The 143,011-nt window shown below is 37.8% G+C and overlaps 6 protein-coding genes, 2 long non-coding RNA genes and 1 pseudogene across 12 annotated transcripts; 6 read left to right on the plus strand and 3 right to left on the minus strand.

Moving 5' to 3' along the window:
• The first annotated feature begins 20,873 nt into the window (after nt 1-20,873).
• LOC148879581 (protein BASIC PENTACYSTEINE7-like) lies at nt 20,874-23,259 on the plus strand. 2 transcript variants are annotated; one of them, XM_088961145.1, is made up of 2 exons: nt 20,874-21,203; nt 22,101-23,259. In XM_088961145.1, exon 2 carries the CDS (start codon nt 22,177-22,179, stop codon nt 23,026-23,028), a length of 852 nt encoding a protein of 283 aa, XP_088817271.1. In that variant the 5' UTR covers nt 20,874-21,203; nt 22,101-22,176; the 3' UTR covers nt 23,029-23,259. The 2 variants fall into 2 exon arrangements, with proteins under 2 accessions (XP_088817271.1, XP_088817270.1); XM_088961144.1 differs by having other exon boundaries at nt 20,978-21,350.
• Nucleotides 23,260-28,490: 5,231 nt separating this feature from the next.
• On the minus strand, nt 28,491-29,450 carry LOC148879582 (uncharacterized). The gene is made up of 2 exons (XR_016104280.1): nt 29,034-29,450; nt 28,491-28,826 (listed from the first exon to the last, which is right to left on the minus strand). It is a non-coding gene; the product is annotated as an uncharacterized LOC148879582 (long non-coding RNA).
• Nucleotides 29,451-32,267: 2,817 nt separating this feature from the next.
• On the minus strand, nt 32,268-38,201 carry LOC148879583 (phosphoribulokinase, chloroplastic-like). Its single transcript, XM_088961146.1, has 5 exons — nt 37,145-38,201; nt 33,514-33,598; nt 33,337-33,421; nt 32,995-33,239; nt 32,268-32,785 (listed from the first exon to the last, which is right to left on the minus strand). Exons 1-5 carry the CDS (start codon nt 37,699-37,701, stop codon nt 32,534-32,536), a joined length of 1,224 nt encoding a protein of 407 aa, XP_088817272.1. The 5' UTR covers nt 37,702-38,201; the 3' UTR covers nt 32,268-32,533.
• Nucleotides 38,202-40,302: 2,101 nt separating this feature from the next.
• On the minus strand, nt 40,303-72,085 carry LOC148879584 (secretory carrier-associated membrane protein 4-like). The gene is made up of 12 exons (XM_088961148.1): nt 71,848-72,085; nt 61,057-61,167; nt 60,907-60,969; nt 60,730-60,763; nt 60,507-60,629; nt 59,361-59,423; nt 59,161-59,254; nt 58,529-58,574; nt 58,334-58,401; nt 47,588-47,636; nt 44,972-45,037; nt 40,303-40,597 (listed from the first exon to the last, which is right to left on the minus strand). Exons 1-12 carry the CDS (start codon nt 71,902-71,904, stop codon nt 40,565-40,567), a joined length of 807 nt encoding a protein of 268 aa, XP_088817274.1. The 5' UTR covers nt 71,905-72,085; the 3' UTR covers nt 40,303-40,564.
• Nucleotides 72,086-78,773: 6,688 nt separating this feature from the next.
• STRS1 (DEA(D/H)-box RNA helicase family protein) lies at nt 78,774-109,071 on the plus strand. Of its 3 annotated transcripts, none has more exons than XM_088961149.1 (14): nt 78,774-78,950; nt 81,412-82,153; nt 82,298-82,422; nt 83,494-83,601; nt 84,546-84,626; nt 88,437-88,515; nt 92,993-93,078; nt 93,160-93,216; nt 93,323-93,390; nt 95,730-95,798; nt 95,907-96,000; nt 106,274-106,438; nt 106,553-106,645; nt 108,450-109,071. In XM_088961149.1, exons 2-14 carry the CDS (start codon nt 81,472-81,474, stop codon nt 108,543-108,545), a joined length of 1,803 nt encoding a protein of 600 aa, XP_088817275.1. In that variant the 5' UTR covers nt 78,774-78,950; nt 81,412-81,471; the 3' UTR covers nt 108,546-109,071. The 3 variants fall into 3 exon arrangements, with proteins under 3 accessions (XP_088817275.1, XP_088817276.1, XP_088817277.1); XM_088961150.1 differs by having other exon boundaries at nt 81,470-82,153; XM_088961151.1 differs by having other exon boundaries at nt 78,777-78,950; nt 81,465-82,153.
• A 1,531-nt stretch (nt 109,072-110,602) lies between these two features.
• On the plus strand, nt 110,603-111,867 carry LOC148879586 (uncharacterized). The gene has a single exon (XM_088973420.1). The coding sequence runs from the start codon at nt 110,671-110,673 to the stop codon at nt 111,793-111,795; it is 1,125 nt and encodes a 374-aa protein (XP_088829546.1). The 5' UTR covers nt 110,603-110,670; the 3' UTR covers nt 111,796-111,867.
• A 5,579-nt stretch (nt 111,868-117,446) lies between these two features.
• Nucleotides 117,447-118,100, plus strand: LOC148879587 (uncharacterized). The gene is made up of 2 exons (XR_016104282.1): nt 117,447-117,535; nt 117,645-118,100. It is a non-coding gene; the product is annotated as an uncharacterized LOC148879587 (long non-coding RNA).
• A 4,664-nt stretch (nt 118,101-122,764) lies between these two features.
• LOC148879588 (protein EXORDIUM-like 4) lies at nt 122,765-124,366 on the plus strand (annotated as a pseudogene). Its single transcript, XR_016104281.1, has one exon. The product of XR_016104281.1 is annotated as a protein EXORDIUM-like 4 (transcript).
• Nucleotides 124,367-126,686: 2,320 nt separating this feature from the next.
• Nucleotides 126,687-132,385, plus strand: LOC148879589 (Pentatricopeptide repeat (PPR-like) superfamily protein). Its single transcript, XM_088961155.1, has 3 exons — nt 126,687-129,246; nt 129,340-129,507; nt 131,855-132,385. The coding sequence occupies exons 1-2, from the start codon at nt 127,119-127,121 to the stop codon at nt 129,342-129,344; spliced, it is 2,133 nt and encodes a 710-aa protein (XP_088817281.1). The 5' UTR covers nt 126,687-127,118; the 3' UTR covers nt 129,345-129,507; nt 131,855-132,385.
• Nucleotides 132,386-143,011: the final 10,626 nt, after the last annotated feature.

Below are 143,011 nucleotides of genomic sequence, written 5' to 3' on the forward strand. Positions count from 1 at the left end.
CAAAAGGTTAGGTTTGTATCTAGTCTACCCCTCCCAAGACCCAGATGGCCGGACCAACAAATGAAAGCAAATGACAATGGTACGTTCAAAGGTGTGTGTTTGCTTCTCAATAGCCCTTTAGAAAAATATGGTACGTTCGTGTGATTTTCTCTTCTTTTTTTTTACCTTTTTTTGGTGAAACAACTTCTTGGGGAGGAGAAGGTGCCAACTGGCTCAGTTGGTAAGGTGCCAATGGGCTACCCTGTTGATCAGTAGCCCCAGAAGTCAAACTTTCTTGAGGGTCATTTTTGTCTCTGACAACCCCTCAACTTTGCGAAAAGGCCAATTTCAAATTTTTTACTCCCAGACCATGTTTGAAAACGGACAACACTACTAAAGTTTGAAAATGGGTCACCTTAATAAAGTTAATTAAGTAAATTACTTCAGGGTATAATTAAATGACCCTAAAGTATTTAATTTACTTAATTAAATTAACTAAATAAATTAATATAATTAAGTGAATTAAGCAACTAAATAAGTAAACTAAATTTATTAAGAAAACAAATTTAATTAATTAAATTTAATAACAAAAGTTAATTGATCTAAATAAGTAAATTAAGCCAATTAAGCAAGGTTCTAAAAACCAACCCAAAACGGAACCACTTTGGTCACTATTTTCTAGGTCAACAGTTCAATTGTTTGGTCCAAATGGATCATCAACCCATGACATTTTGAAAAACAAAAAATAAAATATAATTAAAAAAATATAACCCCAAAACAATTTACTAAATCGAACAATTTAGCAATTCAACCATTTTGGTCAACAATTTGTCAGCCAAGTTAAAAATCCCGAGCAATCAAAGTGTTCAACCGAGGAATTGGTCAATTGTCTAGTTCCATTTTATACCTAGGTGGTTGAACCATTCAACCCAAGAACCAATCAATTGCCCAATTACATTTTATAATTGGCTCAGAATTTTTCAAAAAAAAAAAAAACATTGACTTGGTTAACAAACCATTATTCTAGATGGTTGAACTGCTAAATTGTTCGAAGAATTAATGGTTTTTGAGTCATTTTTATTTTAATTATATTTTTTAAATGCCATGGGTTGATTCATTTAGACCGAACAACCCAACTATTGACCTAGAAACTTGTGACCAAAGTGGTTCCATTTTGGGTCATTTTTTTAAATTACCTTGCTTAATTGGCTTAATTTACTTATTTAGATTAACTAGTAATTAAGTACATGCATTGCACGTGAAATTTTTTCTTCATAATAATTAATTAAATTTTAGATATATCATAGTTAAAATAGAAATTGAAAATTAACAAAAGTAACAATATGATTAAAATAAACTTAAATGCTTATATTAAATTTTGTAATTTATTTCCATTGTTGATAAAATTATCTCTTATGTATAATACTTATTTTTGTTCAATATAATGAATGTATAATATTAGAGGTGTACCCAATATTTTACATTTTATAAATATATAACATTAGATAGGTATCCGAACTTTTCTCTATTTTTCTATTTTTTTGTGACTCTTTCTATTTTCTATTTAAAAAATTAGTATTTGACTATGACATCATTTCATTTTTAGGTTTATTTTAAATTTGGCATTTTTATTTTCATCCTTAATTAAAATACTTTTTACATTTCATACTTATTTTGTTTAGCATAATGCATATACAATATTAGAGATATGCCCAATTATTTTTTGTATTATATATTTTATTAACCCGTTTAACCCCAAATAGTTGAATTGCTTACCCACCACCTAGAGCTAAGAAAATGGTTTGTTTTCAAATTACTTTTCAAAATATTTATGTTTATATTATTATAATTAATGTTGTGGATATAATTAGTAGAATTTAATGAAGAGAAAAATGTATCTTAAATATAGGATTTATTGAGAGAATATCTTTTATATATGGATTTAATGAGAGAGAATAAGAAAATAGTTTTATTTCCAATTGGTTTTCAATTTTATATTCCATTTCCATCATTAATAAAAGCATTTCTTATTTATCATACTTTTTATTGTTTAATATGTCAAATATATGATGTTAAAAATGTTCTCAATTTTTTTAATTTCTATATTTTTTGCATTTTATCTATTTTTGAATTTTATTATTTAATTCTAGCAACATGGATTGGCCCATTTGACCCAAAATGGTTTAATTTCATACCACCACCTAGATGAAAACACTATTTTTTTCTAGACAGATTTTAAAAGTATAAGTTTTTATGTTATTAGAATTATTAATTTATTATGTATGGATTTAATTAATAGAATTTAATTGTGAGAAGAAACAAAAATGACTTAAATATATGATTCAATGAAGGTGAATGCGCAAGTTAATACCTTGAGTATTGGATTTAAGGAGATGGAATCGAATGCATTAAATATCTTAAAATTACCACTTTTCAACTTATTTAATATCAATAACCCATTACTCTATTTGCCCTCATTTTGTATCAACATTAAATATGGAGGAGTAATTTTTATCCTAAAAAAATCCATAAATATTCTTAAGGTTTTTGGTGCTTTTTAAAGTAGTATAGATTAGCATTGTTTATTTAATTTAATTAATTAACTTTATTTCTTTAATTAATTTAATTGCTTAATTTACTTATTAATTAATTAACTTAATTAAATAAATTATATACTCTAGGGCCATTTAATTAATTAAGTAAATTAAACTTAATTATACTTTAGGATCATTTAATTAGACCCTAAAATAATTTACTTACCTTTATTAAAGTTGCTCATTTTTTAACTTTAGGGTCGAAAGTAGCCTTTTTCAAACTTTAGTAGTGCCACATAATGTTGCCTAAATGGATCTGTTCGTGTTGTTTCCAAATGTGGTATGATTTTGCTTACAAATGGTCTTTCTATCAAAGTCTACGGTCAAAATTGGCCCTTTCTAATCGTTAGGATTGAAATTGGCCTATTTACAAAGTTGAGGGGTTCTTAGAGACAAAAATCCGTGAAAAAAAGTATTACCAACTCAATTCCATGCCCAAGAGATGGAGAGGTGAATATTCCTCACCATTAACTTGCAAAATGTAAGCAATTTAGGGGATTGAAAGGAAAATTAAATAAAAAAATTGAGCCCACAGACAACAAAGAGACTACTTCCATCAATTTTTTAGAGATATGTTATATTGATGCCTATCCTTTTTTTTTCCTCTCTTGTACTGCTCCAAACTGCATAATACACCACATGTCTAGAATATTGTCAATTCATGTCAATCCACCCCTCATTTGTAAAGGGTGTCCATGATTCGATTAACCAAACCATGGGCATATTTTGTAAATTGAACCGGTGGTACTAGTTTTTTCATTTCTCTAATCCGAAACCAAATCAGTACCACCGGTTAACTGGCCCTTCTATTTTTTATATTTATAATATATATTATATAAATATATGTATAATATTATATTATAAATAATAAATGATACATAATATATTATGAATATTTTAAAAATATATAATATATTTATAAATAGATTATTATAAATATAATATAGAAAATATGTGACATATATTAAATATATATATATACATATACTAGTCGGTTCAATTAACTGCCAGTCTTTTTGTAGGTTAACAAAAAATCGAACTAGTCCTTCAGTTTTTCAAAAATTCTAACCAAAACTGAACTGATCGGTTCGGTTAACTGCATTTTGAGATTCAGTTTTTTTGGTTTGGTTCAGTTTTTTTTATTTTTCATGGACATCCCTACTCCGCTGAAATGGGTCTCAAACACAATGTTCTAGATATGTGGCTTAAGATTCACCTATAAAGAAATGTATCCATGGCATTTCTCAAAAGAAAAACACATTTAATGTTAGTGATTTAGTGTATGTATATATAAAAACAAAGCCCTTGGATGGGAAGGCTCCCCTTTTACATGCAGTCAAGCCAGGGCTAAATTAGCTTGCTTTTGGATATGCATTAGGATTTGTGTTTTTAAAGCCCTAATTTCAGGTTTTGTGTTTTGGGGCTTTAAGGCATTTTAATTATAAATGAACCAAATCATGATTTGATTCGAATTCAAATCCGATGCTATTTTGATGGAATTAGATAGCCTTCTTCCCTATTGGATTTTTGGACTGGATTAGATCAAATAATAAAATTCCCAAATTTCAATCCATTTTGTATAATTATATAAGAATATTTGTAATTTTTATAAAAAAAAATATGCATATATATGATAAAAATAATTGAAAAAAAAAATGATTGTTTTTTTTGTTTATTCTTTAAATCAGATCGGATTAAATTTGGATTATCCAACATCCTTAATGGATTAAAATTCAAATTGACCTTTGTGAAAGATTGGATCTTCGAATATGATCAGACATGAGATTTATATTTCCGATCGGATTTGAATATAATCCTAAGAACACTTATGAAAAGCTTAAAACACTTTTCGTCACAATTTTGTTTACCACCACGCAAGCTCAGAAGATGATGAAGAAACTTATCCAAGGGCTAAGTTTTGTCTTTTTGTGCTAGGGAAGGCAAGTAAGTAGGTTCTACTCTATCAAATTTGGTGAATTGGTGATTGTGATATGTGTTTCCATCAATCAAAGACTTTGCTAGATACTGTTTGGATAGTGCATTTGGAACAAAATGTATTGAATTATATTGATTTTTTATCGTTATAATATAGTTTATTTACCTATTAAAAAATAAATAAATAAATAATCCTTTGATGTAGCCATATTATTTATGTTATAGGTATGTGTACATACCAAGGCTGTCATCGGTCCAGGTCTTCGGGACAGGGTAAAACTGTTCCGAACCGACAACTAAAATCGATAGTACCAGAACCGACTGATACCCAATCGATTCTATTATTTCACAACCGGTACCGAACTGATGGATAAGCAGGACAATTGGGCCTAACTCGATTAGACCCGATTAAATAAAAAACGATAAGAGACGTCCAGACATAAGAGGAGCAATCAGCAACTCAACATTCCTTGGGGTTTCACGTCTCTGTGGTTTTGGCAGAGACATCCAGAAAATCCTAATTTTTCATCAAGTGGGGGAAGCATTTGTATATTACTTTTGAAGAATAACAAATTATTGCTAATTTTGAAAGTGCACAGAATCAACTAAAAAAATGCAAAAATTAATCTAGATATGGATGAACTATCAAGTTTCAAATATTGAAATACACCCCATCTAATTCTTTACCAAAAAAGAAAAAAAAGAATGGGAGAACATGCAACAAAAACCAAAAGCCAAAGTACAAAAGTTCACCTTTTTCTAACAGAGAAAGTGGCGAGGTGAGATTATAAACTAAGTCTTGGGCTGAGATAGAAAACCAAGTCGCTGCAATGCTGCTTTCTCCTCTCGTTTTCATTCAGTTTTCAAACGATTTGAAGAATAGCCAAAGGCCCGAAGTGAAGCTCAAGTGTGGTCCAAAGTGCCGAAATCTGAATAGAGGAAGTTGAACTGAATAGTGAGGTCTGAGAGTCGGTGATTCTATGATTTGGTGGTTCCTGAGAAAGTGACAACTGACGAGCAGAAGAGCCAAAAGGTTTGAGGGTTTTAGCCTCTTAGGTTTTACATGTATCTCTATACAAAATTATAAAACATATAGTATATATATATATATTCAGTTCGGGACAGCCAAAACCGGTCCCATAATAGTCATGACACAAAAATTAAAACCACAGAACCAGAACTGTTATAAATGATTCAGACAGTTCAGGTCTGTCGGGTAGACCCAACGAATTGACAGCCCTAGTACATACACTGATGCACATAATGGATATCCATGCATGACCGATAACCTAATAGTTGAGATGGTCACTTGACGTTCATAAAAAAAAAGAACGTACGGGATCAAACTTGTAGAACTGCAAGCTCTCTGGTATGGGCCGCTTGGTTTGGTTGCAAGCTGTTTGACTAACCAAACTGACTTAGTGAGGATTAAAATCTGTCAACTGGAATTGTATTGGTTTGATTGATCGATTCAAAAGGCAGTTCAAAATTAATTTGTTAAACTATGTGATGGAGCACGATCCGGCTGGTCTTAGCTGTCCGCTGCCTTGCTTTCGAACGGGGTAGCAGGGATCTTGAAACGGGAGAGATGGGAAAGCTCCGGGGGGAACCCGGTGTAGAGGCTCTGAAGCTCAAGTTAGAATCTTTCAAAAGCAAGGTAATACCAGATAGCGCAAAGTTTGCATACCTCCATTGTCGGGGGGCAGGGGGCTCTTATAGTCGCTTCGCGTACTCGTCCCGAGGCCCTTGTCAGATCGGGTATGATTACCCTTGCGCTTGTCAACTCGGCCGTCGTCCCTTCTGCTGAGACAGAACCGTCACTGCCTAACTGTCTAGCTGGAGATGGCGGCGTCAGTGGCGGTGGCAGGTGGCCGTTTAGATGCTGCTGCCAAAACGTCAGATCCCAAGTCAATCAGGCGTGGCGCCCTCGGGCACGGACTTCCCTGGTGCCAGGCATGGTACGACTTGTTTGGCTTTGGTGCCTAGAAGATGATGCGAAGTGCTGAGCGAGGCGGTCTTGAGCTCGGAGGTATCCCGAACTGTAACAAGGTGGGTCAATTTGGCGAAGTCTATCCCGAGCTGTTACAAGGCGGCAGTTCGGCGAAGTCTATCCTGAGCTGTTACAAGGTGGTCAGTTCGGCGAAGTCTATCCCGAGCTGTTACAAGGTGGTCAGTTCGGCGAAGTGTGCCCTTGTTCCCGCCTAGGCTTGACCCCTTTTGCCGAGCTGTCATTTTTGCCACGTGTCTCATAATAAAGAGGTTGGGCCAAATCTTCCTTCATCAATTGCCCCCCACTCCTTGCGCCGAGGGCCTTGCCATGGTGCGGGGAGTTTTCACGAGGTGGTTGTAGATTTGTCCCGTCTTTCAAACCTTCACTGTATGAGACGCTTTTGCTAGGGTTTTTTCGGTTTTCAAGAAGACTGGAAACGTGACTTACTCAAGAACGCTGGTGGTTGTGACTGTGCGTTTTAAATTTCAGACCAACTCGCGCTGCTGGGACGTGACAGCGGGTCATTTCAAAAAGGCACGCCACTGCTGTACGTACGCCGTCGACTGTCAGGGAGACGTACGGTGCGTCAGATTCGAAAAGATGCGTGTCGAAGCGACGTCGGTTTCAAAAAGACGTGCTGACATTTCGCTTTTTTTGGAAAGACGTGCGCCAATCACGTCTCGACTTTAAGGGTTGCGCGGTTGGTAAGAACGTGGGCCGTCGGATCGTCTTCAGTCTGCACGGTCAATTCTTGGTTACTGTAGCTATAAATAGTGGGGGACCCCGGTTGGTTTGTCACTTTTGCGGTTGTCTATCAAGTTCGCGTCCAACCTTCCAACTCGCGTCTGAGTCTCTTCCAGCTCGCGTCAAGGCTGGTTATACAGTCTTCACGGTTCTTTAGCTTGTTCTTCAAACTTTCCGGTGAGTACTTTCTTGAATCTATCTTTTCCCCAATGTCTAGCTTTGATAGCTCAGACGATTCTTCGAGTAGGGCCGACGTAGGTTCCACCAACCGAGCCGTGTCCCCAGACTGCCTCAGTGATCCCGAGGTGGAGCTTGAAGACTATGAACTAGTGGGCCGAGTTGCTTCGGGCAGTTTGGCGTCTACCTCCCGCCGAGGTCGGATGCTAGACAGGTTTGGTCCTTCGACCATGACGCCTGAGGGGCTTCAATCCATACTTCTGTCCTACAATCTTCCTGGGGGGTACACATATTTCATTCCTTCGGGTAGCTTTCCTTGGGAACACGGTCCTGACGAGATCGTGATTTTTTGAGAGCAGCTCGCCGCAGGGTTGCGACTTCCTTTCCATCCCCTCCTCGTCGAAGTCATAAACCACTTCGGTGTCACCATTGGCCAGCTTCATCCGAACTCTATTCGGAACCTGGTGGGGACGATATCCCTTTTTTGCGAGCAGAACTTTCCCTTGGACTTAGAGATATTCTCCTCTATCTTGATGCTCAAGAGACAGGCGGGTCCTCTTCCTGGGGGGAGACGGGCGTATTACCTTACTCCTCGCCAGGGTTTTAAGCTTCTGCACGATCTCCCTAACAAGGTCCCGTCGTGGAAGCGGGACTACTTCGGCGTGCGAAGTGCACAAGGATGGCCCTTTCAGACCGGGTGGGGTGAGGCCGCTCCCGACTCGGGCGTAACTCTTGATAAAGAGACGGTGAAGGGTCTCCGGCAGTGGGCACGGCAAGGCTTAAAGTGCCACCACTACTTAACGGAGGCTAAGCTTTTTGCAGTCGGCCTGAGTTCGGGTAGGTTTCTAGCTATGCGGTTTCTTGTTTGCTTTGTTCCTTCATTTTCTGATGTCGAATTCGTTCTGCAGGTGTGATGGATGCGGAGAGAACTCGCGGCGGGCGTTTGTTCCAAGGTATGAAGAGGAGGAAGCGGGTCGCCAAGCGAACTCGTAACGAGCTGTCCCTGGATGAGGAGCCCCAAGCCCCAGACCATACGACAGAGGATCTGCCCAGGGAGCCCAAAGTGACTCCACCGTTGCACGAGACTGCAGGGGCGCCTTTCGCTGAAACCACTCCTACGGGCGCTCCTGCGTACTCAAGTGCTCCTCACTCTGGGTCTGCTCATACGCGGGCTGGGCCCTCAGGCTCGGGAGCTCAAGGGGAGTTTAGGAGCGTGTTGATGCCGAACTACGCTCTTAAAAAGAGTAAGGATGCTACTTTCCCCGAGGAGGTCGCGGTGTGGACCAATCTTCCCTTGAATCAGGTCGCTTGCCGCGCCGTAACACATGCCATGGTGGTGAGATTTTTTTTTTTCGTTGCTTCTGTTGTCTTTTTGCTCACTTGTTTCTATCGGTAGGTGAATTCTTCGATTCATGCCTTGGTGGCCCAAGTGGAGAGGAGCTCGCGACAGGCGCGAGCTGCTGCGGCTGCTGCTCATGCTGCTGAAGAAGCCTTCCGTGCTGCAGAGGCAAATACCCGGGCTGCTGAGGCGGCTGCTTACGCTGCTGAAAAGGCTGCTCGCGTCGCGATGGCCTGACAGGCGAGGTCTCAGCGTGACACCGAGGCAATAGGGGTAGTTGTCAAGCACATGGCGGACTTGAAGTTGGATTTGCAGCATCAAGTCGAGTATCTTCAGGAGGACATTAGGGAGAGACACAGATTTTCTCCCAAGGCATTGAAGACGCCAAAAAGAAGGCAGTTGAAGACTACATTGCCTCCCCGCATTTTGACGATCTGATGGTGGACTCTTACAGGAGGGGGTTCAAGTTGAGCCGGTGGATGATCCGGAATACATACCCCGACCTCGATGTAAGTGCCATAACCACTTCGCGCATAACTCAGGAGATGGCCAATGCTGTCGATGGCGAGCCGGACTCTGAAGGAGAGGCAGGGCCTTCGGGTGTTGTTGAAGTGCCTTCCGATGGCGAAGAAGTGGCTCCGGGCATGTAATTTTTTTTTTTTTGCCAGTGTACTTTTTCTTGCAATGGAGTGTCTTTTTTCCCCTTGCTCATCTTCCCCGAGCTGTTTCTTTGCCGGGTTTTTAGATTTCCGTGGTCTTTTATGCCGCGAACTAATTTTTTGCCGAGTTGATAATGTGTTGAAGTTCCTCGGCTTGCCTTGTGGCACATGGCCTGATTTCGTCCACTTCGCTAGGTGGTTTATAGGTAGTATCGCCTCAAGTTCACGATGTTCCACGTTCGGGGTACTCGTTTGCCTTCCAAGGTTTCGAGTTCATATGCGCTCCCGAGCGCTGTTCTTACTTTATAGGGCCCTTCCCAATTAGGTCCAAGCTTGCCGACACCGGGATCGGGCACCATAAGTTTCCGAAGGACCAGGTCGCCGACTCGGAAGCTTCGTCGCTTTACTCTGCTATTGTAGTAGCGAGCTACCTGCTGCTGGTATGCCGCTGTTCGGATGTGCGCGAGGTCCCTTACCTCGTCTAGTAGGTCGAGGTTGGTCCGTAACTCGTCTCCGTTCGTCCGATCGTCGTATGTTTCTAATCGCAACGTTGGTATTTCGATTTCCGCCGGGATCACCGCTTCAGTGCCGTAGGTGAGGTTGAAGGGGGTTTCTCCCGTGGCTGCTTTTTCGGTCGTTCGGTGAACCCATAAGACACTTGGTAGCTCTTCGGCCCACAATCCCTTAGCTCGATCCAGACGTGCTTTCAGTCCGCGCAGGATGGCTCTGTTCATTACTTCCGTCTGACCGTTTGCCTGTGGGTGCGCGACTGACGTGAAATTTTGCCGGATCCCCATGCCCTGGCACCACTCTTGGAACTTGATATCCTCGAACTGTTTGCCATTGTCAGAAATTAGAACCCGAGGTAATCCGAACCGACATACTATGTTCTTCCAAAAGAAGTTCTGTATGTTTTGGGCCGTAACAGTTGCCAGAGGTTCGGCTTCTATCCACTTCGTAAAATAATCTACCGCAACAACTAAGAATTTTCTCCCGCCTGTTGCTGGTGGGAATGGCCCAAGGAGGTCGATGCCCCATTGTGCAAAGGGCCACGGGCTGGCGAGGTATTTGAGGTCGGAGGCAGGTTGATGGTGGATGTTAGCGTGCTTCTGACACTTGTCGCATTTTCTGACGAGCTCGACAGCTTCTGCCTTCATCGTTGGCCAGTAGTATCCTTGTCGAAGTGCCTTTTGGGCGAGTGCTCTGCCCGCCAATTGTCCGCCACATAGGCCTTCATGAGTGTCACGGAGTACAAACTCGGCTTCGGTAGGTCGCAGGCACCGCAAATAGGGGAGCATGTACGACCGTCGGTATAACCGTTCGTCTATTATGACATATTTGGCCGCTTGGCGCTGCACCCTTTTGGCGGCATTGCGTTCTACAGGGAGGGTTCCGTCGATCAGGAAGCTCGCGAGTGGATCGATCCAACTCGACTCTGCTTCTAAGATGGGAGCGACCTCCTCTGTCCCCCCGAGAATACTAGGCTGAGGTAAGTCCTCTATGTACACAGTTCTCATATTGTTGTGACTCGTGCTGGCTAACCGGGACAGGGCGTCGGCCTCGGTGTTTTCGGACCTCGGGATTTGCCTGATGATGTGTGACCGGAAGTTGAGCAGGGCTTCTTTTACTTTGGCCAAATATGCGATCATGGAGAGATCGCGTGCTTCGTACTCGCCAATAACTTGGTTTACCACGAGCTGAGAATCGCTGCAGATGACCAAGTGTTTTGCCTTAAACTTTCGCGCTAGGTCCAGCCCGGCGATTAGCGCTTCGTACTCTGCCTCGTTGTTGGATGCCGCGAACTCAAAGCGTAGCGCGTACTCTACTTTTGTGCCGCTCGGGCCGCACAAGACTATTCCAGCTCCGCTGCCCTGCCGGTTCGAGGAACCATCCACGTGAAGGATCCAGGGCTCCTCATCCCAATTCGCTCTTCGCCTGATTAGGAGAGATGCCACACTGGATGCTACTTCACGGGGTTCGAACTCTATGGGCTTAGGAGCTCCGGGTTCGCCGTAAATGGGGACATCGGGCTCGACCTATGGGGCTTCGTGGCTGAAAGTGCACTCGGCGGTAAAATCTGCCAAAGCTTGGGCCTTGATAGCGGTTCTCGGTTTGTACTGGAGATCGTACTCGCTGAGTTCGATGGCCCATTTCGTCAGTCGACCGGAGACTTCGGGTTTGAGTAAAACTTGTCTGAGAGATTTGTCAGTTAGGACGATGACTGTATGAGCCTGGAAGTACGGGCGGAGTTTCCGAGCTGCTATTACTAGGGCGTATGCTAGTTTTTCTATCTCCGGGTACCTTGCCTCTGCTCCCTGCAAAATTTTACTAACATAATATATGGGTCGTTGGACCCGGTCTGTTTCCTTTATTAGTACCGAACTGACCGCCTCGTCGCTCGCCGAGAGGTACAGTTGTAAGACCTCGCCCACCTCGGGCCGAGCTAAGGATGGTATACTAGCGAGGTAACCTTTTAGGTCGTCGAACGCGAACTGGCAATCCTGGGTCCATTCGAACCCTTTGCCTTTGACTGCCTTGAAGAAGGGTAGGCAGCGGTCTGCTGACTTAGATAAGAAGCGGCTTAGAGCGGCTATGCGGCCGTTTTGCCTCTAGACCTCTTTTACTTTCCGATGTGGTTTCATATCTAGAATGGCTTTTATTTTGTCCGGGTTGGCCTCAATACCGTGCCGATTGACAATGTAGCCTAGGAACTTGCCCGAGGTGACGCCGAAGACACACTTGTTGGGATTCAACTTCATGCTAAAGTGTCACAGGATTCGGAAGACATAATCTAAGTCTTGTATTAACTCTTGTGAAAACTGAGTTTTGACGACCATGTCGTCTACATAGCACTCTATCTTCGTACCAATCAGGGGCCGAAATAGCTTATTTACAAGTCTTTGGAAAGTTGCCCCGGCATTTTTTAGTCCGAAGGGCATGACTTTGTAGCAATACAGGCCGAACTCGGTAATGAAGCTGGTTTTTTCCTCATCGGATGGGTCCATCCTAAGTTGGTTGTAGCCCGAGTAGGCGTCCAGGAAGCTTAGCAACTCGTTTCCCGAGGTCGCGTCCACTAGGCGGTCAATTCTGGGGAGGGGGAAGCAATCTTTCGGGCAAGCTCAGTTCAGGTCGGTATAGTCGACGCACATGCGCCACTTGCCGCTTGCCTTTTTTACCAACACTGGGTTGGCCACCCAGCTCGGGTAGTGGACTTCCCTTATGAAGTTTGCTGCGAGGAGCTTCTCAACCTCCTCGTCGACCGCTCTCCAGCGTTCTGGGGCTAAGTTGCGTTTCTTCTGTCTAACGGGTCTAACTACAGGGTCAGTATTAAGTTTGTGAGTTATCAGTCTGGGGCTAATGCCGGGCATGTCGGCCGCGAACCAGGCAAAAATATCTAAATTTTGGAGTAAAAAACTTACTAGTTCGGTTCGTAGGGGATCTTCGATGGAAGCTCCGATGCTTAGTGTGCGAGCTGGGTCCGTAGCTGAAGCCTGGATTGCGACTGTTTCCTCCGTGGGCGAAGCTCGCTCCTCACCTTGCTCCGCCGGCCGCTCCAGCTTGAGGTCGTCGGCCGCCTTGGTTTTTCCCTTTAGGGCGGCAACGTAGCACTTGCGGGACTCGAGCTGGTCGCCCCGTGCTACCCCTATACCGAAGTCCGTAGGGAACTTCATGGCCAAATAGTAGGTGGAGACCGCCGCCCGTAGGACATGCGTGATCGGCCGCCCTATTATGGCATTGTATGGGGAGGGGGTCGCGACTACCAGGAAATCATGGTTGAATCTGACCGCACAAGGCCATGTGCCGACTTCCACAGGGACAATTATTTTCCCGAGGGGCCTAACTTCCTCTCCGCTAAAACCTACCAGGGGAGTGTTCGCGGGCTTCAGCTCGCTCCTCTATAACTGCAACTGGTCAAATGCTGATTTGAAGAGGATGTTCGCTAAGCTGCCCGAATCTACGAGTACGCGCCTGACCTCAAAGTCGTTGATCCTTAGTTTAATGACAAGCGCGTCATCATGGGGGTAGTGGACTCCTCGCGCGTCGTCCTCTGTGAAAAAGATTGGTTCTTCGGTCTTTGGTCTCTTTGGGGGGTTCCATTCTTCGAGGGCCGCTTCGCGAATTGAAGTCCGGGCTGCTGTCGAGGTATACCCCGCTACCACCGAACCTCCCACTATTACATGGATGGTTCCCCGAACTGGCCTCTCTTCCGGAGGCTGCTTCTGCAACGGTTCGGCAGGTCTGTTGCTAGACTCGGGGGCATCCTTTTTGTGCTCCCCTTGCCGATCTGCTTTATTGTTATTGTTGTGCTGTACAAAGTTTCTCAAGTATCCGCGACCGATGAGCCCCTCTGTTGCATTTGGGCTTGCATTGCCCGCATGCATTGCACCAGGTCCTCCAACCGGTCTTGGCTAGCTGCCAGGGGGACGGCAGTTGGTTCAGTGAAAGTTGTCTCAATGGGGAGAGGAAAGGGGACGTTTGTGGTAGGAGGGTTTACGGGTGCCACTGCTTGTGGCGTGTTCAAGATGGGGATCCCATCCGCCGAAAGGGGGATGGTGAACTGTCCGACGCACACTACGGGGACCTGAATTTGCTCCCCGGTGGCGTTTGTCTCCGTGCCGCGTCCGGTGTTGCTGGAGGAGGCCATGAGTGTTGGGATTTTTGAAGAAGAAAGGGGGGTATCGAAGTTTGGAGGGAGGCTTTTTGAAGCGTTTTCCCACAGACGGCGCCAATTGATGGAGCGCGATCCGGCTGGTCTTAGCTGTCTGCTGCCTTGCTTTCGAACGGGGTAGCAGGGATCCTGAAATGGGAGAGATGGGAAAGCTCCGGGGGGAACCCGGTGTAGAGGCTCCGAAGCTCAAGTTAGAATCTTTCAAAAGCAAGGTAATACCAGATAGCGCAAAGTTTGCATACCTCCGTTGTCGGGGGGGCAGGGGGCTCTTATAGTCGCTTCACGTACTCGTCCCGAGGCCCTTGTCAGATCGGGTATGATTACCCTTGCGCTTGTCAACTCGGCCGTCGTCCCTTCTGCTGAGACAGAACCGTCACTGCCTAACCGTCTAGCTGGAGATGGCGGCGTTAGTGGCGGTGGCAGGTGGCCGTTTAGAGTGCTGCTGCCAAAATGTCAGATCCCAAGTCAGTCAGGCGTGACACCCTCGGGCACGGACTTCCCTGGTGCCAGGCATGGTACGACTTGTTTGGCTTTGGTGCCTAAAGATGATGCGAAGTGTTGAGCGAGGCGGTCTTGAGCTCGGAGGTATCCCGAACTGTAACAAGGTGGGTCAGTTCGGCGAAGTCTATCCCGAGCTGTTACAAGGCGGCAGTTCGGCGAAGTCTATCCCGAGCTGTTACAAGGTGGTCAGTTTGGCGAAGTCTATCCCGAGCTGTTACAAGGTCGTCAGTTCGGCGAAGTGTGCCCTTGTTCCCGCCTAAGCTTGACCCCTTTTGCCGAGCTGTCGTTTCTGCCACGTGTCTCATAATAAAGAGGTCGGGCCAAATCTTCCTTCATCACTATGAAACATGTTTCACTAGATAAAAATTTTAAAACAACAAAGTTAATTAATAATTGCATAGTTATTATTGAAATTTAAATTGAAAATCTAAAGTATTTTAAATTAGGAAATATAAGAATTTTCCACTTTCTCATATTGAAAAAAAAATTGAATTTAAAATATTAATATATATCTATAGTTAGGTTGGGTCAATTTTGATTGATTTATACACAACCAAACTGAAACTGACCCAACCTCTCGGATTAACATAATGCATGAACTGAAACTGATCGAAAATAGCTGAAAACCAACCAACTTATATCAAGTTGGATTGGGTTGGTCAATTTGATCAGTCTTACGAACAGTTCTACAAGGGAGTAGTACCCTCTAATGTGAGTTCAGTTGGCGCCTCACATGCACATTTCAGTGTGCATTGGGAACATCTCCCATACTTTTCATGGGGAAATGTAATCAATGAAAATTCCTATATAAGTATGTTGTGTATACCAAAAAGAGAAAAAAATGGGTATCCATTTATGCATACATAAGGACTTTAATAGATATACAACAATAGCAATAAGCTGGATCAAAATTTTCCTTGAACAATGATCGTTAGCTCTTAAGAATCCATTCTGTTCTAGAGTCCAAACAAGTACATCAACTAACGCATTGGGTCTAATTCAAATTTTAAAAAACTAGGGGTGCAACTAGATCTGGCAATCGGGTTGTGTGGGTTGGGTTATGATATTTCGGGTTGGGTTGGGTTTTGGGTTGAGTTGTCAAATGCTACACCCAAAACCTAAATGTTTGTGTTAGGGTTGACCCATGGGTCAATTTGGGTCATCCCAAAAAATAATTGGAATTTAAAAAAGTAAAGAAAAATTACATGAAAAATGTCAAAATTAAAAGAATTAACCTTAAAATTTCAAATATAAAATAAAGACTTGAACATTTAACAATTTAAAGAGTAAATAATAAAAAGTAAAGACCAAGTAGAAAAAATTAAAGAGTGAAAACTTTTAACAATGCATAAATTATCCCAATTAAACTTGAAAATCGAGTCAGTGGGTTGACCCATGACCCAACCCAACCCAGTTTTTTTGGGTCAGGTGGGGTCGGGTCATTTTCACATTCGGGTTACTAAATATGAGACCCTAACCCTATTTTTCGGATTGGGTCGGATCAGGTTCATAGGTTGGGTCAACTTTTTGCTAGGTCTAGGTGCAACTTTTATGGATTAAAGTTAGAATTTTGTCAAAATTTCAATAATCCCAACTCAAAGCTCGAACCCAAAACAGTATAAACTGTTAGCTCGAACCAACCCAACTTACATCCCTACCAATTACTAAATTAAACCACCAAACTATTTTTACAGTATTACCCAACCGGGTAAGATTTCAGGTCCAACCATAACAGATTGGCCATATGACATAAGAAATGCATTTACATATCTTGCAGCTGCTGCCCGTACTTACTTCCATGTGAGATTTAGGAGTGTGTTCCCTCCCCTTTTATTATTATCCGTTTTACCTTCTCAAAAATTCTCTTCTGGTCTAACTTCTTGTTATCCATTAAACCTACTATTGTAAAGGCATGTGCAGATACATATTAATCATATATAATATATATTATTTGAATTTAATTTTTGTAAATTGCACAAAATATAGGATTCTATTAATATATGTTATTTGAATTTAATTTATATATTATTTGAATTTAATTTATATAGAATCCTATATAGGATTCTATGCACACATCTAAGATCATGTTGTTTCCCGATTCAAATTATCCACCTGTATTGGATTCTATTCAGAATTCTTCTGATTCAAATCAACCTTTAACCCATTGTGTTACAAATAATCTACAATCTCTTGATTCATGCAATTGAACCTTTGACCATTTAGCCCATTATATACTTTGTTTTTTTTTTCTTTTTTCTTTTGAATTTTTTGCATTGATGTCATCATAGGTTGACACTTGACTCCCATGGTTGAACCGCTAACCCATTGACCCAAAGGTAAAACCAATTTAGTATTCTAACCAGATTCAAATTACATAAAAAATAAAAACTTATATCATTTAATCACAACTTAAATATAATTTAGTTTCCTAAATCAAGTCGTCGCTTTAATAGGTGCTGAGCTGAGGAAGTGAGGCATATGACTCATGACAATTCTATGAATAAAAAAGACAATTATGATTCTTCTTTAAATCAAGAAAAAAATAAAATTATCAATGTAATAAAAACAAAATTTTATATATCGAAAACCATTCATTTGAAAACTTTATAATTTATTTTATATTGAAAACATAACTAATGTATATAAATTAACTAACAATTAAGTAGATAGTTATTTTATATCCTTGTAAAAAAAAACTAATCATAGTGCAAGGGTGTATATGCATAAACATTATATATTATAAAGTACAAAAATTAATTTAATATGCAGGTATGTATTTTGCTCAATTTATGTAAAGAAGGTTATAAACATATAAAATATATATACATACATACATACATACACACACACATATATATATATATATAAACAGAACTAATGTATATAAATTAACTAACAATTAAGTAGAAAGTCATTTTATATCCTTGTAAAAAAAACTAATCACAGTGCAAGGATGTATATGCATAAACATTATATATTATAAAGTACAAAAATTAATTTAATATGTAGGTATGTATTTTGCTCAATTTATGTAGAGAAGGTTATAAACATGTAAAACATACATACATACACACACACACAAATATATATATATATATATATATATATATTTCCTTTATAATTAATAATTAAAAAACTTACATATACTTTGAGGCTTACACCTTGCCTCCCGTCTCACTCGAGTCAGGATCTACTCCTTATAGAGCGCTCCTCACATTGATCTTACAACATGTATGCATCAGTCGCACATCAAAAAACATCTCCTACACTTTGTATGTTATTATTCATAAGAGATGTTCCCAATACACTATGGGATGTGACTGTAAGGTCCTTACAGAGCGCTCCTCACACCGACCTTACAACATGTATGCATCAGCCGCACATCGGAAAATATCTCATATACTTGTATGTTATTATTCATAGGAGATGTTCCCAATACACTATCGGATATGACTGTAAGATCCATGTGAGGAGTGCTCTATGAGGAGCAAATCCCAATTCCCTCACCCGACCTTTAGCTTTTTATAAGACCTATTATTTTATATTGAATATTTGTATGTTTTAATTTTTTTGGTATTTTTTTCTAGGAAAACCTATGATAGGGAGAGATATGATATCGGAAAGGCTTTGACAAATCACACCCCCCGTGAATTTGATGAAAATCCACCTAATTGGTTACTACTTTTATGATGTTGGTTGGTTGGTTGTAAGTTTTTTCCGATATCATGTCTTTCTGACATCATACTCAAACCCTTTTTTCTCTATTCTTTATAAAATTTTGGGTGTATGTTTTTTGGGGTCATTTACAGATTTTCTTGTACACCCCTATAGTTTTATGGATTTACTAAAACCTACCATATATTATGTGTTTTACTAAAATACCCTTATAATCAGCAATTGATTTACTTATTGGATCTTCCATTAGATTGAAGTGGAAATGACTTTTTTGACTTTAGGATCTGTTTGGACCAATATAATCTATAGATAATATAAATGGAAATGTCACTATTGACCCTAGTAAAACATGGGCAACAATTCTTTTGTTCAATTTTTTTCTCTATTTGAAGAAGGAAGACATGATGTTGCAAATTATCTAATAACTTGGTATGCATTGTTCTCTGTTCTTCATTCTATAGAAATCAAACATTGTGTGGTAGATCTAAAAATCCAAAAATCAAACAATGATTCATTTTAAGAGGTCAATATGATGTATTAGGGATAATTTTGAAATAAAATAATATAGGCCCATGCCCTTGAACATTTTTCACACTGGCCAAACTACCATTTTTCAAGCATCAATATAAAGCTAAACTATAAGATAGGTTTTAGTAAATATGTGAAACTATAGAAGTGTTTTAGTAAGTATGTGAAACTATAAGATAGGTTTTAGGCAATATGTGAAACTATAGAGGCGTTTTAGTAAATGACCCATTTTTTCCTCACATTTCCTACACGCAACTCTGCCCATTATCCACATCTACCCACATAACATCACAGCTACACATGGGGAACATCCCCTCATCTTACATATTATTGTGCATGGGGAGATGTTCCCAATGCAAAGGGATAGTATTTTGTAGGTAGGCGTGGATAGAATTGGCGAGCAATCCAGGAAAAATGTGAAGTAGAATGGGACTTGGTGCACCTCAGAGACCAACTTCTTAATATTGTGGTGGATTTTGATAATATATGTACTAATCATATTAGAAAAACAGCAAATACTGATGCTCGTGAACATGCGTACAATGCATGTAAACACAACCGATCTCTAGTAGACAGTAGTAGCAGAACCCATATATGTACTGCTTCCGCTATATCTTAATGAATTTTCAATTTCTTGAAAAAAAAAATGTGGGCAGGACATCCGGAGTCGCTTATATTCCCATGTAAATGCATGAACTCTCTAGGCACCCCACAATTAGGGATGCAAATAGATCAGATCGAATTTAAATTAGGGTATATTCGAATCCAATTTGACAATGTTCATGTCAGATCCAATCTAATCCGACTTATTTTCTTTAAAAATTAATAAATTATTAAAAGAAATTTAAAATATATTAATTTAAATAAAGTAAGAACAAAATTACAAGTATTTTTTAATTATTCTTATCATATATATATGTGTGTATATGTTTTAAATAAAAAATAAATAATATAACAAATTTATAAAAATATATTTATAAATAAATAAATAACATATATATGTTATATTTATATATATATAATATATCAGGTTGGATATTCTTGAATCAGATAGAGGTGATCCGAATCTGATCCAATTTTTGTTTGGATCATAGGACTCGATACATTTTGAAGATCCAAACATGATGATCCAAATCCGACCAAATAAGATCAGATCTCGGATCAGTCCATTTGCACCCTATAGTCCCACAGCATATTCTAATCATGTATTGAGAACATCTCTCAATGACATTTCATCACTTTTTCAATGCACATCCACCGTTCATTGAAAACACTCTCGTAAATAGTAACTAATAAGTACGGAAGATGTTCGTAATGAATGATTGGATATGCGTGTGAGGCGCCTGTGAGACGCCACAGATACGATCTCTGTGAATTCATAGCACGCTGTACCGAATTCGGTGCCACTCACCAGTTTGGCAGAACTCAGACTACGTACCCACTCTTTTTTTTTTTTTTTCGGCTCTTCCCCATAAATCGCACACTAGAATGCATATTTTCTATCATGCGCAGATACCACTCGATCTTTATCCTTCACCAACACTATTCAAAGGGCCCCACCTGAGGACTCTTTCCCCTCATGTCAGACACTCGACACCCTCCGTTCATTCATTTCCGTACGCAAGTCAATTTGGTATTTACTTCAAACCAACGACCCAGATCAATTAAATAATGAACACCAACGTCTGACATGTCTATATACATACAAGTCTTCATAGACGGTAATTTCCGTTTACAAACTAGGACAACAATAATCAGCCGTCCGATACAAGACATCATAAAACGCACGGCCTATGATTATCGTAGTACAAAGAAATTGAAGCCACTACCTTCGTTGACCACGATGAACAACAAGATCATCGTCGTTCGGTGTCGTTGCTACTCCATTGACTTTTGACCTTAAAAGATCTCTTAAGCTGGGCCCGAACGTGTTCCCAGGCTCTCCACAATTTGTTTTTAATTGTATCCCAACGATAGATTCTGGTTCAGTCATCTGAGGATTACTAAAAATATTCTTGGACGTAATACATTACCATAAATAGTTTTATACAATATAAACGTCCAATGCCAGCAGTTACTAGATGCGCACTATGGCGTAAGTTAGCTTGATGAACTTATTAGTAATTATATTATTTTTTAAATATATAAATGATAATATTTTATAGCTCTGTCTAACTTGAAGGGTCCAAGAAAATAGTACACAGAGGGAGTATTTCATGGCAGTAGAGACTACAGATATGAATATATCTCTGCTCGCAAAACCATAGGGCAAAAGTAGCTTTTTTTATCCATCTTCCTCCACGCCCAACAAGTTGGAAAAGGGGAAAGAGCTGAAAATTTTACTAGAAAAAGAGTTTCTTTCTTCAATTCCTTATAATTAAGAGGAACTTCTCTCGTAGAGATCTTTCATCCTGTAAGTCTCTCTCCTCATCCCTCTTTCTTCTATTTCTTGTTTTGCTTTTTTCTGTGGTTGGAGAGTCTTCACTGCATGTTTGTTCTGAAGTTTCTATTTGATGGCTGAGCTTGGGCTGTTTCATCATGTGGATATCCGTTTTCTCTGGTAAATTCTAAAGTTTTTGTTGGTTTGATTCATGAAACAGATGGCGTATTTTGTTTTTCCGCCCTGATTTTGAGGGTTTTTAGTTGTTACTCACATGGGTTTTGTTTTTCTTCTCAGTTTATGGGTTTACTTTATGAAAATTTTGGGTTTTTTTTTTTTTTAATCTGCTATATCACTAATGCACTGTGTAGGGTTTGCATTTTACTGTAGTTTCATGGGTTTGTAGATCAAGTTGTATTTTTGGCTTCTAGTTGAAGCTGTTTGAGGAGAAGGCTCGTTAGCTACTAGAAAATTTGCTAAACTGTTTTTTATAGGTGTTTTCCCATTTTATGGTTTTATGTTGGTATTGAAAAGTTAGGAGCACTTTCTTGCTAAGTCTATGGCCAAACTGTAAAATCTTCTGCCCTGAAACGGTTCTGGAGGAGGGGGGTTTCACCGTTTCAGTTTCAGGTTTCCACTTTTGGAATTTGGTTCACGTGTTTCTCATGGATCTTTCTTTGGACCTTTCTTTATAGTCCCTCTGAGTCTGAAGTGTTTTGACTAGTTACATTTTGCCTTCATGATTTACTTTAGGGGAAATTTTGAATAATTTTTTTTTTTCAGTTGCATTCGGTGACTTCTTTTTGATTATATCGTTTTCAGATTTAGGTGTCATAATGATTTATTTGCCACTAATTCGTAGTTGCTTTTTCCTTATATTTCTCTGTAATTTCTGATGTTTATTTGTCAATACATCAATGTCGCATACAGTTATTTTACAGTATGTGGGCATAATCTATTTCCCTGCACAAGAAGTACGTTGAGGGTTGTTTTATTGCCAGCCTACATGGATGAGAAAGGTGGACTGGGTATTAGGAATTGGGATTTCTCAGAACAGTCTGTAGGCGTAGATGCAGTACTGAAGCCTGTCTCAGGAGTCCCAGTCCCCAGTGGAACATCTGGACATCAAGCTGCCTTTTTGAAGATGGGGGCATATGCCAATAGAAACTCCATGGTTCCTCAAGCTGATGCAGGAGCATCTACCATGGAGTATGGAGGGCACTGTTGGGTTCATCCAAGAAACTTCCTGCCTCCAAACAAAGCCAATCCAAGTCTACAAGCAACTCCACTGAACACAGAAACGGGACTTCCTGTTGTTCCCACTGGTTTGGGCGTTTCAACTGATGGACACAATAATGAGTTTGGTAGTAAATCCACAAAGATAAGAAAACAGCAACCTTCTGCAAAGAAGGCCAATCGTGTTGCCTCTAAAGCCCTGAGACCAAAGCAACCCAAAAAGAAGCCTTCCGTCTCTACAACTACAAAGAAAAAGAATAATTCTATGTCAACAGCAAAACATGAGAAGAAAAATTTGGATATTGTTATAGGTGGAGCCACCCTAGATTTTTCACGGATACCTGCTCCTATCTGTTCCTGCACTGGTGTAGCTCGGCAGTGCTACAGATGGGGTGCTGGTGGATGGCAGTCCTCCTGTTGTACAACAAACATATCTGAGTATCCTCTCCCAATGAGTTCCAAAAGGCCTGGAGCACGCATGGCTGGGAGGAAAATGAGTAATGGTGCATATGCAAAGCTTCTTCAGAGACTCGCAGCAGAAGGTCATGACCTCTCTCATCCAGTTGACTTGAAGGACCACTGGGCTAGACATGGTACCAATAAGTTTGTTACAATTAAATAGAGACTAAAACTAGTTTGTTCTACATTTCTTTTCTCTACTTTCAGAATTCAAATGTTCTCTGTTTAGATATGGGCATATGGCTCTTGCTTATCCCCGAGACATCATGTAAGAGCAGTTTGTAAAGATGGTATTCTAGATCATATCACAAGGACCAGGACTAGGTTCTTCTGATCTGAAATTAGTCAGGCTTTTAATCTATCAAGAAGTGATACTACTTACATTGGTTGTAAATGATTTCTCCTCTATTCCATTTGAATTTCTTCATGCTATGCCTTACTCTTTTGTGGGCAAAATGGTTGCTTCTTTTCTTTTCTCCAGGCTTTTGTGTGTGTGTGTGTTTAGTGTGGTGTAGGGCCCTCAATTCACCTAGTATTGACAACGAGATGTTCTTTTCAAATGTCAACTGGGTGATATTTGTTACATTCTGTGTATAGTGGATGTTCCATTTCTCCTCTCTGAGTTACAGTGATCAGTTGATTGTAAAATACACAATCCTTGGCATTGATAATCTTCAACAAGTCTGTTACTGTATAACAAGATGTTCCCACTTCACCATCACTAAAAGTTGCTTATATGATCCCAGTTGCTACTTGAAACACTGGAACTTTTAGTATAATGTAGGGATCATGATCATCATTGGTTCTTATCTAGTCAAGAGGATGACTGTACTTCTCCATCTTCAGTGTTGTTGGGCAGCTAAATGCTGTTTACTTTCTTCACAACTTGAACCTTGCTCAGGTGCTTGGGTTCTCTTTTTTTTTTTCATTCTCCTTAATACACTTCTTTTTTATCACTGTTATTTATAGGAAAATATGGATAGTGATGCAGCCTAACCTCTAGGTTTGTGGATAAGTTGATGCAAAAGTGGTAAAGTAAATCCAAGCAGACTGAGGGAAAAGGGAAGGTTTTTGAGCTCTATTTTCTCTGTTGTTGAGGAAACAGGCTGGTTGTCTCCAGTCAAGGTATGCTCTAGAAATGTTGAAGGTCCTCACACAAGAATGGTTCTAGGGAAGGAAATATCTATATTAGTAGATTAGGGATTACATCATGAGGGTCATAGAGGTTCTTGTGGATAGTAAAGAATCATGCAGGAATGGCTGTTGAGTAATTATAATTAACAGGAATCAAATGATGCTAACAAAGCACATCCAATGTTTCATTGTTTTTGGGTATGAGAGAAAGCTGTGGGATGGAATATTTTTAATGCATCAGTCTTGTGACAGTGAGAAAAGAGTCTATAGAGGACGTTTGTGATATCCAAATACTGGATCAACTTTTATTGCAAAGTAGTTTCATTCCTTGAGTTTGTTAGTTATTCAGCTTTTACAGTAGAGACAACTATTGAAATTAAGTTCTTGGAAGTGTATCTCTGACTTTCAGTCATATCTTAGGGGTAATGTGAGTCATGGGACAGAATCCAACGTGGTCCTTTTAATGAATGATAGCAGCACATTTCATAACAGGTTGTATAGGGTTATCCATTGGATTTAATGGAAGGCCAAGTTTTAAGAAATTGGATCTTAGGTGTGGTGGTGTTGAAGTTCTGAAACTTGCAATTCCAAAACACGTTAATGTGCACAATCTTTTTTCTTTTTTTGAAAAAAAAAGTTAAAAAAGGGAAAGGATACATCAGAAAATTTACAAATAAATAGGTTAAAACAACCAAAAGCAGCCTATCAAGAAATAGTTAAGGCATTTCACTATACAAAATATCCCTTCCCAAGACAGATTCAGCTAAAGCATCTGCTGTTTCATTTAATTCCCTGGAGATCCATCTAAGGATGCAGTTTAAGGAAGCAGACAGTTCAAGATTTCATAGAGGAAGCGAGCAAGCCTCCACAGGCCAGTCCCTATATTATTGGACCAACCTATCTTATTCCTCAAATCACCCTCCACCAGAACAGAGGTAGCCTGTGTGGATTGAGCAATCCGTAGGTCAACATGAAGGAGATGGACCTTTCAGATGCATCAGAAGCTGAAATAGGACGAGACCCATTCCAAGTTCCCATCAGATTTTCAAAGTAACTCCCTTGATACCTTCTGTCCAAGGAGACTCAAGAGAACCTTTAAAGCTGCCATTAAACTGTAGAATAAAGTTACTTTCAGGTCTCAGAAAGAGAGGGGGTTTGAGCTGAGGAGCTGCCTAAGGATGGATGGGAGAAGAAGAATTTCCAATAGATTTCTGTCCATATCTCCATAACTGAAACCTGATAAAGCCTGATTTATCGGCGTCCAAGAAAAAATGTGAGCCACAGCATGCCTTTTCAGGCCCTTCAAGGAGGAAACCCTATTTTAAATATTCTTTTATTATGCTCTTCTCATATTCTCCCTGTAATGCCGCGAATTACAGCTCTCCAGAAAATGTTTCCTCACTTCCCCATCATACTCCTTCCATTGGAAGATAAAATTTCTTATGGAGTTGGGGGGACCTAATGGAAATTGCAAATCGCACATCAGGTCAGGAATTGCCACAATTACGAGCCACCTTGCAGTTTATGAGAAGGTGACGAATTGGTTCACCATCCTGTCGTCATATAATACAAGCATGTAGAGTGATGCAAAGCTACCCTTTCCTCTTCCTTTGTTATGTTGTCATAGGTTTTATTTAACCATGAGCTGCTCCCATATGTGAAAGGAGATTCTTGGAAGGAGAACTGAAGCAACCATATTCTTTTGTCTAGGAAGGAAGAGGAAGTGGAGCCAGCAACCAGCTGACAAAAGTAAGATTTAAAGGAGAAACTCCCATGTATAGTCCGGGACCAAATCAACTTATCCGGATTAAAGCTGTAAGAGGAGAGAAGAAATCCCTGACAATTCAGGTTTAGTTAGGGCTTTATGGAATTTGAAATTATGGGATTTCCTGACTAGGGTGATAGATGTACGGACCAGCCTGAAGATGTGCATAATCTACCCTCCCAACTGTGCAGGGATCATCTTGCAAGTTGCATGTGTGGCTCTTTACATAAGCACTATAAATTTGCTCCTAGTCCCGGCAAACCTGTTAGAGCAAGCAGTTCACAAGACTCTTTGAGTGTATTCCCTTGCTCTCACGTTTCCTTGTTGCACATGATAAAATTTGTCCTAGAACTCTTGTTCATGAATCTTAACAGAACAGAATGATGAAACAGCATTCATCCGGCTGACCCCATATAGTTGGGATGATGATGATGAACTCCTGTTCATGAATATATTTAATGAATATCTGATTTAATCATTTTTCATCTTTTTTATGGGTCTTATTTATTCATCATCTCCTTCCAGTTATCTATATTTGCTTATTCCATTCTTAATCATTTTTTTTCTTTTTTTATGGGTCTAGATTCTAGTATTCACCCACTGGTTCCGGATTTACTTTATCATCTCATGGGTCATTGCAGTGTCCTCCAGAGCTTAGGTTGTCCTGCGGCTAAAATTGTTGCCTGAAATTACCTATTTTAAAAATTGTTGGAACAGAAGCTTTCTCTTGTGACCACACGCTTGTAATCATGGACCTATGTAGTACTACACACCTCTATTGCAATCCTTTTATCTTGCTTTAGATGTCATGCTACTACAGTCCGACATTTGAGTCATAATTAAACTTTGGAAATTAAAGTTCCTAACCCAACATTTCCAGCCTGAGGACAGCTTGTTTTGTACTCCAGAGGACCAGTTACCTTGTAAATTTACATTGGAAAGGTTGTTGCCATGGTGAAAACACAGCTTTCTGCCATTGGTGCATATATGCGTTGATTTTCTATCTGAAACCTTCTACAGGATGCTATTGTCCAACTTTCCTGTCTATTCTGTCATGTCAGGATGACACATTATATTCTTGAGAAAAGTTTTTCTGTTATATTATCTCCTGCCACCAAGTGTGGGAACACATGGTTTCATTATTGTAATCCTGATTGCGTTGACCTTTGATGCTTCTCATCCATTCGTCTTTCATTTCTTAGGCTTCTACCTCACTTGTTCTTTATTCCATGATTCCATCCTCGAGTATTCATAGGATGTGAAGTTTTGTTTAAACTTTACATTCACCCATACGTTCCTTCCTGGTAGACCACTTATAGGTGCTTAGGCCCTGTTTCGCAATGTTCCCACCTGTACCTATTCTTTTAGAAATTCCTGTTCCAGAACAAGAATTTTATTTCTTTTTTTTTTTATCATCAAACAAGAATTTTATTTCTTGCTCTTCAGGAGTAATAGATATGTTTGGCAAATTGTTCTTCGAGAATGATTTTTTTTGTTCTACAGGAACAGAAATAGCATTTGGATAATGAAACTATTTCTTAACATCAATTTTGCAAATCTACCCATATTAAGTCTAAAATTAACCATAAAAAAACACGTGTCATTGGCATAGCGATGTCTTCATGTTGTCACCACCTAATCCTTGATCACTTGAGGATTAAAACAAAACATACAAGCAATAAAACAAAAACCCAACATGCCATGATGCAACAACACCTGCAAGCAGTAATGGCTAGAAATTGATCCCTATTTCGTGCATGTGTGCCACCATCACAGGGTATGAATTGGTTTATCCAAATGAAATCATTTTCGTGTGTTTACTTATAAAAAACTCCTATTTAATATCTAAAATATTTATAACAAAAAACATATAACCGATAAGGGATGTACCACTCCAGTGGGGCATCAATCGAACCACCATCCATGACAAAAAAAAAAAAAAGGTCATACTCACAAATTTATGGTAAGCAGAAATTTTCATTAAGATACAATAACAAGGTTGCATCCACATTAGAGTCTAAGAATTTCTGTTTTCCTTGTTTTTATAAATTTTGGTTCATAGGAGTAACTGAGTCATTTTTACATCCTTGATGTGGGGTTTTGTCATTGTTAAAGTTCATTCAAAATTTTAAAGTCAATGGTCAATAAATTAGAAGCTACAATTTATCAAAAATAAATAAGTTAGAAGATGCAGTGGTTTTGGTTTCTCTTAATATGGTATGCAGTAGCAATTTCATAATTACGGCAAACATTAACCCAAACCATCATAGTTAAGCCAGGCATATTTTTTACAATCTCTCCCTAGGGAAAAAAAATGAAAAATAGAATTTTCCGAAGAGCTTGTCTTGGTGTTCTCTTTGTAAATCCTAATTTTCTTCTATTTATCACTAATCTACCACTATCTTCTACTCTCTTCTCCTCCAACAATATCAAATCTAGTGATGTAGGATGAACCCCGTATATACTTATAACCTTTTATCCCACCAAATCTCATCTCATGATTTCATAATTTTTTATGTTACTTCACAACCTAGAATTTTCATCCTTATGCAAGACAGACTCGAAACTACACCAAACTTGGTCAAGCATTTACATCCATCTAGGGCAAATTACCTACAACGTTTCATTGAAAAATTCCAATCATAGATGGAATTTGATGCCCACATCACTACTATGGTCAAAAGCATTTACATCCATATGGAATTACTACTATATCCCATCAAATATGGAATCCAAGGCAACTCATTGTAAAAGATGTTGATCAATCAAACAGAGTATCAATGCTTCACTGAAAAAAAGGAACAGAATAACCAAGACAAGTCATCACTATCAAGCAATTCTGAACAGCCTAGGCATCAATCACCTCTTGGTAGCAAACCAAACGTAACTTGTAATGATTGGGTTTGCGGTAAGAACTCGGGTTTGCAGTGGGAGCAAAAACATATATAAGAAATTCCAGATTCCAGAAAACATACATAAAAGAAAAATTATCTTCTTCCGCCTCCTCTTCCAAAATTTGTTCCCCCTCCGATGCCCCCCGACGGTGTGCGAGCTTCATCAAACTGGACTCAGAGAGGAAACATTACATCAGCCAGGGATGAAGAGAATTTGAGCAAGAAAACCGGTCCAAATGGCAACATTAATAAGCTGAGTGATGAGATTTCAATTTCATACGGGGGAGATAACATTAACGGTTGTAATAGACTTTGTCAATGCGGTGGGAGCAAAAACGATTTCAGAGGTGAATCTGGCCATGCCAAAAACCATACCTGTTGACGCTCGTCGTTGTGTTTCGCTCGCCGTCCGGTTGGAGCCAAGCTGAGATCCTCCTTCCTTGGAGATTTGCAGCAACGAGTTTTGGAAGAGTTCACTGTTGAACGAAAGGTTAGTAGGGTTTTCTATTGTTTAGTGCAAAAAACACCCATTTTTCTCACATGGATGTCCATCACGCGTGTTCGTAAATATGGGTTAACATGGTGGGAATTCTTTGGGGGCATCGATTTTTCACTCTCAAAGAATGCGGAATTTGGGTGCTGTTCTCACGCAAGAACAACGTGTCTTTTTTTGTTTTTTATTTGTACCAAATACGTTTCTTCTCCATCAAAACACCGAGAATGCATGAATCATTCTCGGAGAACGTTACCAAACAGGGCCTTAGGTTGTGACTGTTTTGTGTACTCTAAATGAGTATCATACCACAATATCTATTTCACATTTATCAGTGTCTGTTAGGCTGTTATCTCAAGTCTTACAGAAGCCTATTTGAGTGAAGTGTAAACAATTCAACTTCAACTTCAGCTTCAGCCATTAATGACCTCACAATCTCCTAGATACCCTATTCACTAAAAAACAACACCACCTTAACCCTATCAGACGGACTTTTTAAGCTGCGTTTGGCATTTCTTATTTTAAGGATTTATCTCCAGTTTATAGTTAAAATGTTACAATAAACACTTTAACAGCAAAAAAGAGATAAATCTTTAAAATAAGGAATGCCAAATGCAGCCTTAGTCTAAAGCCAGAACATGATTAATATAGCTGGGGGCCTTGCATGTACAATTCTCAGTTTAGGACCCTTACCACATTCCCTTTTAAGCCTTTCCGTTGCCAATTAAAATAAAAAATATATATTATGTAAATATTATTTAATTGATGTACATATAATGCGCTGATGTATCACGGTTGAACTGCAAACTCCTTTTCACGTCCGAAACTTGATTCCAATCCACTGCTGTTGCTTGTTGTCTTTACGTATCTCCACTCCACAGTCTCCACCAGACCAGCCTCAACTGCTCAAGAAAACTCAAACTCAATACTCAATGCCTGTCAGCGTCAGGGGCCTTGATTTACTATATATAGTTTAATAAGTCTAAAGTATTCATGCTAAAACTACTCCCCACCTGATTCTCCGACCACAAATTCAACTTGCAAAAGCATTGCACAAATCGATCAGAGCACTGTTAGTTTCCATCTTACAACCAAGTGACCAACATCCTGCTACCCAATCAATCTAAATTCTAAAATATATGATGTTGTTTAGGGCTGCAAATGGATTATATCTAAATTTGATTGGTTCATATTTAGTCAAATCAGATCCAATCCATTGGATTTATATTGGGTTCGAATTGAATTAAATTGCAATTGGGTATTGTACAGTGTTAACAAATTAAACTAAAAGTGATCAAAAATATCATACATAATTAATAGGGAAATTATCTAAAACTCACCATGAGTTTTCAACATTTTTCTTAAACTCACCACAACTTTTTAAAATGTCTAAAACTCGCCATGTCGGTAAGTTCTTATTTTCCAAAACTCACCTTCCGTTAGTGCATCACTAATGTTTCTTAATAGAAATGTGTCCATGTCAGAATAAATAACAATTTTCATGACCAAATTACCCTTGAATGGTGAGTTAGAGGAAAATTAGTCTTTTTCAGTTTTCAATTTTTTGTTTTTTTTTTTACATTTTTAGTGTTTTTCTATAATTTCCAATGTTTTTTTTATAATTTCTGTATTTTACATTTTTCTATTTTCTACAATCTATAACTTTTCCTGTATTTTTGTTATTTATTTACAATTTTTGTGTTTTTCTATATTTTTTTATGTTTTTTCTACAATTTTGTTTTTCAATTTCTATTGTTTCTATAATTTGAAAATATTTTTTTATTTTGTTTGCAATTTCTATAATTTTTTATATTTTTTTGTGATTTCTATGTTTTTATGTATTTTATATTTGAAAATATTTTTTTGAACTTTTTCCTTTTTCATGTCTAAATATTAAAATGGTAATATATTAACACCTGTTAATTTATTTCATATATATTTTATATTTTTTATGAAGGTTAAAATGGTAATATATTAACAGCCGTTAATAAAATGACTTTGATTTGATAGTTCATGAACCAAAATGAATAAAAAATAGCATGTATGAAATTTGAACTTATGCCCGTAAAAACACAATATTTAAAGCAATAGATATAATATAAATTTGAAGTGTGGAATTTTATCGGGTCAGATAGGTGTGGATGGATCTAATTACAAACGGATCAAATTCAAATCATCGTTAATGGGATTGAATTCGAATTTCAATAATTGATACCATTTACAGCCCTGATGTTGCCCATTTTCTCATGCTGCTGGAGTCTGGGGTGAAGGTAGGTTTAAATTGAATGGCAGAGCGGATGCCTCAGCATAGGCTAAGTTGTGTTGAGGCACAGTCATGGCTAGGTATTACCATCAGGAACATCTGTCTTTTTCTGCTAATTCGCCATTGGCAAAGTAACACACAGCTCTGATTATCCAACTGGGAGTCATAGAGGCTATCAGCTTGGGGATTACAAAGCTTATCATTGAATTTGATGGTGCATATCCTAATGAAGGATTAAAATTTCGATATGATATACTCCGTATCGGTTGTATTATATTATATCTTTTGGGTCCTCGTTATTACAACTGAAATCGAAAGCAAAAAAATTAAAAAATAAAAAAAAAAAAAAAAAAGGAAGAGTATTGTGCTAGTGTTATAAGTACCAATACACAGATGTATCTATACTTTGAACCTTTGCCCTAACCAGTTCTCCCCTATTGCCAACAAAGCCTTGTCATTTGCCTTCCGAGCAACCCCTCCTGGGTTACTTCTCCCTTTCAAATTTCAATGGCTCAGAAGATTTTAGCTGGGGACCTTGCTGTACCTCCTTTTTCCTCTGATGATTAATGGAACTAAAACTCTCGGATTCTGGGTGCCAAATAATGGAATAGGGGAATGTTGAGGCTACAATTTGGTCAAAGCAATGGGCCTAGTGGTTTGAAATAGTTTTATATGTCAGACCCAGAAAGATGTTACTTGTATGATGTGTAATCCATGTAAAAGATTTACATTCAGAACTCCATTGGGAGTAATCCTTATTTTATAAAGAATTCTCATTGACAACCAGAAGAACAAGAGGAAATGTGTTTGACAGCAGAGTTGGTTGTCATCTTTGCACATCTGAGACAACGAATGATGATGAAGAGGGAAAAGAATTGAGTCATACAAGTAGACATTTGGCCCAAAGAGTCCAACAACACTTCCAAAAGAAATGTGTTTGATCTTTGAACAGCATTCCATATCTCCTATGCTGCTCTCTATATTACAAATCTCCACAGGGTTGCAACAAGAAAATACATATATTCTCAATGTAGGGAGAGCCCTAACTCAATGACAATGAAGATGAAGGAAAAAATAACTCTGAAGGATGATAGGAGATGAATCTGTCAAAGCCCATTATTAGGCTTTGGTTGCTTCTAATGAAACTGCTGCCTGGCTGGAGGTGATCTGCTCATAAAGGTCTCTTATCTTTAACCCAATTATGGTCTGGAAGAGACCCGTCCCATTGCTACTACCTGGGAAATCTGCGTGCTTTAACATTTGCTGTGTAACTTCACCATAGAATTTCGTAGAGAGGTTGCTCAGATGGCTCTCCACATAAACAAGCTCATCTAATCTGTCGAACTGCCCATCCATCTCCAACACAGACACCTAGAGAAACAAACAAAGCAAAACTGATCAGATTTCAATCTTCTCCATAGAATTTCTGTTCTGTTTGATGAAATTAAAGCAGACCCAGATCAGAATGTTCATGTACTGAAAACCTAGAATGGTAACCAATCTGATATTACAATGGGACCAAACTGAATGAAGAAAACAAGAAAAGAAAAGATTGAGTTTGAGAAGTTGGGGTAAGTTACCTCATTGTCAAAGTATGTGTCTGGGCCATAGATGAATTTGATGCCAGGATACGAGCAGGTCAGTTTCCTGCCACAGGGTATCCATGAAATAGTGGAACCCTCATCGAATAAGTAAACTGGGCTGAAAAACTTAACCCCTTCTTTCATTATTAACCGAACCTTCAGAACCTTCCCTTCGTTATCATCAGGGATAAGTTGGGTGGGCAGGACTTCAATCACAGCATCTGCATATTGCTTCTGTGGGTCTGCATTTGGAAACCATAAAATGGGAGATTGAGATCAGCAGAGATGAAAAGAGTTAAGAGGTATAGAAACCAGACTCAGAGTGGCCATGGAACTTACCAATGTAGGTATCAAAATCTGGTTTTCTGGTTTCAATACTGGCTTTAATACTTTCAAGACTGTGCCCACGTTCTGCCATGTCCCTCTGCAACTCGATATGATCAGAACCAAGAAAATGAACACCAAAAGATAAGCTCTAACACTCCATTACTGGATGCTACATGTTAGACTGCTTACCTGAATTTTCCATGCAAACTTGACCTCATTGCTGATGTCCAAGTAGATGCTGAAGTCGAGGAGTTCCCTTACACGAGGATCGTACCTAACAACCAGAAATACAACCAACAAGTTAACTCTGCAAATCGACTAAAACACAATGGACTAGTTAGTCTGGATTTTGAGTTTGCTAATTAGGTGGAAATAGAGCTGTCATTGGTCGGGACATGGTCGACCATGTCTATAATTACCTATGCTTAACATCTATAATTGCCTATAATATAACAATTTGAAATTTAATGTGCATTTTTTGCAAGGTGGGAACCGGCTGGTTGGTAAGGTCTCTTGTTGGTTGTAGCGGAGGCTTGGAATTGAATCCCGCCCTGGTTTGGGGGCAAGTGGGTTATGGGTTTGGGGGATGGGACACCATGTTTGCACCTGTTCATGGGCCGGATAACCTAACAAGCTGGCCCAACCCAGCCCGTTCTAAATCAGGCTTAGACAAAATTTTAAGCCTATAGACTCAGGCTAGGGCTCTAAATATCGGGGACTAACTATTTTTGGGCTGGGTTCAGGGCCTAGCCCGATAATATTATATTTAATAAAAATATATTATATATTAATAATAAACATATATATTATATAATAATAAAATTAATAGCAAAAAAAAAGATAAAGCCCAGCCCATGAACAAGTTTACCCCAGCTTTGTAGCCCCATAGAACAAAACCTTAAAAAAAAACAATTTGGAACTTCATTTTTCATAATATAACTTTAATAAAAATACGATAAATAGTAAACTTTTATATATTGATAAAATTAAGTGATTTAATTAAAATTATTTTATATTATTCATGAAATTTTCCCTTTTAAAAATATAAGAAAAGTTACAAGGAAACGATGAGACATTTATATATTACTAGTAAGTGTGCACATTCTTTGCACATAGCAATTCTAAATGATGACAATGATAATAATAATGTATCCAAATTTGTATATAAACTTTATGTATTTTTTATATTTTTTGGTTTTTATTATTACTCAGATGTATATTGCAAAATCAAAATCTTATTACATAAATATCTCATCCAAATATGTGAAAATTAATTAAATGGAGTTGTAAAGTTTCAAAGATCATTGCTTGGTAGACTCTTATTTTTGTAATGTTTTATCTCTTTGGTTTATCTTTTTTTGTTCATTTATCAAAAAAAAAGTAAGATTTAAATAGAGGGAATTAAATGAGGTGAAAAATAGTAGTTTAATTTGTAATTTAAACCTCACAATTAAATAGGAATTAAATTAAAAATGAGTACTTTAATCAAATGAAAGCTCTACAATCTTATTCATAATTTTAATAATAGCATAAATACAGAATTATGGATGTATTCAATTTTTCTTTTTCTTTTTTGTATTTCTTTGTAAAAAAAAATTCTAATATGTCACACTTACTTTTTGTCTAATATGATAAACATATGATATTATACATGTGTTTGAATGGTTTGTTTACAAAATTGTTTTTTTATTTTATTAAGTTTTATTATTTATCTATGACACTAAATGTTAACACATTTGCTCAAAAGTTGAACGACTGATCTTTGCCAAATAGTAAAATAATTTTATCTTTGGTCATTTCAAAATTATGTATTTCATTTTCATTATCAATAAAAATAGTTTATTTATTACACTTATTTTTTAGTTTGATTAATAAAAATATCATAAATGTATCTAGTTTTTCTATATTTTTTTAATTTTTATATTTATTTTTATTTTAAAAATTTTATTACCTAACTATGACTTCATCCGTTGATCAATTTGATTCAGATGGTTGAATTGCTTAGCCACCAATTGGATAAACAATAGTTTTGTTTTTTAGTCAATTTTAAAATATATAGGTTTCTATTGTTAAAAATGTTGAGATAGATCTAATTAATATCATTTATTAGTGAAAAATAACTTAAATATAAGATTTAATATGAGAAAATAGAAGTTAATACCTTAAGTATGAGACTTAATGAGAGATGATTAATTGAGGTGAAAATTAATAATTAAGTTACATTTTCAACCCTTACAATTAGAAATTGATTAAATACACAAATATGGACATTTTAGTAGTCATTAAAACTATAATTAAATGACTTTTATACCATTTCTCAAACAAAGAAATAGATGATAAATTTAATAAAAAAACTTCTACTCTACGTCCGCACTTTTATATAATATAGATATAGATTTAATTTATTACTTGATTGATTCAAGTCTTAGACGTCAGTTTGGAATGTACCCACCCAATTATAAATTTATAATTGATTATCAGGTGGACCCAACCCATTGACAACTTTGTTGAGAATTGAATGCTTCTTTAAATAATGAATGGAAGTAATTGAGAGAGAGATTATAAACTTGTAACAAATATGTGGTTGTCAAGGACAAGCTGACAGCTAATTTCTATGGCAAGTTGGTGTAAAAGAGAAATTTCCTTTTCTGCAAAAGCAGCAAAACTACAAATATATAATAGGATCTTTAATAAAATAATATTGGCAATAGAGAAAGTGATTTAGCATAGCATGACAATGTGTCACACTCAGAATCTCAGACCACCCCACTTGGGCTAGTTATGGTCCAAAAATAATGCCATTAGAAGAGTTATAACCATCTCAATAAAACCTCCTTTTTCCTTCCGGTATTAATAGATCAACCTCAAATCATTTTAAATGTCTAAATGGATGGCTGTGACTGACCGACCCAGGCACTCTTTGGGACCCACAAACCCCAATAGTTCCACATTTCTTGGTGAACCCAAATTCTAAAACTGCCAGCTTATCAATGCCTGATAGCCACTGGATTTGAGTTCTTTTTTCTGTCTTTTTTTCACCATAGGTCCATAAGTGAGTCTGGACCAAACGCTGCTTGTTCCAAAACCAGGTCTAACATGGACCGGTTCCAAAACTAGGTTCTGTCAGTCCAGGACATTGTTAAAAAGAGGCGGAAAGAGATAGTTGTCCAACAGCCAAGGATCATGAGTTCACCTGATTTTGTAGGGTGTGGGTTGACAAGAGAAGCAGAAAAGGGTATCTGGGTCCCGCTAGTTCAACTACATGGTCAAACCCAGATCAAATCCGAGGGCTAAGAATCAATATTTACATAACTTTGGTTTTGTAAGTTTAACAATGTGCTGGCGAAAAGTTCAGCCGTCAGCATGCGGCGTGGCACCAACCCAAGTGTTGAAGTACTCATCCTATCTACTTAGATGAAGGTCTTTCTTTGTGTGGTCGAGAGAAACCTGAGAGAGAGAGAGAGAGAGAGAGAAGGGGATCTCATAATTGAAGGCGACAGAAAACCCAAGATAGAGATAGAATTCCGTTGAATCTCTTCAACAAGATCTCCAAAAGAATAGTATCTAATGCTGCAAAGTGCAAAATGTAAGGTGCAAACTGATGAGATTCAAAGACACCCTTTCAAAATGAAGACAGAAAGAAGGAAAGTGCAATTGTCATCAACAAAGAACTGAATGCAAATCCTTACACAACATATGTAGGGAAGGATCAAAAGACAACATTTCTGATATGCCATGAAAAACAAAAAAAGAAGAGAGAGAAAAATAAATGTGGGATGTGAAGTAAAATAGAATTTGTGAAGGAATTTTAGAGACTCACATTGGGTGCAGTCCTTCAATGACCAGGATCTTGGGAGGTTTGATAAGCTCAGGAGGATCCAAGAGACCAGTAACATGATTGTAAATAGGCTTATCAACAGCAATTCCTTCCTTGAGAGCCTTGACCTGCTCATACATGAGATCGAAGTTGTTTGCTCTTGGGTCAAGTGCAGTAACTCCCTTCTCCTTCCTCCCTGTCCTATCAAGTGAGTGGTAATCATCCAAGCAAATTACAGTGGTCATGTCACTGATCAAGGTGTTTGAATCTGGGTTTCCACCCTTGGGTGGTTCTGCTGCACCACCAAACACACTTGTCAATCTCCTCATGAAAGTACTCTTCCCACATCCAGAATCTGCTGCCAACCCAATCACAACTGTCTTTGATTCTGCTGAGCACGTGATCTCTGACGAGTTGGCGCTGCCCCTCCTGCTGGTTTTCTTGCTTGTGCTGTAGAAGAATACTTGTCTCTGGTGAAAACCCAAGTTAGTCTTGGTTGGGGTGGAGATTGAACAGGTCGAATTCAGAGAATGGGTTGTGTAGATTGTACAAATTGCCATTGTTTCTGTACAGACCTCTTAGAATCTTCTGAGAGGAAAGGATCTGAAATCGGTGCTAAGCTATCAATTCTGCTGCTTTTGTGAAAATACAAGAAATGGGTTCTGATTCTTTTCCTTTGAAATCAAAGGAGAAGTGAGGAAAATAGAAAGAAAACAAGAATATGGAACTGGGGAGAGGTATACACAGAGAAGGAATAGAAACTAGTTGTGAAATGGGTTCTGCTTCTTTTCCTTTGAATCAAAGGAGAAGTGAAGAAAATAGAAAGAAAACAAGAATATGGAACTGGGGAGAGGTATACACAGAGAAGGAATAGAAACTAGTTGTGAAGGAGAAAAAATGGTTAGTTTTGATGGAGTGCTGAGTTGCCGAGGTTTGTTTTTATATGTGCTTGTGACTGCCCCTGGTTTTGGGCAAAATTGGAGATCTTAAAGTGGGAAGAGAAGACATGGTGAGTAAACAAAGGGCGCTGTGAGTAAAGTTGTCATTTTAATTATTTCTTTCTTTTACGCTCCCAACTCTATATCTTAATATTTTGTTTGCTCTGTGTTGTCTTTCTTTCGTCTGCAAGTAAAAATGTAAAACTATTGTTAGGTGACGTTTGTGATTACCAAAGAACGCGCATGGAGAAGAGTGGTCGTAAACTCCTCCACATAGGATTGTATGACACGTGGCAGAGGATGGTTGGTTGGAGATGAGATGGGGAGGGATGAGAAGTGAAAGAGATATGGGACCATAGATTTCAGTCCAATAACTTTTCTTGCTTGGGTTGGACCATGGAATTCTCCTCCTTATGTTGTGTGAGGTTTTGCTTCTGGAACCACCAAAGTCCACAGAGCCACAGAAAATATGGGAAAATAAAAGACCGTCAAAATTGACAAGAATGTTTTGTTTACTGGGTCTGAGTCCAAAGCTTGCTTCACTTGTACAAATCAATCTTAACAGTGGAAGTTAACTGAATTCGACATAAACTTCTACAGTCGGTCTCAAAGAATTAAGAATGTCTAGATGCAGTTGTTCTGCGCATCGTAAGCTTGAACTTAAAACCCTTCACAAGAAATGGATGTTTCCTTTATAGGAACACAACCATGAACGTTCGTCGCAACCCGCAACTCGCGCGTTTAATAGTCAAAAGTTTCAGGTGCCATCTACATTATTAATTACAATGACCGATCCAAGTGCGACTCTAACATCGTTACGTGCAGTTTCGGAAGCAGTTCGAAATGTTTATTTCTTTTCATTTCCGAATTGAGGCTTTCTGTAACACAGATTAATGTTTTTTCTTATGACATTTTTAAAACCAGGTTGACCAGGAACAATGTAGCTCCAACCTCCAAAATCCAACAACAGAAGCAAGTCAGGAACCCCAGAAAACAGGAAAAAGGAGATATATATCCAACTTGTAATAACGCAGAGTCGTAACAGGCTCGAGGGCCAAACATGAGGAGTCCATTCTCGTTAACCTAAACGAGACTAAAGCTGAACTTGTAACTTGGGTGTGCCAGGAATGCTCCACTTGAATAAGAACCCTTTTCCTTGATTCCATGTATTATGTGAATAGTAGTAATCAGTACAGTAGACGTAATATGTTAAACAGAAAAACGAAACAAGCCCAAGAAAAAGTAGACAGATGTGCATTTCCAGTTTCTCCTTCCACTCCCTCCGCAGACTAGGAAAAAAAAAACAAGATGAGAAAACAAACACTATGGGCTGCTACCAACATTCTCCGGTTTTGGATATAGGGTGGGAGTTGAGACGTCTACATTGCCCTGCTTTATTCATGTGACTGCATTTTGCATGCACATGCTATAAACATCAGATCCTAGACATGTATCTGGAGTTACGAAGTTGGAAATTAACGGGGGATAGGATACCTATGGCTATGAGACAAACTTCCTCACACTCAGTGCCCCGGAAGTCAAATCGGATCTATAGCGAACCAGACAATCCAGGCTGCACCTGCACTGCTCCACTTTTGAGGGGCCCTTTATGGTCTATGAATTGACAGGGGAAAGGAAGCATGAAACCTCAATTTTAAGATATTTTGCCTTCAAAGCTACCAACCCAGTTGCGACTTGCGAGGAAGCCCACCGATTGGGCAGCCCCAAACCACCTAGCTCTTATTAATCTAGGGGAACCCACGTAGATTCCATAAAGAAAATTTTCAAACTGACTGATTCCCGATGCAAAGACAAGAGGTCAAGTGATACCAGTGAAGGGATCATACATCATACCAGATGGACTGTGGACGCGTCGAAGTGGAACCACCCATGTTTAACGTGTCAATGGGCGCTTTAGCCTTGGACGCTTTAGTAGTTGGTACTTAGCGCGCATGCTTTACAGCTTTAGTGGCTTGTTTATCATTCTGTTTCAAATTTCAATCAAGTGGAGATGAAGTTAGAACCACCCAATTCCTCTGACCTTAAACCCAGTTCCATCCGGATGATGATCATTAAGCTCACTGTGAAACCATCGGCCAGCTCGAGATCATCCATCCAATCGCAATGTGTTTGGTCTTTGGGGTAGGGAGTATGGCAGTGGAAAGTGGAAACACATTTGAATTGCGGTATCCCTACAATGAGCTTACCCTGTGCGCTAAATGCTTAGTAAAATGAATTGTACAAGATAAACCCATAAGAGAAACAAGTTCTTATACATAGATGGATGCTTAAAAGAACAAATGACCTACAAAAAATATAGCCTACCCATTAAAACATGCCACTCGTGCATCATTTGCCAATATCCATGTTCATCAAAGACAACCAAGAAACAAACAAGGGGAAAAAACATGCCAGGAAACCACAAGCAGCAGCAGCAGCAGCAACACTGAAACTTTCATGTGTTCGTGGATCGCAGCATCAGGTTTCACTTGTGCCCTCTGAAGTACATGTAAACTTTCTGTACAAACCAGGGAAAAAATGTTCCTTAACAACTAAAAGCTAATGAGGAAAAGAGAAGGCATTGGCTGTCACACAGTTCATTAAAAGTACAAATATGCACTACATATCTGGCTTTCCATAACCTCGTGGAAATAATGTTTTAATATTGTTAGGTTTTGGCCCAACATAAAATAGACTTTCAGACATGATCTAAACTTTCTTTTTGTACGAGTATTCAAGCAAAACGGTGTGTGCATGTACTATTGATTTGTGCTCGAAGTGTGTTATTTTCAAAAGCATTCTGTAAAAGTGTAAAGTTGATTTGCAAAGCCTATGTAGACTACGACTCGTGCATCATCATCTGCTGTGTCATTGTGTGGTTCCAAAATTTAAATTTAACAAGCTCTCTAAAGGTGCCAGATGGATCATCTGGTCAAGTCAGTGGATGTAGTTCCCCCATCAAATAGAAAAAAAAAAAAAAAAAAGATATTATTCAAAGACAAGGAACAACAATCTGAAATTTTGATAGAGCTAATTCAGGTGAAAGCTGCTCATTGGGTGATGGTAACTAAGAATTTAAAGGGAGGGATCCCAGCATGCGACATATTGAGGGGGTGGAACTTATGGTGGTAGCTTCTAACAGTAAGAAAGAGGATGGTACAATGGAAGCCACCAAGAACAAGCTTGTGGATGGGTTCAGTGGAAATGGGAATCTCTAAGGGTTGAACTGCTAGCAGTGTTAAAAGACATTCATCTTGCAGCTGAGAGCAGGTTGGGTGATTTGGTGATTGAAGGGGATGTTTAGTTGCCATTTCTTGGATAAATACTGAAAATAAAGCTCCCTGGGCATTCAGATTCTTGATCTGTGAGGTCCTGTCCTTGGGAAGACAACTGGACTACTCATCCAATTAGGTCCCAAGTGCAAATGAAGTTGCAGATAGATTAGCCAATCAGGAGGCAGGAGCTTCAAGATCTGAATTCATTGAGGGTTGCTTATGTCAAGGGTCTTTGTTGTAATAAGGTCATAGAATTCATAATGTGTTTGCTGGTCAGCTAAGGCTGCTGTGTTCATAATTCTATTTTATTTTTTTGAATGAAATTCATCTCTTTAAACTATCATAAATAAATAAATTTCATCAAAATCAATTATCTGAAAGTATGCCAAACGATACATTAATCTCTATAAGAAATTTCATAGCACATCTAGTAAATTGTTTTTCTTGGTTTTAGTGGGAGCTAGAAGGTAAAGCCCTGATATTTCTGTCTATAACGTGCAATAGCATCCTCAGACTCATTTCCATTAACAATAAATTCCCAACCATCTCTTCCGTAACTAATAAGCTAATTCACAAGCAACAAGGAATTGCTTATCACAACCTGTCACATACTAAGCCTATCTCAACCTCCTTCTTGACCATCACTCATTTAGAAGAAAGGAAGAAAGAAAGAAAGAAAGAGAAAAGGATCATGATCTAAACAAAGGCCATTACCCAATGTTGGCCCTAGCTAGCTTGGGTCTTGTGAGGGGTGGACTGGACACGGATCTCACCTTTGGCTCTTTTTCTTTTCTTTTTTTTTCTGATGATAATAGGTATAACCTTTGCCATTTTGTGCAAAAGTTACCATTGGCAAATCAGTCATTTTTGCACAAAAAAGGTAAAAATCTATGCCTACAATGTTTCTCAGGCTCTTTCAAACAATGAAAATAAGGGTCTATTTTCATCATTCTCATTCAGCTGAATAATCTAACTTGTCCTGTGAGGACCTCTCTGAGTCCGACTCTTCCTGGGGAACTACTACAGTTGCACTTCTAAAGCTGTAAAAGGATCACACTCACCTAAATCCGCATCCAATCCAAATATAGAGCCATTGGATCTGAATCCAATTCGAAATCTGATATGTCAAACTCGGATCAGATTCTGATATAATCCACATTCGACTTATTGTGTTTAAAATAACAAAAAAATTAAAAAGTCTTCTTTTGAAGAAAAAAATAGAAATTTTATTAAAAGAAAAAGATCAGTTACATGTAGTAGGTGACAAGATGGCACCAAACTAACAAAACAGAACAAAACTGCACTAGGTACAGCCCAACACTACGACTGGTACAGATACATCATTGAATCTCAAGCAAACTCCAGAAATTTTCCCCCAAATCTGGTCTGTTTACTTGATCAAAGTCTGGTAACACCCAAACCCAATCTGCAATAACTTCCCAACCAAAGCCACCAGAACTTCTGTGTTCTTGAGTTTGTCTTCAAAGATGCTTCTGTTCCTTTTGTTCCATAGTGTCCAGCACACAGCAAATGGGATGCAACTCCAAACTATCCCTGCTTTCCTACCTCCCCCAATTCTTGGCCAGGTGGAGAAAATTTTCTGCTGCTGATCTTGGCTGAATCGCACTTTTCTCAAATAAAGAAGGGTAATAACTCCAAATTATTCATGCAGTCTTGCAGGTGGAAAATAAGTGCAGAACAGATTCTTCATCTGCACTACACATGACACAAAAGTTTTCCATATGAAACCCTCTGCTCTTCAGATGATCAGATGTTAAGATGTTGTCCATGGCAACCAGCCGAGCAAAAGCTTCCACTCTAGGTGGAATGGGGTTCCCCCAGATTCCACCCTTATAATCTGATCCCTGCCGGTCCTTTAACATAGCTAGATAGAAAGCTTTCACTGAGAAAACCCCATTCTTTCACTCCTTCCACCACAAACCATCCCTCAAGGAAGTGGATACCTCCACTTTCTGAAGCAAGTTCAACAACTGAGCACATTCTTCTATTTCCTGGTCTATCAAGGGTCTTCTGAATTTGGGACACCATACAATCTTTTCTCTGCACACTTCAAAGCATTGATCAATTCTAATCTAGTGTTCAGACAGCCTATAAAGTTCCAGGCACACTTCGCACAGCTTCCCTACTTCACACCACTCAACTTCCCAGAATCTAATTCTTGCCCCATCTCCCACCTTAAATCTGACTACATCTTTAAACTCTTGATTGAACAACATGATCCCCTTCCAAACACTCACTCCATAAGAGTTGGAAACCTCCCTTGACTCCCACCTAAACCTCACCAGCCCATATTTTCCTGCTACAACCCTTCTCCATAGGGACTCCCTCTCCTTTTCCAACCCAAACCTCCACAGCCACTTACTCAGCAAGGCCTTATTGAAAGTTTTAACTATTCTAGTACCCAAGCCACCATGCTTTTTTGGCCTACACACCTTATCCCATTTCACCAAATGAGACTTCCTTGCACCACCAACTCCTTCCCACATAAAGTCCCTCTGAATCATTTCAATTTTTTCCGCCACCTAGGCTGGAACCTTCAGAAGAGTTGGATAATAAGTCGGCAGACTTGAGAGAACACTTCTCACCAGTGTGATTCTGCCCCCTAGAGATAGGTATTTGGCTTTCATCTCTCTAGCCTTTTCTCTACTCGTTCAATCACTGGCCTCCAAATCCCTGCTTCATTAGTTCTGGATCCTACTGGAAGTCCTAAATATAGGAAAGGTAGATCACCTGTTTGGCATTCAAAAACTGCATCAAATATATAAAATTGTATATTAGATAAAAATTGGTTCTTAGAAACTAATTATTTTTAACTTATACATGTATAAAAATGTCTAAATATTAAATATTAAATTTATTAGTTGTAAACTCTATATAATTGTATATTGTATATATAGACATAATTATACTACAAATATATAAAATAATAAATTTTTTATCAGACCAGATTTTAATTGGATCGGATGGGGTTAAATCCACATCCAAACTGATTATTAACCAGATGCAACTTCTAACATCCAAATCTGGGATAATCAGATTCAGAATCAAATCAGGTACCGAACTTTCGGAGTCCATTGACAGCCCTACCCACTCGCACCCTTTTTGATCAATAATTCACTCCCACCCTCACCACAATAACCTTAAGTTCTAAGATCAAGAATATCCTCACAATATCCGGTAGCTACAGGTATCAGTTAAAAGTATACCCAATGCCATCAACTACCTCAAAACAAAACAACCAAGGCAAACTTTTCACAACTAAAAGAGGAAAGCTAATTTCCATGTGTATGAAATTAACAATAAATGCAGCATAGAGTGAAACCAGCATCACAAACATATGAACAAATACACCAGATCCTGCTCATTTCACACTGAAAACTTGACAACACAGTACTATAAAAGTAGCAAGAACCTCTAAAAACACGTGAAAAAACAAGATCAAGAAGTCAAAACAAAGTTATGCAATTAATGAGCATAACCCTCCAGAAAGACCATTTAGAAAATATATAATTTGACTGATTGAAAAGAAAAGACCAAAGGTGTTAGAGACTTAAAGAATATAAGTAACAAAAATAGCAATGCTTTATAGAACTGACCTGAAGTACCCACAAGCTTAGAAGAGACTCTAAACAGAAGAACCCAAAGCCAATCAAGTAGAATATCTGCAAGAAAGAAAAACATCAACTGTATGCTAATCTTCCATGTAACAACATCCATGATCAGAAAAAAGATATCACATTGTTCAGTGAACAAGCAGAAAGAGAACTTCAAAAGATGAGCAGACCACTAATAGATTATCAGGTTTGGTTTTGAAGATTTAATGGCGTTTCTTTTAAATGGGTAATTCAAGCTCCTTATTAATGATAAAGAGTATATAGACAATCATGAAGTTCAAGTAAAAGTATAGAATGACAAACAACTTAGGCCATCCCCCCAGTCTTTACATAAGAATACAAAACACAACCATTTGCATTTTCTTTTCACAATTCTCAATTGCAATGCCCAAGGAATGGATGCCCCCTCCCCCAACATAACACTTCTCTTTGAACACCCGACCTGGCTAAGCCAGCCAACATACTAGCAGATCTCTTTATCACAAATGAGATGTTAAACCTAGAAGAAAGGTTGTGTCTAAAAAAAGTGTGGCATCTACCACAATCCTTCTTTACTATTTCTTCAACTAATAGAAACTTGAGAACCCCCTTCCATTTTTCAATTTTTGAAATTCCTAAGAATACAATAACCTCAATCCTAGCAATAGCCAATCTAATGGCAGTCTCAAATCCAGTCATATCTGAATAGACATAACTCCATTTTAATTTCTAACACCAGCAGTATCTGAAATCCATGGGTTTCCAAAAGAGAAACCATCAAAGTTTAACTTAATTTCTCCCCGAGGAAACCATACTTCCACTTGAATGTGTATTTCAATAGAATATTTGGAGATTTGAATCCATGCTTCCATTGCATCATCCACTGAATATTTGGTGAACACTTCTCTATATAGGAGTATAGGACATGATATGAAACCCTCAGATGTAATCATCCTCATCATCATTATAAGCTCAGTTCCAACTATATAGAACTGGCTACACGATCCTGTTTCAACGTTCTATTCTGTCCAGTGCCATATCCATCATTTAACTATAGACTCTTAAATAATTTATTATTACTTCCACCCAAGTCCTTTTCAGTGGTATTATGTACAACAACATTTTAGCTAATTCTTCTTCGGTTGAAAAACTACGGCATCCAAACAGTATCTGCTCCAGTACACCTCCACATGATTTTCCCTCTTTTAGTTCAAGGAAAAAATATAACAAAATGGGTCAGGATATCAGCTGGAATACCACAAAGCATGTGAAATTATTAGCCCTCTTTTTTGTAAAGATATAGTTTGAAGGAATATTCTCTCAGAACACTTAATTTTGGAGTAGGGGCTAACAGCCCTAACCAAACAGTTTGTACAGGAAAATACGAATTTGATAGAAGCAAAGGATATACAACCATGGGAGTCAGCAGACCAACCCTATCCTCACCCATAGGAGAGAAAAACACCCAAACTCAATCCAATAATTCAGAAAGTTGTTGCATTTCATGATCCTTTAACCCACAAAACTAAAAATTGCAAAGGAAAACCATAAGTGGCCAAACATGTAAAAAGAAAGAGGAAACTTTAAACTGCAACAAAACCTATAAATCAGGGAAACAAGAGACCAAAGAAGCATCACCCTGCCACATGTCATCCCAAAAGTTGACTTTGGACAAACTCAAAGGATCACATTTGATGGATCACATTTGATGAACTCAGAAAAGATTGAGTAATAGAATTAATAGCTTTCCAAATAAAAACTAATGTAATTATTTCTCCTTTTGCTTATTGTTCATGTCTTTACTGGTTTCTCCTGGCTCACATTTCCATAAAGGTATAAATATGAAACAGAACATACTTCTCTCTCCAGGATTAAGCCCATATCTTCAGTATATAATGCTGATATTTTAATTGGCCTCACATCCAACCATCCTAAAATTTTAGTCAATTAGTAGTAAGACTCAACTAGTATAAAGATTATGAGAAGCACCAACTTAGTCTTTACTACAAATTCAACTATAGTTCAGAAACACACCAAACCATTTAGGTAATTTCTATGCTACAAAATCCATAGGTACATGATTCATCAAAATATATATATATATATATATATATATATATATATATATATATATATATATATATATATATCCATAGGTACATGGCTTCAAATGAATCAATTGTGCCGAACATGTTTTCCAGTGCTAGATAGTGAATAAAAAAGAAGCATACTTTTAGTACTGATATTTTCCTTCATAGTCTGTAATCTTAAAACATTTACTGAATGCTGATATCTCCAACAAAGTTTCCCATTTGAAGTTATCTCAGTATATACTTTTTATCAGTAACAAGATGAAATGAAATTCATCGAAGTGATATGAACAATGAAGTAACCCTCAATATCTATCAAAGGAATTTCAAGAATTACAAAATCCAATGAATATTAGCGATATTCCATTAGTCAATAGTTATCAAAAAAATCAGGAAATATAACAAAAAAGTTGAGAATTTGGATTGCAAAATTTTCAGTTGAAAGTTGAAACAAGATGCATTTTAACTGAAAATCATATATACATGTTGTTTGGAGGATGAAAAGATGTTTAAGCATTAAAGAACTCACCCCCACAAATACATGGTCTGAGAAGACATCAATTGCAGCAAGAATACCCCTAAGATAGAAAAGAAAATCTTACTTCAGTTTCACATGAATTAAATGTTCTGTTGTACAAAAGATAAACAGATAATATAGCATAAGAACAACCTACAACCTTAGCCACCTGCACAAGGACAGAAGGAATTTGCTTTTTTCTTTTTTTTTCTTTTTTTTTTTTTGAGGAGGGAGAGGAGGTTGTTCACAGAATCATCAATATGTTCATCTACAGCAAAATTATTATATAGAAGAATAGATGCCAGTAACAATACAATTAAAATCATCACAAAAGAAATGGCCTTCTTTTCTTTATCACAAAATACCATAATGAGCATACGATGGCTATTTCTTGGGAGAAGCAACACTCTCATCTCCAAAAATGTCATCATTTTCCTCCTAAATGCTCCAAGGACAAAGGTTTTGCATAGTTATTCAGAAAAAGGGGGAAAGGTTTTACATTATTGCACACGATACTTTTGTCGATGAGTTCAGGTACATCCTAACCCACCAAGCTTTGATGAGTTCATACACGATTATATAGAAATTAACAACAAATATGGCAGGTCAACTGGAAACAACATTTTGGTCACTTGTCATCAATTTCCCAAACTATGACATTAAAACCACGTGTTTTCTTGAATCTAGATTTATTTGATTAAATCTAATTTTAAGTACTTAAGAATGAAAAAAGAAAGGAGACAGAGAAGTAGAGATAGAAGAGGTGTGCACCCCCTCTCTTTTATTTATATTGATCACCAAATTGCACTTTTTTTTATAATTAATTGCACTAAAATTTTTTCATCAATCAAATTGCACGCAAAATGAAAATAAGACCCCCAGCCATCTAGCTCAAAGAAGCAGAAAAGGACAATGAGAAGAAAAATAAGAATAGAAAATAAACCAAGAAAAAAATACACCTCTCACTTCTCCCCCTTAAGATGAGTAAATCAATCACACCCACCTTTCATAAATCTGCCTCTAGGTTAGACTTTACTACTACTTCCATGAAAAAATCAGCTAGATTTATTTTAGAAGTGACAGAAAGCAAACAAATTTTATCAGAAAACACCCTTTCATGAATGGTGCCTATCCACCTCAACATGTTTAGTACTTTAGTTCTATCGTGTTGTATTGGATTGTGTGCAATACTGTTTTTCTTTTTTGATAATTGAAATAATTTTATTAATCAGCAATAGACAATAGTACAAAGTCCCCAAGGAAAGGCACGAGTTGCAACCTCTCCGGGCTAGTTAAGTACAGATTTCCAAATTAATAACAACTTACATAGAAGCACAAAAAAGATCTTCCCTAGAAACCCCCTGTTTGGCTAAAGCATCAGCCAAAGAATTAGCAGACCTACTAACCCATTTTACCTCAACCCTCATATTGTTGATTAACCACTTTACTTTTTTTATGAGATCTTTGTAGCCCCAAATGGTGGTATCCAAGTTTAGGAGCCACCTTGTTACCACCTGAGAGTCCCCTTCAACTAGGAGATGCTCCACCTCAAGCTGGTTGGCGATCTGAATTCCTTGTACTGCAGCAAGGATTTCTGCCCTTGTGGAATCCCCACTCCCACCGGTCCTAAGAATAGGGAAATTATGTTGCTGTCCTTATTTCTCAGGATACCCCCTATACCTGAAGGCACGGGGTTGCCTTGGCTGCTTCCATCAAAGTTCAGCTTGATGACACCTTCCAAAGGTGGAACCCATTCTGACAGAATTCTATCATTCTTTGTTGAAGTGTTAGCTATTACTAGCCAATTCCTCCACAAGTCATCAAAGGAGAAGCCATCAAAGATATCCACAGTTTTCAGCCAATGGATTGCTCTTGTTAGGATACAATCCTTCATTTCATCTAACCCTCTTTCCTTCTCTAAGAAAATTCTTGCATTTCTTTCCTCCCAAAGAGTCCACAGAGTGGATGCCGTGACACATTTCCACATGACCTTACCTCTTCTAGTGTGCCAAACAAAGACAGATGGGTTCAAAAACAAGCTTAAATCAGAAGGCATAGACCACCTACCTCCAAATAAACAAAGGCTCCACCTCCATATAGTTGTAGCTAAGGAACAGGAGATCAGCAAATGGAAACAGTCCTCATTCTCGGCCTTACACAAGAAACACCAATTTGGGGAAAGACAAAGCAAGGGTCTCTTTTTCTATAAGTTTTCCAAAGTATTGATTTTCCCATAAAAGACTTCTCGGCAGAATACAACAATTTTTGAGGGAATAGGTCGCGCCCAGACTTCTTTGACAGGGAATCCTTGGGAGATGGGGTTAGAACTGAGGGATTTTAGAAAAGAAGAGCAAGTAAAAGTACCTTTTGGAAGAGGAGTCCAAACCCTTTGATCAGAAGAAGTGGGGTCCAAGCAAACAGATTCTAGTAAATGAATTAGCTCAATAACACAACTCGACTCACCATCCCTTAACCCTCTACGAAACCCAAAGTCCCAATTTAATGATAAGGGGTTTAACGGGCTCGGGAGAAAAGTTGCAATTGGCTCATGTTTGTGAATGGAAAGGGAGAAGAGCGAGGGGAAACAATCTTTGAGGGGTTGAGTACCCACCCAAATATCCTCCCAGAACAGAATAGCATTACCAGAACAAGCATCATACTTGATGAATCTAAGGAAGCGAGGGAGAAAACCATGTATAGCCTTCCAACGTGTAGTAAGGGTAGCTCGGCGAGATATACCGGAATCCCAACCATTTCCTACACAACCATGAATGCTCGCCACCACCTCATGCCATAATCTCCCTCTCCTAGGGCCATCTCCATAGCCACTTCCCTAGAAGGGCTACATTCTTCAGCACTAAGTTCCCTATCCCTAAACCCCCTTCTTCCTTTGGTTTGTTAACTATCTCCCATCTGATCAAGTGATCCTTTTTCACTTCTCCTGGTTCCCATAGAAAGTCCCTCATTCTCTTCTCCAATTTCTTAGCCTCCCTTGGAAGAATCCTGAACACTGAAAGGAAGTAAGTTGGAAGGTTGGCAACTGTAGCCTTAATTAAAGTCACCCTACCCCCTATTGAAATGTAATTCTTTTTCCAAGCCGCCAAGCACTTAACAAATTTCTCCACAATAGGGGCCCATAAACTATTTTCTTTAGGGTTGGCTCCTAAGGGTAGCCCTAAGTATGTCAAAGGCCAAGAAGAAATATTGCAACCTAAGCATTTTGCAATGGATCCAATCTCCCTATTCTCCAAGTTTACTCCAGCCACACAACTTTTATCAAAATTTACCTTCAAATTGGAGACCCTCTCAATAGTACTTATTAAAATCTTAAGGTTCTCCACTTTGCTCAACTCATTCCCTTCACAGAAAATAACAATATCATCAGCAAACTGAAGGTGAGTTACTGGAATGCCTCTACTCCCTATTCTCCATCCCTTCATTTGGCCCTCCTCAGCTGCTTTGGAAATCATCCTACCAAAGACATCAGCAACAAGTGTAAAGAGGAAAGGGGAGAGTGGATCCCCTTGTCTTAAGTCTCTATTGGCTGGAAAAAAGTCCTTAACCACCCCATTCACCAACACTGAATAACGACAAGAATTTAAGCATCATCTTATCCAATTACACCATTTATCCCCAAATCCACGTCTTCTTGACATCTCCAACAAGAAACTCCAATCCACTAAGTCATAGGCTTTCTCCAAGTCCAGTTTGCAAACAAATCCTTTCCTGCCCAATCTCCTTATCTCTTCTACACTCTCGTTTGCAATAAGGATCTGATCTGTAATTTGTCTATCCTGTATAAAGGCTCCTTGTGCTTGGCTAACGAGAATGGGGAGAACTGCTTTGATTCTCCTAGAGAGCACTTTTGCCAGAATCTTATAGATGCTTGTCACTAGGCTAATTGGCCAAAAATCTTTGGGGTGTCTGGCATCATTCTTTTTGAGAATTAAGGCTATAAAGGTGGCATTGATTCCAGGACTCACAAAATGTTTATCCTCAAATTCTCTAAATACTCCAATTAAGTCTTCTTTGACTGTCCAAACAATCCTGATAAAATGCCATTGTAAATCCGTCAGGACCCGGTGCCTTAGCCCTATCCATAGAAAAAACAGCTTGTTTAATTCCCTCTTCCTCAATCATTCACTCCAGCCATCCCTTATCTGTTTGGTTCAAAGTGGGCCAATTCTCCTCCCCTACTATTAACCGATTCTCTAAGGGTCTTTGAAAGATGGATTTGAAGTGATCCACAATCCTACTAGCAATCTCCTCTTGAGAGGTTATCTCCACACCATCAACCTTAAGCTTTAGTATCAAATTTTTCCTCCTTCTCCCATTAGCCAAAGCATGAAAGAATTTGGTATTCCCATCCCCTTCCTTGATCCACTTATGTATGGCTTTTTGTCTCCAAGAGATCTACTCCCTCAACAAAGTCTCCTCTAACTCCTTTTTCAGTTTCCTCCTCATTTCTCTGTCTTTCTCATCCATCATCCCTTGGGATTCTTTTGCATCTAACTCCTCAATCTGAACCAATAATCTAGCTTTTACCTCATCCACTCTTCCAAACTGATCCTAATTCCATTCTTTTATTTTGCCTCTCAACCTTTTTAATTTTTTGTGGAATCTAACCCCATCCCATTTCACTTCTCTCATCTCTTCACTCCACCATTCCTTAACCTTAGGCAAGAAGTCCGGGTGTGTCAGCCACATATTTTCAAACCTGAATGGTCTAGGTCCATCACCAAGAGGTTCTTGTCCTACTTCTATAGGGTAGTGATCAAAGGTTATCCTAGGTAGGGCCTTAGCCACCAAACCTCTCCAGTGGTTCTCCCAACCCTCATTAAATAGGAATCTATCAAGCTTTGAGCATGTTGGGTTTTCTTGGAAGTTGGACCAAGTGTAGGTAGCCTATAGTAAAGGAAGCTCACGTAACTTACAGGAATTTATGAAGTCATTGAACTTCCTCATACTAGTTGTAATGGCCTGCCTAGGATTATTTGACTCATTTGTGAATTTTATTGCATTAAAATCCCCCCCAAAACACCAAGGACCTTCCCACAAACCTTGAATTCCATGAAGCTCCTCCCATAACTCATTCCTCTCTCTGTGATTATTTGGACCATACACATTTGTTAGCACCCAAATAAATCCATCTTCCACCATTCTGATTCTTAGGGATACAGTGAAGTTTCCTATTAGCTCCTCTACTGGTTTACGAAGTCCTCCCTCCACAAAGTTATTATTCCCCCTGAGGCTCCCCACGACGGAGCTGAGCACCATCTTACCCCTCTTATTTTCCAGATCTCCCTGACCCACCTTCTATCCAGTTCAACTAATTTTGTCTCCTGCAACATCACAATATCAGGTCTTTCTCTCCTAAGTAGCTCCTAAATCGATCTCCTTTTTCTGGCACTACCCAAACCCCTTACATTCCAACTTATTATCTTCATTACCTTTCAAGAATTTAGCCCTCCAATATAGTTTTCCTTCATTTAGAACCCTTCTTTCTTTCCCCTCTGCCACTGAACTCGAAATCCCCTTCAATGTCCATTATTAGTCTCTCTACTTCAGACTTTTTCTTTTTTTTCCTACCCTTATTTCCCACTGACTTCCTATTCTGCCCTTTATTTCCTTATTCCTGCCTCAATCTATTGGTTCTTGCCTCTGATTCAGGGTTTTTTGGAGCCACCTCTATCATTTCCTCCTCTTGTTTATATTCCTCCAATAGGGCACAAATCTGCTCCCAACTCCATTCTAACTCCTCTTGTTTCCTTTCTAACAACCCAACTCCCTTCTCTGATCGGACTCCATCATTATCAAACGCCACTTCCCTGCTACCAGTTGGTTGGTCTGGTTGGGATTCCAGGACATCTGTTACAAGCAGAGAACCCAAGTTAGTATCTAAAACCAAATGGACAGACTTACTTGGAATTAGCATAGATGGTTGCATGTGGACCGGCTGTTGGGTATCAATTCTTTGAGTCAGGACTAGGCCCTTCCCCTTTTCTAGACTCGGTCGTGGAAGCGGACTAGGTACAACCAATACTTCCTCACCCTCTACAATCATAGAAACTTCACTTCTCTTTCCCTCTGCATGAACCCTTAGGTAAGGTTCCAAGTCTGATTCCTGTCTCTCTGGCCTGATGTCCTGACTAGACTGCACATATGGAATGGCCTCGTTTATTGGTCGGGATGCACTTTGCCTTACCTCTTTAAGTGTTCCCAACTCCACCTGTCTTTTGTATAGCATACCCAGTTTGGGAAAGATTTGTTCTCCGCTGCTAAGGCTCACTCTTCTTTGCGTTTTGATATTACCAGAATATTGTGAATCCGTCTCCTACTCTAGGAATAACAGTTCAATGTTTAGGCTACCCTCTTCCAGTATATCTCTTGGATTTTGGAGGTCGATACTTCCCAAGCTAATGGTTTCTTCCAAATCTGAATCGAAACCAGAAAGTTCTTCATCATCTGTCAATCTTTCCAAATCATAGTCAAAAACCTCACTCTCTTCACACTCTTGGGGTTACGGCGTTCTTGTTCCTTATGCGGCATCTTCTTCGAGGGTCTCCACTGTAACAAGCTGAAGACCTTCGCTGAACTGTTCGAACGAGAGAAAGGGCTTGAGGAAGACGATGGTATACAGATTTTGCTGTCTACCTGAGGAGCCAACCTTGTCGCGTGCTCCTTTAAGTTGTCATGCACCCCCCTCACTCTTGGGTCTTTTAAGTAGAGCCCACTTAACTTTTCAGGCCTACTAGGCCCAAAATTACAATTTAGAGATAGGCTTGCTGGTTGGACCCCCGTGCATATTCCTGAGGCTACCAATACCTATGCTTGACCCGATGAATCACCTCCCTCCTCCCGTATTGCACACAGACCATTTCTCTCCACTGGGGTAAATTGCTTAGGTCCACAAGCAACTGCCTAAGCAAAAGAAACTTTGGTTTTCCCACCGTTGCCCTGTGTAACACGTCTAACACTTCTAATGGTTTCCTGATCTCAGTCTTTTGGCCTGCCTAAAGGTTGTGCTTCCATTCTTGTGAAAACTCCTTGTTTCTTTTTTACAGCCACTTTCAGACTGCCACGTAGCTGCAGCTCCTCCACCACTTCGTCTTCCTCCTACCTTGCTTCTCTCCACAGGGTAGCTTCAATGGAGGACAGTAACCACACTGGGAAGAACAAACCCTCCACAGCTACATTCACCTTCCTTGGTATATCTTCTGGTTTTACGCCACCTAGTAGAATGGCTGCACTTCGCAGGTCTCCCCAAAAAACACCATCAAGGCGAGCTCCACACAACAAAGCAATTGAGTTTGCTGTTTTTTTATTCCAGAGATGGAATGGCAACCCAAGCACTCGAACAATTACATTATCTTCCACTGAGAACACTTTTGAATTTGATGAAAATGACCATTTAAAAACCGAGAAGGTTCCCAGATCATCTTGGATACTCAGGGCTCTAACATTTACCTGGTTTTCAAGAGGGTCATAATAAAGGTGCTTCTTAGCTCCATCTTGCCCTTCAACATTTCTGCAACTTTCCACCAGTCTGTCACCACCCCTCCAACTTCAACCACTAGCATTCTATCCCATTTTCCTTTTGTCCCCTCTGCTACCAATGAAGGGTCCCTCCTACTATTTGCCACGGCAACAAACTTTTTGTTTGTATCCTCTTTTTTACACAAAAACTGGCTTCTGGTTTCTGGTCGTTGTCCCCTTTCATCAACTTTCATATTCTCTTTATTCTCCATTCTTCTTCTATTTAGAAAATTTGTTAGTGTCCCAGCAATCCTTCTCCATCCTTGATCATTCTTCCCTTGAGGAAGACAAATCATTTGTTTCCTTCCTTTAGAGAAATATTCAGTTAAAGAAATAAATGCACCTTTTGCATTCTTCTTGTTCTCCAGCACATACCTCCTACCCGATCCCGAGAAATTTTCTTTCCGATATTTCTGCTTCCCTTTAGCAGCTGCATCAGAGACAAACTCTTTCACCCACTCAATCATTTCTGAGCCTTCCACAAGGATCGTGGCTCTCTTCTGTTCTCTTACTTTCAAACCCATTCTTCCTTTGATCCGTATCTCTTCGAAGAGAAACTCTTTGGCCTCTATCCTCAAAGCTGACCTCCATTTTTCTTTCTCCACGAAACCTCCCTCAACTTTCTCCACGAAGCCTCCCATGGAAAGAAGTCAAAAGTGTTCTGTTGCACTAATGTTGATACATCTGTGCAATACTGTTGAAAGCTTAATTATCACAGTATAGCACCAATGGCTTCCCATAAGCCATCCCCAGCTCTCCAAATAAAGAATCAACCGACAAAACCTCAGACACACCATATGCCATCCTTGATTCTGCTTATGCACTAGAACAAACTAAAACAAACTGCTTTTTACTCTTCTAATAAACCGAGTTACCACCTACTAAAGTGAAATAGCTTAAGGTAGAAGGCCGATCATAAATGGAACTAGCCCAATCTACACCTATAAAATATTCTATTTTCATATGACCATGATTGGCATATAATATACCTTTTCTGATATGTTTCTTCAGGTAGGCCAAAATCCTTTCTAATAGCACCTTGATGAATACTACTTGGTACGTGTATTGACTGACTATGTTAACCACAAGTCATGCACAAACACAAGAATATATTAACCAATCTCTGATACACCCCTCTATCCTTCATAGGCTTTCCATCCGTGGCACTCAACTTGTGGTTCTAATCAATCAGTATGTTCTACCAGTTTAACTTCCATTTTCTATGTCTAAATCAAGTACATATTTTCTCTATGATATAAAAATGCCATGTTTAGACCTAGCAACTTCAATGTGCCTATGAAGAATCAAATTATCTTATCAAAAAAAATAAAATTTTATGAAAGTCCTTTATTTCGAGTTCCTTGATTAAAACCAATTAAGTCAAACATAATACCCAAATCTCTTTTGCTGATTTCATCCACAAATAGTTTCTACTAATATGAGGAAGCATGGAACTACATAGCCAGGTCATGACCATGTAGTTCTCCTAAACTCAGCCAACATGTGTGGGATTTATAGGATCTGACTCATTCACTATGCTAGTTAGATAACCAAGTTTACCTCTTCCACCAATGGGCATCTGTAAAAACTACACCCACTCCAAGTATTTTGTATCATTGAGTTTCACAATGGTTACCAATAACATTGGGATTCTCTCCAACACTACTTGAAACCATAGTTGTCAGGGCACCACCTAGGTGACTAGGCAACCTTGGTTGGACACTTCATCTAAACACCTTGACTTGTAGCAATAAGGCGCCCACCTAGACAACAGAACTGAATATCATTCATAGTGCTAAATCTTATTAATATGTATGTGTTAATACATTCTATTATATATATATATATATAAAGTGCAGCCCTGTGCATGAGGAGGTGTGCACCTAGATAGATAGATAGATAGATATAGATATTATTTACACTTTGTTTGAAGTTTTACTATTGAAATTTAAAAGATCAAAGGTTCATCAGAAGAGGAAAGGAAATAAAGAATAGCAAAAAGGTTGCTTATTTTTTGTTTTTTCTCTATTCTCTCTACCCTTGTTCCTTTTCTTTTTTACCTTCTATCTTAAAATTTTCTTATATATAAAATCATAGCCTTCTTTAGTTGCTAATTGATACGAAATTGCTCTATTAACACAATTATATTGGTATCTTTTGAAAATATTGAATGTAGTATATGTAAAATGGCTTTCAAAATAAAGAAACTAACATATTTAAGACTTTTTATCTTTCGGATATGATGTTTTGAGAGGTAATTTAATGTTCTTAATAAACAGAATCGCTATTCTTTATGCTGAATGGTATATATAAAACTAAGGAACAACCCAAGTGTCAGTTTTTTTTATTTTATAAATTCTTAATGCCTGAAGGACTAGGCACCCCATTGCCTAGATGCCTTGACAATCATGCTTGTAGCCATCCCTCACTTAATGCCTACTTTAAAATCATTTCCAATAGGATCCATAACAAACAAAAAGCATAAAGCCTTCAAAATCATAACAAAAAAAACAAAAAAAAAAAGATAGGAAATCAAATTATAAGTTCGATCTGGACTGCACCCCAGGAGAGAAGCCTCTACTAGTAGAAACAAGATTACCTATGCACTCTCTCCCGGGGCCCCAAAAATCAACAAAGTCAAAACCACCCACTATATATATATATATATATATACTTGCAAAGTAATTCCAAATATACCTAAAATCCATTTCAATCAAGACTAACTAGTCTCCAAAAAACTCCCTCACTTTTGGGAAGAAAAGTCCAAGACTACTCCTTGGGCAGCAATCAGTCTTCTATTTATTCTCCAAAAATCATCTAAAACTAAGCAACTTACAACAAATCAACAAGCACCTTCACTTTTCCATGCAGTTCACTAATCTAAAGCTGCTTGAGCTTCATCAGATAAGAAGAGAAAATTGAGAGAATAAGAGAAGAGAAATCAATTATGAGAAAAATCATAAAGTAAGAGGTGTATGGCTTCTCGCAACAAAAGTAACTATTATAAATACACAAGTAGATGTTTGCCATTTCACATTAATCATTTATTCATAATGGGAAATTTTTGCAAGAATATCTTCCGTTTTTTCACTTGATATCTAACAGTTGCATATTTAAATTGACAATTCTAGACTAGAAGGTTGTGGTGATTGACCACCTCCATATTTAATTTCCATTAAGTTGAAGAAAGGAAAAGGAGATAAGAATGTTAACAAAGCTTACGTTAATGATTTTCCATGGAAGACAATTGGAGGGGCTATTGCAGCAAATATACAAAAACCAATATGGAGCTGCACCATGCCCACAACATAAGCATAAAAAACTTGTTAGAAAGGAAATGACTAATTGGATGTATTATGTATATATAAACATGTAGAAGAGAAGTATTAAGTTAGTTGTTGAACATGTAAAACTCACCAAATAGAATAGGAAAAACCAACTAAACTTCAGGGCGCTATCTGTCCTGTAAATCAGAAACAAATAGCGATCATGAACAACTTAGATTCATTCCAGCCATATCATACCGCAGAAAATGTCAATATGTCATACAGATGAGTCTCCCATTTCTCCGTACATATAGAACATTCTTTGTATTAATTACTAGAAGTTAAAACCAACCCTATGACATTATATGATTTCTCATCCATTCTGTATTATCATTAGAAAGAACTGGCCCCACAAGATTCTCATCATCTTCTGAAACTAGAAGGTTCTGACTTCTGACAATTTGGGATCAACCAACCAGAGAAAGTTCTAACTTACTGATAATCTATGATACCCAGATACCTTACAAGGGTGCCGTATCATATCGGATACTTGAATTTTGAGTGCAAATTCCATATCCAATACTGTATCCAGCCATCTCCTTGCTGTATATGGGTAAATCAAAATAGCTTATAAGGAACTCCTAAAAATAAAATGTACTGGACCTATGGGTTATCAAGAAGTGACGGTTTACAGTTTACTAGCTCTGCAGATGTATATAACATCAACTGGCATTGATAAGAAAAGGATCCAGAAAATATGGGTGTGATTAATTGGAAAATTACCTCATTGCACGATATAGAGGCCTGTACCACAAAACATATGAAAGAGGACATCCAAGCAGAGCATAGATTGTTGCAAGGAAAAAGATTTTGACACCTGCAGATTGCAAACCCTAATCTCAGAAACTTCAAATTGAACACAGTTTAACAAATAGTTCTATCTGAAATGTAATAAGTGCAAGTTGTCAAGTAGAAGAACTTACCTCCGCCTTTAATCCAACAGACAACAATTGCAAGAACATTGAAGACAAGACAAAGAACTATACCTGCAACAAAACCATTAGCAATTACTTCTCCCAAAAAATGGAAGAAATATTACAGAGGCTGAAAATGAGCCCAAGATAATTGATCCCCTTTGCCTAAGAAACTCAGATGAATGATGCATCACTTGTCAACATGAAACAAAATTTAAAAAAAAAAAAAAAAACAGATAACATGTTACAGCATGCAGTTATTTTGTCCTATGGTGTAATCCATTGGGCATATTGTATCGTTCTGACAGGTCACTGAAACACCTATCTTAAGGCTTTTTGAAAAAAAAAAATGGTGTTCATTTAATGTTAAATAACAATATTATAAGCCCCTATAAAATATGAAGCTAAAAGATTTAAAATAAATAAATAACTCGCCTGATACACATGTTCATACGTATCGGGTGTATTGATACTTTGAACCTTGCCTATCAGTTAGGTTTTGAAGTCTTCAAAGGGTTCAAGAAAGCAGACACCAACATGTGTGTCAACTAATTCCTAACAAATAAGAAAACAATAAAAAGAAACTGGTATAAAAACCCACAAAATTATTAATTTAGTTTATAATGTCTATTTTATTATTAAGATCTCAAAAATAGAATACCAAAAATAGTTTATAGCACCATGTACAAATACCTAAGTGCTTAAGCAAGGCAACCCTCCATGAGCGCCTTGTCAATGCTTCACAGCTACGGCTTTATATTCCAGTTCATTGGGTTGGAGAAAAAGGAGGTCTAACTTGGCTGAAGGAAAACTAAAATGGCTACTTAAAGCAAAAATTACAACACGCCTTGTCAATGCTTCACAGCTATGGCTTTATATTCCAGTTCATTGGGTTGGAGAAAAAGGGCTCTAACTTGGCAGAAGGAAAACTAAAGTGGCTACTTAAAGCAAAAATTACAACCTCTAGTGCCAGTAGCAACCAAGATATGGAACAAGTAGGCATTGCAAGTCTCCAAGAACAAAACTCACCCAAAATTAATCAGTGTCCTTTGATAAGTGTAGAGGGTGATGGGTGAATACTTCAAACCAAAGGTTTCCAGAAATAAAGATAACTTCCTCAACAATGAGAAGACAGAACAAATTTACATTACATACCTAACCAACTTGCAAAAGCCAGATACTGCAATCTTTGAGCATGAATTGGTATTTCATTTGCTATGTCATGATGAATAATAGGAAAGAACGGGGGCCAGTTTCTATCATCTGTAGGAACGCCAGCTGTGTTGATAAAACCAAAAGGCATGCATTAACTACTAACAGCAATATCAAGCAAGTACGTGTGTATAACAGCATCTTAGGGTGTAACTTGAAATCCTACCTCTGGCAACAGCATCTTCTCTCCGTTTTATGTCCTAATATAGACAAGCAAGATTGTTAAGAGAACCAGATTGAAAAAAAATATATATCCTAAAGAAAGCATATTTTGAGTGATTTCTATTAAAAGAACTGTATAGTTGCAAACAAACATTTAAAAGATTAGCTTGCCAAGGATAACCTGTTCCCTCCTTTTCAAATCTGCTTCCCAGGCTGCAATCTCTTTCTGTCTTTTCTTGATATCCTGTTAATATCAAACTACCTTCTTGTAAACAACTTAGCTCTCCCAGGAGTAACTTGAAGATATATTATCTATAGTTGATGTTCTTACATTTGTTGTATCTAGTGGTATATCCACTGTTGCATCATGTTTGTGGCCAAAACCCAAGGATTCAGGTATCAGTGAAGTAAGGCGTGACTTTGAAGCAGGTGCAGCACCTTTCTGTAAGGGATCATAAAGTGGCATCAAGAAGAGCAATAAAAATCAATAGATAATAGAGAAGCCCATTATCCATGAGGCACAATTGAAACCTGTAAGAGTATAAAATGGACTGAGAAGCAATGCAATAAATCGGTTTACCAGCTCGGCAGCCAAGATAGAAATTTCGGATGCCACACCATGGTGCATTGCATGCTTGCAACACCAACTGATAGGTCCTTATGTACGTATGCAGCCCTAAAAGTAAGTATCCTGTTTTCTAATTTTTCAAAAGGTAACTCATTTTCAGAGAATAACTCTTTCTGCCTATTGGAAAAGCTATCTCTTTCTGCCTATTGGAAAAGCTAACTCTTTCTTCCATAAAAGAATAACTCTTTCTGCGCAAGGTGCCAACCAGCTGGTTGGTAAGGTCTCCTGCTGGACGTAGCAGAGACTTGGGATTGAATCCCACCTACACCTATGATGTGGACAGAAAAACAAATTACATGCAACATTTCAAGTATACAGCAATAAGCACAAGAAATACCGAGCTGAAACAACAAACAAGTTGGATTTTTAGGGATTTCAAACCTGAACCTGAAGTAAAACTCCTCCTGGAACAGTTCTGCTACAGTAACAATGGTAGCAAGCTGGCCTCCCACGCAGAGGCGCAGCGATGGAGGGATTGGAAGGTGCCGAAATGAGTCGAGTCCTCAAAACCCAAGCTCCCAATACTTGAAAACCCTAGATGAGGCTGAGCTATAGCTCAAACAAGAGAGAAAGAACCAAAAAGACCCCCTATAGAAACAGCCCCCTTCTCTTTTATATGACCCACTGGCTTGCTGGACAAGCCAGTTAAAATATTTACACGAGCCCCTAGAATGTTTCCCTCTCACAAGCAACTCCTTAAGAACAAAACTAACTTCAAATGACCCCCAAAAGATAATTTTTGTTACAAAAAGACCCAAGAGACCAAAACCCAACAGATATGCACCCAACTGCCCCTGACTAGATTGCCATAATCTGACTTATAAAATGACGAGAATACCCCTGGTCCCAAACTGTCAACAAAGCTACCCAAAAACAACTTTCATTATTTTTCTTCTTCGTTTTTTGCCTCATCATTCCCGCCAGGTTAAAAAGAACTCAACCCCTTGCGAGCAACAATTTTAGCAGCCTTGCACATTTCTCCATCTAGCCTCATAAACTCCCTTCACTAATCAAAGAGTCCTCAATTGATGGATTCCCTTTCCACTTGACCAAGAACTTAAAATAGGCCCCATTTCAAGTGTTGGTGACTCGAACATCTTCTACACCCTCTACTTGTTCAAACTCATTAGAACTACTGACCCTTTGTGCTTGTCTTTGCCCAACCTTTGTTGCTGGTTTTAGATCCTCATGGTAATCAAAGGCCCGCTACATTAAAAATAGGTGAAATGGAAAAATCAGCTACTAGCTCAATTTCACATGCATTGTCACCAAATTGTCACATGGACCAATCTTTTTCTGCTTCAACTTATGGTAAGTCCTAACGGGAAACCTCTCAGGCCACAAATAAACCATGACTAGATCACCCTCATGAAACTCTTTCATCCGACAATGCTTATCCTTAGCTTCTTTATATCTTGATTGCTTTCTTTCGGCTTCCATCACACATTCTCTTGAACCGCTCGAATGGATTAAGCAAAAGCTTCGACATCATCACTCACTCACCGCAACCCTATTATAGGAGCTAGATCAACAATACCTTTAGGTGACCAACCATACACTCAAAAGGAGTCTCCCCTGTAGATCTATTAACTGAATCATTGAAGGAAAACTTAGCTTGTGGTAGGATAAGGCCTCACTGCTTTAAGTAATCTCCAATAAGGCTCCTCAACAAGTTGCCTAAGCTTCGGTTAACCACTTCAATTTGTCCATCTGTTTGTGAGTGAAATGTACTACTATATTGTAGAGTTGTACCCATACGCTTCCATAAAGTTCTCTAGAAGTGGCTAAGGAATCTTGTGTCACGATCTAATGTGATAGATCTTGGCAATCCACACAACCGAACAACTTTTTTGAAAAATAAGCTAGCTACATGAGAAACATCAAAAGTCTTTTAGCAACCAATGAAATGGGCCATTTTAGAGAAGCGATCAACCACAACAAAAATAGAGTCATTACCCCTAGTTGTTCTTGACAACCCCAACACAAATCCATAGTAATATCAGTCCATAGTGCTTCTGGTATGGGTAAGGGAAGATACAAACCTGTACTTTGATGTTGCCCTTTACATGTTTGGCACTTGTGACATCTATCAACATAGTAAAACACATCCTTTTGTAGCCTTAGCCAAAAGTACCTTTTGGAGACCATTTCAAGTGTCTTCTTGTGACCAAAATGTCCCTTACAATGCAAATCAGCAATGAGTAACGCCCTCAAAGATCCCTGTCACCTGCTGCATAGCTTATACAAACAAGACCAAAATAAGGATCATCTTGGTATTGGTCTTTGATGGAGTTGAATCCCACAACATTAGTAGACATTGTGGTCACCAAGTGAACTCTCCAACTAAGTGCATCGGCTACCTGGTTTTGTTGCCCAACCTTATGCTTCAAAACAAAGTTGTATACTTGTAGAAAATCAACCCATTTAGCATGTCTTCCCTTTATCTTCTGTTGGGAGTTAAGCTGTTTCAATGCTTCATGGTCTGAATACAACACAAACTCCCATTGGATAAGGTAATCCTCCAAAACTTCAAGGCCTATACAATGGCATAAAACTCAACATCATAGATGGAATACCTCCTTCTAGCATCATTGAGTTTCTCACTAAAGTAAGCAACTGAACAGCCTTCTTGGCTAAGGACAGCTCCAATCCCAACATGGGATGCATCACATTCAACTTCAAAGAACTTGTTAAAATCAGGTGTGAAGTTAGTACTAGAGCCTTGGTCATCCTCATCTTTAGCTCTTGGAAGCTTTTCTCAATTGCAGGAGTCCAAGTAAACTCACCTCCTTTCAAGCATTCAATAGTGGATGCCACAATAGTGTTGAAATTCTTTATAAATCGGCAATAAAATGTTGCTAGCCCATGGAAACTACGAATTCCGGTTAAGGTTCTTGGTGTTGGCCACTCTTGAATAGCTTGAACCTTTTCTTGGTCCACTTCAATCCCCTTGGCTGAAACAACATACCCCAAAAGCACCAACCGATCTGTAATAAAATTACACTTTTTCAAATTTTTATATAGCTAATTTTGTCTCAAAACTTGTAGGACTGCTCTCAAGTGTTCTAAGTGATAGTCATGATCTTTGTTGTGGATGAGTACGTCATTAAAATAAACTACCACAAACTTCCCCATTAATGGTCTTAGACAACCCAAATGGCATAACCAATCTTAGTCTTGAATGCAGTCTTCCACTCATCCCCCTCTCGGATACAAATTTGATGGTACCCACTCTTCAAATCTATCTTTGAAAAAACTTGCGAGCCACCCAATGTGTCTAACATGTCATCAAGGTGAGATATGGGAAACCTGCATTTAACTGTAATCTTGTTAATGGCACGATTGTCAACACACATACGCCAACTACCATCTTTCTTTGGTGTGAGCAAAGCTGGTACAGCACATGGGCTTAAGCTCTCACAGATCAGCCCCTTCTTCAACAACTTTGTTACTTGTCTTTGGAGCTATGCTCCTTAGGACTCATTCTATAGTGGGGCAAGTTAGGCAATGCTGCTCCTGGCACTAAATCTATATGATGTTGTACATCTCTTAGGGGAGGAAGGCCATTGGGTAATTCCTCAGGCATCACATCAACATACTCATGAAGTAGCTTCTTCACCATCTCTAGAATAGGTGTTTCTTTGCTAGCTTCTTTTGCAACCAGCACATAAACAACATCCAAATTTCCTTCTTCTTGAGCCAATTTGTTTGAGGTGAACGGAGTAGTGGTTGGCTTGGTTTCCCTCTTTGAAAATGAATCAAGTTGCATTGGTTTAAGAGTTATCTTCTTATTGTTTTTCATAAAGTTGTATGTGTTCTTGTCCCCATGGTGAATGGTCTTACGGTCATATTTCCATGGGCGGCCCAAAAGAATATGGCATGCATCCACTGAGACAACATCACACCATACTGATTCTTCAAATGTATTTAGAAAAAACTCTTACCTCATTCCCTTTGTTGAACCATAAAATACGATATGGTTGGGGTGGTGAATAGTTTTGAGCTGTAATTTATCCACCATCTCTTGAGAAACAAGATTCTCACTAGTCCCACTGCCAATAATCAGGTTACACAACTCTCCACCAGTTGTAAAACGTGTTCCAAAGATATTCTTTGTCAACCAATCCCCTGGTAGTGATTCTTTAGGTGCAACCATGGAGTGCCACATCACTAGAGCTTTACCCTCAATGTCCCCATCCAAGTTTTCTTCCTCTAAAGCATTAGCTTCAGTAGCTTCAGCCATTTGTCCATAACATGGCCTATATCATCTTGTTGTTCATCAATAACTTCATCACCAAATGTGTTTGCCATTCAATTCTTTTCTTAGGACATTCATTGGAACGATGTCCCAACTCCATACACCTAAAACATCTAACAGTAGGCTGCCCTTGATTGCTCTTGATTACATTTGGAGTCCCTTGGATTGTAGGTCGTGTTTGGTTGACCACACGACCCTTACCAACCCCAACACTTCAGCCTATTGATGAAGATGTACCTTGGACAGCACTTAATTTTCACCCCAAGCTCCAACTCAATTGAGCTTCAACTTTCAAAGCTAGCTGATATGCATCCTTTACTTTATATGGGCAATATAAGCTGACTTGATCCCATATTGGTAACCCCACACTATTGATATATCTACTAACTTTTTGCTGTTCAGTTTCTGTCATATTACCCCAAAGAGTTAATCTACTAAACTTTTTTGTGTACTCATTTACACTATTTTCCTGTTGCCTTAAATTTTGCACCCTTTGGTAAAGAATTTGCTCATAATCTGGTGGTAAGAAGTGGGAGTTCAGCTTCTCTTTCATTCTTCCCCAGGAATTAACCTTTCTTTTCCCCTTCCTTCCTCTTCATCCATTTCTTTCCAATCAAAATAATTTTCAATGTTGTCCAACCAGTCCAGAAACTCTTTAGGTTCTAACTCACCATCAAACTCGTTAATATGAAGTTGAACACCATGACCTTGATTGGATTGTAAAACTTGCACTATTCGGTCTTCCCACCACTGGTTGTTATTCCTTTCATGTTGATCACCTTCAGGTTCTCAATGTCTTCACTTGATTCTTCACTAATAATGTCAGTGGGTTGTTGAATCACCCCATCCCCATCCCCGTTGTTCATCAACTCTAGGAGCTTGTCTTCTTCTTCCTAGCCCCAAATCACCTGCTACGTCACCATCCCTAGCAGCATTTTGAGCTACAAGTTGAGAAAGACTCTCAATCTGTTCTTGCAGCCCTCTTGAAGCCTACTAGAAAACCTCTACGTTGACATGTTGTGGTCTTCTACCACCCCAAACACTTCCACCCCTTGCAGCTAAGGGTGTCAATGGATCGGTTTTGGATTGGACCCTGTCCAGTCCAAAATCAATTTGGACGGATTGGACAAACCAACAAGACATTGGATTAGACCAATTCGGTCCAAAATATTTATTAGATTGGATTGGACCTGGTCCTTCCATAACAATTTTTTATTGGATTGGGTTGGATTAAGTCAATATCTGGTCCATTGGTATAGGATAAGAATATATGTGTCAATGGACCGGGTTTGGGTTGAAATCAATCTAAATCAAAATGAATTTGAATAGATTGGACGGTCCAGACATTGAATTGGACCGATCCAAATTGGTCCAAAACATTCATTGGATTGGATTGGATCTGGTCTATTTATAATGGACTCACATTGGACTGGATCGAATTGGACCAAATCCAATCCAATTGACACCCCTACTTGCAGACATAATAATATAGCAAAACACAACAAGGAGATGAACTTTGAAGCAAACCCAAGGAAAGAACTTGCTCTGATACCATTTGATGTGGACAGAAAAACAAATTACATGCAATACTTCAACTTCAAGTATACAGCAATAAGCACAAGAAATACCAAGTTGAAACAACAAACAAGTTGGATTTTTAGGGAGTTCAGACCTGAACCTGAAGTAAAACTCTTCCTGGAACAGTTTCACTACAGTAACAATGGCAGCAAGCTGGCCTCTCGCGTGGACACGCAGTGATGGAGGGATTGGAAGGTGCCAAAATGGGTCGACTCCTCAAAACCCAAGCTCCCAATGCTTGAAAACCCTAGCTGGGGTTGAGCTACAGCTCAAACAAGAGAGAAAGAACCAAAAAGACCCCTATAGAAACAGCCCCCTTCTCTTTTATAAGACCCATTTGCTTGCCGGATAAGCTAGTTAAAATATTTACACATAAGCCCCTAGAATGCCTCCCTCTCACAAGCAACTCCTTAAGAACAAAACTAACTTCAAATGAACCCCCAAAAGATAACTTTTGTTACAAAAAGACCCAAGAGACCAAAACCCAATAGATATGCACCCAACTGCCCCTGACCAGAATCTGACTTATAAAATGGTGAAAATACCCCTGGTCCCAAACTGTCAATAAAGCTACCGAAAAAACAACAATTTGGTATCCTACTACAAAAAACATGCAAAACAGAATACATTCACTTTTTTTTCATTCTTTTTTTTCTTCTTTTTTTGCCTCATCAACATGGGTGTAGCCCTTCAAAAATTTAAAAAAAAAAAAGGATAACTCTTTCAGCCAAGATGAACTTGATTAACTGATAACAAAACCTTCTTCAAGAATGGAATAGGGCAGGACAGACAATATTGCTCAAATTTCGCTTAGGTCTCAAATTTACTTCCTATTTTGAGGGGAATGTGTTTGAAGATTGATTGGGGCTGTTTGATAACTGCTGAACTGGATGGACTGAATGACTTTTTGATTTGTCTTTCAGTGGATAAAATAATTAAGTTATAAAATATTTGTAGGTATAGAAATCAACCAAACTTCAGATTCAGCTGTTAATACGTGCGACTGCATTAGTTTTTATTAGTTGATAACTACGAGAGTTTTATTAATTGCGTAAAGAATAACTATGCACAGGATGCCATGCATCCCAAGAGAAATAAAATTTCGTGCATCCCTCCAATGGGGCTGGCATTTGCTGCTCCCCTTACATTTAGTACCTTGTTGGAGGTTACCCCCAAACATATATGCCATGTTCACCACTTGTTTGGCCATGGCATCAGCCAGCACATTTGCTGAGCTATTGGTCTAAATAAAACTTACATGCAATTTCAATGCTAAAGCTCACAGCTCCTTCATATAGTTCTAGTTCCAATATTGCAATGAGCCTTCTTTTTTGTGATGCAGCCATTCCAACATAAATTTTGAGTTTCCCTCCACAACAAGTTTCCTCAAATTTGGAGTCCCTGCCAATCTTAAGTATTAGAATTCTGCCAACAACTCAGACATCATGGAGTTCCCTTTCCCAATAGGACCTGAAAATAAAGTAAACATTATCCCCCTGTGATCTCTAAGAGCACATATATCCGATGCTCCAGAATTACCAAAATGGTGTTAACTTTTAGATCATCCATCAGCTCCTTTTTTCCCCAATTCTCTCTTGTGTGCTTTCATCCTAAGATGAAAGTCGCAAGGTGCATGTGTACATGCATAGACCAGTCTACCCTTATTGGTAACATCATCTTACAGCTCATGGGAGGCAACTTATTGTCCAAAATACTGATGAACCTTAGGGTCTTCCCATACAGAAGATGTTGATTGACAATAAGGAGGTAGTATCTCCATGTTTAACCTCTATGGTCAAACCTACTAGTCAGGCCAATTAACCTGTCACCCTGCCAGAATTTTGGATCTATTTCACTACCAAATCATTTGTCTAAAAAAATATTGATTCAGCCAACAACCCAGCTGGTTGAAACACTGAAACATTTGTCCGGGGTCAGTGGATCACAGGTCAAGCATTAATTCTCTATTATTCCTTTTTTTTGGCATATTTAGTGATTTTCATTGTTAATAAAAAATAATATTGGTAACTATTATTGTGTTTAATTCTCTATTATTCCTTTTTTTGGCATATTTAGTGATTTTCATTGTTAATAAAAAATAATATTGGAAACAATTAATAGATGAATATATAATATTACAAATATGCCCAAATTTCTTTCTACAAATATTCTGTAAATTTAAATTTTTCTCTATTTTTATATATTTATTATTTAATTACCACATCACAAATTGACTGTTTGACCTAGACACTTAGACAGTTTAACTGCTGATAGGGGTTCAAGTTGGGTACCCAATTTGAATATTTTACAGTTCATCAGACTCGGGCTTATGGGCCAGGCCCATTCAAATTTTAATAAAATCCCAAGTTCCCCAACCCAAGCCTGCCCAAGTTGCACCCCTATCTGCTGCCCGCCACCCAGATTGAAAAGCAGGTCCTTTTCCAGACCACTTTTAAAGACATTATGTATCATGCCCCAGCTAAGCAAAAGATAACGTCAATATAGAAGTTTGCATTCACTTCAATGCTCCAATAACCAATATGATACATTCTGAAGAATACAAATTCACAGTCATTTTCAGTTGGTTTTTTTCTCAAGCTTGTGTTAGTTTTTTTTTTCTCAAGCTTACTTTAGGCATCATTCAAATTTTAGCAAAATCCCAAGTTACCAACCCAAGCCTACCAAAGTTGCACCCCTATCCGCTGACCCACCACCCAGATGGAAAAGCAGCTCCTTTTCCAGATCAGTTTTAAAAACATTAGGTATCATGCCCCATCTGAGCAAAAGATAATGTCAATATACAGGTTTGCATTCACTTCAATGCTCCAATATGATACATTCTGAAGAATAGAGAATCAGTCATTTTCAGTTGATTTATTTCACAAACTTACGTTATTATAGCTTCTAGTTGTTTTGAGCCAAGTCAAAGTAAAGAGTCATTAAGGTTCAAAATTAACAATTCAAAGTTGAAGCTTGAAAGGTGCAAACTATTCCTTTATGGATAGAGACTGTTTGAACACATCAAAATTATAATAAAACTTCTCTTCAAACTTCATGCTTTATGTGTACAATGAAGGAATAAAGCATACAAAGAAATGATTATGTTATACTATTTTCAGAACCAAGAACTATGATATACAGATACTTGTATATGCCTAGCTTACTGTTGTTGGATGCAATACAAGATATTGCATAGAAGCTACTAAATGTGCTTTATAGCATTAACACTTCAACACTTTTAAAACATGTAAAAAGGACATCCCAGCGCACAAGACTCACACCAATGAAGGGTCTGGGGAGGGACAGACGTAAATATACTATAAGTCTTACAACTACAAGTAATCAGGGTTTAATGCCTGTGAATCAAGAAAAGATGTCTGACTATCCACCCTAGTTATATTCTTTATTGTGGTTCCACTCAAAGAGTCATTGCTTGATGCACTGATAAAATCTCAGGCTGACAATTGTGAGAACACAGGTTTGAATCTCATAGCAACCACTTATAACAAAAAAAGGCTTGTTCATATCAATCCAACCATCCCAAGATTCCATATAGCAAGGACCATCATTGGACAATGGTCCTTTTATTGTATTTCCTTTCAAGTATTTTTTTTTCTGGAGTCTGAACCGTCTGTTTCTGAAATTCTGAACTCTTTTTTTTTTTCTATTCTGGGATTGAATTTGAAATTTTTACTCCCCCGTCAATTGCAGTCTACTTGACCAGAGCTCATATCTTTATCCAGTTTTTCCCTTCTATACTGCATATCTGCAATCCTATTAATGTATTAACTACAATTATCTTCAACTCAGCCCATCCCATTTAAGTAAACAAACTCATAATTTATAGCATTTTTCCTCCAAACTGGCAAAGGACAACCCAAAAAGGACAAAGTGAAAAGCCAAAAATATTATACTCAACCCAACAAGGCCTTGTCCCGGCTATATGGGTCGCCTACATCAATTCTGCTCTGCCATTCAGCACTATTCAACACCCCAGAGGAAAAAAAAAAAGTAATTATCTGCTGAAATTTTTGGAGTGCAAACTAGTGTAACTACAGAAATTTGGACCTTCCGCTAAGTATATTATGAGGAGGTCCCAATTAAAATGGTCATGACGGAACCTTGTTTTAATGACCGAGCGTTTGCCCAACAAACGGCAAAACAGTCTAAAATTCAAGGAATTGTGACAACCAAGAAAAACACAGTGGATGTGAAAATCGAAATTAACCTCAACCACAACACTAAGAATTACACCAAAAGTGCTCCTACTTATTACAACTCCAAAACTACAGAGTGCGTACAGCTTTACAGATATGTTATAATTGTTCAAAATGAGTCATTTCTTGAATACCGAATTCATCAACCATTAATTGTTCGGTTCATTTCCATATCACTTTGACGGACTACAAGAGAGCCCAAACTCAAAGAAACTCCAATTCCCTGAAGCAGCACTAATAAAGCACCGTTCTCAAATCCAGATCCAACCAGCTTCGCCAAAAGACTCGATCAAAACCATGAATCAAACACATCATACAGATCAAAGAAACAGAAATGGAGATTTACAACATAGAACTACATCAAAAGTAGATGGGGCAAAGAGAAGGAAAACACGGACAAACTGTAGACATGGAGCAACAGAGATATTCTAGTGTAGTTACCGCGAATGGATTGACCTCTTCTTCATCGAAGGGGTTCGGATCGTCTCGCCGATTCATTCTTCCCTACTCGATTTGGACAAAAAAAAATCCGCAAAGAGTGCCGAAGCCACACGGAGGAATTTGCCTATGTCTCTCGCTCGCTCTTTCTCTGTGCGTCGCCTTTCGAGTTCAAAAAAAAAATGAGTGTGTGTGTGTGTTCGTCTGTACGTGCGTGTTTGGTATGTTGCTTATATACGACGCGAGATATCTGAGTGAAACCGGTTTTTCATTTGCCCCTGTGATTGAGATAATATTACGATTATACCCTGCCGTAATTAACAATATTTATACACACACATATATATATATGTATATAAATATATATACTTATATACAGATACATGTGATGATGTGGCATAGCCTAAACCATTCAGTTCGAGCAATCAAACCAGTGACCCACAACCCGGAGGCAAAACCGGTTCAACCTCCAAATCGATTTTTAAAACACTGCTTCCAAGGATTTGGTACGTATTTGGGATGGACGTCATTTTCTTAGGAAACAGTGCCACATCAGAACTACATCAAAAATTTGTTTTATGAGAAAACGCCTACTCTTTGATTAGTCATTTTTCAAAACAATCTCATACCATATCTTGAAAATAAAAAAAAAAAAAAATGCGTGGTCTAAGAAATGTCCTTTTTTATGTTTTTCCTTTTTCCACTGTTGCTAGCATTAGTGTGCTAATGTAGCATCGAAAATTGCTATTATAACAACAACAATGTTACTAAATATAAAACATTTTCTGAAAAAAAACAGCATACCATGCTTATACAGCACAGTTTTCTGACAAAACGCCTCTTAGAAAATGATATTATCCCAAACACCACCTTATACTTCCATGGTTCATTGGTTCTATGGATCCGTGAATCTACTAATAACAATAAAAGGTTAATGCCACCAGTTAGCATTTAGCAACATTTGAGGTTGTCACCTTTCATAAATTCATATGAGCTGAGCCAAGTTATTGGTAGGGGTCTTCCTCCCAACCTCAACTTTACCCATAAACAAGGGTAGCCTCTCCCTTATACCCACAATCAGGTTGGCTAATACTCCCCACCCCCACTCCAAAATTTTCAAATAAAATGGTGGTGGATGGAATTATATTAATCCTTGATCTTAATTATGACTCAGTTGATTTTGTCTGAAGCTTAATTATAATTATAATTTAGTTTTTTTTTTCTATATCAATCTAATTTGTTTGTATTTGTATTTTAGGTTGACTTGAATTAAATTGACTTATTTGAATTCAATTGGATAGTGCATTCTTAGCCCAGCAGAAGTTAAGTATATGTGATGGTGCACAATCTGGTCAGTCCTAGTTGTCAACATTCTTGCCTCTGACTGGAGCAAAAGGTGCTTGAAACGGGGAAGAAAGCGAGTAGTCTCCGGGGAGGAACCCGATGAGAGTGCTTCGAAGCTCAAGTTAGTATCTTCTAAAAGGCAAGATAAAAAACCAGATAGCGCAAAGTTATCACATACCTCCATTCTTGGGGGGAAAAGGGCCTCTTATAACCACTTCGCGCACTCATTCCCAAGCTCCTGTCAGGTCAGGTATCATTACCTTTGCGCTTCTGCCAGTTCGGGTGTCATCACTAATGCTAGGGCAGACAACCGCCATTGCTCTCTTTATCGGAGCCGTCTCTGTAACTAGAGGTGGTGGTGGCAGGTAGTCGTTGAAGTGCGGTTGTCAAGCATCAAATCCTAAGTCTGTCAGACATGCCGCCTCATGATACGGACTCCTTTGGTGTCAGGTACAATTGTTCAGTTTGGTGGCCTGTAAACGAAGTGCCGGAGTGGCGTGCGAGTTGAAGTCTTGAGTTCGGATAAAAGTGTGGCTCAAACTGCCATGGGGTGGGTCAGTTCGGGTTATTGCCCTTTGCGCTCCTCGCAAGGCTCGAGGTCAAAGGGGGAGTTTGGACTCCTTTTGGGGAGCTTGGGTCACGAGTTCCTCTTGGGGGAGCTCTGGGCTCCTCTTCTCGGAGCTCGCGCCTTGAGCTGTCGTGCCAAGCTATCGTTCCTGCCAGGTCACCCTCGGTTGCTTCCACGTGTCGGGTGGCCAAGAGGTCGGGCCAAATCTACCTCCATCAATATGGTTCATATTTGTTAACACTGACATCAAGAGAAACTTCAAAATTAAGCCTTTTTATTAGTTTTTAGATGGAGAATACTTCCCATGTTATTTAACACTATTAGTGTGAAAAGAGTACAAATGCAAATACGTACAATATAAATGTGTATAGAAATAATATAAAATGCAAGGTTTTGCACCGTACCTATTTGTATTTGTACTACACAAATTTGTAGAATGCAAAAACTTATATTTTGTATTGTTTTATATGTATTTGTACTATACATATTTATATTTGTATTCTTTCCAAACCGAGCTTATAGAAAAAATTGTCTAACTTCCATTTTCCATTCTTCATTCTCCCACACCTCTTGGCCCCCAAGGGAAAATAAAAAATTCCTAGCTTCGCCATTGATTTAATCTAATACATGTTCTAAAATGCAATTATCCACCTCAAACTCTTTATATTGTTTCCAATCCCTTCAAGAAATTTGTGATTTTTTTTTAACTTTTAGAATAATAAATTAAATATAAGGCTTTCAACGTGAACATCTTTTGAACACCAACCAATGCATCATACAAGTCCTTTCTAGTTTACTGCTGAACAAACTGCTTTGGTACCCATGGATCCCATTCCCCCATTTGAAGGAATGGTCATTCCCGATCCCTTCATTGGAAATGAAATCCCATTTTTGTTGATTCCAATTTTCATTCTCATTATTGTCTGAATCAAATAGACTATGATAATAGACCGTTCTAATTTTAATTCTGAAGGATTTTGATATCGATTCCTATTACAAACCAAACAGACCCTTAGTTTTTATGTCAAATGGATTTCTAATGTAATGGAAAGAGCATTAGATGAAATACTAAACTAGATGATGTGGTTAATGCACATTTCAATTGATGCCAATTGAATTCCTAAAGTCTCTTGAAATTAATGACAATTGAGTTACTAATGTCTCTAATAACTTTTTGTTCATTTGAATTAAAAAAATACATAAAATTTAGAGGGATTTAGGAGAACCTTGAGAGGCTACTATGATGTAGATAGATGGATGCCTTAAAATTGTGAAAGTTGTAGAAGTCGATTAAGACATTTATTAAGCTCCCCTCTCTTGGTAGGTGTTTCATGCTATGGCTATTGGTAGAGGTGTAAACCGGGTTGTATTGTGTCAGCCCGTGGGCTGAGCCAACCCATGCTTTCCTCCCCCAAGATACTTTAGGGGTTGGCCCAGCATGGCCGGTGGGTTGAGCCAGTGGGCTAAGCTAACCCTTCTTTTTTAAAACTTTTGAAAAATAATGAAAATTTTAATATAAATTAAAAAATAGACAAAACGATTAAAAAAATTTTAAAATTTTATTTTACATGAATTCTAATGTATACAATTTTTATATGTGTAATAATAATATGAAATAATACATAAAATTGAAAATATATATTTATATACATATTAATATATTATATAATTATTATATAATATATACATATTGTATATATTAATATAGTCTCTCTCTCTCTATTTATCTCCTCTCTCTCTCTCTCTATATATAGGTTGGCTCGACCTAATCTACATCTCTAGCTATCACTTTATAAAATTAAAGCCCATTTAAAAAGCCAATGGATGTCCACAAGCAATGTTTGGTGAAAAATCACAAGGACAATTTGATAACAACCAAAGTGGATGATTAACACAAATTGTTATTGTTACTTTAAACATCAAATTTGATGCTTTACTCGAAACATCAAAAAGATTTGCCTTTATAAAATTAAAGCCCATTTAAAAAGCTAATGAATGTCTACAAGCAATGCTTGGTAAAAAATCACAAGGACAAATTGATAACAACCAAAGTTGATGATTAATACAAATTGTTATTGTTACCTTATACATCAAATTTGATGCTTTACTCGAAACATTAAAAAGATATTGGGTTGACTCTCTTATACGACAAGGCAACACATCTTTCTCGTCAATTTCTATTGATCAATCCCAAAGTGTTTAATGAATAAACTGCATTGGTGCCAAACACAACATTAATGGCTTGAGCCCAAATTGGGCAAACTACTCTTAAGCCATTCCATTAAAAAGCAACAAGTGTTTGGTTGAATTTCTTAAACTGTCGTTATGGTTTAACTAGTTGACTAATTTTATTCTTATTGTTTACATATTGTCTTAAAGTACCTTTTAGTTTTTTGACAACTAACATCATTATCAAGTGCTAGCGTAAAAACAAAATATTGAATTTACCCTTCACTATTCCTCAAAATTTCAAAATAAAACCCAACTAATAGAAAAATTTGAAAAAGTGTAATCTCTTTCCCTTTCAAGTAGATTTGTTCAGATCCCACACTGGCCATCACCACCACTTGATTCACCATCATATCTCCCTACCGGGTCTGGATGTAGTAGGCATGTTAAATAAGCACAATGAGTGAGCATGTAATAGATGTGACATATGTCTTAGGTAATGCGCCTTTCATCCAAACGTTTTTGCTTCGTTAGACAAAAATTATCCATTATTTTATTATTTTTGTCAAACTAATTAAAAATAAAAAACAATAAAAAAGAAAACGTAAATGAGTCCCAACTTCCAACACGTTTAGGTTTTCCTTTTTTATTGTTTTTATTTTTATTTATTTTGACAAATATAATAAAATAATGAATAATTTATGTCCAGCGGAGCAAAAACGTTTGGATGAAAGGCGCATTAATTGGGACATGTGTCACACAACTATTACATGCTCACTCATTGTGCTTACCTAACGTGCCTAATACATCCGGGCCCCTCTCTACCACTTTCTCCCGATAGCGATTATACTTTCCCTTCTCCCTTATCTAAAACCCAACTCAAAACCATCTTCCCTTTACATCAAGGTTTTTTAAACTGACCCAGAGGCCAAACTGATCATGGGTTCAGTTCTTGGGTTGAATGGTCCGACCGCCTATTCGAACAAAAAAAAAAAAAAATAAAAAGGTCAAAACCATCTAACAGTTCATCTGCATGGGTCAGCGGTTTGCTAACCAAATCAACATTTTTTTCACTTTTTTTGCAAATATCCATTTTTGGAAAAAAATGGAACCAATCACCTGACCGGTTCCTGAATTTTCCGGTCTGACCATCCAGTCGGATCCGATTTTGGAAAACCATGCTTTACATGGACATCGGAAGCAACAAACTCTTCCTTTCTCAATTGTTTCCAACCCAACTCAAACCATCTCCCTTGTCTATCTTCCATGCGCCCCATTCATGTAAGTCCCTGCTTACTCCGCCGTCCACTCTTCTTTTTTAGCTCTCGACATCTGCGCCCGTGTCTCCTGCAACTCCCCCGCCTACTATTCTCTCCCGTCTAAACCACTGAATATTTCAATTGCTCCTCCTCTTTTAGATATTTAAGAAGTCTAGATATTCAAGCAGTTCAACTTCATTTAGGGTATAGAAGATAAAAAAAGCAAAATTTAATTATTCAGAATTAATTTATTGGACAATAGAGTTGTTGGGTATTTGTTTCTAATGGAAGGGCATTAGATTTTAGTTTTGCCAAACGCCGCCCACCCAAGTACCGATTTGGGGGGCTTTTACGCTGGGGTTCTCAAGGGTGACCATTTTCGGCTGAGTCTGGAAAATTTGGGCTCATGTTTGGGTTTTGTGTATAGACTTACTTGGTCCAGGCTGGCCTAGAATCCGGTTCCAACGGAGGCCTTAGCTCTTACCACGGGTGCAAAGCTGGATCTGGCCCATAATCACCCAAAGCTCTTAGCTAGGGCAGTCAATGGGTTGGATATGACCTAATGGGCCTAATGAAACTGAACTTTTGTTTGGTTGATTGGTTTTATGATTTAAATCGATGGATCGATTTCGGTTCTTATTTTTTGATCCCAGTTATTATGTGCCAGGACCAGCTTTGCCTTGCCCTGAACCGAAAGCCAACCCGTTGACAATCGTAATCTTAGCCTCTTACCATTATTTTGAAAATTGGATCGGACTGGACCGGATGATTGAGTTGTTTGACACGAGAACTGAGTCAACTGACTATGGCTCTCGGATCCGGTTTTGAATTAGACATTTTTCTTGAAAAAATATAAATGTTGTATTTGTCAAAGAACCAGTAACCCATGCGATCGAACTGCTAAACTGCCCGACTCGGACAACTATTCACGGGTTGCATTGAAAATTAATTTAAAACACAAATAAAAATATAAAGGATCCAGGAGACCAAGATCCATTGGTTTAGCCGTTTAGGGTTTAATGAGAAGACTCAAGTCTCAACGGTGATCAAGAGCTTCTAGCGGTGACCGTTCACTTTTTCAGCTATTTATCTCTTGCAACGAGACCGGTTGACCGGCATTAGCAGTGACCATCACAGCGCCTTTGCAAGCCTACGAAACCTTGTCTCCTGCACCAGAAATAGTATTTGACTATTTTTCCTTTCTTTGTTAATGAACTTCTCTGTTTTCTGAAGGAAAAAAAGGAAAAGAATATTTGCAAAAGCACTTTTTTAATTTGTATAGAAATCTACAAATGCATTTGTTCAGTGACATTTTTTAATTTCTTTTATACGACGGTTTCTACAATCTGCATATTTATTCTTGTATTTGTTTAATCTACCATCTGGCATCTGTTCCTTTTTTTTTAAAAAAATTTTTGTGATATTTTTCATTTTCATTATTTCTAAATATTTAACATTTTTATTATTATTTTATGATATCACGGGTTGAACCGTTTGATTCGGAAGGTTGAACCAATGACCCGGAAACCGGAGGTCAAAACGGCTCCGTTTCCGAGTCGGTTTTTAAAACCTTGCCTCTTACAATGAGTAAGTGGTGTGGTTTTGTGAATTTGTGGCCGACGTGGTGACCGCGAAACTAGCAAGAGAAGGGTTTTAGTGTTTGTTTTGGGCGAGCAGGGTTCAAGGGTTAAAGAGCCAGCCTCCGATCGACAGGAGCCTCCACTCTGAAACGACCGGAGCTCCAAATCGATCAAAGCCCCAAAACGGTAGCTCTTCCTTCTCTTCTCTCGTTAATTAACCAATGAAGGAATATTGCTATTGTTTATCAGTTCGTCGGCCATTTTACCAGCAATTCATTTCATCTTAGAAAACTTTTTTTTTTTGGTTTTCTGTAATCATTCATTGAGTAATTTGATTTTTGATATATGGATGCATTTATTGATTCATAAAGGAGTGTGAATGATTTTATCTGAATGATTGTTATTGAGGAGGTGTTTGGAAACGCCGTGAAGCTGAAATTACTCATCGCTATAGAATTTCAGATTGAGAAGATTCCATGCAATGAAATAGACTCACTTCAACTAGAAATTGGATTTTTTATCTTAGATGTGAACATGTACAAAAGGACCGACCTCCTTTTATATAATCACGTAAAATGTCTTATTGTAACTGACGAGCTTATTTGCTGGAAAGCTGTTAGCTGTGAGAAATTGAGTACCAGAACGAAAATATTTAATTCCCAAATTCTTTACAGAGGCTCCCAACATATTATGGCTCTTTACCTCTTGGAGTTTTCCGTATTAAAGTTTGAATTTGTATTTTAATTTTTTTATTTATTATATTGGTTCATTCTAACCTTTGGGTTCTTGTTCATGTGGTTTATGTATGTCTTATTACTTATTAATTTACTGAAACGAATGCACACTTGTGGGCTTATGCTAGACGCTTAAATAGTACTCATTTTGATGCCACACCAGCATATTTTGAAAGAACGCTCTTTTAGTTTTTTTGGAAATTATTTTTCTATGTTTTGGAAAATGGAGAGAGTTTCTTGAAATGATTATATTTTTCCCTGAAAAAAAAAACCGAAACAAACCTCAGCAATGAGTTTCCTTGTTTCTTTTTGTTGACATGGCATGAATGGAGAACAGGGAAAATGAAAACGACTTAGACTTAGTTCCTGAAAACGCTATCAGTTACCTATTTTGGTGGTCAGAGTTGATCTCATTAAGTTTCTGTGGAAGATTTGAGTGGGAGTTTTGTAAAGCTCCTTTCTTAAGATGCTTCTCAGCTTGCATAACATTATAGCTGGCCAAACATCAACCAACTTGGCTATGTCATGGTTAAGTAAGCTAGTCTCAGATTTTGCTTGTGTTGAAATCCTTTGGCAGAGGTAGTATCAGTTTGCAGATTGACTGCCCAGCCTTGTCTGTAATTTCACTTGCATCCTTGTCTGTACTCTCTATGTATTTATTCCTTTTATAGGATGACTCTTATTCAAATTACTAGCATTTCTGTCAACTCCTTTCATGAAGTAGGATTGCAACATGGGTGGGATAGGCCAGGTTTAGGTCAACCAAAACCCAATCCTAACTTTTGGGCTTAAGGTCTGAGCTTGGACCGAGGCTGAGGTCAAGCCCGAGCTACCCAACTTAGGCCTGGCACAAACTAAAATTTAACACACTCGGGTTGGGCTTAGGCTGGTCACCCATGCTTATGTGGGCCTATTGGGTTCAATGTATTAAATGGTCATAAGCCTATATAAACCATTAGATAAGGATAGAGGTGTAAAACGTGGCCCACGGGCCTTGCCTCCCTCCCCTGGGAAATTTTGGGGGTTGGCCCGGCATGGCCCGCGGCCCGAGCCCGTGCGGGCCACGGGCTGGGCTGGTCCGTGGACAGGGCCAAAGTTACTTATTTAAAAATTGAAAAAAAACTTAAAATTTTAATTTATATGAATTTTGATGTATACAATTGCTTTTATATACAATAAATAAATAAAATAGTATAATAAAATTGAAAAAATGTTTATTTTATTAATATATTATATACTATATATTATTATATAATTATAATTTATACAATATATACTATATTATATATAAAATATATAAATATTATATATACTGTATACATAAATATATATAAAATATATATGGGCCGTGTTGGGTCGTGCCAGCCTGGCCCATTGACTTGAAACCCCAAGCTCGGCACGATCGAGCCGGGCTGCGGGCGGCATGGCCCGATTTACGCCTCTAGATAAGGATATTTTATGTCTATATGCTTGTATGTATGTGTGTGTTTGTATATAAGCAAGTAAATATGTATGCAGCTGGGATGGTTCGGGCTGGGCTTGGATTACCCAAGGGTTGGGTTAGATACAGCCTGAAAAATGAAATAACTCGAGGTTTTAGGTCAGGGTTCAGCGCAAGGAACTATAATCCAAGTGCAGCAAATGCAAATTTTGGGTTAAATGTCAGTTGGGGGAACTTTAGCTATTGGGTAACACTATTTTAACTCTTCAAAAGGGTATCGGGGCACATCAGTTTGAGCAGGGTAAATAGTTTCAATGCAGGCATGAAATTTTTGTGAACTTTGTAACTCATGTTAAATAAGTTTAAGAATATAGTCCATGAATACTTTCATGTTTTCCATAATATAATCCATGAATACTTTCATGCTTTCCATTAGAAAATAACATAATTTTTACCTTTCTGAGTTCTTTAGGATCCTAGGAAACAAACTTGCATTCTTTCTTATATTGGCCCGGTTTTACATAGTCCAGCTATGGGTAGAAAATTTGAAGAAGTAGCTAATTTCAGCAAACCAGAGATGTTGGAAGCTGCAGAGAACCATGAGATTAAATCTGAGAGAAAGAAAAAGAAGAAGAAGAAGGAATTCAGAGACAGTGATTTCATTGAAGAGGATAGAAAGGTAGAGCTGCTTGGGAATCAGAAAGAAGAAGTTAAGAGAAAAAGAAAGTCTGAAGAGGTTGAGGTTGTTCATGAAGAAATCCAAATTTCAGAAGCTTCAGAAGGTCCTTGTAGAGAAGCCGAGGACAAGAAGAGAAAGAAAAAGAAGAAGAAAGAGAAGAGAGCAGAAGAAGAGAATTCAGGCAAGGAACTCGATATTGATCATGGTATATGCAGCGACAACCCAGAAATATTGGATAAGGAGGACAGGAAACAGAAGAAATCTGATGGTGTTGTAGGAAGGAAAAATGAAGATGAAATCAAGATGGGTGGCAATGAAAGAGATGAGGCAGAACGTAACAATGGTGTGGTTGTGTCTGGAAAGAATACACAAGAGTCAAAGTATGCACCTTTGAGCTCGTTTGCTGAATCTCATCTCCCTGATGAGGTACTTGAGTGCTGCAAGAACTTCAGCAAACCATCACCAATTCAGTCCCATGCTTGGCCTTTCCTTTTGGATGGCCGGGATTTCATTGGGATTGCAGCCACTGGTTCAGGTAGCCTCCAGTTTCCTTTCATAAATTTACCTTGCCAATTCATGTTCATTCTTACAAAATACCTGTTTTTTGTTACAGGTTTTAGTCTACTAAACAATCACATTTCCATATTTGGACTCATTTCTTGATCTGTTCTCATGGTAGGTAAGACATTGGCATTTGGTGTTCCAGCTCTTATGCATACATTGCACAATGGAAAGAAGAAAAAGGAAAAGAGATTAAATCCTCTTTGTCTTGTACTATCACCTACAAGGGAGCTTGCTCAACAAGTATTCACTCTTCACCACTAAATGTTTTACTCTGTCAATGCATAGTGTACAACAATTTATTTTCAGATCTTTTAGTCAATTCTATCAACTATTTCACAAAGAGATTTAGGAAAACCTCTATATTTGAATATATTTTCAGCAGGTGTTAAATATCTGATTGTAGTCTATAGTACCATTGTGCTCATATACCACTCTATAGGCATACTTCTCAGATTCTTAAAAGTAGTAGACTGACCTATCCTCCATGTTGAGGTGTTGGCCATAATGCATATATAGGGTGGTGATTTGCCCTATTTTTGATAAAGTGGATACACCTTTGGTAGGTTATTGAAAGCGATCTTTTAAAAGACAAAAACACCATTGTGTATTAACATCCTTTGTCACTTGTTTGTTTTTTCTCTTTCCGCAGGGGTAGTGCTTATTTATAAAAGAATGTGATATGCCTCTACTACTACTATTACTTGTTGTTATTGTTGTTGTTGTTGTTGTTTCTGTTGTTGAAAAGTTTCCTAGTTAAGGAAGCTTGCTGGATTGCCCCTCCTATTTCTGCCATGAGGAACCCTCTGGATTATATGCATTTTCATTCCCCCAGTCCATATGAGCCATGCATCCCTTGTAATGGAATTCCTCAAGTTACAGTAGTTGTCAATAAAGGTCAGGGAGAGGAATAGGGGGCTTTTGAGCCCCAAAAGAAGTTGCTACATGGCAGATTGTTAGGCCAGTTAGAAAATTGTCTGGCCTGACTAGCTGGCAAACAATAATGGCATTATGAAAGTAATAATTATACTAATGATGATGGCCATGGCCTTCTTTTTTTTTTGATCAGTATCATATGGCCTTCTTTTTACCTTGAAGCTTATTATTTTCATGTCCAAATCTTTAACCAGTATGGAACATCCTTGCAAATTTTCTTTCTCCATTTTTCCAAATGGAAGGGATCTTTATATAGATTTTGGGTTTCTTTGCTTTTCTTTAAATTAGATTAACTAGTAGGTGGAAATATTTAATTGTTCTTATTTCTCTAAAACATGTATTCTTGTTTTGAGTTTTGACTTTGTGCACTGCTGACAGATAGCAGATGTTCTGAGTGATGCTGGAAAGACCTGTGGTGTCAAGTCAGTTTGTTTGTATGGAGGAACTTCCAAAGGACCTCAAATATCTTGTTTGAAGTCTGGAGTTGTAAGATATTTTGATATATTTTCCCATTTTATTCTGGATTTTCTGCAGTTGTAAATTTTATTTACTACATCCATTAACAATTATTGCATGCATAAACCTATATGTTACCCGTGCAACTCTTTATCATATTTTCAACCTTTATGCCATGTAGTGCTGTGTCTTTAATCTCTAATGAAGTAGCTATGGTGTTTTTTTAAAACCTCATGGCGGTCTAACCTAAGCCTTTGAGGCTGTTTCATTTGATGAGAGAGCATTTAATTAGCCACTTAAGAAAAAGAATCCAATTATATCTGGCCTTGTTCACATTAGCCCCATAACTTGCTGCAAGTTACACTTGTATTTTCTCCCTACATGTAATTATGTAAAAAAAAATCTTAAATTTCTGTGTTTTTAATAAACAAGGTGGGAAAGGTATTTCTTTCTGCAATATGTCAGAGGGTTAAAAGTATGAAACTTGTCATATGGGAAGAGGTTGATAGACAGTAAGGAACATATGGGCCCATTTCTGGAAGAGGTTAGAAGTCTGAAACTTGCCATATGGGAAGAGGCTGATCTAGTGAGGAACATATGAACCCATTTCTAGTTGCTGTCTCGGTTGCCAAGAGTAGTTATTAAAGATGAGTTAATGAAGTTTCTCAAACTAAATGCACTACTGTGTATGAATACCCCCCTGCACACACATATACAAACACAAACCAACAAAAATAAAAAAAGGGGAAGAAAGGTTTTGCAAGTTTTTTGCACATGGAAACTCTCAGATTTGAACACTGATAAAAAAAAAACTCTCAGATTTGGACCTGCCTTCTCATACACTTGGCCTCAATTGCATTGCTACCAACAATTTTATTTATTAAGCCTTGACAAAAGTTGCTCTTAACCTTTGCATAGTGCTATGATTTCTTCCATCCAATCTTATGCAGTATGCTTTTTCATGTGGTAATTAGGATATTGTTATTGGGACTCCTGGCCGTTTGAAGGATCTGATGGAAATGGGTGTGTGCTGCTTAAAAGAGGTGTCTTTTGTGGTGAGTATAATATCTTGTAAAGAAGTCTGTTTGGTGTATATCTACTCTTATTGCTTTTCTCCATTGTCCATTGGATGGGTAGTGCACATGTTCTTTCCTTTTTTGCTGGTAGTATTAGTGTTGTACATCTGAACCTTCATTTTGACTCACATGAATGGGCAACTTTTTGCATCGACACAAATGAGAGATTTTGATGTATCTGGAGACACATTTCTCTTAGTACAGTGTCAAATTATGGCAAAACCATTAAGAGAAGGGAAAACAATTTTGGTGATATTAATCCCATTTGTATACCCAATTTGTTAAGAATCTCATGTAGATAAGATCTGTTTTGAATAATGTTAATATTGAGGCATGGAGGGCTGCAAACGGGTTGGATTAAATTGGGTAATACCTAGATCCAATTTTGATTAGTAAATGTTTGGATTCGAATCAAATCTTATTCATTGGATCCAGATTTAATTCAGATATTGAATGCCGTTAAGAAATTAAACTAGAAATGTTAAAAATTTATATATTATTATAAATGAACTAAAATTGACTTTGATATTGTATATCATGAATAAAATGAATCGAAGAAAGCTTTCTATTAGATTTGAACCTATGACTCTTCTCTTTTCTTTCTTTTTAATAAGCTTGAACCTCTGATTCTTTAGTAAACATAGAATATTTAAACAAACTTTGTTAATAGATAGATTATAAATTTTGTGTGTATGTATATACATGCACACAGATGAATTGTATTATATTGGATCAGATGGGGCTTGATCTATATTCCTTCCAATTATAAATGGTTCAAACTTGATTCACCCTTGAGCAGATTGGATTTGAATTATAATTTGAATAAACAGGTACTCTTTGCAGCCTTGATGTTGCTCACTAAAGTGCTACTTTGATTTGTCAAAATGGGAGCTAATTAAATGTAAGCATGGTGGTGTTCAATTCATCGGTTCACATGCATAAATTTTATGGTTGGTGGGGTCCTCAATCTTCATTTATTGCCACAGTATTAATCTATCCATTAGGGCAACAAAATGCAGTAATTTCAAAGTGCCTAGGTGAGGTTGGTGATGACATTGATGATGTGCCTTGGCAACTGAATGGGGGCCTAGGTGGTTACTTGATGAGCCAAAAATACATTCATTAACCAGAGGCTGATAATATCAAGCTGCATAGGCTAGGCATACAAAACATAGAAAGATTTGAGGGTGAAATATAATTGTGGGATGGGGGATTGGGGGTGAAGCAAGTATAATAACCTACTCAAGGATGGCAGCTCCTGCATTAAGTTTACTTCTTTCGAATTCACCTCTGAATTTTTGTTCAAGTGATGTGGATTCCATTGGCTCTTTGATAAGTGACATACATCCACAATGACTAGTTGAGGGTGCAATTCAGATAGGTTGGGTCAGGTTGAGTTTGGGCCTTGTTCAACGCTCTAGGCCAAGCCTGAGTTTATCAACAGAGGCCCACTTGAGCTTTACCCAACACAACTTGGGGCAGGGTTTGAGCTCGAGTTGGGTTGGGCCAGGCTTGGTTGGGCTTGGGCGGGTCAGTTGGGTTTGAAAAAAATATACGAATATATTTTTGTACAGCCATCTTTGTGGATTATCTGGGAAGAAAGGGATGCCAGAACCTTCCAAGAAAAGGAGAGAATTTTTTCAGAAGTGAAGGAGTGTGTATGGGCATGTTGATGGAGAAATCTCTAGTGGTTGATAGGGGTGCAAGTCAGGTACCCATTTTGAAGTATTTACACAACATTCTGCCTGGGCCCTCTGGCTGCGCTCATTGGAATTTTGGCAAATGATCAACCCAAGCCCACCCAAGTTGCAGCTCTAGTGGTTGATGGGTTGGAGGAGGTATATTTGAGAATCATTACTTGTGGCTAAAGGGAAAAGGAGGTGTCCCAGGTAAGGCTGCAAATGGATCAGGTTTTATCCAATTTGAATTTGAATATGATCCGTTTAAGTTGGATTCAGATATACATTTAGCTACAATTAGATCATTTAGTATTTGAATATGTGATCTGCTTATTAATTGGATCAAATTCAGATATTGCTTGGTGTAAATGATCTGGTTTAATTATATATAAGCATATAGAAAAGACCATCTGTTGGATATTGAATTGAAGTTGGATCTCCTGGATTCTTATAAGATCAGATTTGGTTACACATCTATTTGTATTCAAACCAATAGGTTTGCAGCCCTATCTGGGTGGGATGGGAGGTGCAAGAGGTTGTGATGGGAAGATGTGGAAGAGCAGCTACATGCTATGTGGTCTATAGGTTCTTTTTGAATAGTATCTTTATTATATGGTGTTGTTTTTCTTTACTTATTATTTTTCAATTCGGGATGGATTCTTGTTTCCTTGGAGTACTATGGCTTGTAAGAGCAAATTCATAGGCCCATGGAATTGGGCAAGGTTCACTTATATACAATTGCTGGTCTACCATGAAAGCCCATGCAAACCTGAGAAATATATGGTTCAGTTTCCAATAGAGTGTTTGGCGAATAATAATATTTTTAAACACTATTTTATGATATCTGTAATTATCTATGCATACCATTAGAGGGATGCATGCTTGCAGCCTTGGGCTATTTCATATTATCATTTCAAAGCAAAGTTGCTGGCCAAATTAGTTGTGTTCTCATTGCTTTAAACCTTTTTCCCTTTTGATACTAATTCATGGTGTCATGTACTGTCAACCCAACTCAACTCAGTCTTAATCCCAACTTTTTGGGTTGGCTCCATGAATCCTTTCTTGCCACCTTGCTCTATCAAGAGCCATGTTTTCTGTCAAGCTGCAAGTCCTTAGATCATTTTTTACCATTTCAGACCAGGTTTTCTTCGGTCTTCATTTTGCTCTTTAAGAGCCTTCTACTTGCAGAATGCACATCACTTCATGCCATGTTTCCTTTTGATATTTCCTTTGCTCGTTTACATCCTTCTACTTGCATCAAATACTCTTCATTGATGTAGTCATTTGTTGTCTATGCACATAAATAAACCATTTCAATTCGCTTTCCTCATCTTGTCACTAATTAAAGTTATTCCAAAGTCCTCTCTGGTGCACTTGTTTCTGATTGCCCTCTCTAGTTTTGCCACTCATTCATATCAGTTACTCATTTTTTGAGCATTTTTTTCTTGATTTCTCAACACTTTATCCTTTATGGAAATGCTGGTCTTTTAAGAATTTGCTTTTAGTCTCATTGGTATATACTAATCACGCAGCATGCTAGACATACACACCTCTACACTCCAACTACCATGGTGTAGTTCTATGGACAATGTCCTCTTTAATTTTCTTCCTCATTATGAATGGTTGATCTGACGTACTGGAAATGGTTTATTTGGGGTATCTCTGATCATCAATCTTAATTTTACCACCATTGTTATTATTGCTCTATTTTGTTTACAAAAAATGAAATTCACATATTCTGTCTTAATCCGATTTGTCTTGATTTTTTTTTCTCTTTGTGAGTCTAAAGCTTCTCTTTATCATGTACTATGAAAAAAGGCCATTATCCTATGTGTGCTCCAGGATGTTGGGAGCAGTTGACAGGATATTTTTGCTCAAGATTTCATCACTATCATTAATTTAATTTTCATTGTAGCAATTGCTTAGAAATTGTTTTTCTTTCTTTATATGCTGTATTAATGAGATTATATTTGGTTTTCCTATTCTCTTGCCACAATTTAAGATGCCGGTCTAAATTGCATAGTATTGTTCAGTTGTGAGGGAGTATTTTCTTTGAACATGACTATATTTTATGACTTGCTGGTTGTGCATTACTATTTCCTGTCTGTAGGTTCTAGATGAAGCAGATCGAATGCTTGATATGGGATTCGAACTAGAAGTCCGTTCAATATTGAGTCAGACATGTTCTGGTGTGTGATGGGAGCTTATTCAGTCTCCTCTCTCTCTCTCTCTATCTCTCTCTCTTCTTTGCATAACATAATACAATCATTCTCCCTTGGATATAGAGTTCCAATATAAGTATTTCTAAGAACTCCTTGTCTAGCTGGTGCATCCATGGTTTAAAATGTTGCGAAATGTCGTCCGACATGTGTCGCTGTCGCGACCCAGCGAAATAAACTTCACAGGAATTTAAAAAAATATAATATATCTGTTGATATTTTGACCATTTTGGTAAATGTCGACCATATCGTTCCAAAAAACAAAAAAATATATAATATTTTGAAATATTTCCAAGTATATGTTGATAACTCAGCATGTATTTGAACTACAAACATCTCATATCAAACAAAAAGAGATGTTAAAGGGGAAAAAGAAGAGGGTTTTATGTTTTAGCTTGTATATTTGGAGCTGGAGTACAACTTCAGGATCTAACCAAGCACAAGAGTGGTCATGCGCTGAAATATCTTTTTATTGGAAGCAGGACGTTCAGCTTATGGAACTTTGAAGAAATTGCTCTCATCTTGATTCAGATATGCAATAACCCTATTTCTCTCTCACGGTGAATAACCATGAAAAACCTAGGAAAAAAGAAGAGAGAGAGGGCAGTGGAAGGTGTGAACTCAAGGTCGAGAAGGAGGAGAATGCCCTTCGTCTTTTTCTATTTTTTTCTTGAAGGGCTTCATTGAGTGCTGGTTTGCTGCTCACTGGTTGCAGACACTCTGCGTCTCTTCGAGATTTGAGGAGGCTGAAGTTCATTGAAATGAAATTGAAACCTTAGCCTTAAGTTTATTTAAACTTTAAAGACTTGCTATAGACCATCACAAAGCAAGCCCTAAAGTGGAATCTTTAAAACACCTTTATAAACATGCTACAATGCAAGAGGGTCTATTGTAATATTATAGACCTCATAAATGAAAACTTATAAATAGAATCATTATTTCACTCTTATTACAGTACATGAAGGTCTACAGCAATAATGTAGACCCTCACTTCAAGAGCCACTAAAATGAATAAATAATAAGAAAATTAATATTTGAGATAAAATATACAATATTCATTAAAAAACAAAAATAAAAATCAGAAAATGTTAACTAGTTAGTATTTTTATAAAATATTTATAAAAAAGAATTAACAAAAAATAAAAACAAAGGAATAAATTAATTACTTTATAATATAAAACATAAAATATTTTTCAAGCAATAAAATATTAACTAGTTAGTATTTTTAAAATATTTGTTGAATTCAGAAAATGTTTATTAAATTTTATAATAAATCATATTCTACATTTAATATAAAAATCAGAATAAATTTATTAAATTTTATACTAAATCATAATTTATTATAAATTTAGTATTAAAAATCATAATAAATTCATTAAGTTTTATAAGAAATCAGAACTTATCATAATCTTAATACTACAAAAAGGAGAATCAGTTTATTAAATTTATAACAAAACATAATGTATAATAACTTTAATATTTAAAAAACCAGAATAAATGTATTTCTATTTACTAGTGTGAAATAAATATATTAGAATTTATAATAAATCAGAATGAAAAATAAGAAAAGAAAATATTGGGTAACCTTGTAAAAACATGAAAATGCATAATAAATCATTAAATCATCATTTACTAATTTGTTATTGATCTTAGTTTCTTAGCTTTATATAATGGTTGGGAATAAGGTAATAGTCTAGAAATATGTATTAATGCTTTTTTTAAATCATTTTACAAAATATCATTGCATATTTCCACATATTTCATAATGTTTCCACAATGTTTCTAATTTTTACAATATTTCCCCTCGACATTTCCGACATATGTTCTATATTTTGGTAAGCGACATTTCCATCGACATCGACATCGTCATTTTAAACCTTGGGTGCGTCATTTGAACTGTTTGGTTGATGTTTTTACCCATTTGAAGCTTTGGTACTAATTCATTGCAATTTGAGTTTCTTTGGATAGTTGCATGTACTTGTTAACATTTTCCGCTTGCAATTATTGTTTTTTTTATTGGTACTTGCAATAAGAGTTTTTTTTACTGTCCACTTTGAAGCTTTGGTACTCATTGGTATTCTAATAGTTGAAGACTTGAAAATTTTATTTGAATTTTATTAATATCACTTGTATGAAACCTAACATATGGAAAATGGATATGTCCATGTGTGGTTCTCTTGGGTCATTTAGTGTGCAGATTCTACTGAGATTGAAATGCTCTTTCAATATTGGAAGAGTTTTTTTTTTTTTTCCGGTTTGGGTAATGAAATAAATTCTTAAAAAAGAAGAAAGTTACAGGGAAGTTGACCAGAAGTTACCCGAGAGAAAAGAGGAAAAACAACAATATTCCCCAACAATACTCCAAACTTGATGAAACAAAGAACACAGACCAAACTAAACAACCAAACCGGCACAAACCACCATTATCAGCCCATCAGCAAACCCGAACAACAAACTCTTTAACCAATGACGACAAACAAACCAGACCCTTGGATTCGACCAAGACCAGACACTGAAAACCAAAGACACTCTGAAAAAATAAAACCTTTCTACGTAATAACTTTCTTTGATTTCTATGCCTTTTTGTTTGGACTGATCCCAAATAGACCCCCTTTCAGTCTAACAAACATGCTTGAGACCAACATATTTTGATGTTTTCTCTGATTTCTGAATCTTCTCACTGCAAGAGAGTTCCTCCTCGAGATCTTCAGCTTCTTTGGTGTTTCATTAATCCTCTCCAGCTCCAACACCGAGTTCCTTTCAAAAATCTGACTTTCAACTAATACACCACTACACCACCCCCTTCATTGACACTCCTTACCTGTCCCAATTCAAAATGCCATGATTACCTTCATTCCCTGAAAAATTTCCTTCTGCATCTTCAATGGCATTATTATTTGTCACTGGCATCTTATATCTCTCTTCTAGTGATCGATTTGATCAACTACTCAATATTTGAATGCCTTCAGATTTGATTTGATCACTACTTGGGTAAATCCATTTGCCTGCCAACAGGGTTGCTAGACACAAAAATTCTACAGCATTCTTTTATCACATTTAATGAAAGCTTAATTATTAATAAGAAAAGGCCAGACTAGTGATTGGTTTGATCTGTACTCGAGTAAATCCATTAGGTTCATACTATGGAGGTATGTGGAGAAGCGTCTTTGGATTTGATTACTAGAGTGGTTAACTGTGGCTAGGTCTATTCCTTGAAGAGCAGAGATAGTCTAGTGAATTCCCCCTTGCCAAGGGAAGTCTATCATGTTAAATCTTGATTGATGTTTGCTGGGAGATGCTGAACTATCAGGAGCTAGGAGTGAGAAACAAAAATAGTGTGAACTCTTATATTATGGTCCTATGATTTCAGCACTGTAGTGATGGTGGATGATTTGTTCCTTCTTTTTTTTCGTTGTCTTTTCAGTAGTTCACCTTTAGGGGTTGCTGTTAGATCAGAGGGTTGTCCAATATTCTCTCTCTCTCTCTCTCTCTCTCTCTCTCTCTCTCCCTCCCTCCCTCCCTCCCTCCCTCCCACCTAAAGATTTGTGGCCTACCCCTATATATATAAAGTTCAAAATGTGCTGCTATATATATATATATATAGCAGCACATTTTGAACTTTATATTATTGTGAATGTACTATGATGATTTGTAATACTCAATGGATTTGGAGATGATAATTTCCTATTACTAGTGCTGCTATATTCATATGAAACTTTCATGGGAGTTATTCCCACAATATATATATATATATATAGCAGCACATTTTGAACTTTATATTATTGTGAATGTACTATGATGATTTGTAATACTCAATGGATTTGGAGATGATAATTTCCTATTACTAGTGCTGCTATATTCATATGAAACTTTCATGGGAGTTATTCCCACAAGATTGTTTCCTTTCTTCTCCCAATAGAATATTAATTACCAAAAAAGAAAAAATAATATATATTTTGGCAGAGGATCTAGTTAGTTGGTGAATATTGGTGTTAAACCAACCGACATGTCTGTTCCATCAGCTCACAAACTATACCGACTAATAGGTATTTTTGGTACATTTTTCTGAACCTTTCTAACTTGTACTGGCACTCTCCTGATAAGTAATTTAGCGAAAAAATGAATATGTCAATCTGACTGGAAAAGCCTTTCTGTATTTTCTTTTATGTTTAAAGTGTAAAAATTTATTTCATACAGCTTTAGAGATGGTTGCATTGAGAAACTTTTAGTCTTACTTCTGCATCCAAACTGTTTCATGTGCTTCATATCTCCCCTTGAGTACTACCGTCAGTATAATTTCACAAAATTATGTCTCTTTGGAAATTTATCCTCAAGTTCTCTTACGGACTTGTAATTAGAGATATTTTCAAGCCAGAAAATTTTTAATTCATATTAGCCTATTTGTGTTCCAAATTTGTTCCATGAGTTGGCATAGTTTAACTTGCAGTGCGTCAAATGGTAATGTTCAGTGCAACATGGCCCCTTTCTGTTCATCAGTTAGCTCAAGAGTTTATGGATCCAAATCCTGTTAAGGTATAGTTCCTGGTTTATAATTTGATCCTTTCAAGAATTCATGTTCACGTTTGTTTGCACAAACAACTTGAGTCTTTACAGGTTGTTGTGGGTTCGGAGGATTTAGCAGCAAACCATGATGTTATGCAAATTGTAGAGGTATGTTTCATTCTGAGATTAGACAACTCTTGATGCACCTTAATTATTATAAGTTTTCCTTTATTGTCTTTTAGGTGATCAAGTATGATCTCTATCTGATTTGTAGGTTTTGGATGACCGCTCACGAGATGCACGTTTGGTTTCCTTGCTAGAAAAATACCACAAATTCCAAAGGTATGCTTCCTCCCTCAACTGTTACATCTTTTAACTAATTAACATTAAAAATAATTTTATTAATTCTTAGTAATTATTTCCAAATCAATTTATTATTTTTAATAGTTTTATTAATAAAATTTATTTTTATTAATTAATTAATCTTAATAACATTTATTTCATTTTTATTTGTTAGTTGATTTGAAATTATTGATTGAATAATTTTAAAAATTAAATTTCTTATTAAATTTCATTAAAATTGAAAATTTAGTTTTTATTAATTATTAATTTTATTAATAACATGAATTTCATTTTTATTAATTTTGTTAATTTCATTAATAAATTTAATTTATTTTTATTAACAAATTAATTTTAAAAATTTATTAAATAATTGTAAAATTTAACTTCTACAGTTGCCAATTTTGCAACTTTTATGTGCGTCCATCCTGTGGATCTCTTTACCTGCAACCCATGGCAAGGTTGGTAGCAGCAAATTTATATAAGACCTAGACGTGTTTTCGGAAAACAAAATAAAAAGTTCTATTTATTTTCTCTCTCTGATCAAACTGGAAACTTCCCTGCCATTTCCATTATTTAATCAAAACAGCAGAAAGCCTTCCCCTGCCTTGCTTTCTTTCAATCAAACACTCCCTACAGGTCTACAAAGAAGAACAAATTGTATGGAAGTCATCCATATTATCTCATTGAAATCCAGAAACAAAAAAGTATTCCATACCATGGAATCCCAACGAATGCCAGTGAATAGCAGTGCCTTATTAAGACATGAAACAGAACTGCTTGGAACACTCAATGTGGAGGTAGTGCAGATCTGAGCTGACATCAATGTATAAAGACAACTTTGAACAGTGTAATTTTGGTTGGCATATGGGATAATTGGACTGGGTCCCAACTAGTTGTTTTGGGATGACACTGTTTAATAGAAATGGGTGGAATATTGATGGGCTGCAAGGAGGATTTTTGCCTCTAGGTAGCGGAGCTGCCATGAGAAGTGTTTTAAGCAATAGTTCTGCTTACATTACGGCCTACAAGCGTCTCCTGTTTGGGAAATTTCTTTCCTTTGACCAGACTATCAATTACCAGCAAAGCCTGACAGCTGTTAATCCTGAAGACATGATACCATTTCCTGCTGATACCATGCCATAGGGATGAACATACATTCTCCGGTTATTGGACAAAGAGATGATGTTGCACTCCTATGTTACTTGAATGAGCAATATTCATGGTTGAGAGCTCAGGCAATGAAACTACATCAAGGAAGGAATCAACATGGGAGTGGTGATTGAATGTTTCAGAGAGGCTAAAAAATTCAGTAATGGTTGATTTTGCCTTCTTTGGTTGCAAATAAGAACTCTCAGGTTGAATACATGGAATAGCAGTGCAGATTTGAGTTGGACTTGAAGGCATGCTGTTGTTATGTAGTCTCTGCAACCAATCTATTGATTTCTTTCTCTTGGCAAGCCACCTTCAGGAGCTCAATTAACTGCTTTACATAGTCATCACTTTTTCCTCATCACCTTTTATGCATTCATCCATACTCTGTTGGAGTGAGTAGCATTCAAATACCTAATTAATTACAAGAAAAATCATAGAAAAGGGAAGCACCAAATCAAAGATCAAACAAAATATAGAAAAGAAAATGTCATTTAGAAACCACACAGGAACATGAAGATATAAGGAGTCAGGACCATTTCTTTACTTCCTGGAAAGACAGAATGATTTCATTGTCCTTTTCCCTTGATGCTTCTGTGGCCAAGGATCTATTCATTGCTGAAGTGATCAAGGATATATACTAAATGATAGAAATGTTTTAGACTTTTATTATAAACACTTCTTTTTTTCCTGGAAAGAGAAAGACAGAATGGTTTCATCACCAGAGTTTGCAAGGATCTGTTGCCCAAGTATTTCAAGCATGGTAAAGCTTATTGAAAACAAAACATCTATGTACAGTAGTAATGGTGGGATGCATCTCTTGAGACAGTGCACTCAAAGAGATGCTCATGGTTACCAGACTGATGTGTTCAACTACATTTTCTAAAAGAATTAAAAAATAAAAAAGCAAAAAATTTAGAAGGGATGGGGAAGGAAAGAGAGTGAACGCTGAGCTGGACATTGGAAAATGAAACTTCTTAAGATGCTCTTGTATGGCGCTGATACTGACATGGATTAATGGTTTTATTCATTTGTAGAGCAAAAAAAAAAAAGTGAAAAAACTCAAAGAAACCAGAAAAAAGTATACTGCTGACATGTACAATGTTGTTTTAGTGGATAATTTCTTTCTGATCAGCATTTAAGGTGACTATGCCCTATTCTTTTGATTCAGAAAGTATATTTTTGAACAGGAACAGGGTATTAGTTTTTGTCTTGTACAAGAAGGAAGCAGTTCGTGTTGAAAATATGCTTCAAAGAAGGTAATTCCTCATATTATTTACCCTGTCACAGCCAAGTTAAGCAAATTTTTAGTTGTAGAATAGATGGTGCTGAACCCATTTATTGATGCAATATGTTATGACTTATAGGGGATGGAAAGTTGTTTCTGTACATGGTGACAAAGCTCAACATGACCGTACGAAGGCACTTTCATTATTCAAGGAGGGAACCTGTCCGCTGATGGTAAGTACAATTGTAGATTAATATGATACTGATGTAACTGTTATGCTAAGCACACAGTGGACACCAAAATTGATATGCTTGGATATTGTTGATAGTACTGATGTAGCTGTTACTGGTATTATTGATATCACTTATTCACACTTGGATATTTTCATTTGGGAGCATAGTAGTCTTTAGTCATGTGAATATGACAAAATATCTTCTGATTAGAACCTTTCCCGATGGTTTGATGCACATTTTATTCTAGTCTCAAATGTATATACAGGATATCAGTGTAAATGCTTGGATATTTTCATTTTGTAGGATGGCAACTTTAGTCATGTGAATATGACAAAACATCTTTTGATTGGAACCTTCCTAGATGGCTTGATGCTCATCTTATTTTAGTCTCAAATGTATATAGAGGATATCATTGTAAAAGCTTTCCATATTCAATTACTCTTTTCATGCAATTGACATATGGTTTCAAAATTAATCTTAAATTGGGGCATCTATTCATTGTTTTTGAGGCTGTGCTTATCCATTTTCAACGTGACTCAGCAGCCTCAATCAAAAAACAATTCTAACATTGTAGAACATAATTATTGAAGTATCTATTGTGTTTCCATGTGTATCTTGATTTTTTGTCTGTATCCATGTGTATCCAAGGTGTATCTGGATATGTTTTTTAAAAACTGCCTTATTGATACACTTTGTGTTTCTAATACTTTGAACCTTGATCTTAGGCTGCTGCATCACGAGTATTGACTGACTAGTTAGTTATGCGGTCAGTCTGGCCCTCGACTGACTAATCAGTTGCTAGTTGATGCTTTTTTTACTGGTCTGAATTGAAGCATTTGACCAGGCAGCTGGTGGAGGATTGCTTCATGTTCTACAACTCCATCGGTGGCCACTTTGACCCTGTTGAATGACCTGGGCCAAAGCTCCTTACAATAGGCTTCAATCTGACAAAGCCGTTCAACAGTCAACCATTCTTTTTTTATAAGTAAACGGTCAACCATTCTTCTATGGTCGCAGAATCATGGTAGTTTGAATTGAAGCGTTTTATCAGGCAATGGTGGATGAATGCTTATTGTTTTGCAACTCATTGTCAGCCACTTTCTTTTGAACTTCCTGAATCAAAGCCACTCCTTTTTCCTAGATCCCTAATGTTGCCATACCCCTCATGCTCCATGTTAGAGAAAATTCTCTTGCCATTCTACCAAGCTTCAAAGTATTGGAAACACAAGGTATATTGGAAAGTCAATTTTAAGAGATGTATTAGGTTCAGTGATTTAAAAGGCATACTTAGGCGCTCAGACGAGGTGCATTTTAAGGTATGCGCCTTGCATAGGCCTCAGGTGCAACACTTTCAAAAGGCGGGCACTTGGTGTGCCTTGCGCTTCATCCCCTATTTGCTAATGTTCATTCATTGATCCTAATAAAATGTCTTCTTAAAAGGCAATTAAAATAATGAAATCATTTTTATTGTGTAAGGATTAAGAATTTAAGACCCTAACATGGACTTCTTCAGGCTTGCCTTAAGTGGCTTAGTACAAAAATGACTCGTAGAATCAAGAGTGCAAGATATTTTACATCACATTAGCTATTTGAAGTAATGCGATTGAAGAAAAAAAAGAGATTATGGGTTTTACATGCTTGAAAATGTTTTATATGTTTGATATTATTTTTAATTTGTAATTTGAATACGCTTTACATGTTCTGCTTTTTTAATATTTTTGCACCTTGCTCGAAAAGGCACTCACCTCACCTTGCACCTAGTGCCTTGGGTGCAAATTTCCCTTGCTCTTTTGTAACACTGATTAGGATAGTGCTTTGGATATGCATGGATATGAATGAAGCATCAGGATATGCATCGATTTTCTAGGTAAGTCAAATAAATCCTAACAACTATGGCCCCATTTGGCACGTCTTTCCACGCGGTCTTTCGGCTGCTTACAAGCCGAGAAAACCGAAAATCGGTCTATTCCCGTTTGGCACGCGGAAGATCTTGCAGCCAAAAGACGGGGTGCCAAAAAGATGGGGGAAGCCCTTTTTGGGCTGATTTCGGAAAGCTCCAAATGATGATTCCCGTGTCTTCTGCGTTTTAATCTCACGCGGAAAACCTGAAACAACGCACAGAAAGATGCGCATCTGCCAAATGGTCTTCGGGCTGCCCAGATCTTATGTCAAAAGCTCAATGCGTCTATTGATTGTCAGAGCTACGAGAATATCTTCTCAAAAAGACTTGCCAAACGGGCCCTATATTAATAACAACAAATACAAGTTTTATAGGATTATAAATAAGTTATTTAAACAGAAAAAATCATACTTCTTATGGTTTATAATAAGTGTGAGGTATTGGGACACAATTGGTAAACATTGAAAAATGATGGAGGAACTAAAGAGATGTACACATATACCTTAATTTTCAGCAAGTCGATATAATTTATCATAATATTTATTAATATATAACAATTTTAGCATTTATTGACAGACATCCACAAAGAAGAGAAAGTTTACTTAAAAATCAAAATCCATATCATTATAGCAAGCAAATGGGGTATGGCATAGTACTGGCCTTATGGTCATTACAACCTAATGATCAAGGTTCAAATCTTCCTATTGCCTACTTATAGTTTTTATACTAAAAATCAATGGTGTGTGAAAACTTGTCTTAAATGTAGGAATAATTAATGAGAGAGAATTGAGAAATGGAGTAATTCCCTTCAATGTAGGAGTCCTTAAATAGAAAGGTTAATGAGAAAGAATTAATTAATGAAAAATTAGGAGTGGAGAAAGGTTAATTAGAGAGAGAAATCAACTTAGATGCTAAAATCCAAATTCAAATATCAAAACTTGTCTTAAATGGAGAAATTAACGAAACATTATTGAGAGGGAAGTATTGGTTGGTATGTTTAGAATATCAGCTTGTATTGGACCCTATCAGTCGATACAGCCACAAACTGCCCAATCTGGGCCCGTGTCGGAATGATACATGTGAAAAGAAATGGAACAAGTGATTTCTACATGTTCCGTGTATCGGTCCCTTGTTGGAATGATATGTATGTATCAGCCAATATGGGCCAATAAATTGGGAGATTTTAAAACTTGCATTCTACATCAGAACTCCAATATAGGAAGGGTTTATAAACTGCTGCCCTGCAGAACTATCCACTAAAGAGCTAGCTGATTTAGAAATTCTTCTAGGTGAGATCTTTACTCTGGTGCTAGTGCTCTTGCTTTCCTGATAGGATGTTTCAGGGTTTAAGAACCAATATAATCATCTCTCAGGCATTCAGTTATGACTTGGGCATCGCCCTCCAACTCAGTGCCATAATTCAAAGAATGCATGAGCTTGAGCATCTATAGAATCACCAATCTTTGCCTTGATGGAATAATTGTTGTAACTTGTAAGTACATGAATAAAATCCAACTCTTTCATTGCTAAATGAACTTCCTATGCTAGAGGGGTTTAGTACTTAGCAGAACACCCATTAAATTTGATTTGATGACCCTAGTGTCTGTGAGTAGAGGACAAAACAATATCATCTAACTAGTGTCTATGGAGAAATCTTTGAACTTGTCCAACATAAAAATTTAGAACCCCAGTATAACAGTGAAAAGTTCTTTGGGTTAGACCTGTTATGGGAGATTATGGATCTCATATGCTTCAAAGGACAGCTACTAAGGCACGCCTCCACTTGATTGCAAGGAGCTAAGAAGCTGCCACTCCCAAAGCAAATCTGTAGAAGGTTCAAATGTGGCCCAAAACGATTAAAGTGTGCTTCCAAATACCAGTAGCATAGTGGGCAAATGAACGAGTGATTAACTGACTCACCATCTACCTTAAACAGGAAGCACATGAGGGGGAGGGGGAACTTCCAAGTCTATGGAGCATATCAGAGGACTTTCGAGTGAACATGTTCTCATCAGAGTTCCCTTTTTTATGGTGAATAGGGTTTCTCCCAATAAAGTTACATGGGATAGCTAGAGGAGCAAAATCCTGTGGGCAATATACAGAGAAATTGCTCTTGGTGTCCTAGAATCAGTAATGGTATTGGTTCTGGAGGGCTCAAGGAAGACATCCCTGAGACAATCCCCAAGGGAAAATGTTTTGATATTTTCAAATTCTCTCTGCATCATATGGAAGCTGAAGTTGCGAGAAATGTGAGGGGGGAGAGATAGAGGTAGAAGAAACAATGTTCTGTTACAAAAGACAATGCTCTTTCTAAAGGGATCTTAGTTTCCTTCCAGCCCATCTCTAAATGAATCTGGATGTTCTCTGACAAATAACAATCTTTAAAATATTGGTTAACCACTGTTAGGATCATGTATTGGTTTCTTGCTTGGAAGGAATTCAGAAATGTCAGCACTGATGATATTGCTCCCCAGGAAATCTGGGTCCCTTTGGGCATTGGGGTGAGTAGATGTTCAAGATTGCTATCAGCCTTGAACCCTATTAGATTTCAGGTTCGAAAATAGGAGAAAAGGTATAGAGGAGAGAGGAGAAAGAGTAGAGAGAGAGCAGTAGAACACAAGAATTGAAAGGAAGGATAGAATCTGAATGTTCTGCCGCCTCCACTTCTATTTAGTATTTATAGGTTATGCTAATTACATGGAAAGGACAGATCTGCCCTTAGTATTTATATAACAAATATAACAAAATAAAGCTGAAATAAATAACAACTGAAATAACAGATTGACCACCAGTTGACCCTAGGATGACTAGAACACATTCTACCCTACGAACATAGTGGAACCATAGCTGTGGGGCCCACATCAGTGTTCTCTACACTCCCCCTCAAGTTGGGAATAAATGTTTATCATTCCCAATTTGGATAGATCTGCCTATAATTTCTTCCTTGGTACATCTTTGGTGAGGATATCTGCGAGCTGCATGTTGGATGTGATGTACGGGAGACACACTTCTTGTGATGAGACCCTCTCTCGTACAAAATGTCTATCAACTTCAATATGTTTAGTTCTGTCATGCTGCACCGGGTTGTGTGCTAGATTAATAGCCGCTTGATTATCACAATACAACATCAGGGGCTTCTCATACTGAATACCCAACTCTTCAAGTAGTGATCTCAGCCATAGGATTTCAGCCACTCCGTTAGCCATTGACCTGTATTCAGCTTCAGCACTGGATCAGTAGACAACACTCTGTTTTTTACTCCTCCAAGAGACAAGGTTACCTCCCACTAGGGCACAATATCCAGAGGTAGACCTTCTGTCATCAACACTCCCAGCCCAATCGGCATCTGCATAGACCTTCACCTTCATGTGATTATTATTCTTGAACAGTATACCCTAACCCGGGCATCTCTTCAAGTATGCTAATATTCTTTTTGTTGCAAGAAGATGTATGGTCCTAGGAGAATGCATGTACTGGCTGACAACACTAACTGCATAACTGATATCTAGCTGAGTGAGGCAGAGATATAGCAGCTTTCCCACTAATCGCTGGAATATAACCTTGTCTTCAAGAGGCTCTCCACTCTCTGCACTAATCCTGTGGTTCTGTTCAATGGGTGTATCCGCAGGCTTGACTCCTAACTTTTCAGTTTTCGCCAACAGATCTAGGACATATTTCCTCTAAGAGACAAATATCCCCTGCTTAGATCTAGCAACCTCAATACCCAAAAAATACCGAAATGCACCAAGATCTTTCACGTCAAACTCTTGATGAAGGAGCTGTTTGAGGGACTCAATCTCATGGCTATCATTTCCTGTCACCACAATATCATCAACGTATATTGCAAGTAGTGTCAGAGAAGACTCTACCCTCTTGATGAATAGGGTATATCTGACTGGGCCTGTACATAACCGAACTTCCCAAGTGCTAGTTTGAATCTATCGAACCAAGCTCTAGGTGACTGCTTCAAACCGTACAATGCTTTGTTGAGCCGACGGACCTTCTTACCTGTCTCTGTATCATAGAATCCAGGAGGCAACTGCATGTAAACCTCTTCCTGTAGGTCTCCATTCAGAAAAAGCATTTTTAACGCCCATTTGGTACAAAGGCCAAGTGTGGCTTGCTGCAAGAGATAATAGAACTCGAATGGTGGTCATCTTGGCTACCAGGGCAAAGGTCTCCAACTAATCTATACCATAAGTCTGGGTGAACCCTTTTGCAACTAGCTGAGCTTTATACCTCTCATTGGAGCCGTCCGCATTGTGCTTCACATTAAATACCCATCTGCAACCAACTGGTTTCTTTCCTTTGGGCAGATCAATTAGCTCCCAGGTGTTATTTTTTAACATGGCATCCATTTCAACCTGCATTGCATCTTTCCACTCCGGGACGGATAGGGCTTTTTACACTGTTCTTGGAATAGGGACATTGGCAACGGAAGTAAGATAGGACCTGGAGGTGGGAGATAGGCGATCATAGGATAAAAACTAGGAAATACAGTGGGCTGTAGATGTGGTGCAATGCTGCTTCCACTTACGGACGACAATGGGAAGGTCAAGGTCATCTGGAGGAGGTGGAGTGGCAACATTGGAAGAAGTCTCTGTGGGCCCTGGGACTGTAATATCTGGACTTGGAGCTGCAAAAGAGATTGGAGCTGGCCTTGACTGCTGATGACCGGGATCAACCTGCTTGCATCGCCTGTGATAGACCCTCAACTCCTGATCCCTCTGACCACCCTCATTATGGTAGCCTTCATTACCCAATGGAATAGGTAAGGGAATAGCCCCAAAAGTATGAACTCTACCCTCACTGCGCTCCCCCTGAAGAAAGTGACCCAAATCCCGACTCGCACTGCTTTCCCCCTGAAGAAAGTGACCAAATCCCAACTTACATTGCCCTCCCCCTGAGGAGAAACCCGAGAATAATAGGGTGTCTCCTCAAAGAAAGTGACATCCATTGAGACAAATCTTTTCCCCGAGACAGGATCATAGCAGCAATAACCCCTTTAAGTTTGTGCATAACCAAGAAAAATGCATTTGGAGGCTTTTGGTTCGAACTTGGAATGATGAGGTCCGAGAAGCTGAACAAAACAGGTACAACCAAATGTTTTAAGGGGAACAGTGAACAACTCCTCATCTGGGTATAGAAGGGAAAAAGGATATGACATATCAAGAACCCGGGAAGGAACCCGATTAATAAGATATACTGCCGTGAGGATAGCATCACCCCAGAAGCGAATAGGGACATTGGAGGTAAACATAATACTTCTAGCCACCTCCAAGATGTGCCTATTCTTCCTTTCTGCAACCCCATTCTGCTGAGGTGTATGGGGGCAAGTGCTTTGGTGGATAACCCCATGATTAAGAAGGTAAGATGCCAATGGCTTAGCAAAGTATTCCTTTGCATTATCAGATCTAAGAACTTTGATCATGGCATCAATTTGGGTTAGGATCATTTGGTGAAAGGTTTGGGTCAGGGCGAGAACCTCATCTCGTGAACGCATAAGATAAACCCAAGAAAACCGGGTATGGTCATCAACAAATAACAAAAAATATTTGTACCCACCCATAGAAGGGATGTGATATGACCCCCAAACATCCCTATGCACAAGATCAAAAGGATGATTACTCCTTTTATTACTCAATGAATAAGAGTTTCTACAATGTTTAGCAAACTCACAACTTTCACGTTGCAATTGGGACAACTCAACATACTTAAATAAATTAGGAAATTGACTCTTTAAGGATTGAAAAGACAAATGACCCAATCGGTTATGCCAAAGCATAACCGAACTCACACTCTGGGAAACAAGTGACTTCTTATCCATCAACTCTTCCTGGTGAGAACTTTCCCCGAGCAGATAGATCCCATTCGTCTCACGGCCAGTCCCAATCACCTTCTTCGTCTTCAGGTCCTGAAAAACACACCGGTCAGGGAAGAAAGTTATTGAGCAGTTCATGTGTTTGGTAATACTACTGACTGAAAGAAGGTTAGCATCAAGCTTAGGAACATGTAAGACAGAAGACAAGGAGATGGTATCCGATAGCTTGATGTCACCCTTGCCAGAAATGGGGACAAGAGAGCCATCAACAATAAATACTTAATCCCTACCAGAAGATAAATGATAAGTGGTAAACAATGAAGGCAAGCTAGTCATATGGTCGGATGCACCTGAATCAAGTACCTGAGTGTGCGAAAGCATATGTTGCAGGGGCTAATGGTGACTACAGTGGCTGAGCTGAGTTCCCAATTTCTTTTTCCAACTGTATAAGGGCAGCCCGCACTACAGCTAAGGTCTCTAAGAATGTGCCTCTTGTGCTAGACGAGGATGCTGAATCAGTATCCATGGCCACATGAGCATTACCCTTCTTGCTTCTCAACTTTGCCAGGGCCAAATGAGGATGCAGCTTCCAAGATGTTTCTTCTGTGTATTTGGGTTTCTTACAATGCTCACATATCACATAGCTGCTGTTCCCAAAACTGCCTTCGACCTGATTTTTAAACTCAATTTCGGTTAAGAACCAATAGTCTCAAAATTAGGGTTATTACAGTCAAAGAACAGCACTTGGACTATCAATCACAACAAAAAATCAGTATAGAACCAATCTGTATTCACGGTATGTGCATGAAACAGGTATAGCTGATGATCTTAAACCAACTAGCAAGCACAACAGCAACAGTCCGTACAGTTCTCACCCCTTAAGTGTCCGAAAACCCCCCAAAAAATCTGAAAACAGCTTGGAGGCAGGTCTGATATGCTTAGCAGAATTTTGGAGTTTTAATCAGTCCTTAAAGAACACATTTCAGTTGCACATTCCAATCAGTACCGTACAGATAGACTTGCAGTAGGGTTAATATGAAACCCTAAAAGCTGATCAATGCTGAAAAAAAACTTGAGGAGAGCTCCAGGTAAATCGCAAGGTTCAACCTAACATTAGGGCTTGCCGCAAGCTTATTAGGGTTTGCCTCAAGATCACTTTCAAACCCTAGAGTAGGAGAGAAGAACCCTAAGGCAGTTCGGCCCAACAATAGGGTTTGCTGTAAAACCCTAGAGAATAGAAGGGAGAAAACCCTAGAGTGGTTCGTCCACCCTTTTCAGATAGGTCCAACCTATCCTCTCTGATAGTACTTCTCTTAGAAAATAAACAACTTACAAGAAAAAGCTGTTCGCTACCTTCCAAGGTTACCCAAACTCTAGCCTTCTCTGATTCTTCTTGATCACCAACACTCTGCAACCGTGAATCAGTCCACGAACTCTACTTTCTCAGCTTCCAGCCCTACGAGATTCTCATGTGGCCGGCTGGACTAGATTCACATGAGAAATCCTAACCTTGCTCTGATACCAAGTAGATGTTCAAGACTGCTATCAGCCTTGAACCCTAATAGATTTCATGTTCGAAAATAGGAGAAAAGGTATAGAGAAGAGAGGAGAAAGAGTAGAGAGAGAGCAGTAGAATACAAGAATTGAAAGGAAGGACAGAATCTGATTTTTCTGCCGCCACTACCTCTATTTAGTATTTATAGGTTATGCTAATTACATGGAAAGGACAGATCTGCCCTTACTATTTATATAACAAATAGAACAAAATAAAGCTGAAATAAATAACAATTGAAATAACAGATTGACCACCAGTTAACCCTAGGATGACTAGAACACATTCTACCCTACGAACACAGTGGGACCATAGCGGTGGGGCCCACATCGGTGTTCTCTACAGGGTGTATTTAGAGGAGCTGTTGGGAAGATATTTCAGGCATATTGTGTTCTATAAGCAGAGAACATTCTGATTGTCTTGCAGCTTTATCGCTCCTTTAATGGCTGCAAGTGGCATACATCTTTGGATATACCAGATTAGAAGTTTGAGGGGGTTCTCAAGTGGTGGTAGATACATCATAGGGAGGCTTGGTCACCAACCTCGGGTGAATATTTTTTCTTAGGGTGCCAAATATCACAGCTAGTGGTATAGAGACTGCTCCAAAAATACTGTGGGCCTTCTAATGCGGGGTGGGAATAATGAGTTTGTATAGTAAATGAAGTTTCTTTTTGCATTTGCATTTTCTTTATCATTTAATAGATTCTCTTTGACTTGTTACTGACCAAAAGAAAGAGGGAAATAAATTCGGGAATATGCATGTATTACAGACCTTGAAAATGCCAGTCTAGTTCATTGGTTCATTGTTATCTTCAGCACAATCCCTTCTGAGATGCTGGGGCATGTTACGTTAATATGATTCTGGTTGCTGTTGTTGATCATTTTGGGTCTATGAGGTCTATATATTTCCCTTGTGGATTGGTCCTCGTGAAATGATTTTGTGTTAGCATGCTGGTACATATCAAATCATGGTGTTTTTTAATTCCATTATGTCCTACAGATTGCTACTGATGTAGCTGCTCGAGGATTGGATATTCCGGATGTAGAGGTGGTGATCAACTATAGCTTTCCTCTCACTACTGAGGATTATGTCCACAGGATAGGGAGGACTGGTCGGGCGGGTAAGAAGGGTGTCGCTCACACCTTCTTCATGCAGGAAAACAAGGTGATATTTGAATTATGCTGAGCTTCTCGTTTTTAACTCCAATTTTATACTATTTGGAACTTATTTTGAGTTTTTGACTTGCTTTCTTATACAAATTAATATGTATCATTCCAGGGCCTTGCTGGTGAGCTGGTAAATGTCCTCAGAGAAGCTGGGCAGATAGTGCCTGCTGCCCTCATGAAGTTTGGCACTCATGTTAAGAAAAAGGTGTGCATCTGTCAATTTCCCTCTTTTCCATTTTACTAGGAAATCAATTGAATGTGAAAAAAAGTGAAACAGATTTGTAAGCACAGACCTGTTTTTGCAAATCATTCTTAGTTAACCTAGAACTATGCACAAAAAGAAAAGGAAACATTTCTAACCCAAAAGTATTATTGAAATATGTTGATTATAGTCATGGTTTGTGTACTTGATGGAATAATAGTGGAGGGACGGGTAATGTTGGTTTTGACAAGAAACCACAAATTAGCTATATTCCCTAGAAAATTTCTTGACTAAAATAGGGACATCTCATACCTACATGATTTTTCTCATAATTTTTCTTTGTTGACACATCAGCACTGTAATATATAGACTAAAAATGTAGGTGTGTTTGCTTACTGAATGGACAGAAGTGTAAATCCTAGAAGAGATACGAAGGGAAAAAATGCCATACAATGAATAAGATATAAAAAGGGTGTAACAGATTTTTTCCCCTTTTTGTGGGGGAGGGTGGAGTTGAGATGTCTGAGCAATCTTACTTGTTTTCTAATAGGCAAAGGGTTACACCAACAAAAATGGGCCGCAGACATGCATGCATGTCAACATTTATCTGTTCCAGCAAAATAAATTTTAATTGTTATTTTTTCTATGCTTTTAAACCTGTGTAGAATTTTTTTGAGTAGATAACTTGTTTGTTTTTTGAGTACATAAAGTTTAGATATATCTGTTCTGGAAAAAAATTTAGTGATCTTGTTTTCTAACTTTTATAGAAGATTTATGGGTTATATTTTTGTGTTTTGACAGTGTCCTAACTCCTAATTCTGAAAAATAGTACCAAGCAAATATTTTCTACAAGCCTTGTCCTTTTCTATCTAGATGTTATTTGTAAAATCCTTAAGAAGCCCTTTCCACAATCACAAGGTAGAAATCACAGATCATCTTAAAATTTATACATACACCATTAAAACATCCCAAAATACAGATATTACACTTCTGAGTAATGACAATTCTGTATTATAGACTGAACTTAAGGTGTATATGAAGCAATATACGAAGAGGAAATAATTCATAAAAAAAAACGAAGAGGAAATATATGAAGCTACATGAAAAAAAGACATGGACATCCTTCTTCTGATACAAAAATTAACAAGGTAAAGAGTTATTGCAATCCAAAAGAGCTCTTAACACCCCATTGTTTTGCTAGGCCATCAGCGACATGAAAAAAAAGACATTTGGCAAATCTTCCTGTTGGTAGGCTGCAAAATTGAAAACCTTTGCTCCTCAATGTTCCTTTTTCATGATAGACTGCAGTTCTGGCAACAATGGTAATTCATCCTTGGCCAGAGTTACTGTAAAGGCTTAGATGATGATGATCATGGTATGTGGAAAGTAGGCTTGACATCTTAAGGAATAAAAAAGAAGAGAAAATAAAATTATTGAGAAATACAAATTAGAATCAGATTTAGATAAATTGCCACAAGACAACAGGAATTTTCATAAACATCTTTTATGGGAGTAAAAACTCTTGAATCTTGTGATAAATCGAATTGTGTTCTTATTTGTCATGTTGATTTATTTTATGCCTCAAGTATGGGCTTCATATGTATTCACGATCACCTACTTGTGTATGTATTACTTACAGCTCACTAAATATTTTGAACATTCTGAAACAGTCCAATGATGTAAACCTGTTCCTGCTGGGTTTTATCAATGTTTGCATTTGCTGAATGAATTTGGTGATGGATATATGCTATCCCACCTTGAGTCTCCATCTATTTGCTACTCTGATGTCCCTTATATTGTACTGTAGGAATCCAAGTTATATGGTGCACACTTCAAAGAAATTGCAGCTGATGCCCCCAAATCCACAAAGATTAAATTTGACAATTCAGATGAGGAAGATTGACTCCTGAATTACAATAAAGTTTCATTAGGACAGTTTTCTTCAGATAACAATGAGTGGTTTCCATATAATGAGACACACTGCCTTCGTTTGGTCATTACATCTCCAATGGTGCTACTCTGGAGATGAGATTCATTTTGGTAGGTTCTACACGAGTGAACAGAACAGGGAATTTTTCATGAAGGTGACATGCTGGTACGCACTCGAGTTGTGAATGTCCAACAACTATGAGTTCATGGTTCAGTTTTTCTTCTGGCTGACCAATTGTTACAAGCTCTATAGTATATGATGGCAGCATGGTTCTTGGGTAGTTTTTTCAGTCTGACTTCTTAATTTTTTAACATTTTATAGCCAGCAGTAACCAGTAAGCAGTCGTAATAAAACAATGTATGTATTTATTCAGCAATGTCCATTTTTGAATCAGTCTGGAATACTTGAATAGTTAAAACTTATGATTTCACTGGGTGGTAATGCTTTCTCATATGCTGATGTAGTGATGCTCATTTAATGAAAGACTGGGGATTCTAAATTCCAGGCTCCATGCAGTGAAAAATGATGGTCATTTGGTACAGGCCTTGTTTATCATGAGGCGCGTTATAGGCTTGCTACCACGTCACTCTGTTACCTTGGTGCCAAATTCGTTTTATGGTTTTGTACTTTTATATTAAATTGAGTTTCCAATTCAATTTAATAAACTAATAATTTCAAGTTCGGTTCGAATTCAGATTTGCTCCTCACTGAGTGCATCTCACACCAACCCGCAGCCGTGCATTGGGAATATCTTATCTCTCTCCATAAATGATAAAAAATTAAATTTAAAACATGAACTGCATATTGTGCATAGGAAAATAGATTTGTTTAAATTCCAAATCTCAGATAGGTTTAAATTAAGGCAAAGTTTATCATCCAATGCACTTTGCAACAAAAGAAATGATTGGTCGAACATGATGGTAGGTACAATAAAAGATATGATTGGTAGAATATGATGGTGAATGCATTAAATGTAAAATTATATTTGAACTAATGAAAAATAAATAGACTTCAAGTAATTGGTTGACATATTCATTTAGTGTACAATTAATATTAGTGAATCTGTGAATGTACTATAGTTGAATTCTTAAATTAAAATTCTAAATAAGGTTTCATAGTAAATACATACATTATCGTATAATTGTATATAATAAAATCCAATTGTAGCTAATAAAAATAGTAATTTCAGAACTCAATTTGGTCAACAAATGGGCGTCATTTTCAAATTCAATCATTGCAACATAGATATCCAAATCTGCCTTAAACAAAGTATATTTGAAGTTGAATCAGATTAAATCCGATTCATTTCCCTCCTTTCCCAAATCCTGGAATTAATCATTGTAAAAATGTTTTTTTTTTTTTTTAAACAGGCTATCAAAATGTAATTTTCTTACTAATTCCATTGACATGAATGATACATCAACAAAATTGGACTGCTTGTGAAACACTCCAATGCCAAACACCTACTAAGAGAGGGTAATGCTCTATTTAATTGGGAGACCAAAAATGATTTCCCCGCATGAAGCAAATTTGAGCTTCAAAGCAATTGTGAAGTGCTTGAAGCTTGATCGGATGATTCGGGTAAATATCAACAAAATTGTGAAGTGCTTGAAGCTTGATCGGATGATTTCCCCATGAACTTTGATCTCTCCAAAAAGCTCCCCTGACATTTGGGGAAAATATCAGCAACCTGCGATTGGGTTTCTGACAAGAGGGTTGGAAGGCTCAAGCTTGGCGGGAATTGTTGAGAAGAAAGAGTACAGTTACTCCAAGAAAGAAGTGGTTGAAGAAGGGTATTAGTTCTTAGTTAGAAGAGAGAAAATGATTTTCTAACAAAATGGAAAATGCGGGGAGATTTATCAGAAACGTCAGGGGTGATTTAGGAAATTTACCAAAATTTCTATTTTTATTTGTACTCGAGAAATTTTACGCGGTTAAGATTTTCTTTCCGTTTAAGTAATTAATTTCCGGGTTTCTTGTAAATGAAAATGGGTTTTCCAAATTCTTTGGGGTTTGGACAGCCTCTGGACTCTGGGGTGTATATATTAAGGTTTCAATCCCTCTCTGCAGATTTCGCCTTTTTCTTGTAAGTTTTCTGATGATCTATATGTTGTTTCTCTGTTATAAGTGGTGTTTAGCCCTGCTTGAATCTGTTCTTCGTTTCCGCTTCTCTGTTGTTAAAAGTTTTGTCCGTTTTAGTGAAGTGTTCATATTTGGAAGCTTTCATATTACTAGTCTTTTAATTATCTTGAAAGGTTTCAAGTTCAAGATGATTAGCCATATTCGCCTGGATCGAAGCCTGCTTGAACAATCCAAGGAAATGGACTACTCGAAGTTTAGACAGCAACTGAAAGAATCTATCAGGAGGAAGATGAAAAGGGAATCTGCTTCGGCCGATGCTTGTGCAAGAGACGATGGTTATGGATCCTTCTTTGGATCGTCTGAGATTGTTGCTTCTGAAAGAGTAGTCCAGGAGATCAGCATATTGTTGAAAACCCAGAATTCTTCATCCAAGTTTGGTGCATTGGGAAAGCCTGGAGATTCAGTACGTGAGATCAACTTAATGTTGAAAACCCAGAATTCTTCATCCAAGTCTGTTGATTCAGTACGTGAGACCAAACCACCCCAAATCGTTCCTTGCTTGAATACGAAAGTGCAGACGCTCAAGCGTACGCGGGACTATTCTTTTCTGTTCTCTGATGATGATACTTCTGCAGCCCAGTTTCCGTCCGAGAAGCGCTGCAGTTCAGTTTCCTGTGGTGGTGGAAGAGGAGAAACTGCTGCTGTTACAGTTCCAGGCCGTGTGCAGTCGTCAGTTGAAAGGCAAGAAAACAAGACTAAGGTGATATCGAAAAACCCAGTTTCTTCTCCAAAGCCTCGGATAAAACCCCCCAAGCAAAACCCAACTCTTCCTGCAATGCAAGAGCACCGTCGGACGAAGAAGCCTCCGAGAAAACATTCCGATGAAGACGGTGAAGATTGGCATCGGGCTATCACGATGATCAGAAAGATGTTTGGCTACAACCCCAATAAATATTCTAAGTTCGATGATGATGATGAAAGAGACATGGAAACTAGTTTCAGAGACATCCAGAAGGAGGAGAAGAGAAGTGAGAGAATCGGTAAGAAAGAGGATGCAGAAGAGCTTCTTCGAATCCAAAAAGAAGAGAGAAAGGAGAGGTTGAAACGTGAATCAAAGAAGAGCAAGCTAAGCAAGCAATGAACTGAAAATGAAAACATTAGAATGGTGTTTGGTTTTCTTTTAGTTTGACAAGAATCATTGAATCAATATGTTGTTACAGATTCTATCAATCTGATGACACAATAAAATAATGCTAATTGTCGTTACTTGGGATGATTTTTGTTTAATATTACGGCTGTGTTTGGTTTGAAGGAAAAAGTAATTAGAAATACTTGCATTTGCATTCAACTAATAGTCACAACTTTATGTCTCCATTTCTTGTTGAATTCTCTAAAACTAAAGCATTATGATGCATGGAGGAAAGAGACTGTTTAGATTTCAAGGACTGTGAATGAAAGAAGCTAATTAACATGTGTCTCCAATGGACATACTAGGAACTCAACCTATTAAGGTGGTGGTGATCGGTAAAATTGCCGCTTTATAGAAAATGGTGCCATGTAAGAGCCACGTCAGATTTTGAGAAATGCCACCTCACCCATATTCATAAATCCCCAAAATGCTCAACGTTAATTTCCCTTTCCTCTTCCACTCTCTGACTCTCATCTTCGTTTTCACCTCCTTCGAAAGTTTGAATGCATTCGTCGAAAAGTCTACAGAGCAGCGCCTTCGATCCTCTTCGCTGGCGCACACCAACGGAAGTGGAGATATCTCCCTATTCCTCCGGTTGATTCCCAGCTTCATTTTCATGTCCATTGAACATCCTGAAAATACAACGTCTTTGCTGAAAAATCTACACTGCATTTGATCTTCTTCACCGACCCACACCGATGGAAGAGGAGATATATCCCTTCCTTACTTCGATGTATCTTCTGCACCGGACCCAGTCGTACAACGAGCGTAGAAGTATGAGCTATTGTAAATCGAAATAGAGGTATTTGAAATTTCTGCCACATAGGATTTATGTTGAATTCATTTAAAATATTAGTTGGATTCTGATGTAACCGTTTCTGGTCACACTACCTTGATGACCTGTTTGGAGGTGAGCTACCTTGATGAGCTACCTTGAGCTCTGTTGCTCTTTTAGAGGCCTGCAAGGAACCAAATGTTAGAGGACCCAGAGGTGTTACCTGGCGAGGTCATTTCGATGGCTAAGTTAGCACTTAGTAAAGAGAGCTTGAAGAATGATATGAGAGAATGAGAGAGCTATAGAGCAGGGGCTACCACATCTTCCTTCAGCCTCTTGGCCTTTTGGCCTTTTAGCATACCTTTGCCCCTGGAGGGTGAGGTCTTTATATACTAGAGTCCTCGTGGGTTAGGTGGAGCAGTTCCTGGATTTCCGCTGTGATGGGACTTGTTGTGTGTGAGGTGGATGAAATGCCGTCAAACGGTAGTACTGTCCCTTCCCGTTAGAACGGGGAGTTGTGAGCTAATATAGTCGTTAAAAGTCGCAATCCTGTAAAATGCGGGGTACAGTAGTGAGTTCCTTGAGGTTGCCAGGTTGGCGTCTGTGTCCGGCCGCTGGGTTGGTTCCTGGGCCAAGCCGCCAGCTCGTGCCAAGACTAGGTCGCGCTAGGGCCAGGTTGCCAGCTCGTGCCAGGGCTAGGTCGCACTAGGGCCAGGTTTCCAGCTCGTGCCAGGGCCAGGTCGCGCTAGGGACAGGCTGCCAGCTCATGCCAGGGCCAGGTCACGCCAGGGCCAGGCTGCTAGCTCGTGCCAGGGCTAGGTCGCGCCTGGTGGGACACCATCGACTTAGCAAAGGTAGGTTGTTGTCTGGGTGTCACCTAGTTGTTTTGAGGTGCCAGGCTACAAGATGGCGAGCTGCCAGTGGTGAGCTGTCTAGTGGCGAGCTGCCTAGTTGTCAAGAGGCTGCACTTATTTGGCATGAGGTGCCAAGTGTCACAATGTCATTGGAGGGCCAAATCCGCCCTCACCATTTGCCCCCCACTCTCGAGCTGAAAGTAACTCGGCGAAGGGAGTAGATTTCTCCTTTTGGCCCATAATTCGATGAGCTCGTAAGCACTGATTCAGTTTCTTAGGCTTTGAGAGCTGCTTGGAAGTGAGCTGCTCGTAAGGTGTTGAGGTCTCTGCCAGTTCGATACTTTAGCCCTTAGGCTCTGGGAGCGACTTATAGTCCACTCTTGTTGACTTTGTCCATGCCGATGAGGCAGCAGGCTCTTAAGCGCCCATGCCAAGGAGGCGACTGGGACTATCTCGCCCATGCCAAAGAGGTGATTGGTTCTTAAGTGTCCATGCCAAGGAGGCGATTGGGACTTGCTTGCCCATGCCGAAGAGGCGACTAGGTCTTATGTAGTATTGTAACCCTTAGGCTTTTGGAGCGACTTATGGTCCACTCTTGAACTTTGCCCATGCCGAAGAGGCGACTGGGTTTTTCAGCTGTATTGGCCCTTAGGCTTTGGGAGCGACTCATGGTCCACTCCTGAACTTTGCCCATGCCAAAGAGGCAATTGGGTCTTTCAGCAGTATTGGCCCTTAGGCTTTGGGAGCGACTCATAGTCCACTCCTGAATTTTTGCCCATGCCGAAGAGGCGACTAGGTCTTGTTGTAGTGCCGAGGTCTCTGCTTGTGAGGTGCTGAGCTGCCTGTGAGGCGCTGGGCTGACCAGGTGCCGAGTTGGATTGATAAGCTTCATTGCTCTTTAGAGACCTGCAAGGAACTAAATGTCAGAGGATCCGGGGTGGCTAACCCGTCGAGGTCACTCCGATGGATAAGTCAGTACTCTCATAGTAGACTGCGAGCTAGAAATCACAACTTGAGAGATAGAGCTTGCTTACTTGTTTTTGAGGCTGGTGCCTTTTCAGTTCGTCAGTTCGCACTTGGTCCAGGCCGCCACGTCGGCGCCCGTGCCAGGTCGTGCTAGGTCGGTGCATGCCACCGGGGGGGTGCCTTAGAGTTATGAACCGAGAGCTTCAATTTCTTTGAGTTCATAAAAAAAGGAAATTATAAAGAGGGAGCTTCAATTTCTAAAATGGCGAGGACTAAGCTTTCTGGGAGAAGAGGACTTAGCTTTTTGTAGTGTTCCCACAGATGACGCCAAATGATGTAACAGTTTCTGGTCACGTATCATTTTTTCGTGATGTATCAATTTTTTGGCTAAGTACCTCATCACCTCGATTGCTCCCAAGTGGCCTATGACTTAGAGGCTGAAGTGGAGCTCCCTGGTGGCGAGCTACCCAGTGGCGAACTGCCTGGTGGTGAGCTACCTTGATGAGCTGCTTGGAGGTGAGCTACCTTGATGAGCTGCCTGGTGGTGAGCTACCTGGAGGTGAGCTACCTTGATGCTGTTTGGTGATGAGCTACCTTGATGAGCTGGTTGGAGGTGAGCTACCTTGATGAGCTACCTTGAGCTCTGTTTCTCTTTTAGAGGCCTGCAAGGAACCAGATATCAGAGGACCCGGGGATGTTTACCTGGCGAGATCACTCCGATGGTTAAGTTAGCACTTAATAAAGAGAGCTTGAAGAATGATATTAGAGAATGAGAAAGCTAGAGAGTAGGGGTTACCACCTATTCCTTCAGCCTCTTGGCCTTTTGGCCTTTTAGCATACCTTTACCCCTGGGGGGTGAGGTCTTTATATACTGGAGTCCTCGTGGGTTAGGTGGAGCAGTTCTTGGATTCCCGCTATGATGGGACTTGTTGCGTGTTAGGTGGATGAAATGCCATCAAACGGTAATACTGTCCCTTCTCGTCAGAATGGGGAGTTGGTGAGCTAATATATCCGTTACAAGTCACAATCTCGTAAAATGCGGGGTACGGTGGTGAGCTCCTCGTGGTTGTCAAGTTGGCACCTGTGTCAAGCCACCGGGTCGGTGCCTGGGGTAGGCCGCCAGCTCATGCCAAGGCCATGTCGCGCCAGGGCCAGGCTGCCAGCTCTTGCCAGGGCCTGGTCGCACTAGGGACAGGTTGCCAACTCGTGCCAAGGCCAGGTCGCGCTAGGGCCAGGCTGCCAGCTCGTGCCAAGGCCAGGCCGCACCTGGTGGGACACCATCAACTTAGCAAAGGCAGGTTGTTGTCTGGGTGTCACCTAATTGTTCTGAGGTGCTAGGCTACAAGATGGCGAGCTGCCTAGTAGCGAGTTGCCTAGTAGCGAGTTGCCTGTAGCGAGATGCCTGTGGCGAGCTGTCTAGTGGCGAGTTGCCTAGTTGTCAAGAGGCTGTACTTAATTGTCAGGCTGCACTTATTTGGCATGAGGTGTCAGGTGTCACAATGTCATTGGAGGGCCAAATCCGCCCTCATCAGATTCGAATATATGTTCTACATTTGATTTTTCGCGTGGATTGTGCATCTGCTCATGCGTTAATGAAATGAATTGATTGTTCAACCAAGTGGTGTTCGCCCAATGTTATATTGTTCATATTTCTTTCTTCTATTAAATTCTTGTCCAAGGAAGCTAATGTGGAAATCCAGTGAATTCTTTCTTCTATTGAAGTTTTAATGACTAATTTAAGTGGCTCAAATGGAATGAATTATGAAATTTTCATTGATCATATGACCCCAGGCACATGAGTTCTGAAATTTAAGTTAAGTTATACCTTGAAACCACTATCACTACTTTGTTTGGAATTTCTCTATGTGCCTTATCCATAATATGAATTTGTTCAACAATAAAAACCATTTTTACAATTGAATTTATATTTTTCTTATTCCAAGCTATAACAAATGATAATATAGGGGTATTTATATGAATTTGCATTATTTTACTCTATGATAATATGGGAAAATGTGTTCATATATCTTGTGTAATGGTGTTGGAGTTTATTTGTATATTGCATGACATTGTTTATTATATATGCATTAGCGTAGTTCAATTGCTATGGTTAATGGATTTGCTTAGAAGTGTGAATTTATTTTGTATATGGATAATGGATTTTTTGTCGAACTTAAATTTTGAACATGTAGTAAGCTTTTGATAGATATATGGGTAATGTATTTTGTTTAATTCATTTTTCTTGTGGTAAACAAATATATGGGTAATAATCCATTCTCTAGCTTTTAGTTCAACTTGGTGGGTGAATAATTTCAATTGAACCTAAAAACAAATTATTATGCAAAGGTCCTATAATTTTAAAATTTCAATGGGTGGTGGATAACCTTTGGAAACCTAATTTTCTTTGTACTTACCTTTAGAGGTGTCTCTATTCACAACCTCACCTTTATGGGTGCCTCTAATTTGTATCTTCCGTTTAGCACCTTGTAAAGTAAGAGAAGAGGGTTAATTGATGCTATAGCTATAAGTAAAAGTTAGCTTTACGTAAGAAGATGAGATTGGTGAAATACTTCCCTTTGGGTCAGTAACATGATGAATACTAATCCTGCCCCTAGAACATAGCAATATGTCATTTGAATTTTATGTAAATCTACTTTTCCTTCCACTTAATCATTTCCTATTGTATGGATTGATCACCTCCATTGTTTCTACGGGGAAAACGGAATGATAGATAGGGTTAAGCTAACATGATCGCTCCATAAAATCGAACTGAACCAAATTGAATTTGCGGTTTGGTTTGGTTTCACAAATTTATAAAAATGTGGTTTATGATTTATGATTTACGATTTGGTTTTTAAATTTTATAAACCAAACCAAACCATAAATCGTATTAAGATTAATATATAATATAATATATAAATATCGAATTATTAAATTTTTATTTTTATTTTTTAATTTCTCTCTCCTCTTCAATAATTGATACACGATAGTTGATACCTAGCCTTTTTGGCTTTTCCTTTTCCTACCCTTTTCCATTGCAGTTTTCTTCTTAGAGAACACAGAGCACTGGTGATCGGACGACTGAAGCCACGCGAAGGTCCGTCTTTGCGATTGCCATTGTCGTTGCCACTGTTGTAGTGGTAGTTTTACTTTTGCGATTGCAAACACTGGTGATCGAATAGTTGAACGCAATTTTACTTTTGCAGTTTTACTTCGTTGCTGCTGCTGGTTTCGCAATTGCTGTTGGTTGTTGTCGTCGATCAGACCTTCCTTGTCCGTCTTTGCGATTGTGGTAAGCTCTCTTTCTTTTCTTTCTCCCTCTCTCTCTCTCTCTCTTATTCTCATACAACAAAACACTAACTATTCTTGCCAACCCATCGTTGGTCACTCGACCACTGTCGCTGCTCCCGTCTCCCTCTCATGAGTGTAATCTCTCTTCTAACCCTAACAAAACACTTTAAACCAAAACCCTCTTCCTCTATTCTGTTCAACTGAACCCTATCTGTCCTAGGGTTTATGTTTTAATTATATGTTTATTAGTTTATATACGCATGTTTTTAGCTTTAGAAATTTAGAATGTAGATGTTCTATATGAGAATGATTTCTTCAATGTTCAAATTTATTTAATTGATTGTTTTGAATGAGAATGTAGATGTTTTATATGAGAATTTTGGACAAATTAATTTTTTTCCTATACTAGTTTAGCATAGAATGGTGCAAAGTCCCCAAACCTTATTAGAAACCACACCAAACCGTAATAAAACGGTTTGGTTTGGTTTGAGAATTTCCTAAATCGTAATTTACTGGTTTGGTCTGAGAAATTCTCCAAACTGCATCAAATCGGACTGTGAACACTCCTATTTACTTGGCCCATTTGTTACAACCTTGTGGCAGGATGCACACAAATGGCAACGAACAATGCTCACAAAATCTGACTTTTAGCATTGCAAAATTTTATATACATGTAGTTCCCCTTTCCACTTAATCCTATCATTTGGCATGGATTCACCTCCAATGCTTCCAAGAGAATATCATGATGGTAAGTGGGGTTTATTTGACCTGTTTGTCACAACTCCATGGAGGGATATGCACAGATGGCGACAAACGGTGCCTAAAAAATTAGATTAATGATACAAAATTTTATGTAAATTCAGTTCTACTTTCCACTTAATCCTCTCCTTAGCATTGATTCACCCCTAATGATTTAGAGAGGATATCGGGATGGTAAATGGAGTTTACGTGACTTGTTCGTTACAACCCCACAGCGGGACACACATATATGATAGTGGACAATGCTTACAAAATCAGATTAGTGGTGTAAAATTTGGTGTACATCTAGTTTCCCTTTCCACTTAATTTGATTCATTTGCCATGGATTCACCTCCAACGCTTTTGAGAGGATATTGGGTTGGTAAGGGGGTTTGCTTGACCCATTCGTCACAATCCAATGGCTGGATACGCACGAACAACAATGGACAATGCTCACAAAATTTGATTAGCAGTGTAAAATTTGATGTAGATCCAGTTTTTTTTTCCACTTATTCTGATTCCTCTAGCATGGATTCACCAATATTGCTTCTAAGAGGATATCAAGATGGTATGAGAGTTCATTTGATCTGTTTGTCACAAACCTGCTGCGCGATATACAAGAATGGTTGTGGACATACCTATTCATGGGTCGGGTCGGGCCGGGCTCGAGTTGGGCTTTTGTTCTTCATTAATAGAAAATTTTTAGGCCCAAGCCCGAGCTTGACTCGACCAACGGGCCTACAACTTGAGCCTAAGCCCGACCCTCATAAAAGCCCAAAGTTTGGGCTTGAGCCTGAAGCCCGAGAGAGAGGACTCACCACGAGAGAGAGAGAGACGACCTAATTCACTGGTGGCATCGGTGCCTGAGTTCGTTGGTTCCTGGGAGTCTGAGAGTGAATGAAAATTGAGAAAGTGAGAAGATAGAAGATAAAAAGAGGGAAATGGGAAAGATGGAAAAACTTAACGAGAGAGAGAGAGAGAGAGAGAGAGAGAGAGAGAGAGAGAGAGAGCTCACTACCGGAGAGAGATGACCTTCACTAGTGGCGCCAATCACCAGTGCTTAAGTTCACAGAGTGAAAGTTGGGCGCCTGGGTTCGCCGATTCTGAGAGTTTGAGAGTGAGAAGCTACGAATGAGAAGAAAAGTGAGAAGATGGAATGCTGCTAAAAAGAGGGAAATGGGAAAGGGTTAGACAATTTAGGAATTTAGGGTTTAAACTATATAAAAGTTTGGCCAAGCCAGGCTCGGGCCAGGCTTTTTTGACAAATCCCGAGCTTGACCGGAAAAAAAATTGAATCAGGCTTTTAAGCTAGAGGTCAAGCCTACAGGCTAAAAATCATGTTCAAGTCTATCTGGGGGTCGGGCTGGCCCGTCGGGCTACCCGTCCCATGAACATGTCTAGTGGTGGACAACTCTCACAAAATCATATTGCGATGCAAAAATTGACGTTTATCTAGTTCCCTTTCCACTTAATCCTCTCCTATGGAATGGATTACCCTCTAATACTTCCGATAGGATATCAGGAGGGTAAGGAGGTTTACTTGACATGTTCATCACAATCCCACAGTTGGACACATATGTACATTCGGTTCCCTTTCCACTAAATCCTTCTCCTCTTGCATGGATTCACCTCTAATATTTCAGAGAGGATATAAGGAGGGTAAGGGGGGTTAACTTGACCCATTCGTCACTTCCCTGCAGAGGGATAATAAACAGGGATGGTGGCAGGCAATGCTCATAAAATCATATTACCATTGCATTTTTTTTTTGTACATGCAGCTTTCTAATGCTTTCGAGAGGATATTGGGTTGGTAAGGGGGTTTACTTGACCCATTCGTCACAATCCCGTTGCGGGATACACGTGGACGGCGATGGACGATGCTCACAAAATTAGATTAGCAGTGCAAAATTTGACGTGCATCCAGTTCTCCTTTCTACTTAATCTAATTCCTCTAGCATGGGTTCACCTTCCATGCTTTTGAGAAAATATCGGGAGGGTAAGGGGGTTTACTTGACTCATCCATCACAACCCAACTATGCGATACATAAAGGGGTTTATTTGACCCTCTCGTCTTAACCCCACAGTGGGATACATGTAGACAACGGAAAATGACGCTCACAAAATTAGATTAATGGTGCAAAATTTGATGTGCCTCCAATTCCCTAGTAACTAAATCTGATTCCTCTTGTATGGATTCACCTTTAATCAAGGTTTAAATTATTGATACGATACGGCCTGTATTATATGTATCGTATCGGTATAAGGAACGGATGTAGGATACACTATGATTGGCATGATACATGTTCAGTCGTGTGTATCGGCTGATACGCGGCAATGCACACTGATACGAGCATATCTCCAATTAAAAAATATCAATAGTGTGACTCAAACTCAGCCTCAATGCCTAGTCCACCTTTTCTCTAACTTGTTGAACCACTAGGCCGCCTCATAGCTCATGGTGACAAAATAAATAATATATCAAAATTACATTTATATAAAAATTTGATTTTTAATTTTAATAATTTTATATAATTAAAAATATTAATAAAAGAATAATTATTTTAGTACCTAAAATTCATAAATTTGTATATGATATGTATTTTAAAATTTTAATATATTTTTATAAATTATTTATTGATATTTTAATTTACACTAAAGCAACATATTTATTATTTACAAAATATTCAAGAATATAATATTAAATTGAATATATCAAATTCAATAATTTAAGTTTATATCAATAATGATTTTTTATTTAAAAAAAATTATAGAAATAAAAATGTTAACAGTTGTTCCATTATTTCTGTAATTAAAAATTAAAAATTTTCATATGATATGTATCTTAAAAATTTTATTAGATTTGATATATTTAAGTAAAGATTATATAATTTTTATAAATTATCACTTGATATTTTAATTTACAATTTATAATGACATATTTATTATTTATAGTAATAAATATATTGTTTATCAAACATTTCAAAATTTAATATTTAGTTCACATTTTTTGTTAATGTTGAAAAGTAAAAGTAGTAAAATAGTAATATAATAATTGTATATGTTTTGTGTTTTGAACTTTTGATTGATGGATTATCAACAAAATTGTATAATATCTATGCATTTTATTATATTAGTTATAATCTCTCTCTCTCTCTCTCTCTCTCTCTCTCTCTATATATATATATATATATATATATATATATATATATATATATATATATTTCCTAGTGTATCCATGTGTTTTCCTCTCTTTCGTCCATATCCATACGTCTGTAAAGCATATTTGTACTCGTATTTGTATCCAAGTTGTCCGATACGATACCTGATATCGATACTCACAAAATCAAATTAGCGGTGCAGAATTTGACGTACATTAGCTCCCCTTCCTACTTAATCTGATTCCTCTAACACGGATTCACCTCTATTGCTTTTGAAAGGATATTAGGATGGTAAATGCAGTTTATGTGACTCATTTGTCACAACCCTGCGGTGGGACACACAGACGATAGTGGACGACACTCCCAAAATTAAATTGGCGGTGAAATTTTTGATATACATCTAATTCCCCTTTCCACTTAATCTGATTTCTCTAGCTTGGATTCACCTCCTATGCTTTGGAGAAGATATTGGGAGGTTAAAGGGGTTTAGTTGACCCGTTTGTCATAACCTTGTGATGCGATATGCACGAATGTGGCAAACAATGCTCACAAAATCGAACTTGTGGTGCAAAAGTTTACGTACATTCAATTCCCCTTCCACTTAATCTTAGTCCTCTAGCATGGATTCACTTCTAATGCTTCTGAGAAGATATCGAAAAAATATCAGGATGGTGCGTAAATTCAATTTAAGTACATCGCTTTTGATGATAAATATTCACCTCCAATATTTTTGTTGGGGTCTGGTGCGTAAATTTACAAAATAAAAAAGAAAATGTTTTGTCGTTTCTTCAAAGAACGTTTCAACATTGAAATTGCCATTTTTGTTATTGTCTTTTTTTAATTTTTACAAAGTGTTTTTATATGGTGGTTGACGTGGCTCTTACATGGTACCATTTTTTTTTCAAAAAATAACAATAAAAACCAATCAATACTATGAAAAATTGTTTTCTCAGTTGATTTATTATTTTATTACTGATGTGAAACATTATCATTGATTCCACAGGTCAGGAAATACCGTGTTTTGATAAAATCAACCATGTTATCAAAGAACTGGGCTAAGAGAATTTTCCTAAATTTTTCTCTGCAGGGCCGTCAACGGATCCTGCTCTATCCGATAGAACTGAACCTACCAAACCGATTATGTGGTTTTAGCTCCATTATTTGTGCTTGATCAATAATTAGGTCGGGAGTGATTCTTATTGGTTTATTGTTCCGCTGATGGTCAAGACCCAAATTGATTATATAGTTAATAGTATATGGAAGGCTTTTTTTTTTTTTTGTAAATTTTGTTATATTATATTTTAAAAGGTTAAATTTCATAAGTAGTATAAAGATAAATTTGGTCATATACACTTTGTTTTACTTTCATTGTAAAATCGAATCTCGGTTAAATTTTACAAGCATTTGGTAAACACGTAATTTTACACCGAAAATGATGAATCTTTTAATTACATCGATAATCGATCTCGCTCTTTCTCTCTCTTTTCCTTCTCTCCGACGAGGCGGCGACAGCAATGGTTGACTGTCGGCGACAGCAGTGGTTACAAGGGCAACAACCGATCTGCCAGGACAAGATTGACCGTCGATGAAAACAGAGGGGTGGCGACAACAGTGGTTACCTGTTCATCATCTTCCTCCGACAGCAGTTTTTAATTGAAAATGGCGTCTTCCGACAAGTTTGTCTTCCTTTCAACTCTGGTTGTTGTTCTGTTTCTCCTTCCTGTACCAGCTTCCTCACACGACGCGGCGAACCACAAACCAGTCCTTGAATACCACGGCAGTCCTCTCCTCAGCGGTGACCTGAAAATTGCCGCGATATGGTATGGCACCGTCGGCCGCGTCCAGAAATCAGCCATCCCCAAATTCACCCGCTCACTAAACAAAGACAACACACGTGGAGCCACGTGTCGGCATGGTGGAAGATGGTGGAGAGCTATCAAAGTGCAGTCCCTGGAGGCCCCAAAACAAGCCCTACCATTCGAGTGCGCGTCACTAGGACAATAACCGACAAGTCATATTCCATCGACAAAATCTTAACCCAAGATTTCATACCAGGTCTTATCAAGGAAGCAACCGGCGGATCCACACATTTGGTGACTGCCATCTTCGCAGCCAAGGATGTTTCGGTGCAGAATCTGTGCAGTGGCAAATGCTCAGACCATGGGGTTGTGGGCACGGGGCCGGATGCTCAGCTGTACACGCTGATCGGGAATCCGATGCTAGAATGCCCTGAAGCATGCGCTTGCCCGTTCTATAAGTCCGGGGCTAATGATCCGATGCCTCTACCAATGCAGCCATCGAACAAGGATGTGGGCACTGACGCCATGGTCATCAACTTTGTTGCAGCCCAAGGTAGTCTCGTCACCAATCCTTCCTTAGTTTGGTTTGAGGGATTGAGTAACACCATGGACAGAGCACACGTTTCTTACCAGACATGTGTCTTTACTGCCGCTCGCAGTGTTCTATTTCTTGACCGATCGGCAAAGACTGCAATCTCTCGGTTGCAGTGGGCTTTTATCTCAAACGAAAAGAAGTGTTAAATTGGACAAACATTCGATTTCCATTTTACACTCTCATGAACCCATTGGTGTAATAATAAATTTATACCGCAAATAAATGAAACTAACGTTATATTAAAAATGAAGTTCTAATGTATATGTAATTATAGATGTTAAGTATAATAAGGTATAATCGGATTAGTTGTTTAAACCCAATTACCCGATTAATAGTTGGGTTCTTTTTGGGGTCTATGATCTATCCATTGGAACCAATTAATAATCCATCCGGTCTTGAACCACGTCCCATCCGTTGGCAGCTGTAATTTATGGCGTACATATTTGTAATTATACTCTCATGAACATAAATTCGAGGAAAAAAGATGGAAGTTAGAGGTTTAGGTGTCGTTGGTCTGAAGTCTGATGTTTGAAAAGCAAAAAAAAAAAAAACGGAATGAAAAAAGTAGTTTGAAAATTGTTCTTTTTTGCTTTATCTGGTATTTGAATGTTGAGAACTTAAGTTGAAACATGAAGGTTGAATATGGTTACTTTACAATTTTGCCTCGATAATTTATTATGAGAATGGACATTTACATTAATTCTAATTAACATTCATTCATTGATATTAATCATTATTTTTGAACAAAACTAATATTAAAAAATAAATAATAATAAATCATGATAAAATAATAACAATGATACTAATAATTAAATAATTAAAAATAATAATAACAAAATAAGTAATATTAAAATTAATAGCATCATTATAGTAATTAAAATATAATTAAAAATAATGAAATAATATATAAAATGGTTACAATAATAACTTAAGATAATTACATAATTAAATAAAAATAATAAATTGAATAAAATAAATAAAATAATTAAAAAATTAATAATGGGTAGCTAATAAAATAATAAATTATTAATATTTAATAATAAATAATTAAATGAGAATAATAGTGATAGTAATAATAATATTAATAAAATAGCTCAAATAGTAAATCAAACTAACAATTAAAATGATTCAAATAATAACTAAAAATAATTGAATAATAAAATAGAATATTATTAATACTATTTTAATAATAAATAATTAAATGCAATAATAATAATAATAATAATAATTAAATATTAAGGAATTATTTTATATTGTTAAAATGATATTTTAATGCTAATACAAAAATAGTGTGTTATTAATAATAAATAATGAATAAAATGCCGAAGGGTCATTTTGAGGATAATAATAAAATTGATGTCAGGCCTAAAAAGCTTTTTGATGTCTTAAAAGTAAGAGGTATTAAAAGAACCAACTTGATGTGTGAAATATTTTGCTTTTAAAGATCAAGGCCTAAGCAGTTTTTACTAAGAAAACCATGAGTCCCATGATTTGAATTGCGCTCTTGTAAAAGACGAAGTAGGGCCCTTGGATTCAACTTTTGTGGCTGTGGGGCTCCAATATTAGGGGTCGGGGATCTGTCATTCTAGTATGGCTATCAACAAGTCAGGTCTAGTGTAGTATATAATCTATATCAATCCTATTTTAATTAATGAAAATTTCCACCTTAGTACTCTGAACTTTGGAGGTAGTGTAAAATTAGCATTCAAACTTTTAAAAGTGTTATTGTAGTATTTAACCTTTCAAAAAGTGTCAAGTTGGTCTTTGTCGTTAATTGACCGTCAGTTATTTGTTGAAAATGTTAAAACTACCTTTCAAAAGAAGAGACTGTTCATTGTCTACCTTGAGACTGAACCGGTTGAAGTGTTTGAAATTCTAGATTAATGAAATCATTGTTTTCTACCTTTAGATCTGAAACATATTCTTGTCTAGTTATTTCTTTGCTTTCAGTTGTTGTTTTCCTCTATCATATTTTATGTTTTTTTTTATCTTTTTCTTTGAAGATAACCGGTTTAGTCTCAATGTAGAAGATAATGAATAGTGTCTTCTTTTGATGAATAGTTTTGATATTTTCAACAGATAACTGACGTTCAGTTAACTACAGAAACCAACTTGATACTTTTTGAAAGTTTAGGTACTATAGTGACATATTTAAAAGTTCAGGTACTAACTTGACACTACTCCTATGTTCAAAGTACTAAAGTGGAATTTTCCCTTTAATCAATAATTGGGATAATTGGATCTGACATGAATACATTGACAACTACACTTAAAAATGGTTTTTGATAGCATAATTTTAATAAATATGGCATTAAAGTAATAAATTATTTATATATTAATATATCAAGTGTTTTTAATCAAAATTATCTTATATATTATCTCTAAAAATTTATACTTTTATACATAAAATACAATAAAAATATAAAAACTAGGACACCTTTTTATATTGTTAAAAAATAATCGGTTCGGGTCTGAATCGGTTCAGAACAAGTAAAAACCAGAACCGACTCCATTACTAATCGGGACAAAATCCCTTAACCAAAACCACTATAATCGGTTCGGTCGGTCCGGGTCTATCGGGTAGAAGTAGAACCGACCAGTTGACAGCCCTACAGTCCAGTTGGCCCAGGTTACATCATTCATTCAAACCTTCGAGTCTAAAACCTCATTTTCGAGTTCCACTCGACCTACTAAGCCGCTGCTAATTTTATAACGAGCACGAGCACGAGCACATTGTTACTCTTATTCCATGGAGCCACCGAGATTTCTTCTCCTTCCTTCCTCTCTTCTCTTGTCATGTGATCTTCTATGAAAACAAAATGTGGGTTCTAAATAATCTTCTGATTTCAGTTTGAAAAAGGGAAGAGATTGTTCGATCTTCTGGTCTCGATTCCGTGCGGCTGGGATTCAAAGATTGAAGAGAACTTTGCTCGCAACATCTATGAGTTGTCGGAAGCAAGAAATTGGAAGGACTTGAATAGAGAGAGCGGTGGTTTTAGAACTCCTGTTTCGGAGAAGGGGTGAAGAGGACTACTAGGATTGCAGACCAATTGTTCGACGGGTTCTCTGTTAAGGAAAACCATATGGTTACTTAATCAGATGAAATGGATTGCTTTAGAAAGCTTCGACCTTTATGGTGTTATGTTTGTAAGGCATTACAGATCCCCAAGCTCTTTCTTCTCTTTTTCAGCTTATGCATTCAAACCCAAGCTCAGGTTTTTCAATAGCTCCGTGAGTAGAACAAACCAACCAAACATGAAGTTACTTTTAAGCTCAGATACTAATCTGCATCCAGACATGAACGGAAGGGTTTCGTCTGAACCCCAGAAAAAGGAAGGCGAGAATCGGCTCACCCACATTTTGGAGACGAGCAAGAAACCATCTTTGTTAAGCTCTGCTTCCAAAATTTGCAAAATCATTCTCCAATGCCAGCAGTGGTCGGATACGGTAGAGACGAAACTCCAGGGACTGAATGTAGTCTTGAACAACTACATTATGAGTCAGGTCTTGATGTGTCTCCCAGCTGAATTGGGTATCCATTTCTTCAATTGGGCCGAATCACTGTTGGGTGTTAAGCATGATTACTTTACTCACAAGTCCATGATTTTTGCGCTTCTTCGGGATAGCAAGTTTGATCTCTTACAACAGTTTTGGCAGAGAACCAAGCAAACTGGGTTTCCCATCCATCGGTCTATATACCGGCTTCTTATATCTGGGTATAGGAGGGCTGGTTTAATTGATGAAGCTGTTCAAACTTTTGATGAGATGGTGGGATCTGATTGTAGGGTTTTCGGTATAGACTACGAAAGATTTATTGGAGTGTTGGTAAAAGAATCCCGCTTTGATCTGGCTGAGAAGTACTATGATAGAATGATTGCACAAAGGTGTTCTTTGAGTTCACTTACATATTCAAGATTTGTCTTTGGTCTATGTAAGGTAAAGAATCTGACTCTCATTGAGAGACTTATAGAAGACATGGACAAGCTGGGATGTGTTCTTGACATTTGGACTTACAACACATATATAAATTTACTGTGTAAGGAAAACCAGTTAGATGTGGCTCTAGAAATACTGCAGAAAATGAGTCAGAAGGGAAGAGACCCAGATGTTGTTACTTATACTGCAGTTATCAATGGTTTTTGTAAATTTGGAAGATTTGAGTCCGCGGTTGAGATTTGGCATGAAATGTCAAAGAAGGGGCTTACTCCAGATGGTGTAGCTTGTGGGGCATTGGTCCTTGGTTTATATAACAATGGGAAGGTTGATTTGGCTTATGAGCTTACTGTGAGGATGATGAAAAGTGAGATTGTCTTCAGTAATTCATTTTACAATGCTCTGATTAGTGGATTTTGTCGAGCTGGTCGAATTGATAAAGCCCAAGTAATAAAGTCGTTTATGGGAAGGAATGGGTGCCATCCAGATTTGATAACATACAATACACTATTGAATTATTGTTGTGATGAGATTATGTTGGAAGAGGCAGAGAACTTGATGGAGAAGATGAAGCAAAGTGGTATTAAACCTGATAGGTACAGTTACAATCAATTTATTAAGGGTCTTTGCAAAGCTAACAGGTTTGACAAAGCATACCATCTTATAGTGAATAAGATGCACATCGAAGGTTTGTGTGATGTTGCCTCTTGGAATACTCTCATTAAAGCACTTTGCAAGGTCCGCCGCACCAAGAAGGCATACAAATTGTTTAAGGAGATGTGTCAAAAGGGATTTGTCCCAGATGTTGTCACCTTTACTATTCTTATTGATGCTTTCTTCAAAGAAGGTTGTTCTGACTTAGCAGAGGATTTATTTCATCAAATGGTGGGAATGGGTTTGGTTCCTGACTGCATAATGTATACTACAATGATTAATCACCTATGCAAGACTGAGAGAATTGAGCTGGCTCGAAGTTTTTTCCACAGTATGATTGAGAAAGGAATTGCCCCTGATGTGGTTTCATACAATGCCCTTATTAATGGTCTTTCCAGGGCATCTAGGACTAGTGAAGCCATGTGTCTGTATGAGCATATGTATACCAGTGGTCCTTATCCTGATGAGTTGACTTATAAGTTGATAATTAGAGGGTTAATAAGGGAAGAAAAGCTTGCAATGGCTCGTATAGTGTGGGACCAGATGATGGAGAATGGGTTCACTCTTGACAAATCTGTTTCTGAGGCATTAATTAATGCAATTCGTTCTAAAGATGCATCTCACATAGATATTAGAAGATGTATGCATTTTTATTTTTTTAGAAAAGCTCCTCTTTTGCCTAGAATTTACAAACTTTTTAGTTATTGACACTTGATGCCCTTTTTTTTCGCAGGCTGAAATTATATGGTGCTAGTTTATTTTCATTTATAATCTCTTGTGAAGCCTATAGAAGGCAGAGTTGAAACTGACAAACTTCACCAAACAAAGGTGCATGGGTAAAAGCCAGCTTCATTAGTACTTTGCAGCTCTTCCTGGATAAACAGAGGCCAAGGACATTGAGGTATGAATAGTTAACTTTTTCTGGAGCAGTTTACCAATCCAGTGTTGTTCAAGCTCTCTAATTGTTTTAAGAGTAATGGATAAAAGAAAGAAAGCCTAGGATGTTAATGTTTTTTCAACTATTGCTGTTTTCTGTCTTAACTAATTTGTTTTTGAACATGCGAAGGAAAGAAACACTTGTTATGACAAAGCTTGTATCCATTCAGAGCATTTTAAAAGCTAAAACCTGAGATGTAAGCTTTGCATGCTCTCTATTTAATAAAAAGGGTTCAAATGGAGAAAATTTTAGAAGGATTCAAAATTTCAAATAAGAAATGAAATTAGATCACAAACTTAAGGGAGGTTGTAGAAGGATTCAGAGATGGAAGGTTAAAGTGCACCTAGAGCATCAAAATGATTTTTGTAGCTATAACTTATATTAATGACCAAGGGTTTATTTCAAACATAAAAATGGTTCTGTGCATTGCCTTATATTATAGTAAAAAAAGGCTCTCTCTTATCAATGGGGGTGCCTCCATTTATCAGAAAATTGATGTGCTCAAGTGAGTCCCCTATTTGTATTAATGGCAGTGCAGTGAAGATAAACTGATTATTTTCATCACTTAAGATCAAGCATCCTTAACAAGAAAGAAACCAAAGATGATGTTTCCCATAGAATTAGAGCAGGGTGAATAAAGTGGAAGAGTGGATCTATGATGCAATGTGACCGGAAAATACCTATTAGACTAGATTACTAGAAGGAAACTAAGATGAGGACATTGAAGGTAGTTGAATGGAAAGACTAGCAAATACAGAATAGAAACAAGTTCATTCTTGAGGACTTAGGATTAGCTCCAGTCTAACAGGTAGGACTGCAGCTTGGGTAGGCCCAACCCGATCCTGAACCAACTTGACACAAGCTTTTGCATGGGTTGAGTTTGAGTAGCTTGAGCCCAGCCTGACCCAACCTGAGCCTGTCCAACATTGTATGACATGAATGTATATATGCATGTCTATATTGTGTATTTGTGACATATATATGTATGAATATTGTATAATACACCCAAAAGCATATGTGGTTATTTGTCATATGTATATTAGCCTAAACTCAAACCCATGCACAAATATACATATATCATGCTTATTATTTATATGAAACATCTTTTTGTTATTATACATAAAAAATATGTGTATATGCATTCAAAACCCGATCAACCCAGTCACGCCCAACCATGCCTGCCTGAACCTGAGCTCGGCCTGAGTAGTGTTAAGTTAGGCTTGGGTTGGGCCAGGCACGAGCCCCAAGTTTGATTCTTAGGTTTGGGCCTGGGTTGAGCCCCAACCAGTGTCTAAGTTGCCCCCTACTAACAGGTAACAAAATGAGGGAAATTCAACTTAGATGGTTCATCCATGTGCAAAAATGACAAGTGACTGCACCAAAGAGAACAAAAAACTGGATAGGCTTTGCAGGAATCTATTATGATGATGATAACTTATTTAATTTATATATATATATATATATATATATATATATATATATATATATATTTTTTTTTTGGGGGGGGGGGGATGTGAAGAAATCTAGATAAACCATCTGAGAAACTTCTCTACTAAAGATTTTTATCAAGTTGTCTACATTATAAATCAACGCATATGCATATTAATTATCCTACACATGGTCAAGGTTTTTTTTTGTTTGATCAGTAAAAATCTTTCATTAATAACAGAGATTAAGATACAATAGCTAAAGATTGCATAGGAAATTGCAATCTCCAGCTATCAGTTACAATTCTGCCCAATATACACATGGACAAGGTTTTGAAATATACATTTCCATGTTTTTTCCAATCTCATGGAGACTATGGATCTGGCTTATTGATATGTTGGTATTTGGTGGTTTGGCAGAGCACATGTGTTAAATGATTGTAAAATCTGAGGAAATATAACACGGTGCAGTGTACAGTTGTACTATAGTACATGCTATCCATTGTTGAAGGCCCTTCCTTAGGTTAAACAATTTCGTTGCCCCTTATCATTTAATGAATTGCTTTTCTTCTTGGACACTCAATAGACTTGTATAATAACGTTAACACAATCAAATCTTGCAAGACTTAGAATGGCCAAACTCTGCTGTTCTAATACTAGCTATTACACTTACAAGGAGGTGGAACATCATTCATCTTTATGCTTTTCTTTGAAGTCTTTAACTTGATTATTTTGTTGGATGTTGGATTTGATGCATTTGATTATTATTTGCTAATGAAGTAAAATTAATATTCTATTTCCTTGCCACCTGTTCAACACTCTTCACCAAGTTCTTTTGTTCATTTCTCATGTCTTTTTGTGTTTCCTTGCCTTTGTAATTTCAGGGACAAATTCTGTCAGACTACTCAGAGAATTCCTGATAATGGTTACCTCCCTAAACACTTCCTTGGTCCAATCTGATGGCCTAGAGTGGTCCAGTTTTTCCTTTCAGATAACAAAGACCGGTTGGGATTATCTTCAACCCCTTCCTCTTGATACCACCCACTTGGTTGTACCTTCACCATGACGCTGTATCTCCAACCTCACAAACAGGATTAAGATTCCAATGGTTGGTTCCTTTAATTGCAACGAAAAATACCTTCTCTGGCTGGAAGACTGCATTCTTTTTTTTCCTCATGCAGATATGAGCACAGCCATTACAAGCCTTTTCTAGCCTGGGGCGAGTTTCTGAATACATACTATATGTTCTTACTTTACTAGAAAGAGTACCGTCAGACTAATATGCAATGGGTAGCTTGAAATGTAACTTAGCCAAGAATAACATTGCAGATTATTGAATATGTTGTGAACCTAAATGCTTCTGGGGAAGGAACGGTTGGAAGTAATGGGTTATGAAATAAGGTTGTGTTTGGTACCTTGCATTCATTCCCATTTTGAATCCACAAACGCACCAGATAGGTTATTTGACTTAAGTTTTTGGTGGGGGGTATATGACTCCAAAGAGACCACACTTGCATTCATTATGTGCATGGGGGGCGTCAAGAAGATGTTTCTTGTATTTGGGGTCATTTCCACTGAAGTTGTCCTATCGGGCACGTAATGGCACCTATATGGCTATTTGTACGGGACTGTACTTGTAAGAATATTGTGCAGTGTGTTTTATAGCAAAACATCTCACTTTCATGAGTTCAAATGTTGCAACTTAAAACACAATGGTACCACAAGTCTTATAACTTGGTTCAAGATGATGGACTGTTGGGATGTCTGAAATATAAATTTCAATTTGGATTGCTGATATTATGAATCAACAATTCAACACGGGGTCGTTTGGCAAGTCTTTTTTGAAAGATCTTTTGGAAGTTTTGATAATCAATATACATAGTAGTGAATAAGTTGAAAAGAAAACAAAAAGTTCCATTTGGAGTTTTTTAAAAATTGCCCAAAATGGGTTTTATGTCTTTTCAATATAATATTTTTTGACAATTAAATTTTTTTCCAACCAAATGGAAAAAGGTGAAAACATGTGCTGCTAGACTTCTAAGAAACCCGTGTGAAAAGATGCACCAAATGGCGTAAGTCTATAATGAATAGTGTAAATATATCTTGGATGGCTCATATTTATTTCAATTTGTGCAATTAGACCATGTTATTGCACTTTTTTCTGTCCCTCGTTTAGCTTAATCATGTTAGTTGTTTTCATTAACAATATCTAGTTCCTTGCCAAAGGTTTTCTTCTACTACAGTTCATGAAGAACGAGACTTCCATGCTCTTGTGTCACCGGTTGCCGTATATGTAAAGACCTAAGGTCCCCACAAGATCCAGGAGTCCGGATTCAGTGGAGGTGTGCACGTCGTGTTTTCGGCTTTCTCTATTCTGTTACCTAATTAATATTAAATAGTCTGTTTTCCTTGTTAGCCCGGTTCAACCGGATAGGAAAAAACAAAATCATTCGAAAGCCCAGTACTCCCATTCTTTTCCTCCTTCATGTGAACTTCCTTTCTCCATTTTCACCCGAGTCCTACCTCGAGAACACAAGACCACCGGTGGCGTCCTCATTGTTTCATTGAGCCCCGACGACATGCATTCAACTGGAGACAAGATTCAACCTCCAGTAAGCATCCCTTCTCCTTTTCCTTGAAACCCGGTTATTTATCTCAAATATTATCTTCTTCCTCTCTACAAGATTCAATGACATTTTCATCTTCACTATATTGTATAACACCCACAATCTCCTTGGTTTTGCAACTGGTGATTGTTCATAAATTTAATCACTGAATTAAAGATATTTAAATAAATCAATAAAGAAGTTTTTGGAATCTAAATGTCCTTAATTTCATTTATTTTCCCTTTTATCGTAGGCTACTCTAAATGAAATGATATAAGTTAAACCTTTACACATCATGCAAGCAGCCAAGAACATTCGATTTCATTATTCGAACCTACAGATATGAATGCAAATTACCTGGAAACTCAAAATACAACTTGCCAACAAAAATGGCTGAAATCCGGTGAACGAGCAACTGGACATTTCCTGGAAAAGAAAATATCAATGTATGGATTGAAAATTCTTTATAATGATAAGCGCTGATGAGGTGTTGGCCATTTTAAACTGTTGTCTGGCTGCAGTGGATCTTGGAATTAAGAACTTGAGTATAGGCTATTAGGCTCTGACTCATTAAATATTGTCAGAACTGTGAGCCTAATATCTTGATTGTTCTCTTGTAATTTGGTTAATTTGGGTTTGCTAATCGTGTGGTTGTTGCTATGGTTGTTTGGGGTTGTGGTGTATCATTTTGTACCATTTTTCTTAAAGAGTTTTTCATGTATCGGGAGGTTTTGTTTGATTGGTTTTTTGGGTGTTGATGGCAAGGTTTTGAGTGGGTTGGAGCTCAAAGGAGCTGATAGGTTGTTTTGTGGGGTGTAGGGGTTCTTCTTTTCAATGCCATTGAATCTTGTCACCGATTGAGTGCTTGCCGTCAGAGCTTGGTGAAACAGTGAAGAACACTATCGGTGGTCTATAGAGAGGAAGAAGATAGTATTTGAGATGAATAACAGGGTTTCAAAGAAAAGAAGGGATGCTTACTGGAGATTGAATCTTGTCTCTGGTTGAATGCAAAGTGTCGGAACTCGGTGAAACAATGAGGACGCCACCAGTGGTATTGTGTTCTTGAGCTAAGGCTCGGGTGAAAAGGGGAAAGGGAGTTCAAATGAAAGGGGGAAATAATGGCAGTGCTGGGTTTTCGATTGATTTTGTTTTTTCCCATCCAATTGAACCGGGCTGACAAGTAAAACAAACTATTTAACATTACTTAAAGTACGGAATAGAGAGAGCCAAAGAGATCCTATTGGAGGCTTCACGCATCCCGTAAACCTAAGGGTCCACTGAACCTGGACTCATGACCCAGTCACAAATTCACAAGTCTCTCGTATTGTTGGAGTTGGAAGGAATTGCAGAGACATGTGGAATGAAGTGGTTCTAGGTTGTGTTTGATTTGAAAGAAAAGGTATGAAAAACCTATACAAACACAGCCTTAAAATTTCCCTAGTTTTTTTTTTTCAAATCAAATACAGCCTTGTGGTTTTGTAGAAAGTGGAAGCCATAAGTGACAAATCATAATCTAAACCGAATTCATTAGTGGAGTACTGCTACAAATTAGAAATGTGTCGTTTTCTTTACTCCTCTTCCTCCTCGTTATCCCAATCATATGAGGTTAGGTACATGAATTCTATTTCACCATTTTGTTAAGTTTAATGCTATGTCATATCTATTGTTAAAGTATTGGCGTTAAAAATAATTATAATAAAAAAAGTGATGCTTAAATCATTTGGGTCTATCCTCCCTTGCCTTCCTAGCATCTATTTGAAACAAATCTTTTCTTTCTATGAATACTGATGATGGTTAAACCATTTTTCTTAACACTGTTGCATGTAATTAATCTATTTGGATGTTAGCTTTATCTTTATGCAAGGTTTTAAAAACTGACTTGGAATGGAACCGTTCTAGCGGTTTCCAAGTCAGTGGTTTGACTGTTTGGGTCGAACGGTTTGGACAGTTTGCAACTTTGCATTAGGGCAAATATTTATGTGTTGATATGAGAAAGGAGAATGGGGAAGAGATTGATAGATTGATGTCGGCTAAGAAAGAAAAAAAGAAAGAAAGAAAGAAAGAAGGAGAAAGGAAAAAAAGAAAAGAAAAGAAGAGAAAGAAAGGGAAGGAGGGAAGAAGGAAGAGGAAGAGGATGGTTCGACACTCACTGGCGATAATAATGGTGACGGCGATGGCAAAGCGGCAGCAACAGACATAGATATGAGATCAATTTCTCTGTAACGTTTCTTTGTCTTGGATCTCAGGTCTGAGGTCTTGTGTTTTTCTTCTCTACAACTTTTTAAAATTGTGAAACGCTGTATGGGTCAAACGAGTCAACGGTTCGATCGCCCGGGTTGGTGGTTTTCTGATAGAGTCAACGGTTTTTTACCCAAGAATGGGCTAGAGGTGAAAAGGAACTAGTTGCTTGGACGGTTTCTGAGCCGAATGGTCCAACCATCCTGGTCAATAACAATTCAAAAACATTGTGCTTATAAACTTTTAATTCCTTCTGATTTCTAAGTTGTCTATTAATGGATAGAATTATTTTCCCATGAAATCTATGAAAAGATGCTCATGGATGTGCATGAAGAAGAAAAACTTATTTATAAATCCAACAATCTTAAAATTTTTGAAAAAGTACACTGTATTCCATTGCAGAATTTTGAATTCCACTATAGACTTACAATAATTCAAAATGTCAAACACCTCATCCTAAACACCAATACCCGCTTATGTATTGGCATCAATTCCGAACTGACACATACCTCAACTGTGCAGTGGGGCTAAGAATTCTGATGGTGGTCTGAACAGCCATTCTCCCTAAAATTTTTAGGTTGGGCCCACCCTATCGTTACAATATGCCCATGTTGCCATGCGCTAAGGTGATTTTTTTTTTTTCTGATGAGACCCTAAGGTGAGCTTGGGTTCCATATGAATGAGCACGTTGTTCAAGGGCTTTTAAATTTTTGAATTTTAATATGAGCTTAGCTACCTTTACCCCACGGCCCCATCAAAAGATAAATTGGCATTGTTTCAGGCCTTTTGGTAAATAACCAAAAAACTGAATTTAACTGAAAAAATCAATCGAAATTGAATTGAAAATTCGGTTAACCGAATCAGTCAGTTTGGTATATTTAGAAAACTGAAGGTACCACTTTGGTTTCGGTTAACCAATATAGAAAACTAACGATTAACTGAATCGACTGATATAAATATATTTCTATTTATTTTATATATATTTATGTATATTATATATAAATATGTATTTATAATATATAATATATTATTTATTATTTAAAATATAATATTATATATAAATTTCTATTTTTTATTATATATTTATATGTTTTTTGTAATATATATTATAACATAAAGAAACCAAAAAACCGACAAACCATACCGGTCAATCGGTTAACCGACCAACTTCTGTTACCAGCTTTCCAAAAACCAGCAAAACTGGTTTGGTTTCAAAACTAGGCCCACAGTTCGGTTACCGAACCGTGAGCACCCCTATTTATGAGAGCTTACTGGTTGTTCAACTTGGGGGTGTAGGCAAATCATTTGTATAATACTATAAATATAAAATATTAAATTATTAAAATTATAAATTTTATATGAATGTTTTTAAAAGCAAATCTTACCAAACACTCTCAACAATTTTTTTGGGGCTTTATTCTTTTCCACAACCCAAAGTTCAAAAGCAAAAGACTATCCAAACGAAACCTTTAGATGTTTAGGAATAATATACTTCTTGCTAGTGTTTAGGTTTAACCGTGGGAGAGTAATTTGGGCAATGTCCAATTTTTGGTAAAATGGTGCACAACCCTAATCATAAGTCATAAACATGTTAAAATCAAATTAACAAAAAAAATTATCACCATGAACAACATGGATGTGCTCAAATCAGCAACCAAAACCCTTAATCTATGAGTTCATGTCCTTTATTTTAACTTTTAAGCATTTAAATTAGTGGATGACCTCAAAAAGTTTAAGTTGAGGAATATCTTTTTCTGTTTCCTGCCATCATCAGTATATAGAGGAGGCTGCAAGACTGCAAGCATTCACTTTCTTTGGTGGGAATGAAATGAAATCCTCCCTGTTACTAAAGAACAAGCACATGTCTTCTGCTGATACAGTAAAGGTTTTGGATATGTACGTGTAGGCAAGAATGTAGATTCCAATCTAAGGGTTATGTTTCCTATATCATGGTCGTGGATATTCGTCCAATTATATCAAGTTCCTACATCCCACGATAAATACCCGATGCAACGAGGCATGTATATACTTTCCGCAGTGGTAGAAGTCACTGTTATCATTGGCTAGAAAAGGAGAATGCATGGTTTTTAAAAACTAATCAGTGACCGAATCGGTGAGGGGTTCAGTTATCAGTTCGAACCATCTTACCGTTTAATTTGAACGGCTGACCCGTTCTTAAAAAAATTGAAAAATGGTCAAAACCGTTCGAATGGTTCAAATAATTAATTAGCCAGTTCAGTGGTTTGCTAACCAAAATCAACGGTTTTAGGGAGAAAAAGCAGTTTTAGAGGAAAATAGAACCGGTCAAATGACCGATTCCTGGTTTTTCCTTGTCCGACCGTCCAATCCAGTCCAGTTTTGAAAACCATGGGAGAATGGAAGACGAAGGTGGAGAGAAGTCGAGCATTGTGATTGGTCTGGTCGAAAACGGTGCAAAGGAGGTATCTATTCCCAATATATTATCTCTCTCTCTCTCTTTCTCAAATGTTCTCTTGTAATCTTATGAAAGTAGAAAATTTTTGAAATTGCAAGTATCTTCTTCTTTTCCTCCTTAACGTTGTTTGGTATTCAGGTATTGTTTAGCTTCTCGAGTATCAACCTTGTTCCTATCCGCAAGCATTGGCTGAAAGGGAACTAATATTGGAATTTGATAAAAAATGAAAATCCCTACTTGCTTTATTATTTTCCTTCTCAGTGCTACTAGCTCAGAATTCAGAGGACTAATATTAACGGTTTCAGACTTGATTGAGAGGATTAAATTAAAGATTCAGATATCTATGAGCTAAGAGAATTCTTGAATTTACAATAGTTTTCATGTGGAAATCTAACTAGAAATTGTTTATACATTTAAGAGAAAATTCTTGAATTTAAAGGCATTTGTTATACTTCTTACAAGTAGAAGGCAAAAGGTTGAACCTGTATAAAAAATAAGAAGTATCCTATTCAAATGTTTTAAAGATGAGTCTTATGTTAAACAAATGTCAAATAAAATAATTAAAAATGTAATGGTAGAGCTTGTTTCAAACCTGTGCTTATAATAACTACTTAGTACAATAAAACAGATCTTTGCCAATCGAGCTGAAAGTTCTTGGGTTTAATCCCCAAGAAATGGTTTGCTACATTCTTTTCTCAATTTTTATGAGGTACTGTGCATTATCTCACATTTGGTGTCCATTACACCTGCATCAAATAATTTATGTACTTCCAAGTTTTAACAAGATTTCTCTCAATCGGTTGGCAGTGAGGTCCACTGCCCAATACACCTTACCCAAGGAAAAGTTTTAAATCCATAAAGCATTACCGAGTCTTTAAATTTTAAATTGCAATTTGTCTTATATATTGTGGGATTTTTATTTTTTATTTTCAAGGTTACATGTTACCTAGCTTTTCCGGTAAAGTTTTTCATTCTTAATATCCAAAAACTAGGTTTGATGCTTGTTTCAAGGTTACACGGAAACCAGTGGCCACAACAGTTACGTTTCTGATGCAGTTTTCAAAACCAGGCTTGTAGGCACTATACTGTGTTTTTCTTCTATTAACAAATTTCTTTGTCACTTCAATTCTCAATTGATGTGGGGACCATCTTTTTTCGTTCTCTCCTCTCTACCTGCTGTTGTATTCTATAATTGTTTCATGCTGATTTTGTATTAGTTGATTTTTCTGAACCATAGTTTCCAATTGCATTGTACAAAGGACGGAAGCCGATAAAGGGGTCATTGTTACAAACAACTCACTATTTTGGATGTTTTGATTGATTGCTATTCCGATCATCATTGCCCATGTATGTATCTGCATTAGGTGTTAATATGTGTTCAAATGTCCTACTTGGATGCATGGCTGGAGAGTTCACTCCCCCCCTAAAAAGAATTAGGCAATTCATTTTGAATGCTAAAATGGTGTTATGCATTTTAAATATGATTGTTTACATAAATTGGCATTGATAATACCATGTTAGTGCATTGCAATAGTAATTTTTCTGGGAAATATCTACAGTTTTAATCTTCTTTATTGCTTAAAATTAAAAAGAAGGGAAATTGTCCAAAACCCACCACACTTTGTATGAATTCTCTGCTCTGTTTCTATAACAATGCTTTCATAACTTTTTCCACCGGAATTATACGGTTTTGGTGTGGCCCCAAATTCACAATTTTGGAATCTAAAATCCCACGTTTTTTTCATCCCATCCCCTTGTTTTCCTCAAACCAAATAAGAGAAAATGAATATTTTTAGAATATTCTTTTTTTCTCATTCTCATCCCACAAACCGAACGGAGCCTTTAAAGTTCAATGACTCAAATTGTCCACATCAACCTAAATGCATGTTTCATCACTAAACTGCCCCTGAACGGTGAGTCAGCCTGTAAAACATTTTTTTGGAAGACTTCTCTATCCTTCTCCCTAACCTCCCCAAACTCCAATTTCTCTTTCCTTCGTGTCCGTTCTTCATTATCCAGCGAAACTCCCGATCAATTCCCCAGTCGATATTCAGTGAACAAGCGTCCAAAAAAATCAAGATTCCCATAAGAAATCTTCTGCCCTATCTTTCGGGAAGATCTACGCTGACAAAGATGATGGAACTTCTTCTGCGGGCATTTCCAACGAATGGGGAGAGAAAGTTGAGCCCAAAGCAGAGACTTCGTACACGAATTTCTCTGATGCTGATCCTCTCAAAGATGAAGATGAATGGGAAGGTAGTAAGGAGAACGCGTCAGGGAATGGCAGTGCGGCCTTGTACGATAAGCTTGGGACGTGAAGGGGAGTTTGGTTGATACTGTTTATGGTACTAATTTTGGGTTCCAAGCGTTTGCAGAAGTTAGAGCGTAGGTTTTGGAATTAGTTAATCAACTGGAATCTTCGAATCCGGCTCCTGCTCTCTTGGAGGCTAATGGAAACATGGCATTACTGTAACTGGGTTTTCTTGGTTTTAATTTATTTTCTTAATTCTTTTGGTGGGGGCTACAGTGCTACCTGTAGCTGTAGGATTGTTAGCCGGAGTGGCCAGATTGAAGCTTCTCTGATGAGAAACGACTGAGGGTCTTGCGAAAGAATTTCCACCGAAACTCCTCCTGACTCCACAGTTGCTTTTTTGGGTCCTTCAGTTAGGTTAGCTATATTTGAAATGGGAGAAGGAGACATGTTTGAAGATATCACCATGGGAGATGCATCCCGTTCTTCTTCAAGTTTTCAGAAGCAGGCCGATGGAGGAAGAAAGGAGCAGCCAATGCTTTCTCACTATTAGGGTTTTGGATTGAAGAGTAAAGGAGTAATTTTAGTATATTGCAAAATGAACCGAATATAATGAAGGGTAAAATAATAAATTAATGATGCCTGATAGTCAAGTAATGGTTATCTCAAGACATTGTGACTTCATCTCTCAATGACATTGTTTGTTTTGGAGGTTTTGAAAAGTTATGTTGGGTTTAAGGAAATTCGTGAAAAGGGATGCTGGTTTTGGACAATTATCCTTAAAATAATATATTATTTATTTTTTCTCTTTTGATCAATAGCAAATACAAACTTTTTTTTAATAAATAAATAAAATTTATTAGGAAGAATGACGGTTCAGCCTAGGGTCAGAATTTTTAGGCTTAAAATACAATTGGGTAAGTTCTAATTTAGAATTGTTCCGATATTGCAGTATAGGATGGAGTTTTTTGATATTTTGAATGTTTATAGGTTTATAATAGAATTAAGAAATCTGCATTGGGAATATCGTACTTTTGTAAATTTATTATTGAACCACCAAAAAGACAATAGCTTGTGGTCATACAACTTAGAAGAAACTGAGAGTATAGCCTTGGTTTTCACTCCCCCGTACGAATCACATTTGGCCTATCAGCTAAACTTTGGACCCATTGAATTTCCTACATGTCCTTTGAAAACCATTTAAGGCTTAAAATGTTTGATTTTGTTTCTATAACTCTACAAAGCTACTTTACTTCCTTTCACAACATGGGGAGCCCCTTTAATTACCAATTATTCAACACCTATCTCCTTAGTTAGCTATCATACTCTAGTAACTAATTGAGTCTCCTTCACTTATTGGACCTGTAAACATTGCACATATGAGTCCATTCCCATCTCTTATCACTCCCCTTACCCAGAAGGCCTTGGATTACCACTACTACTATAGTAAAAATCTGGTTCTATCCATCCATTCTCTAATGATTTCCACTCCCTCCTTGTATGTTGCTTTTTTGTTGTTGAGACTGCAATTGCTGCCTAATTTCTAAGAATATCATTCATTATGAAATCAAAGAACAAATTTGTTATTTTCACCTTATGTGCCTGTCAACACCCAAAATTTTCTTGGTTTGCTAATTGAACCTCTAATTCAACCCAAATGTCTGATCATACCCTTCCAATCGTTCCAAAACACCAAAAAACCCCAAAATCCTAACTTTCAGCACAGAGCCTTCAAATTCATCGTTAAATATGCCCGGTACCAATCCAATGGCCCCAATTGACCACCACTCACATCTCAACCATTAGATTAGACACCACCATCAGACTAAGGACCTCCCAAAATGCCTATCCATAAAATTTCAGATCAAGAATCCTCCGTTTACCCCTTCATCAAGTAAAGATTCCGTTTCGACCCCTATCGTTAGCCTAATCACCCGAAACCCAGATTTCCTTGATCTTGACACATCCAAACTGATCAAACCACTCCATTAAACTCTGGACACATCAGAACATTTATTCATAAAAGTTTCAACCCTAGATTCTCCCATTTGCCCTTCCATCTAATCAAGATTCCGTTTTGAAACATCTCCTTGAGCTAAATATGTACAATCTTGACCCCAATAAACCAATCATACATTACCACCAGATCCCATACCCCAAAAATACCCACTTGTAAAATTCATCCCAAAATACCCTTTTATCGCATCACAATTTCATTTCAAGATCTCGGATTGATTAGATTCCAAATCTGCCCAATCCGAATCTAGTTGGCTCAATCTAACCTCGCCAATCACCTCAGAATACTCAAAAACCTTACCTTATGAATGAAAACAGACCTTGTATGCCCTTTCGTCGCACCAAGATTCCATTTTAAGACCCAATATTAATTGAATCAAATCAAATATGTCTGATCTGGGCCCACTTGGGCCAATCCAACCCCACTAATCAACTCAAAATGTCTGAAAACCCTATCTGGTAAAATTTTAATAAAAAATACTCATATTTACCTTTC

Source organism: Nelumbo lutea, chromosome 1 (genome assembly GCF_056320005.1).
Source record: "Nelumbo lutea isolate HS-2025 chromosome 1, American lotus-T2T, whole genome shotgun sequence".
Lineage (NCBI taxonomy): Eukaryota > Viridiplantae > Streptophyta > Magnoliopsida > Proteales > Nelumbonaceae > Nelumbo > Nelumbo lutea.

Coding starts and splice junctions, on each gene's coding strand:
- LOC148879581 (XM_088961144.1), top strand. CDS start 21,304: ATGGCTGAGCTTGGGCTGTTTCATCATGTGGATATCCGTTTTCTCTG. Junction 21,351..22,100: donor GTGGATATCCGTTTTCTCTG/GTAAATTCTAAA, acceptor TGTCGCATACAG/TTATTTTACAGTATGTGGGC.
- LOC148879583 (XM_088961146.1), bottom strand. CDS start 37,701: ATGGCAATTTGTACAATCTACACAACCCATTCTCTGAATTCGACCTGT. Junction 33,599..37,144: donor ATTGAAGGACTGCACCCAAT/GTGAGTCTCTAA, acceptor TCTGGTTGTTAG/GTACGATCCTCGTGTAAGGG. Junction 33,422..33,513: donor AGTTTGCATGGAAAATTCAG/GTAAGCAGTCTA, acceptor ATCGAGTTGCAG/AGGGACATGGCAGAACGTGG.
- LOC148879584 (XM_088961148.1), bottom strand. CDS start 71,904: ATGAATCGGCGAGACGATCCGAACCCCTTCGATGAAGAAGAGGTCAAT. Junction 60,630..60,729: donor AGAAGATGCTGTTGCCAGAG/GTAGGATTTCAA, acceptor TTATCAACACAG/CTGGCGTTCCTACAGATGAT. Junction 58,575..59,160: donor CCTCTATATCGTGCAATGAG/GTAATTTTCCAA, acceptor TCTGATTTACAG/GACAGATAGCGCCCTGAAGT.
- STRS1 (XM_088961149.1), top strand. CDS start 81,472: ATGGGTAGAAAATTTGAAGAAGTAGCTAATTTCAGCAAACCAGAGATG. Junction 93,217..93,322: donor ATGTTATGCAAATTGTAGAG/GTATGTTTCATT, acceptor TCTGATTTGTAG/GTTTTGGATGACCGCTCACG. Junction 106,646..108,449: donor GCACTCATGTTAAGAAAAAG/GTGTGCATCTGT, acceptor ATTGTACTGTAG/GAATCCAAGTTATATGGTGC.
- LOC148879586 (XM_088973420.1), top strand. CDS start 110,671: ATGATCTATATGTTGTTTCTCTGTTATAAGTGGTGTTTAGCCCTGCTT.
- LOC148879589 (XM_088961155.1), top strand. CDS start 127,119: ATGAAATGGATTGCTTTAGAAAGCTTCGACCTTTATGGTGTTATGTTT.